This window comes from Acinonyx jubatus, chromosome B1, assembly GCF_027475565.1.
Source record: "Acinonyx jubatus isolate Ajub_Pintada_27869175 chromosome B1, VMU_Ajub_asm_v1.0, whole genome shotgun sequence".
Classification (NCBI taxonomy): domain Eukaryota; kingdom Metazoa; phylum Chordata; class Mammalia; order Carnivora; family Felidae; genus Acinonyx; species Acinonyx jubatus.
This window is the reverse complement of record NC_069382.1, coordinates 87,886,538-88,030,716: the sequence shown is the minus strand read 5'-3', so window position 1 is coordinate 88,030,716 and position 144,179 is coordinate 87,886,538. Positions and strand designations below refer to the sequence as shown.

Below are 144,179 nucleotides of genomic sequence, written 5' to 3'. Positions count from 1 at the left end.
TGGGAATTTTAAAGGATTTCAATTAAAGTATCAAAACGATCGTTTCCATAAATGAAAGCTAAATTAAAACTTGACATTTTTTTTTCTCAGTTCAACATTCTTAAGATTAGGATTTGAAGAAATAAGGGAAGGAAGAATTTTCCAACTTCATTTTTTTTTCCAACGGCTGGTTACTGTTTTGTTATATAAGTAAATTATGTATTAATTTTCTCTGAACAGTTATTTCACTCCTCTTTGCAGCTTAACATGAAGATTGTCTATCACATGGCATGTGAATAATTAACTCAAAAATACCCAGGTTTGGATGTTCCTTGTTAGAACTGAATTAGAATTCATAATGTCTGACCTCACATCCCACTGCTTCACTTTCTTCTGATGATTATCATTACTTATTAAAGATATACTGTGACCAAATATTTATGTTTTAGAATCTTTCAAAAGGACTGTAATTTAAGACACTAGACTTCCATCTTCTAATCAGGAGATTTATTTCACCAACAAAATGCAGAAGTACTTTATACAAGGTGGAACTGAAATAAAGTTTAGAAACTTCTTTAAGTTATACCAAACTCTTTGCTTTTCCTTTTAATATTATGACCCTAGAAAAGTTACAAATAATTTTAGCTACTCATTTTCCTTTTTCCTACAATGAATGCAATCACTTTTTACATATCATTTTTCAAGCATAACAGATTATGTGTATTAAACCTTTATAAGCACAAAAGACTATTGAAATACAGCATAAAATGAACCGAAAGCATATATCTTTTCTAATTATTTTGGAATTATAAATAAAATATCTTAGAAATTAACCCGACTTTTTAAACCAAGTTAGGAAAATGCAGCTTTTATGTGAAAATGTAAAATTGACCTTAAAATATTTAATACTAATAACGGTAATCATTTGCATTATTTGTGTTGGCAAAGTGTTTAAAACTTTTATGTTTAGCATAATATTTTGAAACTATAGACATTTTAAGAAACTAGGTATATAAACTATATTTAATAAATATCAGTGCAATCTAAATAGAATTGAATTAGGACTTTATTTTTATACCCAAATGTTTCAAAGCTTAAAATATATGTGGCAGTAAGGGACACCTAGCTGGCTCAGTTGGCAGGGCATACAACTCTTGATCTCAGGGTCATGACTTTGAGCCCTGCATTGGGTGTAGAGATTACTAACAACAACAACAACAACAACAACAAAATATATGAAAACATAAGTAAAAAAGCTTAAAAAAAGTACTGGTACTTTGCCAATCAAAACCAAGTTCTCAATGTTGAGATTGTTAATCAAAATTAGTTGAATATATGTATGCATAGATTTTATTCTTGAAATAATATTTGGATTGAATATATCTATCTATATCTATATCTATATCTAATCTATATGTGTGTGTGTGTGTGTGTGTGTGTGTGTGCATTATATAACGTAATTATATTTCCCTGAATCAAGTCTTTCGGTGTAGTATCTTCTTTCTGACACTTTTATTTTGGCCTTTAAATTTAGGCATCTGATATTCCAAATATATTTTATTACATTTTCACATCCTCTTTCTCCTCTCCCAATCTGTTATTTGGCTAAAATATATATAACATATATAATATAAAAAATAAAATATAAATATAATATATATTCCTATGCTATCAGCAAACATGCTGAGAATATGTGATATGAAATTCAAATAATATAGGTCATTCTGAGTTCTTTACAAATGTTCATTGAGTTAATGGTGTCTTGCACAGACGCTTTCAATTCTGTTCAGTAGACTTTTTCTAGAAGTTCCAGTATATGAAATACTATGTCCAGATTGATCATTCTTTCAATTGAGAGATATCTTAAAAGTAATGGGACATGACTCTGAACAACTCTCCCAAACAATACACAGAACAAATGGGATAGGCAGATAGAAGAAAGATCATAAATATAAATTTGAAAAATAATGGTTTAAGCAGCTAAACATTTTTCTATTTCAAAGGTTTATTTGATAGAGTGCTTATTACACTACTGTATATTATACATATTAGAAAAGTCATAATGCACAACATTTCTCAAATTAATTGCCCAGGAGTCTATTTTACCTAGAACATTTCTGTGTGTCTAGAGTTGAGCTGAATATACTTTGGGAAATGCCACACTAAAAGCAAAAAGAATTACAGGGGGGAAAAATGGAATGCTTATCAGCTTTTAGATTCTGATGTTAGAAAAGTTAATTAAAATGTCAGATGGTTAGAAAGTGGGTGACAAAGATAATTATGTTGAAAAAGAAGAGAGGAAAAGAATGGAAAGGCAGTGGGGTGTGCTAGCATGAATATTAGAGTGAGTCAGTAGACCAAAACTCCAGTCCTGACCTGAAATAAATAAGCTACGTGATAATGTGAAAGCATTTAACAATTTCTCATCCAATGTTTAAAATGAAAAAGTTTAGCTGAAATATCTCCAAGATCTCTCCTACCATTTAAAGTTAACTCAAATATGTTCAGTCACTGGAACACGTTTATTTCAGAATGAGAAGAAGTCCAGATTAATGCATTTCTGGTCATGGGACAAAGACCTGTGCAGAGCTAATTCTTTTCATGAGTTATGAATTTCATGTTGAATTAAAGAGGATTCCATCTATGTAAGCATTGACAAGCCAAAGAAAAGGTAATAAAGGATAATAAACAAGAGTCATAATGTGATATATTCAAAATGCTTGGGTTGCAGAGAATAGTTTGAGGATTTCTGGATAGAACCTCTCTCCCATGATTTTTTCTTCTTTCCATACTATTCACTAAAAGTATTGGTTTCTGGATGACATCTTTAATCTCTGCATGCACTTTTATAACAAGACAATATTTTTGAAGTTCTAATGTTTTTTGTCCCTTGTCTCTTCGGCCCTTCTTTCTTACTACTATCCCTCTCACCGGAGTGGCTAAGATACTGATTCAGAATAGCATAAAATACAAAAGTCTGATTTTAGTTCCTAAATGCCCTCCTTCTGGTGGGAATATTAAAGACTAGATCCATGGAAAAGTATCTGTAATAGTTATCATTTGAGGAGAGTATTGTTTCCCTCAAAGACTAGAATGTATTTATGTTGAGCCTAAGGAAAGTAAAGAAAAAGGACAGGTGATGAAAACAGAAAATCCACTGGTGAATTTTCCAGTGCAGCTGCTAGTTTTCCACCCAAATCCAGTTTGTTTGTTTTCTTTCATTATAACATAGCTCTGGTCAGACACATTTCTGCCAAGTCAGATACTTTGTACCATCTTCCCTTGTAATGAGTTACGAGCAAGTAACCAAAAACTTCTGATGGATTTAAGTGATATGTGCCATTTCTGGTCTGGTGACAAAGATATCGAAAGTAAGTCTTCCACCCCCTCCTTCTCTTTCAAAGATCAGGACAAAGTCCCAATGGAACTTCAATCATGAAAAGGATGACAATTTTCTCAAGTATGGTAGATCAGTGGCTTAGAAGGAGGCTGGATTCCCAAATAACTATGAAGAGCATAAATGTCCTTGAGATGGGAAACATTCATACCATAACTGTGACATGAGAGAAAATAAAACTTACTGTCTTTGTGCTACCGTAATTTTGGATCTTTTGTCATAACTAAGTTTTCCCTCATTTAATGTACTCTAACACATAAAAATTTTTTTTGAAAATTTCAGGCACATATTGAGTATTGAAAGTTTTACCCATTACTCTCATTATTAATAATGTAGTAAGTATTATTAGATTGTGTGTAGGAAGGGTCTAACTGAAATAAACTACAGAGAAAGGAATTAAGAATTACTCATGACAGAAATAGGAATTAGGAACCTTGTAGCAAAGGGCAAAACACAGACGGCAGTGTTCTGGAGCTAAGTCTGGTCACCACCACTAGGTCACTCAACTTCTATTCCAGTGAGGATGTTTTCTTTATCAGCTTCTAGAAGTTAAGTTGAGAAATGGTCCCTGCAAACTTCCATCTTGAAACATGATCACATACATAACCTGCTCCCAGGCAGCTACACAAATTCTATTTCCCATAATGGAATCATGAGGCATTTTTCTTGGACAGCATCGAGCACTTCTCGCAAGAACTGCCCAGTAATAGAGACATCTGTCTAAGCCCTAATATGTTACATGAGTTTCACTGGACATACTGATGTGATCAACCCTTTTGTCATTTATCTAGACACTAAAACTCCATGTGTATGCTGTGCTATGGCACATGGATTTCATTCTCAGCTAAATCCTTCTCCAGGAATTATCCTCAGCTTAAGAAATCCAGCTACCTTTCCAAAGGTTATGCACCCCTCCCCGGAGGCAACACACAGCTAAGGATTAGCCAACAGTGGGTTATAAGATCCCACAGCACTCTTTTCATGACTGAGACCACTCTGCAGGACCATTCAAATGGTCCAGCACCCCTTTTAGATGAATTCTCCATAGCAACTGTATCACAGCTCAACTTCTCCCTCTGTCTGATATTGCTTCCTTCCACCTGCACCGTATTTTTCCTTAAAGAACATTCTGATTAACATACAGAACAACAATCTCAGAATCTCAGAGTTTGTTTCCTGGAAATCTAATTTACAACACCACAAGTAAGAGAGGGATGACCTGTAGACTGTGGAAATAGTGGCACCAAGTTTCAAACTGGCAGCTGCAATTTTGTAGGGGAATAGGGTACTGATGAAGTGAACAGCATCAACTTAACATTCCACTGATCAAAATAATCTGCTTTCATCGCATGTTTTTCAATTTTATTTCATGTCATGCACATAGGTTTTGATTTTCAGTAATTAATGTTCCAAAGGAGCATAAACTTGAGTTTGTGTTTTTATTTAGCTATGTGGTTTTCATCCATTCACTTAATATACAAATATTTTTAGATGTCCTTAAATATGGAAAACACTATGAAAGTTTTACGGAAAATATACCAATAGACATTATATCCTTCTTTGTAGTCTGTAAAGCCTGAAGGCTAATTTTTAACAAGCAATTATAAGCGCTAGAAATCAATAGTTACTTAATCTTCAAGTCTCAAGTTATTGATTGATTGATTGATCTATTTTGAGAGAGAGAGGGAGGGGAGGAGAACAGCAGGAAAGGGAGAGAGAGAATCCCAGGAAGGTTCCACATTGTCAGTGCAGAGCCTGATGTGGGGCTCGAACTCACGAACCTGAGTTGAAATTAAGAGTCAGTTGCTTAACCAACTGAGCCACCCAGGCACCCCTTGAAATCTCCGTTTTTAATGTCAAAATAGAAATGAGTTTAATGTAAAATTGTTGTTATGATAGAAATATAAGCATATGAAAGTGATTTGGCACAAACCAGGATTTAAGCAACATCAGAATATTTCCTGGTTTCTCTTCCAGTTTTGATATGGATTCCAAGATAAAGGTATTGCGGTTGAAAATTAAGTTTTATCCATTTATATACACATATTAGAAGAAGGTTTTTAAATTTGTTTCTGGTTAGAAGCCCTTCCTATGAATGCATTTGTTCAACACATTGCAAATGGAAAATATGTGAGAATAAAGAAAGGTCATTATATTTACTCTATATGAAACTCAGTTGTAAGGACACGCTTTTTGCAAAGGTTGAATGGCAAGCCAAGCTTTGACTTTTAACACAGAGGAAAACAACCAAACCCACTACAAGCTTCATGATCCTTTCTAAAATCTCTCTATAGGTGTAATGTATTACTTAAAACAACTTAGATGCTTGCGAAAGCAGATTCAAACTTTATGCGTGCATGCATCATCACTATCACTGTAGCAACATACATTAAATGTTGATCATGTGTCAGATTCTATTCATCCCTTTCATTTGTTACAGACATGACCGTATGTGGTATGCAATACTCTCAGGAAAGGACATTTCTATAGTGAAATTTAATTTGTCTGTTTAGAGGAAGTGATTCCCATGGTCTTTATTGATGTTTCCTGAGTTATGTATTCTTAGAATAGTATTAAGTACGATTTATTGTTCTTCAGCTGTAAACATGTAAACATAGCCAATCACCCTGTGTCTTCCCAGAATATGTGAATATATAATTTTTGTATCCTGTTGATGATATGTTTGAGAGTTCCATGGCATGTTTTAAAGAGATCTTAGATGATCTGACTCAAGCCTGCCCTATTGCTTGAAATAACCCACGTTAGTCACCACAAAATTTAATGGAAAATGCTACGTTATAATGGGAAGATGAATTATCTAACACAACTCAATATCTTTGATATGTGCTTTCTCAAGTCCATTATGATATATCAGAAGAAATTTAAGAAAGAAGGGATTTGGGAAAGGTGAATTGTGGGCAACAAAGCTCAGAAGGTGTTATTATGAACAAGTACTCAGTGAAAGGTGATACTGCATAAGATAATGCTATTACTGAAATAAGGATTACTTAGTGCTATGTGATGGTTCAAACTCTAGCTTCCAGGAGGAGTAACTCTGGATTCAAACCCTGGCTGTTTCATATGTGATTTGAGGGAAACTATCTACCGTCTCTGAGCTTCAATTTAGAATTCAATATTAGAAATTTCTTTAAAAAATCTTAATACTAACTACCTCAGTTTTTCTTTACATATGTGATTTTGCGGCTGGCATTTACCCTGTCTCTGATGTTTCCTGAGTTATGTATAATTTTCTTTTATAGAAAATAATCCTGGGGCTACTGGGTGGCTCAGTTGGCTAAGTGTCTGACTTCTGCTTCAGGTCATGATCTCATGTTTGGTGAGTTGGAGTCCTTGCGGACTCTGTGTGGACAGTGCAGAAGCTTCTTGCGATTCTCTTTCTCTTCTTCTGTCTCTGCCCTTCCTTCACTTGCGTTTTCTCTCTCAAAATAAATAGATAAACTCAAAAAAAAAAGCAAAGAAGAGAAGAATCCTAAAAAGAACCACCTTTCTGGGCTAAAGTAAGTACTGAATGCAAAGCACTATTTGAGGAATCCTTGCCAAGTAACAAGCACTATTTGCTATGACTCATATTCGTTGTAAACAGGCGTTAGATAGGTAGGTAGGCATATAGATAAATGGATAAGCAGACTAGCCAGTTTATTTTCTTTTTTGTGTGTTTCTGAAAGGCCTCTCAAAGTTCTCTAAAATATTTTAAGAAAATTTTAAAAGTTTTTATTTTTCATTGATTCACTTATTCTCTCCTAAAAATCAGAATAATTGTCATATGGATACAAATTACTAAAATGTAACTTTTCTCTATGATTATCTTATTAGTCGGTGTCATGTAGGCTGAGATCAAGGATGTTGCCAGAGCCTATTAGATACACCAGCAGCAGATATAACCTGTTTAATCATAAATTGGAAGAAGCAATTGACCTTTTTTTGATCATTATCTGTATGCCAAATTCCGACGTAGATTACTTAGGTGAATGATACCTTGCCTAAAACAAAATCACTTACAGTGGCTAATAGTTCTAGGTAATTCTGTTAAATTACACGAGTTGCGAACAATCAACTCCATTTCATAAATGGGGTCATTGAACTTAAGCAAGTTATCTACAGATCTCATAATTAAAGAAGACCTCCATAGGAAAGCTAATACAGAAAAACTGAAAAGTTGAAAAGGGCTAAAACATAAACATTTTCTAGTAAGCGTCCTGGTACTTTAACCTGTCAGTGGTATGGTGAATCCTGAGTTCTGACTCTAAAGTGGATGGCTCAGAGCAGAGATACATTCCTGTGAGAAGTTAAAATGCTTTTAGTTTTTATTTTTTGCATTGTAGAATTACTGTAATGTAGTGAAAAGAGTTGAAATTTCTAATTTGTGTCTATTTCTAACTTTGAGGCTTATTAAGTATGAAAAATATACTTCATTTTGACAGATATTTTCATCAGAGGTGTCCATTATACCTTTTAAAGACTTCTGTTTCATTTATCTGAAAAATGTACTTCATTAGAAATATTTTGCAAGTCTGTGGCTGCATATTAATGATTGTTCACTAGGGAATAAACACCTAAATATAAACTGTGGCAAACTGGGGCACCCAGGTGGCTCAGTTGGTTAAGTGTCCAACTTCAGCTAAGGTCATGACCTCATGGTTTGTGGGTTCAGCCCCACATCGTGCTCTGTGCTGACAGCTTGGAGCCTGGAGTCTGCTTCAGATTCTGTTTCCTTTTCTCTGTGCTCCTCACCTACTCATGCTCTTTCTCTCTCTCTCAATAAATAAATAAACATTAAAAAAATAATAGGGGCACCTGGGTGGCTCAGTCAGTTAAGCGTCTGACTTCAGCTCAGGTCATGATTTCACAGATTGTCGGTTCGAACCCTGCATGGGCTCTGTGTTGACAGCTCAGAGCCTGGAGCCTGCTTTGGATTCCATGTCTCCCTTTCTCTCTGTGCCCTTCCTTCCCCTGCTCACACTGTCTCTCTCTCTCAAAAAAAAAATAATAAATAAATAAAACATGGAAAAAAATTTTTAAGTTAAAAAATTATAAATAAATAAATAAATAAATTTGTTGCAAACTTAAGAAAAAATTACCTAAAATTCCTACTTAATATATGGGTTTTATGCAAAGTAGAAAAATCTGAATTTTCTATTAATTATGTTAATGGAATACAATTTTTTAAGTGAGAATGTATCTGAAAATATATTAAACTACCTCTTGAATGGTGTATAAATTTTTATAATGATTTCTGATCACAACTGGGATTAGGTTTTTATATTTACCTACATACTTCTAAGTATCTTTTGTAATATATCTACTTCTATACATGTATCTTTTGAAACTTTATATGCGGTAGGCATAATGATATATTTAGCAAAAAAAAAACCCAGCTTGTGTGAAAGATGTCTTGTCATATTACTAATTTTTAAAAACATCCTTATCTATTAAAAGGACTTGTCAGGAGCCTAGACACAAATACATAGTGGGTTTTTCCTCTTAAACTTGCAGGCTATCTGAATTAATTTTGTTATTCCTATAAATGTCACACAGTCAATTGAAATGTTTATGGAAAGTTTTATATCACATGAAGGAAAACACACAGATTGGCAAAAAAGAAATGTGGGAAAAATAGGGGTAGTACTTGGTAGTATGTTCAGAATTTTTTGGATGCTGTTATTCACCATTTGAATTCTGAAAATTGTTTTATCATGAATATATCTAGTAGGTGACACTCTATTTCTCTGGCTAGCAATCCTGTATTTACAACTATTAAAATGCACTATTTGGGGCATGGCTCAGTTCATTAAGCGTCCAACTTCAGCTCAGGTCATAATCTTGAGGTTTGTAAGTTCGAGCCCTGCGTTGGGCTCTGTGTTGACAGCTCAGAGCCTGGAGCCTGTTTCCGATTCTGTATCCTCCCCTCTCTCTGCCCCTCCCATGCTCATGCTCTGTCTCTTTCTGTCAGTAATGAACGAACGTTAACTTTTTTTTAAATGCATTACTAGTTCATTGGTTCAGATAGAATTTTCTTGTTTAATCAAATTCAAATGTATATACTAATTAAGATAGCAATAAACTAGAATATCTCTTACGTTTAAATCTTCTTATGGTTATGATGTAAGTGCAAAGAATAAATATTAATTCAGTTTACCAGCAGATATCATCTGAGGCACCACAGGTAATAGTAAACTAATGATGGTCCCCAGGCCAGTCTCTTGGCCAATGTTTGAAATTTGGAATCCGTTTTTATTAATATAACAAATATGTGTTTACTGCTTCTGTTTTCACCACTACTACCACTGCTGTTGATATCTGTCATCATGAGTGCTGTGATTTCCCAGGTAAGTGGATAATTGTGCATTAACTCATGTAGCTCTTGACAAAGACTCTTTTCTTTCTCTTTGCACTAGTGGATTTAGAGTATCCCTGAAACTCTGTGTTTATCCTAAGGAAGAGTATATTTGAGTATATACCTGACTTTAACTCAAAGAAACATGAACAATGGGAAATGCATCACTGTGTATTAAAAAAAAAAAAAGATTGAACTTCACTGTTAACTCAGGCAAATTATAAATCTTACTCTACACCAAGCTTTACTAATGATTCAAAGGTTGCAAACATGTATCATGCACAGATGTAACATGTTTTTCCTGAAGAAACCCGAAACATGTGTTCTGACTCCATTAAAAAGCTGTCTTTTTTTCCCTTGCAGTTCCCCCCGCCACCTCCACCCCCTTATTTTTTTCTTACTTTGGGAAAAATAGAGACGTTTTTGAATTTCATAAGCAGAAACATTAATATAGAGGGAAGATACTTCAGTTTTGGCATACTTTCATTTTATTCTCAATTTAATTACATTGTTCGTATGACCACTCCATTCTATCTGCTCTATAAATTTGTTCCAGGTTTGTTTTCTATAAAGGGTCCAGATATTTCTGTAACCTTACAGAAACATTTTATAGCCACCCTTTTTAGTAAATACCTTTACTTTGTGTACAGGGATGCCTGATCAAAATCACTCGTTTCCCCAAAATTCCTAGCTTTGGAGGGAATGTGCACTCGTCTGCTCTTGACCTTTTCCTTTCTGCTCTGTACCAAAGAGTAGTAGACATTGATGGGAACAAGAATAATTTTACCCTCACCTGTTGTGTAAAAAGCAGAGTGCAAGGCAATTAAGCATTGCTTAATTTGAACTTCTTGGAAGTTTAATCTATACTGAGGAACTGAGACTCAAAGATAGGGAGATAATCCTAAAATAAACTCAATTTTTATCTAAGTGCTAAATATCATGATTATTAGTGATAGAGTTTAAAAAAAGATAATGCCTTAGAGGTACTAGAGGTTAATAGAGCTAAATTGGAAAATAGTGATCCCTATAAAAGATTGAACTTCTTGGGTACTTTTTCCTTGGATTGTATGAGAATATTGGCATAATATATTTAAAAAAACAGCTATTACAATTTTTCTTCTGAATAATTTTTATAACATTTGAGCCTGTAGTAACATATTATACATCCAAGCATTCTTATGCACTAATTGTGTGAGACTAAAGAGACTGAACAATACTGCGACCTGTAACCGTGGGCAATCACATATTCAATTACCTGCTGCTCTACTATAACATACTATGATATCAAGAGGATTTTCTTCCAGAGTTCAAGATGGTATCAACACTGATGTACTGAGCAACTCTCAGTAGAGCAGGACAAGAGCCAGTGGGGAGCCATGTTCATTCGGCAAATCAGAAGAGGAACATAGTAATCCTGATTTGTTCCAAAACCAAAGTAGTGAAAAGTGACCGCGGCACAGGAAAAAAGTAGCTAAAATATGAGTTCTGTAGTTTGTCAGCTCCCTCGATTTATTTGTATTGATTAAGGTATCTTAAAAAAATGATTTGTTAATATTTTTATATCATCTACTTATAGAAATATTTGATTATATGAAGTGCTTGATGCTAATAATGAACAAGGGGAAGCTAGTATTTATTATTGAGATGTGTAAGACCTGCTCTCAGGATGTCAGCTAATTCATGGTTCACTTCTACTATTTCTTCATTCACACTTGTATTTTCAACATTGCTTTTCATATGCAGAATATATCCAATATGTCCTATTACATAAGAGAGAGATTAGAAGCAACTAACTTATTGGACACACACAAAAATAAATTCTGTTAATAATACGTGCAATTCGTTAGGCTTAACTTCTAGATATGATGTCCAAATCTGGCTATCTAGAATCCTTGGTTTTAGGCAGGATAAAGGAGCTTGCAGGATACATGATGAATTCAGAAAAAGAAATTGTATTTATATGCTCTTTAACTGAAAAAAAAATACAATTAGAAAATAATTTTATTTCCAATACTGTCAAAAAGAAAAATATATTTAGGAATAAATTTAAGAAAAGAAATTTTGAAATTTATTTTGAAATACTGAAAACTAGAAAACATTATTGAAAGAAATTAAAGAAGACCTAAATAAATAGAAAAACATTCTATGTTTATGGTTCAGAAGAAAATCTTATTAGATGGCAATGCAACCAAATTAAATACAGATGCAATGAAGCCACTATCAAAATACCATGTTTCTACCAATTTTTCCGAAACTATCTAGTTGACTCAAATTAATACAAAAATGTAAGTAACCCAGAATAGTAAAAAAAAAAAGTCTGGAAAAAGAAAAAGTTGGAGCCTTACACTTCTGATTTCAAAACTTCTCATACAACCATTGTATTTAAGGCTATGTAGTATTGGCATAAACACAAACATATAGATTTAATGCAATAGAATAGAGAGTCCAGAAATAAATTCTAACTTTTATCATCAATTGATACTTGACAAGGTGCCAAGACATTTTAGTGGGGGGGGGGGGAGAATTCTTGTTAGCAAATGATTCTGAAACATTTGGATATATACATGCAAAACATGAATTTGGATTCTCAAATTATACCCTGTATACACACAAAAAATATTCAAAAGGATCATAGATCTAAATATAAGAGCTAAATCTATAAAACCCCTAAAACAAAAAAATAGAAGTAAAAATTTTTTCTAGGCAAAGGTTTCTGGAAAAAAAAAACAAAAGCAAAAGTGAAATAATATTTTATCATTTTTTATATTTTTATAAAGTCTAATTTATACAGTCAAAAGATAACTCACAGAATGGAAGAAAATACTTGCAAATTATATTACCTGATAAAGGACTTGTGTTTGGTACATAAAAGTACTCTTAGAACTAAGTAAAAGAGGTAAATATCACAATTACATGTGAGAAAGATTATGAATAGATATTTATTTAGGAGGGGTATATAATTGTTGATTTGCAAACCTCTAGGACTTCCCTGATATAATTTGAATTTGGCCCCTGTATTCAGATGGCAGGGAGAAACCAAGGAAAGAGTTCAGGTTGGTAGTTTAAAAAAACATTTTTTTTAATGTGTATTTATTTTTGAGACAGAGAGAGACAGAGCGTGAACGGGGGAGTGTCAGAAAGAGAGGGAGACACAGAATCTGAAGCAGGCTCCAGGCTCTGAGCTGTCATCACAGAGCCCAATGCAGGGCTCGAACTCACAGATGGTAAGATCATGACCTGAGCTGAAGTCGGAAGCTCAACTGACTGAGCCACCCAGGCACCCCCAGGTTGGTAGTTTTAAAAGCAAGAGTAACTTCCATATCATGCTTGACTTGAATGTAGAAACACAAATGGATCCTGCACTCAGACTTCCAAATCTTAGAAGTTTATAAAGAGGCCTTAACTGTGCTCAGTCACCTATACCATGCAGGTGTTTTCAATACCGTATCTCACCATCTCAAGCCTATGTCCTTGGAGCAGCTTCTGAGAGAGGGAAAGACATGCAAAACCTATATTCTAAGGACAGAGGAGGGGATGAGAAGCCTCCAGTTGCCTCTGTCCAACTGAAGAGTCAATTAGGAGTCTTGTCTTTTTGATGACAGTCCCCAACAGTTCACCATTCGTGACTGGTTATTACAATCTCATGTCCCCCCTCTTCTTCAATGGGCCCTGAGTGGTCAGTAAGGGATTTCATGTATGTGGAGGACTCTCTTTGGGCAGCTATCTAGCTTCATTGGAGGTGGGTGCTCCAGCAACAATATAGGCACATGCAAGAGAAAATACAGATTAACACAGTAATTCTCCAAATCTGACAACTTTTTCCATCACAAGCCCTGGGATCTAAACCATCAATTTATTAAATCCCCTTGGCTGGGGGTTGGATCACTTAGAGCATTCATTTGTGTCTTCCTGTGATTTAATAAAGATGATACATTAACAGACTCATCAGGTACAAACACATAATGCTCTGTTTGGATAATGGCATAGGTGCCTCCTTGTAAGGTAGTAATAATGTCCAAGGCCATCCTGTTTTAGAGGACAGCTTTTCTCATTAGAGTCATTTCAGCGTTTAATAAGGACAAGTTTTGTTGGCTATCATTCAGGGCTTGCTGAGTGAATTTATTAAGAGCTTCTATCGTGTGCTATAACATCCTTCAGGCCTATGGAGGGAACAAAGACATCAGCCAAATGATCATACCAGTAAAAGAACATGTCCATATGGCCTTGAAGAGAGGGAGATTGACAGCCATTGTTACTGCTGGGTGAATTCTTTCTTGTGCCGAGGGCAAGCTCAGGGTGCAGCAGCCCAACCATGAAGGTGGAATCAATGGCTGAAGATTTAGGCCATACAACCATGGGGTTCCATTGGTGCTACCCAATAAATACCTGGGTGTCACAACGAATCAGTGCCAAACCAGTCACTCTCCCTCAATGTGATAGGATGACTAAATAGCTCCAGGGATATCCACTCCACGTTTGTAGGATAATTGGGTTGATTCTCCTTAGAGTGACTTGGTCCATAACCCTGGGCAAACCATATAAACCCCTTCCAGATCTGAGCATAACCACCCACGGCTCCGATGGTGGTATTCCAGGATCCTTCTGGTAAAAATTTGGTAAATAATTATAAAAGACTACTTTTATAGTTTGTTGGACAGAAAAAGAATACCTATGTCCAGTGTAGCTTATTCTTTAATATACTATTTTAGTGTCTTCTAATCCCTTTCCTGGGGCGGAGGTGATACCAACCATGGAAATCCTCAGGAACTAAAGAGGGGCAGCAACCCAAACACTCAACAGTTGGATTGATTTCTTTGATGAGCATATGAGTAGGCCTGTTGTACAAAGATATTTCCAAAAGTTTTTCATCTTGTGATTAGATACCACAGGAGCAGCAGAGGTGCAAGGCTGAAAAGACAGATATTTAGTAGAAATGTATATGGGCAGATCTTCTGCTTCTATAAGAATTACACTTGTGGCCTAAACTTTAGATGTTAATGTGGCTGTAGCTTTAGGAATCTAACCTGGCTATGCATACCATACATGTTGGCTAAGAGAGATAACACTGCCAGGAATGAGGAGATGGACTGGGGGCAGGATATGCCAGACCAGGACTATTATCTTCTCTCCTCTTCCAATGGTAGATGTTCCATTTCAGGTATAGTCCATTGCAGCAGGACAAAGGATCCCAACAGAGATTGAGCAGATCCTGCTTACCCAAGGGTGCAAAGATCCCAAGGGTGGGATCTTCCACTGCAAATTCCAGTTGATGATTCCTTTTCTAGGTCTGATGGGGCTTGGTATTCTCAGCAGCATAGCACATTGATTCACAGTGAACATAAGGGCAGGGCTGCTTCCCAAGACTTCCACATCTTTATGGTGTTGGGTGCCTCAGCAGGGGCCCCAGTCTGGCATGTGTGGCAACGGGCCCTACTGGTTGATCAGTCAAATGTCTTAAAGACTGGGATAGTACTTTAGTCTCCCTGGCCAAGGTGTTTTTACCTATGAACAATTTAATCTGCTGCTTTAATGTTCCTTTTTTTTCCCCTTTCTACCAATTCTGCTGCTTGTGGGTTATAAGAGACATGGAGCCTCCATTCAATGTCATGTTCTTTTGCCCAGTCTTGCATTTTATGACCTTTGAAATGTGACCTTGATTACTATCTGTTTGATGAGGGTTTCCACCCATAGTTCTCAGGTTTTATTGCTATTATTTTGTTTTGTTTTGTCTTTGTTTTTTAAGCTTATTCATTTATTTTGAGAGAGAGAGAGAGAAAGAGATGGAGAGAGTGGGGCAGAGAGAAGAATCCCAAGCAGGCTCCACACTGCCAGCTCAGAGCCCAATGTGGGACTGGAACCAGTGAACCACAAGATCATGACATGAACTATAATCAAGAGTCAGATACTTAACTGATTGAGCCACCCAGGTGCCCCATAGTACTCAGTTTTTTAATCCTTTAATAATGATTCTGTGTCTCCCTCTCTCTCTGCCCCTATCCTGCTCAAGCTCTGTCTCTCTCTCTCTCTCTCTCAAAAAAATTAAGCATTAAAAAAAATTTTAAAAAAGTTTCTCACATTTCATACTAAGTCTCTTTTTGCTGGGCTATTAGTCTTTTTCTTGATTTCCTGTGGGTAAAACTTGGTTTTACCCAATAAGACATTTTCCCCAAAGTATAATATAATGACTTGTGTTAGTATAAATAATAAATGCTTACTACAAAAAAGCAATACATAAAATACTAATTAAGTAACAATAATTAACAATAATAGCTAAAATAGGTAGTAGTGAAAAGTATAAGCATAAATAAATTCTTTCATCTGCTCATGAGACAATGTTCATGAATGTTGCCTACATTGATTATTCCTGGGTGGGAAATATATGTGAATATTTCTAATTATTGTTCTGTGATTTAATGGGAAAGCAAAATAAACTGGAACTGAATGAGTACAAATATACACAGATACAGATGTAGACACAGTGAATAATTAAAATAATAATAAGGGGCACCTGAATGGCTCAGTTGGTTGATCATCCAACTTCAGCTCAGGTCATAATCTTATGGTTTGTGAGTTTAAGCCCCACACTGAGCTCACTAATGAGTCCACCTGAGATCCTCTGTCCCCCTCTCTCCCTGCCTTCCCCCTTCCCTGCTTACATTCTCTCTCTCTTTCTCTCAAAAATAAACAAACATTAAAAATACATAAAAAAATAAATAAAAATTTTAAAACACTTTTACAGATACATTTGTATCTGGAATGGAGTCATCAAATATTATTTTCAACTTTACATACAAAAGTGACTTTCTCATTATGAAATATGAGAGTCATCATGTCCATATTTTAGCCTTATGGAGTTCATATTTTAGCCTTATTTTAATCCTGATAATTAAAAAAATATGCAAACTTTATCATTACATGTGTGCATGTGAGTGGTGGTGCAGAGGGTGTACTAGAAAGAATTAGCTTATATACATTAATTGTCCCATAATTTCATAGGTTTGTATGGGTTTACAAAATCATTAATTTTTTTAACTTTACTTTGATGATTGGTTTCTTTTGTCTGTACTGTGTTTTCTATCTGGAATTTATTTATATACGTACTGGATCTTCTGCATGTACTCTTTGCTTCTCATCATTTTGTTTATCCTGTTAATATCATTTTTATTTATATAGGAAAATTTATCCCCTCAGCAGCTAATAAAGTTTTCCAGTTTCCAGATGTATCAAACCTGTGAGTCACTATTTTACTTGACAATCCTGCTTTATGTATTAAATTGATTTTTCCCTGGGCTCATTATTTGATCACTACTCTCACAAGAACACTCATTAGTCTCCTGTGGCAGCAATAGCCCACATCACACAGCCTACTATCCTTTTCCATCTTCATTTGAGTTTGCTACTATGACCTCTTGTTCTATAGATTAGCATTGTTAAGCCTCCCAAAATTGCCTCTGCATTTAATATTTGCCCTAAAATAGCTGTCATGTTGCCCACATCTCTTCTAGTCCAGATTTGGAGCTTGTATTAGTCAGGCTTTTCCAGAGAAACAGACCTAATAGGATGTGTGTGTGTATGTATATATATATATATATATATATATATATAGGCAAAAATATTTATTTTAAGAAATTAAAAAAGAAGGGACACCTGTGTGGCTTAGTTGGTTGAGCATCCAATTTTGGCTAGGGTCATGATCTCACGGCTTGTGAGTTCGAGTCCCACATAGGGCTCTGTGTTGACAGTTCAGAGCCTGGAGCCTGCTTCAGATTCTGTGTCCCCCTCTCTCCATGTCCCTCCTTCGCTCATGAATGGTCTCTCTCTCCCTCTCTCTGTCTCTCTCTCTTAAGAATAGATAACATATTAAAAAAATAAGAAATTGGCTCATGCAATTATGAAGGCTTATAAGTCCAAAATTTTTAGGATAGGCTGGAAGTCTGGAACTCAGGGAAAAGCCAATGTTGCAGTTGATCTGAAGACTATTGGCAGAATTCCCTCTTGCTTGGGAGAGGTTAGTCTTTTGTTCTATTCAGGTCTTCAAACAATTGAGTGAGGCTCATCTACATTATGGACAATCACTGCTTCACTGAGAATCTATTGATTTAATTATTAATGTCATGCAAAAACACCCTCATAGAAACATCCAGAGTGATCTCTCTCTCTCTCTCTTACACACACACACACACACACACACATACACACATTCCACTATTAGATCTAATAAATATATTAAGCAAACTTTAAGTATAGAAAATCAACATGTAAAAATCAGTTGCATTTTTATACAATGAAAACCACAAAAAGAAGATTTAACAAAATTCCTTTAGCAAGAACATCAAAAAGAATAAAGTACTTCAGAATGAACTTAAGGAAGCAAATGACCTGTACACTGAAAACCATAAGGCATTTATGCAGGTAATTAAATGTAAATAATGAATAAATGGAAAGACATCCTATGTTCATGAATTGGAAGACTTATTTTTGTCCGGATCTCAATATTACCCAGTGATTACAAATGATCAAAATCCCAATGAACATTTTTCTCAGATACAGAAACACTGTCCTAAAATTCATGTGGAATCTCAAGGCACATCAAATAGCCAAAATAATCTTGAAAAATAACGAAGCTGGAGAAATCAAAAGAAAAACAAAGTTAAAGAAATTAATCACACTTCTAATTTCAAAACCTATTACAACCGTGTACTAGCATAAAGATTAACTTGAAAATGAGTGGAACGGGAGGGAATGGAATGGAGAACCCAGAAATAAATCTTCACATACATGGTTAAATTATTTTGACAAATGTGCTAAGATGTTTCAAAGGGAAAGCAAGTCAAATAGTGCTGGGAAAACAATACCATTATTTAAAAGAATAATACCTTACACTATGTGCAAAAATTAACTCAAAATGCATCAAATACCTAAACATAAGAGCTAAAATTATAAAACTAGAGAAAAACATAGAGAAAATATTCATCATATTGGATTCAACTATTAATTCTTGTATATGGCACAAAAAAGAATAAGAAAAAAAGGAAAAAAATGTAGCACATCAAAGTTTAAACTTCTGTGCATGAAAGGACATTATTAGCAGACTACAACAGCAACCCACAGAATAGAAATAATATTTGTAAGTCATATACCTGTTAAAGGATTAAATTCCAGTATATACTAAAACTCAGCAAAAACAACAACAGTAACAATAAATTCCTTATAAAATGGGCAAAGGATTTGAATAGACATTTCTTCAAAGAAGATATACACATGTATACAGCACATGTAACATGTAAATACTGCTTAATGAACATGTAATGATGTTCAAAATCACAAATCATTAGGGAAATGCAAAACAAACACACAAACAAACAAAACCCAAAAACTAATAATAACAAGGTTTGGTTAGGTAGTGGTGAAATTGGAACCCTTTGAATTGCTGGTACCATGTAACATGGTGCACCCACTGTGGAAAAAGTATGGTGATGCCTCAAAATAAATAAACAAACAAACAAACACACAAACATAGTATTACCGTAAGATCCAACATTTCCACCTCTGAATACATACCATCCAACAATTAAAGCAGGGACTGAAACAGACATTTGTGCATCCATATTCACAGCAATATTATTAAAAAAATCCAAAAGATACAACAACCCAAATGTCCACCAATAGATGAATGGAGCAACAACATAAGGTATAGATAGATAGATAGAGATAGATATACAATGGAATATTATTCAACCTTAGAAAGAAATGAAATTCCAACATACTACAAGGTAGATAAATATTAAGGATATTATGCCGGACACAAAAGGACCAATATTGTGCATTTTTTTTTTAATGAGGTAATTAGAATAGGCCAAATTCACTATACAGAAAATAGAATAGTTGTTACCACCCACTGGAGAGAGGGGAAATGGAAAATTATTATTTAATGGACAAAGAGTTTTTGTGATGATAAAAATATTCTGATAAAAAATGTTCTGCGGGGCGCCTGGGTGGCTCAGTCGGTTAAACGGCCGACTTCGGCCCAGGTCATGATCTCGCGGTCCGTGAGTTCGAGCCCCGCGTCGGGCTCTGTGCTGACAGCTCAGAGCCTGGAGCCTGTTTCAGATTCTGTGTCTCCCTCTCTCTGACCCTCCCCCGTTCATGCTTTGTCTCTCTCGGTCTCAAAAATAAATAAACATTAAAAAAATTAAAAAAAAATGTTCTGAAGATGGGTAGTGGTGATCATTCACAACAGTGTGAATGCAGTTAATGCTACTGAAATATACACTTAAAAATGGCTAAAATGTTAATTTTATAGTATCTATGTATATTTAACAACATTCAAAATGAATAAAAATGCCTTTCTACTTTTTTCTTTGCTTCATAGATTAATTTTTTATTATCAGAGTAAGAGGTGATATGAATGATGAATTCACTGCTAGTTTTCCGTTCTAAATTGCAAAAATGTGTTCCTTATTGCCACCACTACCTTTGCCTTCTCAGTCCTGATCTCACTTATCTAGCTTTATTCATTTCCAGAGCATCTACCATTTTCTGAAATGCTGTATTTATTCATTGTATTGTACATTTCTCCCCACTAAGCTCCACAAAAGCTAGACTTTTTTTGTTTTTTCTGTTAACAGTTTTGCTACTAGATCTTAAAACTGTGGCTTTTCAACTACCAGCATTTAGAAGACTATTTGACACATAGTTAACATTCAAGAAACCTTTGACAAACTCATAGATTTACCTAGGATCCTAGACACCATGTATTGTAGTGTTTAGGAATTATAATTCGGTGTCAACCAATCCAGGCTCTGCCAATGTCTAGGTGATTGTCCTTGGCCAAGTTAATTGACATCATCGATCCTCATTTTCTCCATCTGGTAGCATTGTAGGAAACTAAACGGTGATACACAATTTTAATAACTTTACCCCTACCTAAGGCATATTGAATGTTCTTTAACAGGTAGCTATTTTGCTGTTAGTAATAGGTTTCAAATATACATCTCTATTAGAAAGCGATATTATGTAGTTTTATTTTTTTTAATAGGCCTTATACAACTGTCTGTATATACTTCTTTTTTATTTTGTAGGGTATGTGAGAGGAAACCTCCCTTTGTTTTCATTTCTTCTTTTGCCTTGCAATCAAGATAACATCCATGAAAGTAAAGCAGTTGTCTGCCTCAGTTTTTGGAATATGTGTTTATACAATTTTTGACAGCATTTAACATGCTAATGTGCACATGACTATCCAAAATGAGCAATATGGTGGACATATTACCACTTTTATAGAGAATTCCTCCTTTTTGGGGATGCATCTTGTGAAAATGATGTTTCCATAACAAATAAAAGAACTATTTAATACTAAAAAAATATAGACAATACAATTGATTTTAGTATATTTGTTAGCTATAAAAACAGTACTTAAAAATAACACACTAGTAAAATATCAAATTAGTATTGACTAAAATTTTAAATCAATTATCCATGATATTTTTAGCACATATCACTATAATTTATTTGTTTCTTTAGATAATCAAGATCTATTCCTAAATATTGATGAATTATTTGCAGCATTAATTTCCTAATAAGACAAATGGACTATTTTAAGGTAAACTTTGGATTTCCCATTTAATCCAGATATAAAAGTATTTTCATTTTAACTGTTAGAATAAATTCCAAAGCCTCATATTACCTTTGGCCAATCCAGTGATGAGCCATTTCTTTTTTATTTCCCATGAGAAAATTAGGGCATAATGTAGAATGATACTGACCTTCAGGATTTGGTTATATTAAAAAATAATTGGGAATTAATTTATAAAGACAAGTTGGAGAAAATATATTATTTTTCATAAAATCTATAGCTTTTAATTTTATATTTATTTTTCTAACATTAAAATTTTGAATTTAAGACTTAAGATTTTTAGTTATTTAGATAGACTCATGAGGGGCTTTTAGGATTAGATTTAAAATTCAGAAACAGTTGCCAGTATGAATAAAAGAATGTCTGGAGTGTCTCCACACCTATACATAATTTTTAATATTACTCTTTTATAGAAATATGTCTTTTCTGCTGAAAAGCTGGGTAAGATCTACAAGGAGTGCTCCCAACCATAATAGACAATTAAAAAGGTGGTAATCATTTTCAAGTTGGAACAGAAACTTCAAAATTATGGAAAATATTTCAAATAATATGTTTATGTGATTTATGATTCATTTTTCTCTTGGTTTGGGTTTAATGCTATATTTAAAGCACTCCCAAGTCCTTGCATAAAATGTAACCTCAAATTTTTATTGCCAAACTTTGATCAAAAGCCCCTTCGAGAGAAATTTACAGACAGCATATGAAGGGTATCGTCAACCATTCTTATAATTATTTATTATGCAAGGATCAAGCTGGAATTGCACCAAGATGCAACTTAGATCACCTTGTCTTGCATGTCCTTCCTTCATGCCTTACCCCCAAAGTATTCTGCTCTTGAGTTATGCTTTGAAATTAAATTTTGAAGAGTTCTACAAAATCAACCATTATAACCATTTAGATAAATTATTGCACATAGTGATTAACATTGTCTTCTCCTTTATGAGAAGCCTTTAAAATAAATTGTCTCAGTTATAAGTGCCAGAAAAAAAAATATCTATGGTTTTGTGTCAATTATCAATTCTTGCATTACTTGCTAAAATTTTATTGATTTTTTTATATATGTTGGATACTACTTTATGTCCAGTGGTCTCATCAAAACAGACAAAAACAGTCCCTTAGCTTCTAGGGCTTAATTCCAATGAAGACACATTAAAATCAATAAACATACAATAACGGATCACATTAAATGCTGTATGGAAAAGCTAAGTGGGGTAAGTAATAGATGAGAGAAAGACTAAGGTTGCTTTAAAAAAAAAAATTTAGTTTTTTCATTCAGCCAACAAATGTCTATTGAACACCTACAAAGTGCTATACACTGTGACAGGCACTGGTGACACTGTATGGAACAAAGAAGTCAAAAATTCGTTCCCACAAGAAGCTTTCATTCTAGTAGACAGAGAGAGAGAGAGGGACAAACACAGAAAAAATAATAAGTGAAAAAGTATATTAGAAGGAAATGAATGCCATGAAGATATATAAATAGAGGAATTTGGACAGGGCGAGCCAGGGTGGTCAGAGGTTTCACTGAGATGATGTTTGCAAAAGGCTCCACTGAGGTTGCTTTTTGAAAATACAGGTTTGTAAGGAAAGACTCCTGACACTTGAGATACGAAACAAGGAAGTGAGACATTTGCATATCAGAATTAAAAGTGTTTCATGCGGGGCTCCTTGGCGGCTCAGTCGGGTAAGTGGCCAACTCTTGATTTCAGCTCAGATCATCATCTCATGGTCCTGACAGTGAGCCCCTCCTTGGGTTCTGTGATGACAGCGCAAAGCCTGCCTTCTTGGAATTCTCTCTTTCCCTCTCCCATTTCCCCTCCCCCTCAAAATATAAATAAATAAATAAATAAATACATAAATAAACAAATAAATAAATGTTTGTTTTAAAAGAAAAAAGAAGAGGGTTTCATGTTTCTGTCATAGCATGTGTCCAGTCCTCTATTTAAGAGTTTTGTGAAGTGTTCTAGAGTGGTAGAAAGGTTCAATATGACTGGAATGGAAGAGATGGGATGTGTTATTTGAGCCACAGTGGTCTTCAATAGCCTCATAACATGAGAACATACAAGTCAGAGTAAGAAGTTCATATTGCATTCCAAGGGTTTGAGATAACCATTGGAAGTTTTCTGGGAAGCAATCATACAAAATCTGCTCATTCTTAAAGGATCACACTTCTGTGTGGAGAACATACTGCTATGTGTGTGTAGAAGACTAGTAAAAAGTGGATGAAAAGACCAACAGGAAAATGTTTTATTAGTCCACAGGCAAGATGTTGGTGACTTGAGTTAGTCTGAGACAGAGAAAGAGAACAAAATCGTTTAAATGACTGATGTGCTTTGAAGGTCTCTCTTGGGAATCAGCTAGAAATGACTTTCATTTTATTCAACATCAATAATATAAATTATTGTGATTCCTGTTCTGCTTTAAAAGCTCAGATGAAGAGAATAAAACATTGCTGCCCAAATTTTACATTGAGTGGGACTCAGAATTAAATTTACTTTTTTTCTAAGTCCTCAATGTTATGTCTATGTTACTTTTTCAGATTTTAACATGGTGTTTTTTTTTTTAATGTTATAGTTACCTGGTAAACTACATTAAAACCTTTGTGGAATTCAGTTAGGCCAAAATAAATACAAAAAAGTAGCAGTTATTTTTAACTTTGGTGTTTGAAAGGACTATGATTAAGTTTTGAGGAAAATTATGTCTTGGCAGACTCATGTTCCAAAGGCAACATTAAAGAAAATACACTTAAACAAATAGCATCTGTCTGAGACAGATTATATGACATTGAGTTACTCTGTTTTCTCTTTTTGCTATATTTCATACATGGTTTTATGGATGACTAAAACAGAAATGAAAATTAATTCTAATCTACATTAAAATAAATATTCATTTTCCAACTAAAATAAATGGCAACACTACTTGCAATTGAATGAACTCCTTTGATGTTCCAAATGATTTGTTCATTTACTCACAAAATATAAAAACACCTGGCATATTGTTAAAACGACAAAGGCATATATCACTGTAGATATGCTATCCTTTTTCATATTGTACTTTTCATCTTTATCGTTCTGGAATATGAATGGTCTCAATAAGGCAGACAGCCTCTCCTCTGCTGTCTTCGCCACTGCTTCCTTGCAGGGTATCCAATAAACTTCTATCTCCTTAAAAAAAAAAATAATGGTTACAATGAGTTGTAATTTGAAAACCTCCATTTAATAAAAGCATGAAATCACAACAAAGATATGCTGATCTATATAATACAGTTAATCAACAATTTTTTAAACTAAAATTACATTAATTCATCACTTCAATAAGAGTGACTGTCATTTACTTCATTTTATCCATTCTACCTTTCTTATTTTTGTACCATTGCTGTCTGAATGATCATCATCTTATTTTTCACACCATTTAAAAAGAGCTGAGAGAGGGGAATGAGGGATGAATAAGTGGAGCACCAAGGATTTTTAGGGAGTGAAGCTTCTCTGTATGTCGCTATGATAGTGGATACATGTCATTATGTATTTGTCCAAACTTACAGAATATGCATTAAAAGTGTGTAATGTAAACTATGGATTCTTGGTGATAATGATGTGTCAGTGTAGGTTTATTGATTATACCCAAATTTCCCACTCTGTTGGGGGTGCGTGAATAGTGGAAGAAGCTATAAATGTGTGGGGGCAAGAATATATGGAAATATCTGTACTTTCAGCTCAATTTTGAGGTGCACTTAAAACAGTTCTAAAACTAAAGTCCATTTGTTAAAAGAGATAGTGTGTGCAAATAAGTATGTAACCATAACTATGACTTTATATTTGTGTCAACAGACATCCAGCAACTGATAATGTATTTTGCCTACAGAAATAAGCTTTGGAAAATTTAATTGAATCACATATTTCTTTACAAACATCTGAAAGATATAACAGGCTATCATTCACTGAATTTTGCTGTTCTAAAGCTTGATGTCAAAGGCATAGAAAGTAACAGTGGAACATTCAAGCGCATTTTTCTCCAACTGGTTTAATCTGACAGCAGATTAAAAATGCTTATCTTCCCATATAAATGTTGCAATGCAATCATCAACATACTGTCAAGATATCATTAAATACATTATGGTATCTCATCTGTCTGCAAAAAAATTTGGCATTACTAATGTTAATATAAACTTCATGACATAGTGTCAAATAAAACAACAATCAGAGAAAGTTATTCCAACCTTTATAGGATGATTGTGTTATTTTCATATTTATTCTTCACCAGTACAGATTGCTAGAAATTGCTGGTAAACATACGAACATTATGAAACATTAGGAAAACATTATTGATAGACTTTTAAAGCATATAACTTTTCCATCAGCTTCTACTATAACAAGTTATAATTAAAAGTTTATGATGTTTTGCAAAGATCGTTTTCATTTAACCATAATCATCCGTGTCTTTGTCCCTTTCTCTTCCAGGTGAGCAAAATCTATCAAAATATTTCCTTAAAGGTATTTGTATAGAATTACTCCTAATAATAACATTTTTCTTTTTCCCATACTATTCACTTTGTAGACTTTTATAATGGCCAGTAATCTTGCAGCATGTGTGTGCAATATATAAACTAATAAGTGTCTCTCAACTTACCTTATCATTCTTTCATTCCAGAACACAGTTTGGCAAAAGTCTCCATCTTGCTTCCTCACCTCCAGTTTTTATTTCAATGAATACAGATATCACACCATCTGACACTTAGCCGTATAAATCCAGATAATTCATATCTCATAATTCCCTTGTTCGTGGTTCTCTCACTACCCCAGCAATACCTAAGTAAGAATGATTAAACTAGTCTGTATGCTAAATTCAATGTCCACTAGAAACCTGTTATAATTGCTCTGGCCTTCTCTTTACACTGTTTCTTTTCACTAAGTTTACACTCATCCACCCTGAACTACTTTTATGGATATGAACTGCATTTCCACAACTCAATGAATTTACTCAAGTTATTCCCTACAGTTGATGTGCTTTTTATTTTAAAAATAAAACATTTGTCAAACTTGAGTCAAATTGACAAGATTGAGTTTCCCTGAGACCTCCAATTTTCTTTTCTTTTCTTTTTTTTAAATATATGAAATTTATTGTCAAATTGGTTTCCATACAACACCCAGTGTTCCTCCCAGCAGGTGTCCTCCTCAATACCCATCACCCACCCCCCATCAGCCCTCAGTTTGTTCTCAGTTTTTAAGAATCTCTTATGCTTTGGCTCTCTCCCACTCTAACCTTTGTAGCAATGTGGATGGAACTGGATAGTGTTATGCTAAGTGAAATAAGCCATACAGAGAAAGATACCATATGTTTTCACTCTTATGTGGATCCTGAGAAACTTAACAGAAACCCATGGGGGAGGGGAAGGAAAAAAAAAGAGATCTCCAATTTTCTATGGGTAAATTAATCTCTCTTGTCTTCGTATTCCAAGAATATTCTCTTCCAATCCGTCTACCTGGTAATAGAGGTAATTTTTTTCAATAAATGATTTGTTTCTCTATATTTTGAACTACTTACAATAGGGAATATGTCTGGCTTATATTTGAATGCTCCATACCCATAGGGGCACCTGGGTGGCTCAGTCGGTTAAGCATCCGACATTGGCTCAGGTCATGATCTCCCAGTCCATGAATTCGAGCCCTGCATCAGGCTCTGTGCTGACAGCTCAGAGGCTAGAGCCTGCCTTGGATTCTGCCTCCCCCTTTTCCTGCCTCTCCCCCACTCGAACTCTATCTCTCTCTCAAAAATCAACATTGGGGCGTCTGGGTAGCTCAGTCGGTTGAGCGCCAGGCTTCCACTCAGGTCATGATCTCACGGTTCTTGAGTTCAAGCCCCACATTGGGCTCTGTGCTGACAGGTCAGAGTCTGGAACCTGCTCAGATTCTGTCTTCCTCTCTCTCTGCCCCTCCCCCACTCATGATCTCTGTCTCTCTGTTTCTCTCTCAAAAATAAATAAAAAATTAAAACATTTTTTTGAATGCTCCATACTCTTGGAAAATCTTTTACAATTAATTACTGTTGCACAGAACTGAAAATACATTTACTATACTACTAATATCATTATTATTATATTGTTGCTTTACATTTAAGGGCCTTCTTAAGTGGGTGTTTTGAAAATTTCCAATTTTTTGTTAAATGTGTAAATATTTTTCTAGTAGATAGTGAAAATAGGATTTTTTTCAAATGTGAGAATTTTTTATTTTTAATTATTTTAATTATTGTTAAATTCAGGCTTAGGTAATTCTATTATATATACATATATACATATATATGTATATACATACATATATATATATACATGTACAAATATGTACACACAGATATATCTATGTATACATGTTTATGGATCACGTATATACATATATATTATTCAACATCTTCTTATGGACCCGACACTATGTTACCAATTTGGAATAAGGTATCTAAAAAAAAATCAAAATCTTGACCCTCAAAAAAGCTAAGAATTTAGCAAGCAAATCTTCAATTCCAATAGAAAATAGTATGCACTACACAAACACAATTCATTTATGGAGTACTTATTATGTATCAGGATCTGTGTTAAAAGTATTAACTGAATTGTGTGTATCATTTTTTAAAAAATTACCATTATGAGGTGTCTGTTACTAACCTGTACCTTATAGAAGAAAAAGTGAGTCTTAGATAGTTTTAAGACTTGCTGAAAGCCAGACGTTTTCCATTCAGGCTGTTATACTCCATAAACCACACTCTAAGTATTTAGACACCAGGTGCTATGACAGCAGAGCAGAAATATCAAAAGGCCAACTGGTGATTGAGAAAAGGTTCTAGAGTATTGGAACAGGGAAAACACTGGGATAAAAGAACACATGAGGTAGAAGTAAAACAAAGAGAGAATGGTCTGTAGAATTCAAGGGGAAAAGAATTCTAAGAAAAGAACATAGTATTATAAAATGGCAGTGTGTAGTTAATCAAGTAAAAGCATGTAATTGGAAAACTCTGGAACAGTGGTTTCCAGTGGGAAGATATATTAGAATTTCCTGAAAACAAAATAACAGACACAAAATTAGAAGTGAGGTGCCTAGTAGCCCAGAGAGACAACTTATCTTGCCACAAACTTCCCCCCATAGAATCCTAAAGCAGTGATTTTCAATTGGATTGTTGTTTTTTTGTTTTTTTTCCTCCTAAAGACATTTGACATAGAGACAAGAATGCTGGGTGCTCCTGGCATTTTGACACTACTAAATAGCATACAATTTCTAAAATTGCCCTTCACAACAAGGAATTATTTGACCCCAAATATTACCGAACTTGAGAAACTCTGCCCCAAGGAAAGAAACTCAGCGCTGGGTTTCTCCTAAGAAATTCTCCTAAGAAATTAATCATAGGCAATAAAAACCACCAAGCATTTTCTCACATTTTAAAGTAGCTGAATTCACCATGAAACCCAGACCAGAGGCAGGCCCTAGGTCAAGCTGTCTGTCAAGAGAGTCCCCACAAATGCAGAGATAATGCTGACACTAGAGGTGTTTGACAAGGCCCAAAGTGTCATCCTTTGATCCTGTTTCCAGACTTGATTGTCTACTATAGCCACTTTAGTACTTGAACATACATACTCTGGAAGTAAAGCGCCTGTAATCAGATTCAGCATGGGCTATCATGCAAACAGGGATACTTACCTGGACTGAGAAATCAGACTCGAATTTCCTAATCTGGTTAAACTGGCCTTTTAAAAAATATGGTGAGCAATTATTTTAGGGAAGACAGTAGTTTGAGAACACTGAAATCAACAAAATTAATCCTTGAGAATTAATTTATTATATTAGCTAAGATAGTTAATATGGAGAACAAAAGTAAAGCTCTAAACTAAATATAATTAATAAGAAGATTATGAAAAGTATTGTGTTCATTAAAATAAACGAAGACAATAAGGCTCGATAAAAGTTTTAGTTCAACCATATGATGCTCATTTCTAAATTGCACTCCTCAACGTATTGAACAACAAAACAGACACAGGCTGAGACTTATTCACTGGAAGAGCTAATTTAAGAATTTCTCCAAAACACAGAACAAAGGGGAAAAAAAGAGGAAAGATATGAGTGAAATATAAAATGGCACTAATGACTTATACCGCGATCTCAATATATTTCCAAAGACATGCTTAAGAAGAGAAAAGAAATAACAGACGCTATTGATTATTAAAGTAAATAGTTTAATGATTCTAGATCACTGTTTGAATTCCTTCAGTTCCACATTTGGTATTTTGCCATAATTATTATTCTTTGGCATACTATCTTCATCAATCTATGCACATAGTTTTTGCATAGATTGCCAGATAGTCCCCAAATCCATCCATTCTTTCATGTTTAGCAGCAGAACCCTGAAATTTAGCTGTTCACATGTTAATAAAGGTAAAGATTTTACTGCCGAGACTTTCTTGCCACAGAACTGTCTCCTGAAAAATGGTAACTGGTAATCAGACTTTGGCAAATCTTTACTTAAACAGAGTAAGAATGCTTTTCACATTCTCTTTTTCCTCCTTCCCACCCCCTCACACAAGTGGTGAGCCATCTTGGAGCATGGAGAGAATTCAAAGGGAACATACCGCAGTTTTGTTGTTACCCGTTATCCAATCTATCATCTAACTACGCATCTATCTATGTCGGTGGAGTATTTATGCATCTATCTATGGACATAGACAATCTATGTAGACTATGTATCTACTTATTTAAATGGATGGATGGATGGATGGATGGATCGATGGATGACTAGCCAACCTATGATGACACATAATGCAAACTGTGTTTAATTAAACAAATTCAGTATAATTGATAAGGGTAAGAAGGAAAAGACCTATGTCTTGGTGTTACATTAAAAAACATGTTTTAGGTAAAGAGAAAAAAATGATATATAACTTGGTACAAAGTTGCAACTCAAAATATCCACATGGTTATACTTTCATGCATTTATTTCTCTCAAAATCAGCATATAGGTTTGAGGAAAATTATTTTTCCTCATACTCTATACAAAACCAAATAATGCACTAATAATTTTTTCTGATTTCAAAGTTTTAATACTGGATCTCTGGCTTTATGATGTTCTGTTAAATACCAGATAATCAGGTCAGCTGTTTCATTTCAGATGAAGAGAAAAAATATATGGTACATTAGATGTGACTCACATGGCTACTCAGCTCAGCATTCTTATCACACCAAAGAGACCTCAAATGCCCAATTTCCCCTTCCCATAATATCTGTATCATTTTTTTTCCTGTATGAATCTATAGGACTTATCGCCTAGACATATAAACTCTTTGGCATTCTGCAGCATTTCACAAGATCCCTTGAGAAATTATATACATTTCTGAAAGAGAATGCAAGTTATGTGGGTCACAACAATTTATTTCAAGGCTCTGTAATAGAGTAAACTCAGCTGTGCTTGCTTCATGACATGAAGCTTCGTGGACATGAGCAATGTCTCTGAAGAAATAAATCCCACCGTGGCTTTCAATGCATTAGAAAGTACACCAGATTTTAGAGCTGTCTTCCAAATCCCAGTATGGAACTCCCTTATAGATGAAGCCAAACCATAATGATGGCAATTTGTTATCTCAGTAACCTATCTTCCTAAATGTGACTTAAAAGGGATCAAATTCATATTGCTCATTTTATAGTGAACAATATGAGAATCAGCAGTGTACATATTTTTCAACCCAGCATACAAGAAAGCACACTTACTGTTAATTTTATATTTTCTTTAACACATTTAGTATTCAGCTTGAAACAAAAATGTATTTTTATAATGTAAAGAGCTATAAGTGATTCTAGTTGATGTAAACAATAATAATTACGATTCTACTGAATAAGGATAAGTATATGTAATTATAAATATATATTTAACTATATACATATACCAATATGGACCAATGATTTTTGTCTGGCCAAAATCAGTATAATATGCCTAATATAATTCAGTCATGGACTTATGTATGTGACCAGAAATAAAACATAGAAAATGATTGATTTTATTATCATAGGTGCTATCAAAGAAGGTATAAAGGATTATAAAATTATCCATGGAGAAGCAAAGTGATCAGATCATGAATGATTATGTATATAATTTTAAGAGGTTCAAACTTTACATGGAGAGGACACAGTAGGTTCTTAATAATTTTAAATAGAGCAATAGTTCAGGGCTTAGAAGGATCAAGAGTACACTTACCATGATGAGCACTGAGTAATGCAAAGAATTGACAAATCAGTAGATGGTACACCTGAAACTGATATAAGACTGAATGTTGACTAGACTGAATTAAAATTTAAAACAAAACAAAACAAAACAGAACAAAACAACACAAGCATATGATAGCAATATAGACTAGCACATAGCCTGGATAAAGTGTCCAACTGATCTCCCTGCTTCTGCCATTTGCATTCTACAATGTGTTTCGATAGAGTACTCTCAGTAATCGTTCAGTTTTTTTTTTAACTTTACTTTTTATTTTTCAGAGAGACAGAAAGAGTGTGTGAGACGTGTCCCTAAATAATCCAGGTTTCTGTTACATTTTCTGTCTCCGTACTTCATTGTAGCCACATGGATCTCCAAACTTTTCTTTAAGTACATGAGGCTCACTTCAATGTCATGGCTTTGGGTTCGCTGTTTTCTGACTGCAGTTTCTCCCACAGAAATCCTGACTGTTCTTTTCCTCATCCCCTTCAAGTCTTCTCCCAAGTCTTTGCCTGAACTTGGAATTTAAGAGAACAACTCTCTCCATCCCACCAAGATACTACTTTCTCTTCCTCTTCCACCTTTATTATCTTTTTTCTCCATATACTTACCGACCCTAACATTATACACAGTTTCTTTGTTTATTTTCGGCTGTGTTCAGCAACCATTGAAGCAGTGAAAGAGAGTTATATTTTTGGCCAGAGCTTTGTATCCATGGACTAGAACAGTACCTGACACACAAGAGTCATTCAGTGTTAAGTGGGGAATGCAGGAAGAGACAGACTCATTAATAACAAGTTGATGGCTTTTCCAACTAATGGAATCTTACTTTTCTTTCTTTTTCTGTGAAGTAATACACAAAGGCATCTACAGATGGTGAAGGGTTGGAGGCTGTAGGAGGTTGGAGAAGAAAGGAATCCATTTTCACTTAAGTCTTAAATCAGAAATGGCCCATCACGTCAAAATGCAAGTGTAATGTAAAACTCCTAGTTGCTCCAGAAAAGGAAAGAACCAGCAGTACAGAAAACACAAGTTTTCTTAATTGTTTCTTTATCAGAAAGAACACTGGAGAACCAAAGAACAGGCCACAGCCCTTTCCAGAATTTCCAAAGATCCAGGCAGCCAGCTTTTTGCAGAGTATATCACAGGGTAATAATTGATGTAAAAGAAATGTTATCCTTAAGAAACATAAGTGCTCATTAATATTTGAAGATTTAAAGATCACCAACTGTAAAATGAAAACATTAAAGCAAATAGGTAACATTTTAAAAACGAGAATGATGTTGGGCAACACCCATGCCATATCCCAGAGAAATGGTAGCAGATATCAGGGCATCCCTAGAATGAGTAAGACACAGGTTGGACAAGGGCAAAAATTCTGCTGTCAGAAGTCAAAATCATAGCTCTATATTCCCCAGCAATAAATAAGTAAAATAAATAAAAATAAAAATTGACCCACAAGTGTCTTAGGGAACTGTGGTAGGCAGAATTCTACCAAGACTCCCTTCTTAATTCTAAGACTAAAATATGATGGATATCACAATCATGATCATAAGTTACCTTACATGGCAAAAGAGATTTTTCTGGTGGGAGAAATTTTTCAGATATAAGCAAGTTGGCTTAGCTGGCTAATTTTTTAATTAATCAATAATGAGATTGTCTGGGTGAGCACAGTCTAATCACAGGAACCTTCTAAGAGGAATGTCCCACATTCTAATTTTCTCCATCTGGTAGCAGAAGAGAAATTCAGAGAGATTCTAAGTGTGAGAAGGATTTGACCTGAAATTGCTCACGTACAGATGGAGAGGTCTCACTTACAAAATGAGGAATGTGAGTGACCTCTAGGTTCTAAGTATAATCCCCAGCTGACAGCCAGCAAGGAAACAGCAACCACATACTATAGCCACAAGGAAATGAATTCTAACAAAAATCTAAATGCACCCTGCAGCAAATTCTTCCCCAGAACCTCCAAATAAGAGTCCAATCTAATCAACACCTTGATTTCACATGTAGGAGACAATAGGCAGAAAATTTTAATGCCACTGACTTCTGACCTACAGAAGCATGAACTATCAAATGAATGTTGTTTAAGGCTCTAAGTTTTGAGGTGATTTTTCATACAGCAATTCAAAACCAATGTAATGATTTTATTTAATTAAAAAAAGAGTTTTGGCTTTACTTGCAGAATTTAAAAATCTGGAGAACTTGGACACTTTTCTGCATGGCATATTAGGATGTTCACTTTAACAGAAACGTGATCATAACAATTGTCACACTTCCACGCTGGACTCTCCATTCATTTAGTTTAAACACGCAAATGTTTGCTTTTCAGTCTTTTCTTTAAACCATAGTGACCAGGGATTCTTCTCTTTTTCTTTACAGATGGAGAAAAATAGTCACTGTAGTAATCCATTGTATATCCTTTTAGTAGATGTAAGTATGTATGCTGACTAATAAATATTTAAATCTATGTGGTCCACAAAGTCCTATTTCCAGACTATCCTATTCCCAAAGATTTTAATCTTGAGCTTTAGTAATCTTTAAAAGTCTCAAGGTTTGTCATAATTAACTGATCGACCCTCATTTCATTACAAATAAAAAAGGGTGTTCCTTTGTGAAGGGTCTGCAAAACCAGCTAAACAATACTCACACAGCGTTTTCCGTATGAAGTTTTAAAGTAAGAATTTACCCTAACGAGTTTGGAAAATAACGTTATCTGTTTTATGAAAGGCTTAAACTTTATAAAAATTCAATTTGAATACTTAAAGATCAATATTCTAGATCAATATTTTATAATGTTGTATATATTTACAGGGAAGTATAAAAGATTAACTTCAAATCAATGAATCTCAGTCCACAAGTTTACAGGGAAAGGAAAAGTTCACGTGCAAGAGAACAACACTGTCTGCAAATCTTAAATTAAATGGTGTACCTTAGTAGTAATGAGATTCTGGTAAGTAGAGAAATGTTGTCAAAGTTGTTCAGGTTGCATGATAAGAAGGGTGCCAGGAATATTTAAAATGTGGGGAGGGGTGCTTTAACCTACATAAAATGTTCGATGCTGAGCTATTCATCTTGGTGAGGAGAAAAATATCTATGAATTTTAAACAGGCTTGACCATACCATCTTCAGGGCAAAATGCTTGTCAATGTGTGATCTGAAAATAGTGCAATCAAGCACATTGAAAATTCAGCAGTTTTTCTCATAGGAATGGATGTCTTCCTGACAAGTGAACACTGGGTTTTATTTTGGCCTGGGGATTTGTTTTGATAGAAAACTTTATTTATTCCAAATACATCTTATAAACTATGGAAATGAATCAGAACTTCAAACAAGGTTAATTTCTATGCAAAATACACCAATGGCCTGATTGTTCTTTATGATTTCCCTCCTTGAACAAAAACATGATCATTCATCATTCAAATTAGTTTGAGATTCCTGTGTGCTTAATTCCTTAGTTAGCACAGACTTTATAGCAGCACATAATCCTGTGCCAAAGCAGTAAAAACTATTGAGTTCCATGTGAGTATTTATCAATAAGGAAATGTACCTTTTTTTTCCTTTTTATTTTTATTATGTAATAACCATATCTTCAATAAACAAAGTTTTGGATGTTTTATGAATTCAAAAAACCATTTAGATAGTTTTAGTGTTTAAGTATTAACTAATGACAGGTGCATGTATTGACAGAGTTTCACCTCGGTTTTTGGAATGAATTACTGTAAAATGGTATTAAAATGCTCACTGTTTGTGTATTGAAATGATAGTACCTACACAGCATAACTTTGTTGTACTATATTCAGGTGATGAAGGGTATTAGCATAAGAAGCATGGACTAAATATTCCATAAAGTAAAAGTAAGGTCAAATAACAACTAAATAAATTGCAAGAGCAAAAACAAAAACATGTAAAACAAAAAACGATTGTTTTAAGGAAATGTTTTCCAGGGGGAACAAGTGGGTGATGTAGGTAGCACATTTTCCTTTTATACTGTAGTTCTAGATCTGACCTAATTAAAAAACAAAACAAAACAAAACAAAACAAAAACGCTTTTAGTTACTGTGATGATATCACATCATTCCTTGGTCAAATACTCCACGAGGAAATCTCATTCAGAATCAAAGCCAAAGTCCTAGTTGCTCACAGGCTCTGACTCTTGGGTCTCTGACTTAATCTGTTGCCTCTTTTCACTTGCTCCCTCTAATCCATCCATCTGGGCCTCCCTGCTATCCTTCAGACTCAATGCTTTTTCTCAAAGGGTCCTTTGAACAGGAAAATATAATATAATATAATATAATATAATATAATATAATATAATATAATATAAATATAATATAACATAATATAATATATATCCAAAGATATAGTAGAATGTCAGCTCCAGGACTGCTTGTCCAGTAATCACCCATTAAATGTTTGTTGAGTGAATCACTAACTGAATGAATATATATTGGGGCACAAGTGGCTCAGTCAGTTAAGTGTCCGACTTCAGCTCAGGTCATGATCTCACGGCTCATGAGTTGGAGACCCATGTCGGGTTCTGTGCTGAAACTCAGAGCCTGGAACCTGCTTCGGATTCTGCATCTCCTTGTCTCTCTGCCCCTCCTCCTCCCACACTTCGTCTCTGTCTCTCTGTCTCTCTCTCAAAAATAAATAAACAAAAAAAAATGAATAAATATGTATCACTCTCTTTGAAATAAGTTTGCCATTTTAAGAAGTGTAGAAATGTTCTTATTAAAAAAAAACAAATATAAAGCAAAATGTAATGTATGAACGTGGTGCTTTTAAAAATTAAGGATATAAACCAGACTCTACAACAAGATGTGCTAAACTCAAATATACATGTAAACTTTCCTTTATCCCCAGATTGTCAGGAAGGGCAAATAGGTACCTTATCAAAAGTCAAAACATATTCTCCCTCATAGTTGTTCAAGAAAATACTTTGTGTGGGAGGGAAGGAGCAAGCAGTAACTTACAGTTCTTGATAGGTGGCCTTTCAATTTCTACAGTGTTTTATAGAGCCCTGCAGAAATTACTTCCGAAGTCTCCTTGCCTATTCCCTTTCTGATCCGCTGCATTCAGTGTCTCAGCTTAATTACTCTAAAGATACTAGTTTTCCAGCATATATTATTTTCAAGCTTGACCTCTTATGTCCAGGTATTAACATGTCTGTTTTGGATTCTCATATTATTCAATCTGGGTAAATCAAAGACAAGCAACCTTTTTCCTAATAATGTTAGTTGCTTTCCAGCTAAATTATTCCTGCTCTGCCCTAAGGTTTCACTGGGTTGAATTATCTCTTTGAAGTATCATTGGCAATGATAAGAATGCTTTCTTTTTTTATACCTGTTCAGGAGATACTTTCATGGAAATGAAGCCTCAAAATCTCTCTCTTGTCACAATGTATGTGAGAATGGGGTATCAAACTGAAACTTTACCTGTAGACCCACTACCTCTGTGGATTCTTTCTGATTTCTGATAGAATGTACCTATCATAATGATTGAAGTGTTTAGTTATCATCAAATGTGTTATTAGATTTGGACCCTTGGTTTCCAAAAGACAAAATAATATATATTTTATTAGCAAACAAATATTTCTGGGGTGCCTGGGTGGCAGCCAGCCTTTCATTTCAGCTCAGGTCATGATCTCACATTTCATGAGTTTGAGCCCTGTGTCGGCCAGCTTGGGATGCTGTCTCTCTCCATCTCTCTCTGCCTCTCCTCCTGCACTCTGTCTCAAAATAAATAAATAAACAAAAAAAGGGGGAAAAAGAAAACAAATATTTCTAACCAGTTGTCTCAGTCAGCATTGTTCTGTATCCTGATGTTTCAAATAGAAGCAGCCCACATTTGGTCATTCTTCTGCATGCATTCCTGTCATTGACTTCCTGGTCTGGAGTTCTCTCTTATTCAGCAAGAGAGTGAATGCAGAATTAAAATGCAAAAGAGGCTAATGTCCAGGAGGAGACAGGAGCCCAGAGTAAGGGTCCTTTGCTCCGTTTTTATTAAGATTAGAAGACTTAAAAGCATAGTGGGTATGCACAAAGAGACAATGAAACTGTGAACATTACCACATGGGCATGAGGGAAAGGGGGTTTTGAAGATATGCAGTGTTAGGGGTTTGGGTCAATACAAAACAAAATCTTGGCTGGGCAGAAGGTTGTTTACAGCAAACATGAGGCCCCACCTTTGTTTACCTAAACTGGCCTAGGGGACTAGAAAGAGCATGCAACTTCAGGAGCAGAGGCAGAGACTGGAGTGATGCATGACCTCAGGGCCAAAGAGGCACCTTTCTTTTGCTAGTTAGCTCCATTCTGGGCAACTTCACCCTGCAGCAATCTAAAGTCCTGTTTTCCCGTTTTTGTCCTTCCTTCCTGTGAAAGCAGCTTTCTACTATTGTACTAAACTGGAGGGCTTTTCTGCCCTGAATACCTAATCGTATTTACCTCATCTTGGATGTTTTCATCCTGAGATTTCCTATTCCTATATATTTGTCCTATACTGGGACCCTTTGCTCTGTTTACCTAATCTTATTTACCTAATGTTGTTTACCTAATCTTGTTTACCCAAACTTGGGTGTGTTCATTCTGTGGCTTTCTAATTCTTTATACCTTAGTAACCCATCAGTGCAAGCTCAGGAAATTCCTAAGCTTATTCCTCACATAGTCCCAATGCCAAGTGTGCATTTGTTTCTTGTGGCTGCTCTAACAAATGACCACCAACTGGGTGGTCTAAAAACAATAGAAGCATATTCTGTCACAGTTCTGGAGTCCAGAAGTTAGATATCAGTATCAATGGGCCAAAATCAAGGTGTTGGCAGGCCCACACTCAATCTGCAGGCTCTAGAAGATAATTTGTTCTAGTTCCTTCCAACTGCTGGCATTCCTTGGCTCCTGGCTGCATCCCTCCAGCGATGCAGTGCCTCCATCTTCACATCATCTTCTCTTCTTTGGTTTGCGTGCATGTCTCTAACTATATTCTAGAACACTACACTCTTCTACATTATACTTAATGGATTGGGCATAATGTCTTCTTTCTATACAGCAAGATTTTTCTCCACTTACAGAGTAAGCATATACTCATATAAACTTTGTTTCCGAACTTTCCCTTCTTCTGTTGGTATCTCTAAAGCAATCTCTGCAATTGAAAACATCTATTATCTCTACATGATAGCTGGTTTAGAGTTTCTGTAATCTAAGATTGCTTGGGTGCAGCCTCAAAATTTGACACTAGGCTGTTTTCCCTATTCTTCACTTTGAAGGACATGACCCGTTATCTGCAACCCCTTCTTTGACTAAATATGGTGTCAGGAGAGCTCTGCCTGTAGCATATAACATTAGTATCTTTCTTGCTTACCTGAGTCTATATATTTTATGTACAAAGTCTGGTGCAATGACACACTAACTCCGTGCTGTTTTAGACTCCACCTCATGGTTTATGGAATTATTACCTTCCATCTATCAAAGTGTTTGCCTTACATTTTAAAGACTTATGTATTTAAATGAAGCTTACTTCATTTCCAAACCTGTGACCCTGGGATTTTTTGGTAAATAATGGAATGAGATAGAGTTGGATTAGCAAACGCCATGACTCTATTTCTATAGTAACCTTCCTGATGTATTACTTTATGAGGGTCTGGTAAACATAAAGGACTTTAAATAAATTGACAATATTCTACTTCCTCAGCTCGATGATGAGTAAATGAGTACTTACTTACGTTCTCTGCCTCTCCATATGCACTGTATGTCTTGTTTTACATGTATAATACCTTTTACAATTGAATCAAATAAAGTGAACGCACACTTTAAAAAGGTGCATTAACTAGGCTTATAGCCATGGGAAAAAGCACAACAATCGTGGTAAGCCCAACACCATCACCTTTATTAGACATTCCTGAGGATACAGTACTCTGTAGGGATTCTCAACACTGTCAACTCTGACAGCTTAGACACTTTTTAACAGTAGTTCCTGTCAGATTTTTCTCCATGGCTTTTTCATCTTTTCCTATGCTGATTCTTTGTTTAAACTGTTTCTTTTATGCCTCTTCTCTTACTTCTTTAAAAAAAAAAAAAGAAAAGAAAAACTCCTGAAAATCAAGCTGGAGGAAAAGAATAAACAGCCATTATTAGAGATGTGTGAAAAACTTCTGTATACATCTGAGATAGGGGAGAGGAAATAGGGGAGATAGGGGAGAGGAAAAGCTTTCATGGGCGTTTTCCCCCATATAATAATGTCTCAATCATATGAATTTCTATTTATTTTAGTGTTCACATAATTGTGGGTAGGAAAATTATTGCCAATCCTTAAACATTCATGTTGGCTATGTTCATTTCTTATGTGTTAATCTTTCTAAACAAAGATATAGGAGTGTGTAGGAAATTTTATAAAAATTTTGAAATATTGAATTGAGCTTAAAAACTATCAAAGATTTTAAAAAGATATCTCTCTTTTTCATGGTATATAGTATTATTTATTCAGAATTTTATTTTTGCTAATAGTTCGAAGTTAATAATTGCACATGGTATAAATACTGTTCAAGAAATAATGCTGCTATTTGCAAAGAGAGTCGAATTCTTTCGAGAAGGATGGAACAATAGCAGGAAGTGAGCTAGAGAAAATTTTATCAAAAAGGTTTCCTTCTAAGGGAGATAAGGAATACAGTATGACATAGCAAGGTAAATGATTTGAAAAAATAATATGAAAATAAACACAGTAAGTCATGATTCTTGCTTTTCTTTTGACTTTTTGCTCTTTTACTCTGTAGGTTTTTATTTGCCATTTTAATTACCCTAAAATAATTGTTATATGAGTGAAATATCTTTGTTTGCAGTTGTATCACATTGAGATTTATCATGAATATGAAAAAAAATCTAATTAAAGATTATATTTGGGTGATTAATAACACAATGTAGTAATTATGGGATCTGGATTAGACTTACAGTTATATCTTATGTCTTAGCTCTTTACTTATTAGGAGGTGGGAAAATGGAATATATAAAATCCGTCTCTACCTCAGTTTCTTCATCTGTGAAACAATAACAATAACAATAATATTTTCTAACTGAAGTAGTCATTGTCAGGAAGGAGTCACTGAAATAATATATTTTATTTATTAATTTTACAGAGATTCCTCGTGACTAACATAATTTTATGGCTAAGAATTAGAATTTACATAGAATTAAATGGAAATTCCCTGAAGTGCTCATTATTAATTTTTATCAGTGCAAAATTATTGAATCAGTAATTTTTACTAGTGTAACACATGCATTCTCAAGGTCGTCATCACCCACAAGGAGGCAAAAATTGGTTCTGGAGGTGTAAAAAATCCACTCTCTTTATGTAGAAAGCACAAATATACATATAACATATAAACAGATATACAGTACATCCATCGTACTAAAATTTGATGATACTATGTTAATAAAAACATCCTAAATAGCACCTAGGGGGTAGAGTGATAATGAAAAAATAATAATAATAATTGAGGCCAATGGTGTAACACAAAGCAAAGATAGGAAATTTCTAGAAATGGACCTATAAAAGACAAAACTTCTGTTTTTATTATTTATTCGGTACAAACAATACATTAGCGAATAACACGCAAGTGTGGTAGGTAGACAATTCTCCGTGGGTCTCTACACTTTTGCACACCTTATGAGCAGAAGTGGACTCTCTTCTTTCTTACTTTTCAGTAATGTATATATAGTGAGCAGCCTCGGAATACAGAGTGTCACCATTCGAAGCAGCAGGCATACTGGCTCAGAGTCCCTCTCCTGTACTGCAGTCCACTGCATGTGCAGGTGCCACCTGGTCATTTTGGTTTCATTCTGTGCATATTGGGACTCAAGAAATTGGTGCCATTTAAGAAATTGCTGATTCTATAGCTACTGCTATTGCTGTGAGTAATAAAACCCTTTTTCTTTGACCTTAGTGTCTCATGTCTTCTGCCAGCCTCCATGAATCTGGGGCTGAGACACTCGCCAGCTTACATGTAGAGTAAAATCTCAGACATTTTAGTTTTTAACAAGTATAAGTCTCTAATTCTAGAAATTTGTTTTGAGTTGCCTATAACATGAAAAATTAAGTAGATTTTTTTCTTACAAGTAAACCACTTACTGTGTCAAAATAGACCTCAGCCTGATGTTAGTTTCTACTGTTTTAGGTATTAGGGGGATTCATAGTCTGACCGTTGCCTATTGATATCACAGAACAATATATTCAATATTTTAATATCCTTATTTAAAAGAAGTAGTCTATAGATTCTGTATGAGTTATCTGTGCTTTTAACATTGCTTAAAACTATCAAAATCATTATTTCATTGTTTATTGTTTTAAAATACATTATCCAGATAATGCCATGCTTTTAAATATTTCAAAGGAATATATAGATTATTTTCCCAAATTATTATCTATTTTAATCACACAAATGATTATTCCAGTAAGCTGAAATAATAATTTGAGATTTCTAATAATAATTGTTCTTATATATGATCCAAATACCAAGAATGGAAATAGTTTTCCATTCCCTCCACGCTAGGGAGAATTATGCTTCAAGCTTATGGTCCCGTCAGCTTTGTCTAGCTGCCTAATTGATAATCACCAAACTTAGATTTCTCATGTCAAGGAAAATTTTGGTTTATTGCTATAGGTTTTTTCTGCTGCAATGATCCCGCTTGTCTACACTTATGTCAAATTCTGTAATAGTTATTCCCATGACAGGGTTCATAGGGGCTTTTCTATTAAGTTGAATTCAGAAGTCAAGTTTCCCCTAAGGATTACTGAATGCCAAGCTGACAAAATACCAGGGAGAATTTCACTGTTTTTTTTTTCCATAGTCTTCTTTCACTTTTGTCCCCTGTTTTTTTTTTAACTCAGCAGAAAAAATGTGATTTGAAACTGATATACAGCGTGTAGCTCCATAAGTTTATTTTAAACTAATGGTACTATTAGAGTAAGCAGGTGAAATCTAAATAAAAAATGTATACTGGAGATAATAATGGGCAAATATCACATTTCTTTTAGTTTTGTTGTTGTTGTTGTTGTTCTTCTTCTTCTTCTTCTTCTGATATAAAACATCACATTAAATTCCTTATTTTCAAGTAAACATGAAGTTACCAACTGAAAGTTAAGCTTTGCACTTATTGGAATCTATCTATAGAATGTTCTCAGGGCATGGCGTTCAATGAGAGAAAGAGACTTGTATTGAACTCATCTCATATATGGATTCTTCATTTTCTTGAAAGAATATCATCCATCTTTCAATTATGGTCAAGACTAAATTTTTCCACTTCAATTTCTTTTTTTTTTCTTTCAAGCACACATAAATTTATTGTTTTCAAGTTTTTATTTAAATTCCAGTTAGTTAACTTACAGTGTAATATTAGTTTGAGGTGTATAATATAGTGATTCAATACTTCCATACATCACCCTGTGCTCATCGTGACAAGTGCACTCCTTAATCTCTATTATTTATTTAACCCATATCCCTGCTCACCTACCCTCTGGGAACCATTAGCTTGTTCTCTATAGTTAAGGATTTGTTTCTTGGTTTGCTTTGCTCTCTTTTTTTCTCCTTATGATTGTTTTGTTGCTTAAATTCCACATCTGAGTGAAATCATATGATACTTGTCTTTCTCTGACTGACTTATTCCCCATAGCATAATATTCTCTAGATCCAACCACGTCTTTGCAAATGGCAAGATCTCATTCTTTTGATGGGAGGGTAATATTCTATTGTATATACAAATGCCACATTTTATTTATCTGTTTATCAGTTCATGGACACTTGGGCTGTTTCCATAATTTGGCTGTTGTAGATAATGTTACTATAAACATTAGGGTGTATGTATCCCTTTTAATTAGTGTTTTTGTCTTCCTGGGGCAAATACCTAGTAGTGCCATTGCTGGATTGTGGAATAGTTCTATTTTTAACTTTTTGAGGAACATCCATACTATTTTCCAGAGTGGTTGTATCAGTTTCCATTCCCACTGACAATGTAAGAAAGTTCTGCTTTCTCGACATCCTTGCAAGCTCCTGTTGTTTGTTATACGGTTGGTTTTAGCCATTCTGACAGGTGGTTTTGATTTCCTTGATGATGAGTGATGTTGAGCATCTTTTCATATGTCTATTAGCCATCTGTATGTCTTCTCTGAAAAAAAATATCTATTCATGTCTTCTGCCCATTTCTTATCTGGATTATTCCTTTTTGGGTGGTGAGTTTTATAAAGTTATTTCATGTTTTGAATACTAACCCTTTATCAGATATATCATTTGAAAATATCTTCTCCCATTCCATAGGTTGCCTTTTAGGTTTGTTTATTGTTTCCTTTGCTGTGCAGAAGCGTTTTCATTTTGATGACGTCCCAATAGTGGATTTTTGCTTTTGTTTCTCTTGCCTCAGGGGACATATCTAGAAAGAAGTTGCTATAGCCAACGTCAAAGAGGTTACTTACTGCCTATGTTCTCCTCTAGGATTCTGATGGTTTCCTGTCTCACATTTAGGTTTATCATCCACTTTGAATTTATAGTGTATGATGTAAGAAAGTGATCCATTTCATTCTTAGCATGTTGCTATCCAGTTTTCCCAGCACCATTTGTTGAAGAGACTGTCTTTTTCTCGTTGGACATTCTTTCCTGCTTTGTTGAAAATTACTTGACCATATAGTTGTGCATTCATTTCTGAGTTTTCTATTCTGTTCTATTGATCTATGTGTCTATTTGTGTGCTTGCACCACACAATTTTGATCACTACAACTTTGTAATATAAGCTGAAATCTGGAAATGTGATGACTCCAGCTTTGCTTTTCCTTTTCAAGGTTGCTTTTTGGCTATTTGGAATCTTTTGTGGATCCATACAAATTTTAGGATTGTTTGTTCTAGCTCTGTGAAAAATACTGGTGGTATTTTTTATAGAGATTGCACTAAATGGATAGGATGCTTTGGTAAGATAGACATTTTAACAATATTTTTCCTCCAATCATATTCTTGGAATGTCGTTCTATTTCTTTGTGTCCTCTTTAATTTCTTTCATCACTGTTTTATAGTTGTCAGAGTACAGGTCTTTTACCTCTTTCGTTAGGTTTATTGTTTTGGGTGCAATTGTAAACGGGATTGATTCCTTGATCAATATTATTCTACTGCTTTTGTGTCCTACAACTTTCCTGAAATTGTGTATCAGTTTTAGCATTTTTTTGGTGGAGTTTTTAGAATTTTCTATATGTAGTATCACATCTTTGGCAAAGAGTGAAAGTTTGACTTTCTTCTTGCCAACTTGGATGTCTTTTATTTCTTTTTGTCTTATTGCTGAGGCTAGGACTTCCAGTATTATATTAAATAACAGTGGTGAGAGTGGGCCTCCCTATCTTGTTTCTGAGAGTAGAGGAAAAACTCTCAGTTTTTCCCCATTGAGAATGATATTAGCTGTGAGTTTTTCATAAATGGCCTTTGTTATGTTGAGGTAAGTTCCCTCAAAACCTACTTTGTTGAGAGTTTTTATCATGAACAGATGGTGTACTTTATCAAATGCTTTTTCTACATTTATTGAAATGATCAGATGGTTCTTATCCTTTCTTTTTTTAATGTGGTGTATCTTGTTGATTGATTTGTGAATATTGAACCACCTTTGCAATCCAGGAAAAAAATCACATTTGATTGTGGTGAATTATTCCTTCAATGCATTGTTGGATTTGCCTGGCTAGTATTTTATTGAGAATTTTTCCTTTCATCTTCATCAGGGACACTTCAATTTCTTACTATAATCTAGCCTTGTATTTCCATTTGCCTTCTTTTCCACACCTCCAAAAACAAATGGTGTTTTATGTTCCTTCAAAGACCTTTCTGTTATTCTTTTCCCCCCACTCACAATTTCTGCTTGGGGTGCATGGGGTGGGGTAGGTGGAATATTTTATACCATAACCCTTACTTATCTAGAACTGATAGGTGCACATAAAGTGTGAAAAAAATGCTTTAAGCAAAAGCTATTACTATGCTTATTTGTAGGGATTTTTTAAGAAAATGAACACAGGAAATATTGCTTATAGAGAGTAGTGTTTAGCCCATCCCATCTTACTTCCTCTTAAAAGAAGAAAATAAATAGTGAAAGGAAGTAGGATTCAGAGAAGGAAGTGAGACATTTATTCTGTAGGGAAAAGGGGCAGGCAGCACCAAGATAGGCTGATCTGATATAAATATTATTTTATGTTAAACACAACCAAAACCCGGCAGATTCAGGAAAAGTCCTTTACCATGCCCTCAAATATCTTCCTGTACCAGGAAGAGAGCTGTTATCAGAGACTCCTCTTTACATAAGAAATTTATCTGCATAGCAAGGCAAACTTTGTTTTCCAAACATCTCCTCTCACCTTTCTGCTAATGCTCTTCTTCCCCTTCATGTTCTTGGATTGTATCCCTCTCCTTCACCCATCTAAGCATCATATCACCTCTCTCTTCTTGTAACTTCTTGTCTGTGTGGATTCCTTGTATTTACAAAATTAAATATAATTTTCTCCTGTAAATCTGTCTTATGTCAACTTGATTCTTAGTCCAGCTAGAAGGTCCTTGAAGAGCAGAGGAAATTCTTCCTCCTTAACAATTCTCTATGATTAAGTAGTAGGAGGGGCCAAGGGATATCTTTGTGTCTTTCCACAGTGGAAGCCTGGGCTCATGGAGAAAAATAATATAGAGCATTGCAGTTTGTACTGAACACTACAGTGACTGATTGAGGAATTTTGCAGAGATTAGAGTGGGTGATAGAATGAGGGCTTTCCACTGAAAATTGATCACAAATGTTATAGAGAATAAAAAAAGCAGACAGATTTTTTTAGATTCAAGAGTAGTGATTTTAAAGCTACTTTTTGACTTATATTAACAACAAGAAAAGGATTTCACACCACAACCCAGAATACAGACACACACTTATAAAAACAGCAAAGGAAAAAGTACTTAAACTAACTCTGTGTTGCAACCTTATATTCCCTTTTCTATTCAATTCAAATCTATATAGTGACCAACTAAATTGATTTCACATCCTGTGGATGGTGTAGGAGCCACGGGTAGCCTACCCCAAGATGGACCACTTTGGTATAAAGATTTTTTTTAAGTTGAAAGCAATCAAAACCTAGCAGATTGAGGAAAATATCTTTACCTCCCCTCAACCGCCTAAATTTACATTGGAAAAGAGAGAATGTACCGGGAATAGCTATTAACAGAGATTTCTTTTTGCTAAAAAATTTATCTGCCCAATGGTGAAAGCTTTGTTTTCTAAACATCTCTCACCTTGCTGCTGATAGCCTTCCTCATCTTTTTATCCCCAGACCCCTTCCCCTTATATGTCATATAAGCCTCCTGTTGCCTGACTGTCTTTGGAATTCCATGGTTGGATGGATTTTCCATAAATACAAAACTAAATTTGATTTTCTTCTGTTAATTTCTCTCACATAAATTTAATTCTTAGTCCAGCTAGAAGAACCTTCTATGGGGAAATTTCTTCCTCCTCAACAACAGCAACTCATAATTTGTACAATGATGCTTTAATGGAGACTGGATCTTGATGCTTTTGCTAATGAAGGTGTACCCAGTAATTATAAAGCAGACCTACGGGACAGAAACTAATTGAGGTAGGTTTGCTACTTTATGTGTTTCTAGCAGAGAAAATAAGACGTATTAATTTTTGTGGCAAGGCTAGAATCATTTTTGTATCAGGTACTGGTGAGGGGAACTGTGGAAAAAATGAAATAAACCCCAATGAGAGCAGCGGGACAAGCCAGAACTGAGTTAATGCTGCGTGTAGTGAGGTCTAGACAGATTGCCACCTCTCCCCAAGAAAAGAAAATTTCAGTGTTTTTCTTTAACATAGTTCTCTATTACTCATGCTGTCTTATATGTGTCAAGTAAAACAGTTTTAATAGGTAGATGTTTTACATAGTTTTGTCACCAGCTATACCCCAAGATCTGACATTTACTGGTCACCCTCTTATACCCACCAGCCTTTGTCCCACATTTTTCCTTAAGGCCATCTTTCCAGCCTATCTCTTAACTCAGGAAAAAGACCCTATGGGCATGGCATCCCATCATGGAAACCAAAGTACCTCTAAAGTACTAATAACTGCCCTGACAAAGAGTTCCAGCTGGCACAGACCATCTAAAATGGCCTCCAGTCTCAGCTTAACCTCCCACTAACTTCTGCCTAGATGGACAATGGAGTGACCCACAGAGTGAGTGACCTATAGTTACCTTTAGTTCATTATACCACACGAAAATCTTCACCCAAGGAGAAGCACAGCCTCATTTACAAACATACGATGTATGTGCAGCCATGTTTCCTTGAGATGCATGTGTGACCTTATGTCTGCCTCTGCATACAATGACAAGGCTCCCTTCTGCATCTAAATACTGGAATCACCCTTGCTCAGGGAGTCACAGCTTTGGAAGTTATTCCCCGTGATCTTTGCTGCAAATAAAGTTTACTTTGAGTGTATGACTCCATATGGTGTAGTTTCTACCCATGACTCACCAAGCAGTGAACTCATGCTAGTTCAGTTACAGCTTCACCTGACAGGTGAAAGTTTTAATTCCTATCACTGGATGTTACTATATCTAGTGAAGTAAAGGGACAAAGAATTCTTGGAGCAAAACTAATCCCTGAGTGAGTGAGTAGTAGACTCAGACAGGCAGATAGTCTGCTGTGAGAATCAAATGCTGGCACCAGAACATAATCTGCTTCATGTTTTCCAAAGCTCCATTCTAATCCCTGGCCTCAGTTCTGTCTTCAGAGAAAACCAGGTGCCAGCTAAGCTACCTCTCACAAAATCAGAATAGCTTCCTTCCCTGGAGTCCTGGAACTTACTGAACTGGCTTTGGATTCTGCATTATTGGCTGCATATCCCTTTTAGGTATGGCTATGAAATTCAACTATTTCTTCAAAAGCAAAAGTTGGATAAGTCAACATGAAAGGACTGCACCAGTGGCCTGAGCTGCAGCTACTGAAATTCTCTGCTCTCTGCGAAAATGTAGTTTGTAAACTCAGGGGACAACAAAGGATCTTAGCGATAACCTTCTGTGTTCAGGTCGCCTATTCTGTATTTGTCTCTGAAGATGTTTTATCTGACAGGTTTGTGGCTAAGGCCTCCATATGTCTTGCTTTATATCTGGTTTTAGTTGGAGAGTTGTTAATTAACCTGTGAAAGAACTATATGTCATACAATCTTCAGTTTAAGAAATTGTAATCATCAGGGTGCTTGAGTGGCTCAGTCTGTGAAGCGTCCGACTTCGGTTCAGGTCATGATCTCATGGTTCGTGAGTTCGAGCCCCACGTTGGGCTCTGTGCTGACAGCTCAGAGCCTGGAACCTGCTTGGATTCTCTCTCTCTGACCCTCCCCCACTTAACCTCTGTCTCTCTGTTTCTCTCTCTCTCAAAAACAAAATTAAGAAGAAAAAGAAATTTTAATCATCAATACTTTTTGAATATATACAGTACTTAAAAATCTTGGCTTTGCTCCAAAATCCTAAGGATTTCTTCTTGAGATTTTTCTGTTATAAGTAGACAAAAACTCCTGATGCATAGCATCCCTCATTCTGTGAAGCAATTTTGGAACTGCTGGATCACATGATCATGTAGTAAAGTAGATTTTGTGAAAGCATGGAATGCCTCCAGAAAGAGGATTTGGTAGTCATGCAGGTAGGTTGCGTCTAGGATCCAGAGGGGGTCCCTCAGGAGCAGCCAAGAGGGTCCTTGGCTACAAGCAGCATATGAATCATATACAAGCCAGCAGGAAGTGAAAGCAGAGTTTGTTGAGGGTATAGAGAGAATGCAGGTCTAAATGGAGCATCTGGGAGACTCAGAAAGAAAAAGAGAGTCTCAACTTTTCTCGGGGTCTGGGGTTTTTATTGAAGGTTGTCGTCTGATGTATGTATTCTCTCAGGCATCCATAAGCCATAGAACATTCCAGTTGTCCCTTATAAGTCACTTATGCCTTGGAACTTGCCATCAGGATGTCTAGTATCAGTGGTCTGGAATACACATATGATGGCTTTGTCTGATCATTCTTGGCCAGTCCTTCCTCAAATGTTATCTATTGTGCTGAAAGCCTCTAAAGAAACCATTAACTCCTTGACGTTTACAGGGAAGACACATTACAATGCATGTGGAAGGTAAGGCTGCAGGTCCCAGCAAGACTCTAAGTAGAAAAAGGAGCAAACAGCCAATTTTATTTTATTTTATTTTATTTTATTCATTCATTTATTCATTTATTTATTTATTTTTGCACAAAGCAGATTTTTATGGCTTCAGTTTCCCTATCTCAGTAGCAAGAAGTACCGACTTGGCAATACACCTCTGAGAAATGTGGCCCAGGTGGATATTAAGAAAACAAACAAAATGAACATTTTGGTATTCAAACAAAACAAAACAAGACTTGGGTGCCTATAGGGCTCTTCAATGATACTGTAGGAAATATTGTTTATTTTTTACTGATGTCTAATAATGCCTATATTTTTAAAATTTTCTTATTCATACATGTATTCTCAAAACTCTTACTTTTTACATTATATTAAAACATATTTTTTAATGATTTTTTTATTTTTTTGAAGTTTATTTATTTTTTTTTTGAAAAAGACAGACACAGGAAGAGTGGTGGAAGGGCAGAGAGAGAGGGAGACACAGAATCCATAGCAGGCTCTAGGCTCTGAGATGTCAGCACAAAGCCCAATGTGGGGCTCAAACCCACAAACCCTGAGACCATGACTTAAGCTGAAGTTGAGCACTTAACCAACTGAGCCACCCAGGCACCCCACTTGTTACCTATTTTAACATAGCATCTTAAATTTCTTATAGCTAAGTTTAAATAATCATGTTTTATTTTATTTATTGAAATTGTTATCTCAATTATAAAATATATTCTTTAATATTTTAGTTCATATCAAAGAATAATCTATATTTTAACAATATTTTTGAAAAAAGTTATTAACGATTGAGAAACAATTAGAAACCAAAACCCTGCAACTTTATTTATAAAGAATTTTATTTGAAGGGTGCCTGGGTGGCTTAGTTGGTTAAGCGTCAGACTTCAGCTCGGGTTATGATCTCCCAGTTTGTGGGTTCGAGCCCCACTTCAGGTTCTGTGCTGACAGCTCAGAGCCTGGAGTCTGCTTTGGATTCTGTGTCTCCCTTTCTCTCTGCCCCTCCCTTATTCTCTCTCTCTCCCTCTCTTTCTCAGAAATAAATGAATGTTAAAAGAAAAAGATGTTAAAAATGTTTAAAAAAAAAGAATTAAAAAAAGAATTTTATTTGAACCTTTTGTTGATTTCTAAGCTCCTCAGAAGCTTCCCAGATATAATCTGAAATTGGTCCCTGTACTCAGAGGGCATAGAAGGGACCAAAAAAAAGAGGCAGGCCACTCCTGGCTGGCAGGTGGCAGTTTTAATAGGCAAAGTCAACTTACATATGAGACTTGTCTTGGGTGGCAGCAAAACAGTGGATCCTTGCATCCATTTGCCAAATAAAAGTTTATATAGAAGCCTTAACTAGGTTCAGTTATGTTTACCATGCAAGTGCTCTCAAACCATATCATTACCTCAAAGCTATATCACTGAGCAGTCTCTATGAGTGGAAAAGCCAAGCAGAACCTACATTCTAAGGTCAGGGGAGGGGGTGAGGAGTCTCTGATTGTCCAGGGCCAGCTCCTGGTTGATGAACCCTCCGACACTCCACCCGTCATGACCAGCTCATATAATATCACATGCATCCTCTTCTTCCATAGTGTCCTGACTTGTCAGCAAGGGGCTTCACTAGTATGCACGTGGGTCCTTATGCAGATATCTGGCTATACTTTAGCTATGACACAGGTATATGTATGCAGAAACACAGATTAAGACGATGATTCCAAAATCGGTGACAACTTTTTCCATAAGACCCCATGATCCATACCACTGATTTATCAAGTCCTCGAAGCTGGGGGTTGGGTCACTCAGGGTGTTCACTTGTGTCCTCATATGATTTAATAAACATGATACATTAGCAGATTCATCAGATATGAACACACAACATTCTGTTTGGGTAATGGCCGAAGTGCTTCCTTTTTAGGTAGTAATAATGTCTAACTAAGGCCATTCTATTTTAGAAGACAAGTTTTCTCATCAGAGACATTTTAGTGTTCAGTAAGGACCAGCCTTGTTGGCTATCATTCAGGGCTTAAAGAGTGAGTAAGGGCTTTCATGTGTGTTATCACATCCTTCAGGCCAATAGAGGAAACAAGACAACAGCCAAGTGATCATATGAGTGGAAAAACAGGACATGCCCACCTGGACTTGGCACTTATAGAAACTTGACCTGGTTCTATATTCCATGCATTTTGGCCAGAGTAGGCAGCACTGTCAGGCAGGAGGAGAAGGACTGGGGGGAAAAGTATGCCAGAACAAGACCCTCATCTTCTCTTCTCTTTTGATGGTACATGTTCCATTCCGGATACAGTACATTTTGACCGGTCCAGGCTGCAGCAGGATAAATGGATCACAGTGGACACTGAGGAGTCCCCTTTCATCCAGGGGTGCAAAATAGCTCACCCATCCTGGGAGAAGTCCCATTGCAGATTCCAGTAGATAATTTCTTTCCCAGTTGTGATGGGATTGGTAGTTCAACAGCATAGTGTGTTGGACACAGCATCAGGACAATGGCTGTGTCCCATGACACCCCTACCTTTATGGTATTGGATGCCTTGGCAGTGTCCTCAGTCTGGCATATGGGCAACAGGCCCAGTGGTTTAGCATTCAAATATATTAAAAGCTGGGACACTACTTTAGTCTATCCAGCCAAGGTGGTTTTACCTGTTACTAATTTCATCTGCTGTTTTAATATTCCATTTTTCTTTTCTGCCAATCCTGCTGCTTGTCGGTTATAGGGGAGATAGAGCCTTCATTCATTGTCATGTTCTATCACTCAGTCTTGAATGTCGTTTTTTTTTTAATACTTATTTTTGAGAGAGACAGATGGGGGAGGACAGAAAGAGAGAGGGAGACACAGAATCTGAAGCAGGCTCCAGGCTTTGAGCTGTCAGCCCAGAGCCCCACATGGGGCTAGGACCCACAAACTGTGAGATCATGACATGTGCCGAAGTCAGACGCTTAAGAAAGTCACCCCTCAGTCTTGCATTTCTTGACTTTTGCAATGTACCCCCAATAACAGTCTCATCAAAGAGAATATCAGTACATGGTACTTAGCTGTTCTAATCTCCTAATGGTAGCAGTCTGGTTTGCATAATGTCCAGAGAAAGCTTGGATTAGGCCAGATACAGTGTCCATTTAAACCAAGGCATATTTAGAACCCTATTTAGAGGGAAGGGGTCAATATAATCAATAGGCTAATCCTTACTACTTGGGAATTCTGGTGGATGGACTCAAACTCCTTTGGCACTGCCTTCAGTATTGTTTAGAATACACAGAGCATGCTATTGCTATTGCATTAACCAACTCATTGTACTTCAAGGGCAACCCGGTATTCATGGTAATAGGCCATTCTACTCAGGCATTCTTTCTCTGCACCTAATCTGCTGTAGCTACTGAGGGGTCAGTAGCTGAGGCTTGTACCTGAGCTAAGCCATCAGCTTCTTCATTTCCAGGGGGCATCAGTGTCTTTGAGAGGAGATGTAGAAAACAGTGAGGACTGCCTCAGGCTCTTGCCAATGGACCCAAATGTCTTCCACAGCTCCCGACGCCTTAAGGGCTTATAAATTGTCATTTGTCCCTCTGCTTCCCTTAGTCCAGCCATACCTTTTATAACAGCCCAAATATCAGTACAAAGGGTTAATGACCAGGGCTCCGTAATCACTAGCCAGACTATTCTGAGCTCAGCCCACACTGTCCACTATGGTTTGTTCCTGCTTCTATCCGATGGTGTTAGTGATGGGCTAAATAGTAACCACGGTTCATATGGACCTATTTCCTCTACTAGACTCATATGTATACAGGCATCAGTGGGAATTTCCCTGGTGTCCTTTTTGTAGGCTGCGCAGGCCATCATAGGAAAAAGGGCAGAGGTATCTGGAAAATTTATATGCTCCATAGGGCCAAGTAGCATCCAAATTTCTAGAGACATTGGGCTGGCATATAAGGTGATCTTCTGCTACAAAGAGGCATGTCACTCAATGGAAGCTTAAACCATGGCAGAGGTCGGTTGATGGAAGATATCCTCAACCCAACCCTTGATTGACAGGGAGGTTCTTACCAAGATATGCTCTTCCTTAGTGAGAGGCTCTACCTGGAGCAGTGTTGACTACACTGCTAGGAGCTATTGCTGTATGGGAGAATATCAAGCTTTTAGAGCTGAGACCAAAATCCTAGGAGCATTATCCTTCTGTTATTTCTGCCCTAGTGCCCCACCCACACCTTCCAGAGTAACAGATATACCTGACTCCAAATGGCGCCCTACTTGGGAGATAACCCAGAGCTTTGATCTGCTGTGCTAGAATTTTGGCCTTCTCAAAGGTGGCTTGTTGCTCTGACCCCCAATCTCATAGGTACCCTTTTGTTTATCAGGTGATATAAAGAATGGAGGCATTGGGCCAGATGGGCAATAACATTCCTCCAAAACTCATAATCCTTACAAAGGCTTGCACCTCTTTTATGTTCTTAGGGGATGGACAAGCTTACATCTTATCAATCACAGCATCTGGGACAACATGGATCTTGCCAGAACAGATGACTCCCAAAAGCGTTACAAGGGTGTCAGGGTCTTAAATCTTCTTTACGGTTTTTGCCAATCTTCTCCTTCCCAGATGTTTCTGCCAAGCCTGCAATGTTTTCTGGAGCGGAGGCAAATCTTCATGTGTTAGCATTAAGTCATCAATGTGATAGGCCCATGTTACTGGTGTCAAGAAGGAAAATAGGGACAGATCTCGGGCTGCCATCCATGCCATATGGTGGGGCTATGCACGTAACCTTGGGGGAGCACTTGAAGGGCCCCTTGTTGCTCCTCCCATGTGAAGGCAAATTAATTTTGTGATTCAATGGCCTGCAAAAGATATTTGCTACATCTAGGCATGCATCTATGACCATGGCTAAGGTATCTAAGATGGTCATGGCAATGTTGGGCATAGCCTCATAGATGCGGGACACTACCCTGTTTAGTTCCTGGTAGTCTACTGTTATTTGCCATGAGCCATCTGGCTTTTTTACAGATCATATTGGATGTTGAAAGCACTGTGGGCAGGGTGTACATATCTACTGAGTACAGTTCTTGGATAGTTTCTCCTATGTCCTTTATGTCCCTCAGGTGTAGAATTGTTTGAGAGTTGCCACTTAAAAGAAACTTTCTAACCATAACCTGTTTGCCTTCCCTAGCCATCGATGGCACTCAGGGGGCAGGGAAACTTTGGAGGGTTACCATCTATTAGAGTATGTTCATTTGCATTGTCCACCAGAGCCATTGCCTTGGGTGTTTCTGGAGGAATGGTGAATAGTGAGCTCAAAGTGAAGCTTCCAGTTGCCCTCAGTGGCCCTCACCTGGAGGCAATCTTGGTCTGCATCCTATGCCTGAGGTATGGGAGGTATCCACCCCAATATCTGCTGGAGCAAGTGGAACATCAGGGAGGGTAGGGACAGGTGGGGCAGGTTTTAAGGCTTTCTCCCAACCAACCCAGTTTGGATATTCTATCTATTTCTCCTTCAGGCTGGATCCTACAGCGCTGGAGTCATGCCATATTTGCTTCCAGGTTATTTCTATGGGACCCTTCAAAGCCTATTGAGACTGCCTTCTGGCTTTCCGAGCTTCCCTTTTATGTCTGGGCTTTCCTGCAGCTCTTAACTGTTCCTGGGATTTGTCAGTTTCCTTCAGATCATCAATGGATTTCCTGATATCATAAATATCCTGTCTCACAACTGGGCTCAACAAGGATATCAGTGTTTCATACCAGGTACTTATGGTGGACTGGATTATCTTAGCTTTCCTTCCTGCAGTGAATGTGGCCTGATCAGGGCCTTCAAAGGCAGGAGTGTAGATGGCTTGTGTCATTCCCAGCTCCCTAAGAACTTGATGCACCTCCTCTAGAAAATGCCAGGGTCTCATACTGCAGAGAGAACTCCTCATTGGCTAAAGTCTCCCTGCAGGATAGACTGTTTTAATTTATAAGGGGGTGAGTGAGTACCTTGAACCCCTTGAGCATCATGCAGGCACTGCTGGATGGCAGGGTGTGTGGTGATGTTTATTTTTGTTTTGCCTCCCAACTAGTCAGAGAAATGCCATTACCTGCTGTATCCCATAGCTGTACTAACCGGGATACTTTCCCTGGTCTTTTGCTGGTATTTAACACCTTCCTCAATAAGCTCACTGGGAGTGTATTCTCTCATTATTTCCAGAATTGGGGGCTGTCCTGGTAGCTAGTGTTGTCGTTGCTGTACTTTTGCTTTCTTTTGCATTAGGAGTAAGATAGTATCTGGCATTTTGTCCATGTCACTATCAATCCCCATGACATCCTCCTTTTCATTCTTACCACTTTTCCAGGGATTTCAAGTCTTCGGGTCCCAATTAGACTGAGTCACAAATGTTCAGACCTTAATCTGCCGTGGTTTATGCCTTCCTAGCTTTGCAAAACAGCACGCTAAGGTCTCTAATTTATTATCTGGCTCTCCCACCTTGTTTGCCAGCCCCGAAGCCAGAGGGCTAATGGACATTCCCATGTCCTTGTCTTATCTCAGCTCTTTTTTTAACTTCCTTACCCGAGCTTCAGCCTCCACCTGGGCATTGGTGGCCAGTAGAAGTGCCCCCAATAGAGGCCAGCCCATGGGAGCATCCATATGCTTTCCTTCTCTGCTGCAATGTGCCATGTGCAATTCCTCCAACCAGCATGTTACAAGGACTGGCATTTTAGGAGCATCCCTGTACTCACACGGTGGCCCACAAACATCCAACATATGGGCCACCCCTCCCCTATAGAAGTTGATGACCAACGCATGATTTCCACCACAGATACACCTTTCCTAAGGCCCTTTTCTCTGGTCTCCTGACTGGCACACCAAATGTTGGTTTGCATGCATCTCAGGAGCTTCCCAGCTACAACCTGAAATTGGCCCCTGTACTCAGAGGGCAGAGAGAAGATGCCAGAAGAAGAGGCTGACTGCTCCAGGTTAGTAGGTAGCAATTTTAATAAGTGAAGGAAACTTAGGTATGAAGTTTGTCTTGAGTGGCAGTAAGACAAGTGGATCTCAGCACCTGCCTTGATGCATGCCTTGATCAATTATCCTTGATAAAACATCATAAAAAGACGTCACTAAAAGTTCATGGAAAGAAATAAGAAATAAATAGGGAATCAGAATGGGATAGGGAAATAATCACAAAGTTAAATTAATTTAGAAGTGAAACTAACAATTGCACTTATATTTAATAGACTGCTAGAGGAAAAGCCTACATACTATGCACTTCTATTTACTGATAGTGTCTAGTATAATGCCTTGAATTAAAAAAAAACTATTTAATAAATTCATCCATGAAGTTTTGAGTTAAGTAATGCCTAATAAATATTCTCAAAACCTCATTTTAACCATTTATTATGAAATTCCTATTTGGAGCAAGCAACTAATTTGGGGTAACAATTTGTGTGTTCAGCTATTTGTAGGCTAGTACATAGTGAAGAGAAAAGCAGGGAAAGGTGGGTAGGATAGAGAGAAAAGAGAAACGAAAGCCAAATGTGCTTACAACTCGCAACATGAATGAAAAAAATATATTTCTTTAGAATCTGTACTCTATTGGCTTAACTTTGTATTATTGTATATTTTCACATTAAGATTATTTGCATCCTTTTAATGTTTTATCTTCTTGGAATTTCTGCTCTTTTTAGAATGCTTTGACCTTGTTGTTAAGAATATTTGCCCTCCTAACTGCCCATGAGATACTACCAGCACGTTAAATTTAGCACCAACTAGCACTTAGTAGCTGTGTGCCTCCGCCCTCAGTCTGCTCATTAACACATAAGACATTTGTGAAATAGAAAGGGCGTAGCAGATTCAAGCAACTTAATGCACTTTGAGGATTGTCATTAAGTAGTCTGTACATGTCAGTTGCCTTTATAAATATTATAATCAAAGTGAAAATTTAAAGATCATAGAATAAACGCTGAGGGTCTAACCTTAGAGCCTCATTTCCTAGCCATGTGGCTTACACCGAGGTATTTAAGCTTCTTATTTCTTGATTTCATTATTGGTAAAATAAGACTAATGGAATCTACCCTGCTTGTCTCACATTCATCTAATGAAAATTCAAATAAAATTTTTGTGACACTTTCAATGTTATCATATCGTAGTGGAGTGCAGAGAAACACCCAACTACTTTCTAAAGTCCCATGGAGCAAAGATAAAATGCAATTCTACAATGACGTGATTGGGAGTGCATACCGGGAAGCAGAGCAGTTAATTTTATTTATTAACAGATTCTGTTCAATTGCATCTTCCTAATGATTGATCTCAGATTCCCCATCATCTCCTTGCCCTCGCCTGTATCATAACTCATTGACTGTGTAGAATGACGTCTCTCTGCCTCACGTAGTTTTGGGTGGAAATTTTATTCAATGTTAGTAATGCCTTTATTCCCTTATGCAATACACATTTCAAAGAAAGGTAACTGACAGATTCTTTGGTTTATTCAACAATGTCATATTTCAATGTAAAAGGACTGAAGTTCCATGCCATATATGTGCTTTCTTGTAATCTTTCACATTATTTTTATTTTAAAGTGGAAACAGTATTCTATTCAACGACAAAAATCACAAACTATTACTGTGCTGGGTATCAGTTTGTATTCACATATTTTAGTATTTCATGAATAAAGAACATCAGTGAGGTTATGAAATCTGCATTTTCTTTGGTTGATTTTGTTAAACATATATCATTACCTATGGCAATAATCCTGAGATATTAACAAACTTTGTGGAAATTTTGATAAAATAATTTTTGCACTGAATGTAAATAGAAATCTTAATGAGAAGAGAAAATAAGATAACTTCATTTTCATCAAAGCTATTATTTCAGTATATTTATCCATTTGAAAATATACAATTTTTAGAGCAGTTTTAGGTTCACAGGAGAATTGAGAGGAAGGTACAGATATTTCCAATATACCTGCTACCCCCATACCTGAATAGCCTCTCCCATTGTCAACACCACTCACCAGAGTAGTACATTTGTCACAACCGATAAACCTTCATTGTCACAACATAATCACCAAAGTGGACAGTTTACCTAAGGGTTCACTCTTGGAGTTGTGCATCACTTACGCATTTTTGGAGCCACACTACTTTGCAAATTCTAGTAAGCTTTTGCTGCTATATTTTATATATTCCTGTCCTAATTCTGACTTTTATAATGTAAGGATGAAGAGGTCGGCAATGTTCACAATAGTCCTTAATAATATTAAAGTCCGTTTAGTGTCTGTGACACAGACACATTGTCAACAATTTTATCATTTTGTACAAGTTTTACTTTATGGTAAGTTCAGTGTGCAACTTAAAGTCTGCTACAGAGCCCGCATACATTTCCAAGTCCTGAAACAGACTGAATATGAATTCTTAAAAGCAAAGAGTAAAACTGCATACACCATTGCCTCATCTCTCATTATTTCCTATCCCAAAAGTGACTTATATCATAATCCATTCTTTTTAGTACACTTAAGGTTCAAACTTTATTACACTTAAGTTCAAACTGTTAGTGCTGTAGATGTAAATGAGATTCCTTCTTAAAAGTATATACTTAATGTATTTTTATGTGTTCAATGTTTTCTATTATTTTATTTTTTTCTTATTTTAGGTTAACTGCTCAATTGTGCATAGTAATGACAGAAAAGTTGAAGTTAGCAAAATTGCTTTGCAAAGTAGGCAATGAATGCTTATGATTTGAGTAGTAAGAGTTTAGGGAAGAGTGATATCTGTGTATTACCAAAAAAGATCAGAACCACCAATAAAGATATATTACCACTGCCACATGTAAAGGCATATTATTTCATTTTATAATAACAATGATAAACTCATTATATGAGTTAATATAAATAACAGCATATTTATGAAAATTAGATATATTTTTCCAAACAAAACCCATTTAGTGAGAGGAGGGATATCAATGTACCTTTTTGTGGATTCCTTTAATGTCTTATGGCGACCACTGCATCTCACATCTGGTCTGCATTCACACTGTTGAGATAGAAAATGTCATATAACAGTCACTTTTCTCAGGATATATTTCTGGAATATGAAAGGAGTTATGCTAGTATTGTTTTAACTTGTTACATTGTTTAACAATGTACTATTAATGTTTGAAATAAATTTAAACTGTATTTTAAAATTTTAAGAAAATGTCATACAAGGTTTAGAAAGTTCCACTTACATTTATGTTAGTAATTGTAAGTCAGAATAAAAAAAAACAGATGTTTCTATCTTGCTATTAGGATGAAAATAGTTTTGATGCCCCACTCCCCCCCCTTAAGGGTCTGAAGAACCCCTAAGAAACCGAGAAAACATATTGATAACTACAGTATAGTTACAGCCATGCTTCAGAGTTTATTTACCTCATCACAAGTTTAAACATTTTATCAATTACATGACTACCAAATTACATTTAAAACCTCTTGGAAATTTCAAAATAAATACTAATGTAGCATTGTAGGGGGAATCAAATGAAATAGAACAGAACATAGAATTGGTATGATGACTAAAAACTGATGGAGAAAATTAAAGGAAAAAATGAACAGTAGAAAACAAGCAGGCTGGGGCACCTGGGTGGCTCAGTTGGTTAAACATCAGGCTCTTGATTTCAACTCAGACCATGATCTCCTGGTCATGATCGCATGGTTGCGAGATCAAGATCGAGTTCCACATTGGGTTCCATGCTTTAGGGTGGAGCCTGCTTGAGATTCTCTCTCTCACTCTCACTCTGCCCCTCCCCGCTCATGCTGTCATGCTGTCTCTCTACTCTCAAAATAAATAAACATCAAAACAAACAAACAAAAAAAGAACATGAGCAGGCTGACTTACTGTCTGAGTAATCTTATGGTGTTCAGACCTAGCTACACATTTTAATCACCTGGGAGATTCGTTAATGTACCTGTAGCCAGGCCTTATTCAGGTCCACGAAGGAGAATCTCTGTGGAAGAGGCTTCCTTTGAACAATTAAAAATTAACTCCAGAGAATCTCTAACGATCAAGCAAGGTAGAGAATGTTTTGGAGTAATAACACAGAAGTATCCCATGCAAATAAAGCATAAAAGTTTAAGGCAGGAAATATGATAAAGCATGATCACTGTTGAATAAGTATGTGAATTATATATAAAATGTTTTATTAAGTATAATGAAAATATGTCTATTACATTAAAAAATCTGTAGCATACATTCTGTTTTGCCTTTTCTCCGAAACCAATCGGTCACAAAGAAAGAATTTTGACAGAACCTTCATAAATGTATTTTTAGCAGCAATACCTATGTGTTGTTCTCTCAAAAATTTGATCAATGTTTTGAATCTGCTGAGAAGAAATATATTGCTAATTTGTTGCCTAATAATATATGGATAGAGTACTAAAGTGTGTTCATCACTATATTAAAACCAAACTATTAAAAACTGAGAGAAAAGCCACACTTTGCACCAAATCACACAGGAACATTTACAAATAATTCTCAGATACTGTTTTATCCAACAGTTCGTTAATTCATTTAGAAGTTACTCTTTCATCCCATTGTGTTATTACAAAGTCATGAGGATAAAAGCTCACCTGCCTTCTGAATGTGTCACAATATCTAAGCAGTATTAAAGATATTTGAAGTTTTGTAGTACATGCCCATCTGTATACATTGTACCACACAACTAAGCAAGAGCTTTGTCTGCTGCGGTCTAATACTATTTTTTCTCTTCTTGCTAAAATATAAGTTCCAAAAGAATATGAATCTTTGTTGTGCTTAGCTAATATATTCCAAATGCTTTAGAACAGTGCCTGGTACCTCGTAGGGGTTTTCAAATATTATCAACCAAATGTATAAATAGGTGATTATAATCAAGCCTGAGAATTTGCAGAAGGCTTGTATAGGAGTTGACCTACATTTTCTCCTTTTTTCAAAAAATCTCATTTCTAGAATGTGCAGAATCTGAACAAAGAATACATGAATTCATTATGACATACTGACTTTAAAAAATATTATCAATAACTTCACTTCCAAGCATTTTTAATTTGGCCATGTGTTCTTTTGTTAAATAGGAAACACTTTATTACTCAAATAAAAATGACGTGGCACAGTAGACTTTAAGACATGCTTTTATGTGTATTAAAATTATAATATCTCCTGACAAAGAAGTTTTGTCACCCTAACAGTCTTTCTATCTATCACTGATACAAGGAAAATGAAGGAATTACTAGGAAACTTACCTAAGGGAGAGTTTTTATTTCCTACTGAGCTATCATTTTCTTTTCTTTCTTTTTTAAAATATTCATAAAAAATTAAGGCATGATTCATGAATATGAGAAAATAATGCTCCTAATAAAATGTGGGTATTTTTTAAGAGTCAAAATATTCCCTTGGAATTTACAAGCATGTAATATTATAAAATCAAATGTGAATGATGTATGTAACCAAGTAATGGTGTATCCATGCTCACTATTTATTCAGAAAAATAACAAATATTTTAAGCAATTAAATATTTCATTTAGGATTTAAAGTTAAATACCAGACACCTAAACTGCTCAATGGCCTCAGGTTCTTATTTTTCATGTAGTGTTAAATATTGACTTTTTAAATGCAGAGTTTCCCAAGACTTGTGATATATATATATATATATATATATATATATATATATATATATATTTTTTTTTTTTAGTTTCTCCTCTATCCATGGACTGTATTCTTGCTTTACAGCACAGTACAGAGCTGCCATAAAATAGTAGCTTTTTCAAAATCTTCTGTTCCTTGATATGTAGGAGGGTTAGCAGGCTCTTGATGTAAGTTAAGTAGCCAAGGAAATGTTGTCAATGCCAAATATCTGTTCACTGGGTGATATGACGGTTCACTGGGAACTGTTTATAGTGCCTTAACTTTCCAATATTAGCATCCTTTTGGAGTAGCAAATATGTCATCGATGAGGTTGACAGAATTCCTCACTAACATGTTACTAAGAAACCAGCCCAGTATCTTCTGGTTTTGCAGTTATTGAAAGAAAAAAGGGAAGGAAAGTTTTAAGAGTTCAAAGACTGTTGAATAAGGCTGGTACTGAATTCCAGCGTAGGTCCTGTAGCAGCTGTGTAATCTAAAGCAGTTAAATTCTCTGTCTCTTATGTATACGAGACATTTCTACCTTATAGCAGACATTTATTTCAGTTAATTCAAGGGAAAGGACTTAATTGTTCGGTGGTAAAAAAACAAACACATCAAAAACAAGAGCAAATCCCACCAGCTTGTTCCCTGTGTGTATGATTCTCTCTTTTTTAAAAAAGAATTAGATTCCATGTAAAAGTAAAATCATGTGACACTTGTCTTTCTCTATCTGACTTATTTCACTTGGCATAATACCATCTAGGTCCATCCATGTTCGTAGCAAGATAACATAAGGTATAGAATTGTTGAATCTCTGTGTTGTATACTTCAAACTAATATAATATTTTATATCAAGTGTACATCAATAAAAAAGAAGCAAAAAAACCCAAAACACTTAAATTGGTCAACTAAACTAAGTAGAACTATTCCTTTTAAAAAAATTAATGTTTATTTATTTTAGAAAGAGAGAGAGGGACAGAGTGTGAGCAGGGGAGTTGCAGAGAGAGGGAGACACAGAGTCTGAAGCAGCCTCCAGGCTCTGAGCTGTCAGCACAGAGCCTGACGTGGGGCTCGAACTCATGAACTGTGAGATCATGACCTAGCAGAAGTCAGACGCTTAACTGACTTAGCCAACCAGGCACCTCAAAGTAGAACTATTCTTAAAGCCTAAGTCTTAGTAAATAACGATTACGCATTTGAATGAAACATTCAATAGGTTTACAGAGGCAGAGAAACTTAGTGTATGTGACCCAGCTAAAATTTACTTGTGCCCCAACAGAAACAAGGTTTTATTTCCATGTTTTCCTTTTTATGGTTACAAGGCAAAATTTAAATAAACTGTACAGCATACACTATACGTTTTTTTTTTTATAATCATGCAATGATTTTTTAAATCCAAGTACTAATTCCCTCATGTCAGCACGTCTCTTTAATTCAGAGCAAATGATCTACAGAATTTGACCAACACAAAGGCTATGATTTAGTCACACAAGAAATCCTATAGTTTATCAAAATAGCACTTCCCACTGGGTTAATCTAAATATAAAAAAAATCTAAAAAATTATAATGCTTTTGGAAATAAATAACTTTTTTTGTACAAGAATGTTTTATAGGCTCCTATACACATTAAAATATGTTAAAGTGATTTTTACATTTCAGTGTTTTATATGAGAGATTATATAATTTTGGAGCTTATTTTTATCTATAATATCTTAATACTGAACATAGAAGAATATTGAAGAGAACATAGCACTCTTAGTGAGATTATTGGGATGGAGTCATACCCAGATAAAATTATACATAAACATATTACATTCATTTAGTATATGTAATATATTTTATATTATAGGTGTAATCTTTACTGTATTTATATGACATGCATTATAGTTTAATTTCCAAGAATAAAAGTATAATGAAATCACAATGTTAATGTTAATAAATTTGAAGCCAGAAAGCAACAAATCTTTCTACACACAAAGCATTATTGAAGTCAAAATACAAAATGAAAAAAGCTACGATAATCCAACAGAATATAATAGCCTTAAGATGGAAATATGTATTCAAATTGATGAGCAATTCACTAGGACTTCACATGAAAAATAAGTAGAATAAATTAAATATTTTTAAACTGTTGTTTTTCAATTTGAAATTACATAGAATCTAATGACTCTGACAAAAGAACATTCCAATATGTTTCTCTGCACTGAATGGAAATTATCAGAGCAGAAATTTGGGGAAGAAATTTAGCAGTATAAATCAAAATCCATGCAAATATTCAAAATATATGCCCCAGGGATTTCATTTTCAGTATTTTATATAAAGTATTCACAAAGTGTGTACTAAAATATTTCATTGAACACTGGCATGTATATTTATTATGGCAAAAACAAAGAATCATAATAACTTTTATTGAATAATTACTCTGTCCTTGGTATTCTTCTAAGTGATTTAATTATGTTAACTCATTTATTACACACAGAAACACTTCTCTATTTCAGATATGAGAAAATGAAATTCCAGACAGGTTAATTACACTGAGTTAGAATTTGTAGGACATAAAATCTAGCTGTCTGGCTCAAGGGATCAAAACTCCCAACAGTTATGCAGTGTTGCCTCTCAACTAGCAGATATGATAACAAGATACAAAAACTTTTATGTTAGAGATGTAATGTACAGCATGGTGACTATAGTTAATAATATTGCATTGTATATTTAGAAGTGGCTAAGAGTTCTCATCACAAAAGGAACGATTGTGTAACTGTATGATAACAGAGACTAACTAGATTTATTGTGGTGATCATTTTGCAATGTATACAACCATTGAATCGTTATAGTGTAAACTTGAAACTAATATAAGGTAATATGTCAATGGTACCTCAATTTAAAAAGAAAAAAAAACACTTCTATATAATAAAAGTGTATAGGGGCACCTGGGTGGATCAGTCGGTTAAGTTCTGGCTTTTGGTTTCAGCTCAGATCATGATCTCACGGTTCGTGAGTTTGAGCCCTCAGAGCCTGCTCTGAATCTCTCTCTCTCACCCTCTCTCTCTGACCCAACCCCACTCATCCTCTCTCTCTTTCTCCCTCTCTCAAAGTAAATGAATAAACTTAAAAAATAGTGTATGTAAAACACTTAGCTCCAAGCTGACAACAATTACTGTTGTTATTATCATTATTCAATGTTAGTTATTAATATCATCATTATAATTTTTCCTAAGCCATTAAAATAATGCTTCCTGACAATATTTGTTATAATCAGAAAGCTTCTGAAGATGTTATTTAGAAGATCTAGATATAGAATTATAGATAGATGTGATTTTTTATTTACATTCTACATCATATGACATTTTTTACATATTTTTTCTTTTTTAATATTTTGAACAATAGTTAAAAGTACCTATATACAGCTAAGATTAAACACAATAATTTGATGATGTATTATAAAAATAAATTGTGACAGGCTCTGGAACTTTTAGGACTTCTAAAACCAGGCAGACCATGATGAAAACTAGACCAAATAGGAAGATCCTCTCCCAATTTAGTGTCCTCATAAATCTGCATAAATACAATTGTGATCAACTTCTATAAATGTGTCTGTTTCTTTCACTGAGAGCTGCTTCACTAACTTTTTTTTTCCCTTAAGCATTTATCCCTCTTGAAGTGAGCAATTGTTAGGAATAAAAAAAAAAGTGCTTGTTTACATTACGAATAGAATTGTTTTTTCCACGATGTCTGTGCAGAAAGAATTGCTGGTGGAATAAGGAAAGAAATTAGCAATTGGTTGCATGGGAATGGTTGTTGTCAGAATTTCATGTAACAGTCGTGTTGCGTTGAGAGAACACATAGCATTTTATTTTCAATAGTTATACATGTTTCAATGATTCATTCTGTTCTTTCTTCACAGTCCAGAAGGACACTCGGATCAGACCCTTCTAGATTTGGAGAGACAGAGAAAAAAGACAAAAAACAAAACCAAAAACAAAAACAAAACGACCTCCTTCATTTTTCTCTCAGTTTTGTTAGTAAACCAAATTATTGGTTTGGTAGTTGAACCCAGCAACAGAGTCTTCTTGATAACTTCTGTGGAGAAAATCTCTCTCTTCTGTGGCATCTCTTTCTCAGAAGGGAAAAAAAAAATGTCATCCCGTAGTCACCACACACATCTATATATAGAAAAGATATCTGTAAGCACCTAAATCCTGCCTTCGACATAACACAGCAAAGTTATTTTTCCAATATGAATAACATATTTTCTATTTCCTAATTAAATAAGCTTTAAAACTCAACACTTACGTTATTTTCTCTGGGAAATATTTGCATATGTTTGTCTGTGTGCTTTTGCATGTAAAAATTCTTCTTACAGGAAAGCCTAGGACTTCGTTGCAGTCCTTAGAAGTGGGTTCTATGTAGCAGCACCTGGGTGTCTCAGTTGGTTGAGAACCTGCTTAGGTCAAGATCTCATGGTGGGTGGATTCGAGCCCTGCATTGGACTCTGTGCTGACAGTTCAGAGCCCGGAGCCTGCTTTGGATTCTGTCTCACTCTCTCTCTCTCTCTCTGCCCCTCTCCTGCTAGTGCTCTCTCTCTCTCTCAAAAATAACAAAAAAATGTTAAAAGAAAAGACAGAGTTCTATGTTATTTTCCCAGATAATCTCTCAGTAAATAACAACAATAACAAAAAAATGTTCCTTAGCTTAAGTCATTGTAGTTTTATATCTGAATTAAATTTAAAAACCTATTTTATTTCAAAGGAATACTGAGATTGTTTTTCCTTCTTAAATCTTAAGGTTTGACTTAAAATGGGTAACTTTCATCTTCTCACATAGATTCACATATTCCAAAAGCCATATTGAATTGATAATATTAGAATAATAACATGGCATTATAAAAATGGGTTTTGAAAAATATATTTGTAATGAAATATTTGTTTTCCTAAGAAAAATCAGTGACTCAAAAATTAAAATCATAGACTAGTTATACTTTCCCTCATGTTCAATTACACTTACCATTCATACTTGAATTTGATATTCTTATTTTCAGTTGATGAATAGAAAGGAGAAAATTATTTCCAGTTGGAAAGCACTTATATTTTTTATGCATTTCAGTTCATAACTTAAATTTACTCTTACTTAAATTTACTTATAGAGAAAATAAAGGTGAAATTTTTTCTTTCATTATTTTTTCAGGTGTTAGGAAAAAAAATTAATTAATGAACCCTGACTGATATATTTTAGTACATTATAAAAATATCAGTATGACATTTTATTTGAATGACATAAACTGCAAGGCCTATATATTTGCATTACTCTATTTGTTTCTGCAGGCATTAAATAAAATAAGTGAGGTATACCAGAAAATGACATTTTAAGTTATCTTCGTCTTAGGTACTTTCTAGACCTAATGAATTTAATGGGATGGGCATGTTTCTGAAATCTCTGTTCTTCAGTTCTTTTGTGGATACGGTGGAATTTACTTCATAACTTCTCTCAAGAATTGGATAACATGAAACTTTAAAAAGCGTGAGACAATGGGTGGTAGATGTTAAACACTCAATAACTGTTAATAACAGCAACGATATAGAGTGTTAATGGTGCTGTTATGCTGCTCTGTCCTCTCTTTTTCAATAAAAATGGGGGGGGTGGATTGGATACACTGAGCATGATATTACTAGCTTGGTGATTATAAACAGGTCACGATCTCTCCGAGTCTCTGTTTCTGTGTAATACAGTTCAACACATGTTCCTTGGAAGAATATTGCAACAAGTGGACCAAGTGGTTAGCTCAATGACTTGAAATGCCTCATCACTCACAGAAATATTCACATATCATATAGCTACTTTTTAAATGCGTTTTGGGGAACTAGGGGTACAAGATGAGAAGACCAAACTCCCATCCTATGGCTTTCATAATTTAATGGATAATGTAATGTTTTAACAGGTGACTACAATACTGTGTCCCTCTCACTAACAAAGGCACATACAAAATGCTGAGGAAGTTTAAAAGCTGCAATTAGGTCTGCTTGGTGGATGAAAGACAATTTTATAAAATTCATGAAAAGGTGCCATTGAATCTGCAACCTGATGAATGAAAAAGAGCAGGTAAAAAGGAGTAGGCTATGCGAACAAATAGGTTTATGAACATGTCTCAGATGATTATGTGATCATGAGAAAATCAGGGTTAAACTTAATCAATGGCAAGACTTCAAAGGCATGTCGTAGCCAAAAATTTTACACACACACACACTCACATACATGTAATACGAAATATTAATGCATGTTTCTTTAATGCATACGCTCATACATTTATGAGTGTTTTCTACTTTTGGCACAATGAGAATTTTCTTGGTCAAAGTCCATGGGCTCTCCTGCTGCACCTGTCTTCTATCTCTGATTTTGGGCAAGTGCGGGTGTACATTCAAATTGTAGTTAATTGTCTACTAAGCACAACTTGCTGTCGTCAAGGATATGATGATTTTCACTTCATACGTTTTGATAAAAGTTTGAAATGAGAAAAGAATCCCAGTGCTCACGTTTTTTTTTTTCAAGTTCCTTATTTTTTTTATTAAAACTAAATTTTCGTTTTTAAGTCCCCTTACTTTCCAGAAATATGGGAATGTTTATCTTAATCATTCTGGATGTAATCCTCTGTCTGCAGGGTACTGTAAAGAGGTGATGTCCATGATCCTACGGGTCAGGTGTGGATGTCTGCTCGGTATGAAGACAGGGCTGCATGTGGGTAGGTTGGGGTGGGGAGAGCCTCACAACTCATGGATGTTTGGCCTATGTTCCTGAAAAGTGGAGTTAGGGGTGCCTCAGTGGCTCAGTCGGTTCAGCATCTCACTCTTGATTTTGGCTCAGGTCATGACCTCACAGTTGGTGAGACGGAACCCTGTGTGTCTCTGCACTGAGTGTGAAGCCTGCTTGGGACTCCCCCACCCCCCCGCCTCTCTCTCTCTAAAAATAAATAAATAAGGGGCCCCTAGGAGGCTCAATCAGTTAAGCATCCGACTTCGGCTCAGGTCATGATCTCACTGCTTGTGGATTCGAGCCCACGTAAGGCTCTGTAATGACAGCTCAGAGCCTGGAGCCTGCTTCAGATTCTGTCTCTCCCTCACTCTCTGCCCCTCCCTGGCTTGCTCTCTCTCTCTCTCTCTCTCAAATAAATAAACATTAAAAAATAAAAGTAAAGAAATAAACATTAAAAATAGAAATGAAAATCCAGATGTCTTTCGGTTTGTAATAATACAGACTTTTCCAAGAAGTTCCTTTATTTCCCCTTTTACTCAATACATTGCATGAAATCCATATACCAACAAAACTCTCTCAAGCTGCTGTCAGAGGTAATGTGCAGGTCACATGTGCAGTGTCTTCTCTAACTAGATTCAAGCCATGCTCATTTAAGCTTCTGAGAGGCACCAGGGGAGTCCCCAAAAAGAAATGCACATATACCTCTCAATTAATACTAAAGTCCTTTTCACATGCCTCAAATATTACTTCCAGATCTCTTAAAAGTTTTGTGTATATTACCCGTACCAAGTCCCTAACAGACAAGCCTCTAGTGAGTGATGGGAAAAGGGGTAAGCCTTAAAACATTTCCAGTGGGGTACAGATGTGAAGATAGCCCTTCTCCAAGAGCACTCCATAGAGCAATGTTGGGGAAAAGTGGAACACTTCAATTTGTCATTGTCTGAAAGGGAACTTGTACGTATTTCCCCCAACCAAAGAAACACTGAACACTGATGATGACAGAAGTTCTATTGAGAGGTTGCGATTAATGTTGGATGTTGTCCTCAAAGTCTAGCAGATTGTTCTCTCACACCACACAAAGTAGAGAGGCTTCAACACAAAGACACTGGAACTGTGTGATATGAATACACACAATTACTTCTCTCACAATCTTAAGGACTAAGTTCTTAAAAAAAACTTTAATGGTTATTTATTTTTGAGAGAGAGAAAGAGAGAGAGAGAGAGAGAGAGAGCTCAAGCAGGGGAGGGGCAGAGAGAGAGGGAGACACAGACACAGAATCTGAAGCAGGTTCCAGGCTCTGAGCTGTCAGCACAGAGCCTGATGCAGGGTTCAAACTCATGGACTGTGAGATCATGACCTAAGCCAAAGTCAGATGCTTAACCCACTGAGCCACCCAGACGCCCCTTAAGGACTAATTTCTAAGTCTGTAGAAGACTTATTAAAGCTCAGTTTCAGGTTTCATGAAATTTTCTCTTGCAGTACTCTTTTCAAGCAAAATGGTCTAATTCTTCCCACTTGCCACTGATTTTGTCAGATTGTCATTTCTTTGCACACTCTTCTACAAGAATACTACCCAGCTATAAGGACAGTCAATTTGTGTGCAGTCAGCCTTATTTACAATTATTTTCCTTGGGTGACCAAATACCACAGAAAGTGATGGAAGTCTTATTCTGTCGGCTTCAATGAAAGTGAACATTGGGATGCCTGTCTTTGGTTCGGCGTAGCCTTGTAACTTATAGTTAGGGCTCAAAAGTGGGGTAAATTGATGTATTTCATTTTTATCCTTGGGCCTCTCTTTTTCTGAATTTGTTCTGAGGGTATCATGTGAGTCATAGAGGCCATGAAGTTAGTGAACTCTTTATAATGGATTTTCTTTCTCTAAATTGTCTGGTGTGTTTATAAATATATGTATATATTTTAATTTAAAAACAAGTTTCATTTCTTTCTTAAACTGGGTGAGAAGTACAAAGGTGTTTGGTATGCTTTATATTTTTTGAATGTCTTGTTTTATAATAATTATTTCTGGAAACACTTTAAAGCAAACTTGTTTCACTACTTAATGTTTTTATATCACAAAACGATTGTTTTCCATTTACATGGAGAACTAATTGACATGCATCAGTTTAAGGCATACAGCATGATGGTTTTATTAATTAATATTATGAAATGATTATTTCAATAGGTTCAGCTAGCATTCATTATCTAATATTGATAGAATCAAAATAAAAGAAGGAAATAAGGAAAAAAAGGAAAAATAATATTTATTCTCTTAACAATTGTGTGTATATAATAAGGCAGTGTTAACTACAGTCATGCTATTGTACATTACATTGCCAGCATTTATTTATCTTTAACTGAAATCTGTACACTAGTCTGTCTTCCTCCAATTTTCTCTTTTCCCTCTTTCTGCCTCTAGTAACCACGTGTCTGATCCCTTTTTCTATGATTTATTTTATTCCATGAATAAATGGGATCATACAGTATTTGTGTTTCTTTGTCTGACTTATTTCACTTAGCACCATGACTTCAAGATCCATCCTTCTTGTCACAAACGGTAGGATTGCCTCATTTTTTATTGTTGAATAATATTCCTGTGTGTGTGTGTGTGTGTGTGTGTGTGTGTGTGAGCGTGCTATGGGAGTACAGATATCTTTTCAAGTTAGTGTTTTTATTCCCTTTGGATATATTCTCAAATTGGAATGATTCGATCTTATGATAATTATATTTCTAATTTTTTGAGGAGTCTCAATTCTGGTGACCCCAAGGTACAGTAACCTGATCAACACCTCCATTTTTATCTTCTGCATTATACACAGTACATGATAAAGAAATTTTTAAAAAAATAACCAATTTTTATAGAGGTTATATTATCTTTCTGAAAATTTTAAGTCTTTACATTCTCATGAAATCAAGACCTACTTTACTTTTTAATATGGCAAGTTGAGCCAATAAATGTCTTATCTGGTTGATACTATCATGAATATATTACCTGGCAGAGTTTTAGCATCAGTACTCACGCACTTGGAATGTTTGAACATTCTTGCTTCATTGACTATTCCATGTGCGTGGGGGAATGGGGCAGAAGTAGAGAGAGAGAGAAAACTCTCAGGAAGACTTCATGCAGAGCCTGACATGGGGTTCAATCCCATGATCCTGAGATCATCACCTGAGCCAAAATCAAGAGTCAGATGATCGACCCACTGAGCAACCCAGACGCCCTTCCACGTCACTGGTAATATTTAACTTACAGTTACCTTAAGTGAAATAAGAGCATTTCTATCCTGGCTGCCAATTCATTACTTCATCAGCCCCCAGGAATCCAGGCATACATCTGCTTCTTTTTATGATGATTTGTTCACACTTAGCATGGCTCTGTTGGAGAGATCTGAAAACAGTGACACAGTAAATTATGTGTGTGTGTATTACAGCCATGGGAAAACTTCATGCATTTTTGCTCTGACTGAAAATCCAGGCCATCCTAAGCTATACTATTTCGGACATCTCTTACCATTTTGATTGTTATTCATGAGTTAGATTCCAATTCACTTTGTCCTCTATATCTCATTGTATTTTATTGAGCTCTTCAAGTGATCTCTTTAAGAAACTTCTCTTTTGTGTGAAGATGAATCTTGCCAGTCAGGAAGGATAAGGTTTCATAGCACCACTCTATTAAAGAAATCTTCAAAAATCCTCTTTCTATACCTTCATTCCTTTGTATTATAGAAATGATTCAGCATTTTCAAATAAATAAAAGTAGCCACACTTTGTAATTCTTGCAGTAGCCCATTGGCCACATAAATCAACCCTATCCATTGTCAGAGGGGAATACCAAATGCCTGCATCCCAAGAAGGGGCAGCCATTGGGAGCCATCTCAGAAGCCAGCTGCTGCAGTGTTCCTCCGACCGCCAATGATTTATGGGCAAAACACTCTCCATATGCAAAACATACTCAACCTTTCTCAAGCTTTGAAAGACCTTATCCCACTAAAATTCTAACACCTTGGGTGCCTGGGTGGCTCAGTTGGTTAAGCATACAACTTTGGCTCAGGTCACTATCTTGCAGTTTATGAATTTGAGCCCTGCATCAGGCTCTGTGCTGATAGCTCAGAGCCTGGAGCCTGCTTCAGATTCCATGTCTCCCTCTCTCTCTGCCCCTCCTCTGCTCACTCTCTCTCTCCCTCAAAAATCGATGTTAAACATGAAAATAAAATAAAATTCTAGGATCTTATCATCCAAATTAATTTTAGGTGTAGCTCTTCAAGCAGAATTCCTCTTGATACGAAGGCCTGCGAATTAAAGAGACAACTTCTCTGCCTCTCCTGGTACACATACGATACAATCTCATGAAACGATCCTAGGAGACTACTATAGACATTTCCTTTCAAAGGAGTGTGAGTGGGGGGAGGTACACAGGAATTGCAGTTTCTTAGTATTTCTGAGATCCTACCAAGCAAATGTTGAAATGTCCTCATTCAGGACTCAGTCATATACTCATCATGGACTAATTCTCCTTGATTCTTGGCTTTCCTCTCTAGATTTCAGAATTCATGATTTCACCCTGAACCACCCATCCTATTTTTGTAGCATAGTCTGTTTGCACCTGAGTCATTTCTTCAACCTACCTTCTCACTGTAAAGGTTAGATTTCCAAGGACCTCTTTTCAGTTTTAACGTCTCTTTCAGTCAAAGCTGGCACAATTCTTTATAGTACAGTTCTCTTAAAAACGTGTTCATGTTGGGGTCACCTGGGTAGCTCAGACAGTTAAGCATCTGACTCTTAATGTCAGCTCATGTCATGATCTCATGAACCGTGAAATCAAGCCTTGTGTCAGACACTGTGCTGACAGCATGGAGCCAGCTTGGGATTCTCTCTCTCTCTCTCTCTCTCTCTCTCTCTGCCTCTCCCCATTTGTGCTCTTTCTCAAAATAAATAAACTTAAAAACAATTTTTTTTAATTTATATTAAATCATCTTTTATTGATTTGTGGCAGCTTTTTTTATATATTATGATTACAAGCCCCCTATTAGATTACACGTTACAAGCATCTTATTTCACTACGTGGCTTTGGCTTGCCTTTTTAATCACATATATATATATAATATTTATCTATTATATAGAGACTGCCACATATGTAATTATGTGCATGTGTATATAAGTAATGGCGGTTTAATATATCAGTCTTCCTTGTTACCACTTTTTAAGTTCTATTTAAGAATCTTTGATTAGAGGTCACGTTGATATTCTCCCATATAATCTTCTAGAGAGAGATATATTGGGTTCAAAATCACTTTTGGATCTAAAATCCCCCTGAAGTGGATGAGAGATCATCAGTGTCTTTTTTCACATATATACTCAAACCCCATAGACAGACACCTGCCCTACCCTTCCAAGGACTCTCTCGCCAAGCTATTCTCAGCAGCAAGACTGGTGGGAGAGTAGCCCTGAAGAGTCTGCAGCGAGGCAAGCTTCTGGGAGGCAGTAAGATCCCAATGCCTCTCATCCTTATGAATTACACTTTTGAGATCCCCAGCTTTTTCTGCATAGGAGTTGCTTTCCAAGTGCGTCCCCTCAAAAAGCTTACAATGCCAATGCCAGTGACTGGCAGCTCTGACTCCCACTCTCCCTCCCAGTCATCTTTTGTGAAGCTTGGCAGTGAGCACTGGAGAGCCAGAGTTGTAGAGAAGTGGTGGTTGTCAGAGGGATAAATTCTGTTGTCTCATTGCTAATCTCTAAGGGTCTTCTTTAGAACTCAGCACACATCATCTCTGGGTATCAGCTGTGGGTCCTAATTTCCTCAGCAGAAGTTCTGCTCAGCCTGTGTTTACATGAGTAAAGATGTAGTTACATAAGTAAAAGAAATTCTTTCTTCCATAAACTCATTTATCTGTCAAATTAAAAAAAAATAACGTTTATTCCTTTTTGAGAGACAGAGAAAGACAGAGCGCGAGCAGGGGAGGGGCAGTGACAGAGGGAGACACAGAATCTGAAGCAGGCTCCGGGCTCTGAGTTATCAGCATAGAGCCCACAAACTGCAAGATCATGACCTGAGCTGAAGTTGGATGCTTAACCAACCGACTGAGCCACCCAGGCACCCCATATCTGTTGAATTTTAAATCAGAAGACTATTGATGGCACATATTGCATCTTGAAATATTCTTTTTAGTGTTTATGTCAAAAAATAGACTAACGAAAACCTGTATTTGCAGAAAAATAATGCAATGAACTTTTAAAGGAAAATGATCCCAAACCATATATAATCTAACTTTACTTCCAATAGAATTACCTACCCAATTGCAGAAACTCTAATGTAGAATGAATCCTCACAAGAGGCTAGGCAGATTAAACAAAGAAAAGAGTAACATCTCCAGTATAACTCTTATTTATGTTTCAGCCCTACATACCAAGTTGAGAATTTATTCTTTATTATGTAGTGTCTTCTATTCAAGATCACTCAGTGAATCTTGCAGTTATTAATTGCACACGGGATTTGTTTTTGTGCCATGATAGCTCTTCTGGAAATGAAGTTATAACACGGGCTATGTGAAAATTTACAAAGTGCTAATGAGCTTTCTTCAAACACCACAAATTATTTAAGTAACTTAATGCTGTTGTTATTTTTACAGTGTCAGAGGAGTTTTCACACTAATGTGAGGCAGCCACATAATTTATTTCTCTGTTTTCAAACTTTCATGTATAAATTGAAAACATAAGCATAATGTCAAAGAAAATGACATGAATTTCTTTCTTTCAAATGTTTATATGCTAAAAAGTTTTTTCAGAGAAATATAATACATAATGATATGGCTGATTTTGATCTTCAACCATCCAAATTTTTTTAGCACTGCTTTGAGATAGACTATGCTTAACAGGATGTTCACACGTTTGAATAGAATTCTATTTCTATTGATGTTAGTTTTATTCTCTATATTCAAATTTGATAAAAATTGTAAAATGTATACATAGGTATTGTATATATGTGTATATATGTATACATGTGTGTATATATATATATGTATATATACACAAAATATTTATACTAAAAACCTCTCTGTGATAACTGCTCTCATTCCATCACACTTGAAAGTCAATTTGATCTTTACATGCAGATGTAAACATTGGGTAACCGTAAGTTTTCTGTTTTCTTAAGAAAACCTAGAAGCTGAGAGCTATCTCTAATTCGCAGTTACACTCAGGGCTAAGGGCCATAAGCAAAAGACCGTCAATTCTAAAGAGTAAGTGGAAGTTGAGTTCTGGGCTCACTTAAATCTAGCACTAGTTTTGGGATCTTCAGATTATAGGAGATGTACTTGTACTGTTCTAAACCCAACACCTGGGAAAAAATGGGAAGTGGAAAGGAAGATAAGAGCTCTTCTATCTCCTAGAGTGAAGAAAACACCAGTAAAAATATTAAAACCTAGACACCCTTTGATTCCCACCAAGGAAAGAATTGAAATTGGTTTAACACTGATCTTTTCTATTACTGAGTTTCTAAAGTGACGTTCCACTTGAATGACAGTAGATTTAAAACTTTTGAGAAAAACCCCTGGGGTCCACCAGACTCAGGATTCAATCCCAGGTTTAGTGCTTATTAGCTGTAAGACCTTGAAGAATTTACTTACAATCTCTAAACCTCAATTTCCTCATCTCTGAAATGGATAGACTAATAATGTGTATTTATAAGTTGATTTCTAGATTAAAATGAGTTTAAAAATACAAACTTAGCTGAGTGCCTGACAGAGATTTCAATTTCACTGGATTTTGACAATTAATTTATTACTTTTATTAAACGGCATGATGTATATATCCTAGACCAGGTAAGCAATAATATCAATAACATAAAATAATAGTGATCTTTTCTTAAGTTTATAATATGTGCTGATAAAATCTCAGTACATTATACAAATGTAATTCCTTGAACAAGTCTAGATAGGGATAAATAAAAAGTCTTACAATTAGCAAAAACCTAACCCATGGCTAATGCTTTAAAGAGAGATCTGATCCCCCAAAATTATAAATATTAGTTAGTATTCTTCTTCTTATTATTATTATTATTAAGAACAAGTGCTAAGTTGTACCTCAAAGTAGTCATTTTTAATTATTTGAGCTTGCAGCCTCTTTGTAAGTAATGCAAACCCAGATCAGGTTTGGAAACATTAAGCACACTAATTGGCTTCTGATTTTAAAACCACATTTGCAAGCATATGCACCTTGTACATTTCTGTTAGGGTTTTGGACATGTACCACAGGCTAGCACTTTGCCTTGACATTGCTGTTCTGCAAACAGATGGCAAATTCCTTGCTGATTTTCAACGAAGTGTATTTTTTTCAGAAACATTTAAAGTACTAAGCATCCAGAAATTGAGGACAATTGCACATGTAATATAATGAAGGCAGAAAAATAGACTTTTGATAAATTATACTAAAGTTTAATTAAGTAGTTCCTGGACTGATGACTTTTTTCGTTAAGGTTTTCACACTCAAGTTTCTTATTGCTTCTTCCATTTAGGTTAGGTTTTAGTAACAGCAGCCATAATCCATAGTGGAATTTTTATCTAACTCTGGTTACATTAGCTGCAAATAGACCGATGGAAAATTTACTTAAATAATGTATCTCAAACTTCAAAAGGAACATTTGTGTCTCCTTCATTGGTACATTTAAAAATCAAAGGATATGTACTTTTAACTTTGGAGGTTGGTGTTTGGAAGTTAATATTTCATTTGATTTTAACAAAAATTGTATCTTGTTTAGAAAGTCTGTGAATTTCAATTCAGTAACTATATAAGTAGGAATAACAAGGAAAATTAAGAATGATGCCTCAATATCATGCTAACCAAATCTTTATATTTCCAGTAAGCTTTATCATTTTCTTTTCAATCATCTTTACTGATAAGAATTGATGATAAAATATTCAAACCATAAGAGAGCTTCACGGTTATTTAGTTCAATAACTTTCTTCTATAGGTTCAAACTCAGTGTCTTTATTTTATAGGTCCAAAAAGTGAAGACCAAAGAGATTAAAAGAAGTTTCAAAATGACAAAGATAATGGAGGAAGAACTTAAACCTTGATCTGATCAAGGGCAAGTCCTAATAGACTGCTCATTGTGTGAACAAAATTATAGTATATCGTAATATTAAAGCCACCTCATAATCTATTATCTTCACAAAGACAATTAGACATAGTGGCATTCTATTCTGGGCCTCTATTTATCAGAGGTAATCGGGTTTAAAAAAGTAACAGCAGATAATTCAGAAGGAGATCTAAATCAAGCATGAGCAAAACTCAATGTAGAAGCATGTATGTTCACATCCGGTCCCCACACACATACACAGTCACTATCTACTTCTGTATTTGCAAGCACTAGACAAACACACATGCAACTGCACTTGAACAATCATGAGAGTGCTGTGAAAGAAGCTTTGGTATAAGAATTACTAAGATATGTACAATATGAAAGTTTATTTAACATGCATTAATGTTGAGCCTTCTAAGTTAAAGAACATTTCATTGTGAAATTCTCTCACCGTGAAGGATTTTGGCTGTGACTAGGATTAAAGGAAAAGACGAGCTGTAATGCAGGCATGTTTCAGGGCCCTCAGTTCTGTCAGTTCCTTCTCACATTGTATCTTATGCTATTCCTGCTCCATTGCTATCCTCGAGTAACTGTGAAATAAACCATTAGTATATAGGTCATGTTGTCAAAAATTATGGAGAAAGCTTAGATTTTTTAAGATATATATATATGTATATGTATATATATATAACATATATGTACATTGTATATTATTATATTATATTATATATATTATATTATTATATAATAATATAATATATGATATATATACATATGACACAGGGGCGCCTGTGTGGCTCAGTTGGTTAAGTACCTGACTCTTAACTTCAGCTCAGGTCATGATCTCACGGTTCATAAGATCAAAAATTCCCATATGGAGCTCTGCGCTGACAGGATGGAACATGCTTGGGATTCTCTCTCTCATTCTCTCTGCTCCTCCCCAACTCATGCTTTCACTCTTTCTCTCTCTCTCTCCAAATACATACATAAACTTAAAAAGAGAATATAAAAAATGCTACCTCCACTATTACAACTTGAAGTCGAGTTAAATTTTTCCTATAAACCTCCACTGATTATACTCCTCTTCAACACAGAAGTTATAAAATGTTGAATTTGTGTTGATTATTCCCTGAATTTCTTTATATTTTATTACATACATCTGCAACTAGAACTATTCATATCAATATAAATGAGTCTTGAAAACAATTTTTGCATAAAATAATTTAAAAAGCTAGTTGAGAAAAAACATGTAGCATATAAAATGGTAATCATATGAAGTTTTGCTGTTTTACTTCCACATATAAACATTTTATATTTCGTTATGTCTTTTCTAGTTTCTACTACATTAAATCATATTTTATTTAATAAAAACTCTACTCTTTGCTTATACTCACTAATAGATAAAGTCATATGAACTTGATTCTGTGACCTAGCAACAACGAGCAACCTATCCAACTACTGTCATTATTTTGGATTCCTCAGAAGGGACTAATATTGTTCCTTGTCTGTCTCCTGATATCTAACATTGTCTCAAAGCATCTAAGGGCTTTATTTACCATGAATGTGCATTGCTTTTGTTGGTTTTGATGTGTGTGTGTGTGTGTGCGCGCGCGCATGTGAGTGTGCATGTTGATGTCATTTACACTAGCTGTTCATTCTCTATTCTTGTTGCTGACATTTTTATCACTATTTGGCAGGAATATGTACAAATCTTTTAAATCTTCATCGTCTGGGGTCTCTCTATGTAACATAAAGTAAAATCTTTGCTTACCAATAGCATTTGCCCTGAGTACTATCTTACCTGAGACTCACAACCTCTGATATACACGAAATAAATACATTTCTCTGTTAAATGAACCTTATAAAGCTTTAGCACTAAGATCTTCATATGATATAAGAGACCATTTGAATATAACCTTATTAATCTGGGTCGCAGCCATTTCTCTTCCTTTGTTTTTGTCACCAAAAACAATCATTGTACGTTCTTGGGTTATAGAAGCACATCTACCATAGACAGTAAAATGAACAATTAAGTTAATTGAGTATTCTATGCAAGACTAGGAAACAATAATAACTCAAAGAAGGAATAATACTGCTGAATTGTCATTTTTAAAAACTCCGAAGAGATTTCCCAGTAGAATTCAATGATATAAAAACCAAAGTTACCCCTAACCCTTATAAAACGTTTCCTTGTCTTGTGAGAGCAGAGACAAGCACATCAGGCACATATATTGAAGAAACGTAATGAAGAACAATGAAAATTAATTGAAATGCCCTTGGCCATTAGGGTCAAGCCCTTCAGTGGATTAGAGGCGCACACTATTAGGCCTTGCTCTCACTATTGCTATTTAATGTCAGTTTAATGTAGGTGAGTGTACTGTTATTCTGCTCCATTTAAATTAGTCAAAGTTATATTTTGAAATGCAGAAACACAGAGTCAACCTTGGAGAAATTTGCTAACAATATTAAAGAATTAAATTAATCAGCAAGAAAGTTCAAATTCACTGTTCGTGATAGACACAGTTTTAACATTTCTCATTACTATCCACATTTATGTTTAAACAAGAAATGGACAAATAGAGTTTATTAATTTGTTTTGAAAAAGTATATATTTTAATGAACAGTTTACTAAGAAAATAATTGTAGTATATCATTAATCAGTTATTTCACTGGAATAAATTGCATTTGCCTTCACCTGTTTGTGCCTGTATAATAAAGTTAATTCTTTCTCTTTCATTTGAATCTTTTTTCTTCCTCTCTTTGACCTGAAGTAATATGTTCCTTTTGATAATTCACCCAGTCATTCTAGTTGCAGGAATATCAAAAATGCCTATTCGAATTAGTAGGTGGAAGTCACAACTTCACAGTCACAGAGCCGGGTGGACAATTCATTTTTCTCTGTATTTCTTCACTGGGATATGAACTTCACCTTCATAAGCAGTATACACCAGAATTTGAAGAAATGTAAACTGATGTACATAAATATCAAATAGAATTGAAATAATAGGATTAATATGATAAATGTAAAGAAGTATACTATTTATTTTTTCTTTATGAAACATTGTAAAATGACTAGATGAAATTAAAAATTGTGAATTACTGATTTTTTAATACGTAACTGTAAAAAGCAAAGTGGGTGCTTAATAGTTCCTATAGTTTTCCATAACAACTCTGGTAATGTATTAACTCTCTCCCTACCCCATGCAGGCATAAATACTCAACTCATGCTGACTTTCCTTAGAACAATAGTGCTTTGGTATCAACTTTGAATGTTTTTGCTTACGAAGAGAAACATGAGTTATATGTAATGTTTATAAGGTGAGTGGCCATATGTAAAAAATAAGACAAAAAATTGATGTTATTCCACAGATGTCTTTAACATTGATAAAGGCCTTTCCTTCACATTTATATTTCTTAAATAGCTATCAATAACTTAAAGGACATCTTAATCAAAATCGAGATATCAAATGTTTTAGCAGTCTGGATGAGAGGCCCATAATCCATAGCGATCTTGATAGACTGAAGCATATACCTAATATGATATGTTTATGTTTAAAGGGAATAAATACATACCCTTGCTAATGAAAACTAATTGATAAGATCAAAGAACATCCAGGAAAGCCATAATTTAAATAAAATATATAATTAATTTAAACAAATGTAAACAAAATATGTAATGTAATCATAAACTTCACCAACTGATAAGGATTCTTAGGTATAAAAAGACTAATTTGAGCTAAAAATAGAATTTCCAGTAACAGAAAGTATTTTAATTTTATTCTATTTATTTTGTCAAATTTATATCCTGGGTGGTGTATTTGCAGACACTGAAAAGATTTTTTCCTAGAAAGACAAAGAACAAAGGAGATGGTACAGATAAAATTAGAAAGCAAAGACATAGAAAACAAACACAATATAGAGAAAAAGAATAAATGCAATCCTCATTCTCTGAAAAATTAAAATAAGAGAAAGATATCTGGCTAAATTGAGAAAGAAAGAAAGAGGAACAGATGTGTAAATATTAGTAATCATAGAGCAGAGACAGTTGCATATGGAAATGACTATTATAGTAATATCTTAGAGATTTTGATGAGATACCAAATTTCTGTTTTTATTTTTATTTAATTTTTTTAATGTTTATTTAGTTTTGAGAGAGAGAGGGAGAGAGAGAGAGTATGAGAGGAGCCAAGAGAGAGAGAGACACAGAATCCGAAGGAGACTCCAGGTTCTGAGCTCTCAACACAGAGTCCGACGTGGGACTCAAACCAACAGTGAGATCATGACCTGAGCCAAAGTCAGACACTCAACCGACTGAGCCACCCAGGCACCCGGAGATACCAAAATTTCTAGAAAAAGGTCTAGATTTTGATGAAATACCAAGATGTCTGAATTACAAAACACCTAAATACTCCTATAAATTCTAAGTAAATTGGAATATTGAAGCACTCATTATGAAATCACAAAGAAAACAAAAGGCCCAGGTGATTGTTAAAGTCTAAGGCTGCAAGATGTTTTTTGGAACCCATCATTCCAATGGTATCCAAAGTTTTTAAGATAATGTAAAGAGGAAATACTCTTCATCTCATTGAATAGATCGCCTTCATACAGAAAAGAGACAGACATGTTATTAGATAGGAATATTACAGTCAATCTCTTCCTCAGCAAAGCCCTTAATATCTTTAACAAGGTATTCATGCTCTCAATTCTGGCAGTATTAGTCATAGTTAATTCAACATGAGTAGCTGATTTTATCCTAGGAATAGGCAAGAGTAGGTGCACAAATCAAATCTATAGCTACCATTCAATACATCAACAAAGTAGAAAGAGCACACATGAGAGATTCAGTTTTAAGTATCATCAAAATCTGATATCCTCATAATTAAAAACATATACATATATTTAATTTAAAAAATTTAAATATAATTTAAAAATATAATTAAATATATATATATATATATATATATATATATATATATAAAACTAGAGAACAAAGAATTTCTGTAATATGTTGAAGATTAAACTCATGTTATAACATCAATTTTGGAAAACGGGGAAATTTGGGGAAAATTAATTTAAAATAAGAAATAAGACAAAGATCCTCACAATCACAGCTTATATCATTGCACTGGTATCACTAATTAGCTTAATAATCCAAACAAAATAAATTAATGGCATAAAGACTGGAAAGGACACAAAAGGAATATACTTTTTTCCAAGAAAATATGATGAGCTATTGTAGAAAACTCAAAAGGCACATTGTTAGAAAAAAATAAGAAAGATTGGGAAGGTATCCAGTTATAAGATTCATAAAAGAACAATCAATTCTATTTCAACACATAAAATTTTTCCATCTGTTTCCCAATAGCCAGTGTCTTGTACATAACCTATAAAAATTTACTTGGCTCTTGAAAATAATTTATGACATTATTATAATTCTTGCTTTTATGGGCTACTAGCTTAGTGCATTATATTATTTTAACATTTACTAATTGTATCTCTCAGAGACAGGTTGTTTTTTTTGTTTTTAATAATTCCACTTTAAAATTTTATATATATTTTAAGAGAATAATTAGGGTACATGAATAAAGTCTTTGTTAGGTTTAGAGCATAGAACAACTTATGAAATAAAATTTTGTGTGTGTGTGTGAAATAAAATTTTTATATAAAAATTACATGTTTATTTTCAATGTGTTTTTTCTGTTTGTTTGTTTTCAGTCCAAATCCTATCATTATGTCTTCTGATTTGACATGTTAACCAGTTATTTATTTAGGGACATGTTACTTTTGTGGATATGTGAACTTTACACAAATCCTAATAATAGGAATGGTAGATTAGATTCAAACACTTCTGAGAGTAAATATTTAAAAAAAATTGTTTTAGGTTTTATGTTTGATTTTGTCCCATATTAAATGATTTATATATATATATATATATATATAATTTTTTATATTTAGTGTGGTAGATAAGCACATTGTCTAATGGTTGTCATGAGCTCTAGCTAATTTTCACACACATCATCTCTGATGGAAGTTGAACATAAAGCAATAAGATACCTCAAAGAGTTAACTGCACATTATAATAAGGCTTCCTAGACATACAATGTATGAATATGATCCCAAGCTAAGTAGATAGTATGAACTAAAGGGTCCATAAGTCACTAGCTTCTATGAAAGTACTGCAGTCTTCGTTGAGGAAGGTATATAGTTCTCACATTCAAGACCTTGGAAACCTAGACAGGAGTGCTACCCTTGGGTGTAAGATGATGGTTCTTGGTATAAATCAAGATGATATTAAAGCAGTATATCTAGCGAACTGTGCAAAATAGGAAGGTTGCTAAAGTATAAAGTAAAAAATATGTACAAGTCACAATCCTGAGACTTAGTTGCTATTATACATTTTAGTCATGTAAATGAGTGAATGCAAATCAATTTCAATTACAAAAATAAAGACATCATGGGTGACAGGGGTTGAGGAAAAACTAGAAGAATCACTAATATCGTTTTGCCCAGCGTGGCCAGATGAACCAAAAATGAGTTAATATTAATTTTTTAAAAAATGAGGCTAAAGCTAAATTCTTTTGGTCATTATCTAAACTAGGGACAATATATATCTACTCATGCAGTTGAGTTACTCAGCTCTGGAAAGAAAGGGAGTTGAGGGGCTAAACTGTGACAGTTGTTTTCATATTCATTAATATCTCCATTTGCAAGCTTATAGAGAGTGGCCAGTTCTCCTCACTAAAGATGTTTTTAATTAGTAAATAGAGGAATATGACAATAAATTCAGAAAAAAAATATTAAGGCAGAATTAGATACCTCCTTAATATACAACCATTGCATGCTAAACATACTACTTTTAAAACTCCTAAGATTGGATTATCCTTAATATTATATCTATTTCCCCCTTAGTCTATGCTATGAAATTTTTGTAGAAAGAGGTTATTGGAAAATGAGTAAGCACTTAAACATAAATCCATAATTGGATTTTGACCCTTCCCAACCACCATTTATTTTTAACAGTGTAGGAGGAATATAGGAAAGGGCAGCTGTTTTAAATGCCATAAATCACTTAGGGGTTTTTAATAGTGTCTGTAAGAAAATAATTCCATTTAAGGTGCTAACATTGAAAAAAAAATCATTTCAAGTTCATTTATACTTGAAGTGAGTAACAATGCTTACATTTATAAACTGTCAGTATTTACTGCATTTTTCATGGTTTATGACATTCCACAACTATTAAAAATTATTTTACAAGCTCTGACATTCATAAAAATATAAATGTTTACAATCTAGAGAAGGCAATCTCTATAATGAAACTAGTGAACAACAGGAGTTTTTATTCATTTCTATTGAATGGAAAGTAAAGACAGTAATGGAAATAGCAAATATATCCTTTAGGTTAAAAGAGCTTAAATTTTTTAATGTTTATTTATTTATTTTTGAGAGAGCAAGAGAGCAAGAGAGCGAGAGAGAGCACCAGCAGAGGAGAGGCAGACACAGAACCTGAAGCAGGCTCCAGGCTCTTAGCACAGAGCCTGACTCGGGGCTCGAATCCACGAACTGTTAGATCACAACCTGAGCAGAAGTTGGGCACTTAACCAACTGAGCCACCCAAGCGCCCCAAGGAAAGAGTTTAATAAAACAATCTCATGGACAAAATTTGCTCAAGCTGATTAGTGAATCTTTTTCTTTTTAATTTTTTTAACGTTTATTTATTTTTGAGACAGAGAGAGACAGAGCATGAATGGGGGAGGGTCGGAGAGAGGGAGACACAGAATCCGAAACAGGCTCCAGGCTCCGAGCTGTCAGCACAGAGCCCGACACGGGGCTCGAACTCACGGACCTCGAGATCATGACCTGAGCCGAAGTCCGCCGCTCAACCGACTGAGCCACCCAGGCGCCCCAATCTGTTTTTTTTTTTTTTTTATGACATAATAAATTCCTTTGTCAGCTCACAGATGAATGAAGCTAAATAATTTTCTTGAATACAAATATCTAAGTTCAAAAAGAGTACTTCATAGTAGCTTTCCTTAATTAAAGTATTGTCTCTTCTACAAGGGGGACATAACTCTAATACATTTTCCTTTCTCAAACTGTGACTTCAAAGGTTTTTATTGACAAGATCATTGCCAATTCCTCTACATAATATTCCTCAATTACCCAAAGTGAATCTATTGTTCCATGTTATTACCATCTTCAATAACACATAACTACCAAATTATTCATTAATCCTGTATGTTGCTCTGTGAGTCATCTGCCTATTCGTTGGTTTTATTAAATACACTATAATTTCCTTTAGGAGAGAATAAGGTCTTTTGTTTTTTTATTGTTCAGTATTATTTGAATTTGTGAAGAGATAAAATATGTAGCATATTATTTTTTAAATTTCAATAAAGAAGTATGTATTTATGAGTAAATAGAATTATGGAACTTGGTAAATCATATCTTCCCACAAACGTCATGTTATTGAAGTACTTAGCTCTTGATTTCTGTATTATTGCAAAGAACAGGGATAAAACCTATCTCAAATGAAAACATTCAATGACTTTCTCCACTTGTTAAAAGAAATTATCTTCATAATTTTTTATCCCTTTAAAATATGTTTATATTTGGGGCATCTTGGTGGCTCAGTTGTTTAACCGCCAACTCTTGATTTTGGCTCAGGTCATGATCTCAAGGTTCATGAGTTAGAGCCCCATGTTGGGATCTGCATTGCCAGCAGGGAGCCTTCTGAAGAGGATCTCTCTTCCCTCTTTCTCTGCCCCTCTCCCACACGTTCTCTCTCCCTTTCTCTCTCTCTCAAAATAAATAAATAAACATTAAAAATATTTTTATCTTTAACACACATATTCCTTAAATAAAAGAAAATTAATTGATTTTCTAAATACATATATTCTAATTAAAAATGTATGTCTTATAAATAATATAACTGTAATCAAACTGTAGTGAATGTGAAGACATTAATTATAAATTAGTCAGATATAAAATGTTTTTATGTTCAACAACGGCAGTGCTTATTCCATAAGCCATTTATGAATAGTAGCTAATATCCATTAAATGCAACTCTGTCTTTAAATAAAAGACATCAGTTTGATTTTTAAAGAAGTTAAACATGGTTTTATATTTCTACTAATTTCAAAATACAAGAATACTATGTTTAAAAGTTCATTGAATCTTGTGAGAAAATCAATGCATCAGTCACCTTTTAATTACTTTCTCTAGAGGCAGTAACTCTTCATTAACTGTGAGGTTATGGTGTATGTAAAGCACTATATAGATTCATTTCAATTTTTATGTAATGTCAAATAGGTACCCATAAAACTTTTATGGAATTTCAGCCAGCGTCAATATTTACGTATCACCCCATATAATGCAGCTCTATGGTAAATAAATTAGTTTGCTGAGTAATATTTGAAGATAAACTGCCAAATATTAGAAAATAAATCTACTGGTTTTAACAATCCAACTCTTTATCTATTGGTCTATCTTTGAACAGGCAGTGTTCACATTACATTGAAAAATGTATTTCTCAAACTCCTATTATGTACCAAAAATTATCTATCTGAAGCACTGAAGATAAGTTGGGGAATAAAAAAGACTTTGTCATCGTGGAGGCCAAATTTATAGGCGAGACAAACACACACATGCACACACATGACTTTCAAAAAGAAAATAAAGAAGCTAAATTCTGATCATGGTAAAGCACAATAATGGGGTATGGGAAGTCAAGTGATAGGTCTTCTACCTTAATGTTAGCAAAAAATCTCTCAGATATGATGCCATGTATGTTAACACATGAGAGATTAGAAGTAGGCCATGCAAAGAGGAAAGGAAAGAAAGAACATTGAAGAGGGAAAATTAAGTGCAGGAGGCCTAAAAGGATATAAGCATGTCATTTGGGAGAAACAGAAAGAAGACAAGAGTGGCTGGAGCATAAGAAAGGATAAGAGATGAGTTCAAAGAATCTAGAGAATACAAGTTGCCACCAAACTAATCCAAATGTGAACACAAATGTAAAGACCACCTTTCATAGATACATAGAAACATAAAGAAGTGAAATGCCTCTCAGATAAAAGTAAGATCTCTCTTGTGAAGGACATTGAATGACTTGAAGAAGCTAACAATAGTATAAATATACCCTTAAATGTGTCATGTTTCCAAACCATAGACTTTAGTTCCTCATTCAGGTATCGAAAGCAAGGCAGTTACAGGTTGGAGGAGTGCTAATTTCTTACATAATAATTCAATAATAACACGTCAGAGACACTGCACCTTCAACATGCGTCTTCCAAGTTGGCCCTTAGCGACTTGGCAGAGGGCAAAGTGAATGGAGGACCATGAGGGGAATATGTTTTTTTTATGGGTTGGGGAGGGAGAGATGTCAATCACATGACCACATCTAAATGAAGGGAGGAAGAGAAATATAATCCAGAAAGAAGTGGAGATAATGATGTTTTATTGAAGTCTATATTGATATACAATATTCTATTAGTTTCAGGTGTACACCATAGTGATTTGATATTACTATACATTACGAAATGATCCCCACGATAAGTCTAGTTACCATCTGTCAGCAAGCAAAGTTATTACAGTATTCGTGACTATATATCCTGTGTAGTACATCACATCCTCATGACTTGTTTATTTTACAACTGGAAGTTTACTCCTCTTCATCCCCTTCACCTATTTCACCCAACCCCCATCCCACTCTCCCCTTCGGTAGCAGTTTATTTCCTATATCTCTGAGTCTCTTTCTGTTTTGTTTGCTTTGTTTTTTAGGTTCCACATATAAATGAAATAAGAGTAACTTTAGCTTTCCCTGTATGACTTATTTAACTTAGAACCAATACCTTCTAGGTCCACCCATGTTGTTGCAAACGGTAAGATTTTATTCCTTTTTTTTATGATTAAGGACTCTGCCACATTCCTAAATTTCTAAATTTTGGGGTCACGCCACTCTTACATATATCAGAGATATCTTCCTCATTTTGGGAATATGCAGGATGCGTATTATGCTTTTTGAGATGTAAGCTGTTCTTCGTTGATACTTATAATTTATATTGTTATTTTAAAAAAGCACCATTTTAAATATTTCTTATCTGATAACTACATAAGTACTATACTTTTGGCGATAAAAAGGGAATTACAAGCTCTGTATAGAGATACGGTTATTTTTGTTCAAAAATTATAACAATGTACGATTTGAAATCTGAGTTATCAAGAAGAAATACTGATACACTGAAATGACTTCCCTGGAGTTTTTGATGCTAACCTGATTAAATTTGCATGTACAAAAGACATGTGTACTTAAAATAAAGTTCGACAATCTTCAGCAACTACTCTGTACCACCTATGAGTCTAAATTGAACTAGCCATCAATTCTTGAACAATTCTTGATTATATTTATTCATTGTCTGGTTTTTAATGCATATAAATTAACTTTCCATCAGCATTTCAGAAAGTCAGTGCCCTAGGTTCTCATCTGAGAATACATTATTCTGTATTGTTCTTCAGCTCAAATAAATATACTGGATTAGAGAACTTATCTGCGTCAATGGTTTGGATGGTATCCAACCTAGCTACTCCTCGAGGTACTTTGTCGATCCCTAAAAGCCAGACTCCACAGACATAAGCTTACTGAGCTTTATGTTAATATTAATCCCTCAGTTCTCTAAAGAAGGAACACTATCTTGCTATTTGAAATCTATGACTTTATTATCTTTAGGAAAACTGTATGTAAAAGAAAAGCAAACAAGCAAACAAACAAACAAACAAAAACTATCATTTTGTAGTCCTTAGATACAACCGTAGGTGAAGTTTTAAGTTTGTTTTGTTTCATTTTGGTAGAAGTATGCACGGTATAGCTTTCTTGCCCTAAGGGACTAATGTGCTTTCCTTTCAGATGATGACAGTTCTGTAAGTAACCATGTTTCACCCTTTTCTCTCGACTGCTTCAAAGTTGAGCAAACAATTAGAAACTCTTTTATGGCCCGTAAGAGTGGACTTCCTTTCCTTATGACTTTCTTGCTTATAAATATCTCCCACTGATACTTTGTTTTGATGTCTATTTCACTTTTTTTTTTTTTAGTTTTGTTATTGTTACCTTTCTCAATGCTTTTTTGGGAAAATATGAGAAAATTATCTGTACAAATAAAAATCATACATCTTCTAAAGATTCACTGAAGCACTTGTTAAAGGTTATTGTTCAGCTGCACCGCTTGGGTTTCTCATCACTCCATATGCAGGGGCAACACCACCACCTACCTATTGCCATTCAAGCTTATTGAGGATTTACATGACATATACAACTTTCATCTCCATATGACTCTACGTGCATAAAAGGGACTTAAGCAATTTCCTGGAGTGGATCAGAAGGCTGTCTCTAATTATAATTGTACTGTTTCATGTCTAGGATGTCCTATCTTTCATTAATGTGTAAATGAATGTATATGAGCACACCCTTGGATTTAATCAGAAAATACATCCAAGGATTTTAAAACATAAAAGGAATAGAGAAATGAGGAAAGCTAGGAAAGGCATATGATTGTAAAGCCAAAAAAAGGGCATGTGAACTACTTTTAAGCAAGTTCTTTTAACAGTAGTAATAAAATAGCAGAGTATTCTGAGTATATGTCTCTTAGGTCAGTATCCAGTCACAGTCTTAGAGCCAATGGAATTCTGAAAAGAGCCTAGAACTATTGGGCACCAGGAATTTCAAATACTTGCTCAGGCAACAAAGGATATGTGCTAGCATTTGTATACAATTAGCTTGAAAAAGGGGGAAATATAAATAATGATATCTGTTTAGTACTTGGAATTTTACAAGTTGCTTCTACATGGAACATCTCATTTGATTTTAACGGAAAAGAGAATAATAATAAAAATGAAGTAATAAGCAAAGAACCACTAGGAAGAAAGAAAAGCAGCTTTCTGATTTCACCATTGTGGAATTTGAAGGTCAGATAAGTTTGATGTTAGTTAATGACACCGTACTAGGTGAGAGTTCAGATTGCCTCACTCAAGTTTCATAATTAAGTTGCTAATTATTTTACCAATTCCCTATGTCTGAACCCAGAAGAAAGATTAAACCTAGCTAGACTTACTCTGATAATTTTAGTAAATAACAGTGTCAGAGTTGTGTTTTAATGTTAATTTTAGGTCAGATTAAAGATGTAGTTTTCTTCAAAATCCCTATATTTTCATTGAAAATTTATAAATATCACTATAGTACAAAGTAAACTTTGATCTTGGTTTTTAAAATTGTATTCTCCAGTTTCATAGACTCCACATTTGGAAATAGCCATACTTTCAAATACTCACTGATATAATTATAACTGGCTGCAGTAAGGCTGTACATAGTACTTACTGTATCCCTCACTCATCATGAAGCATGTCAAATGCAATGAGCAGTAGAGCATAGCTGGCTTGTGGAAACTTCTCTCCCTTTTCTCTGCTTCAGTGCTCCCTGTCTTGACCCAGGAAAGATCTAACAGCATTTTAACATCACAGCTAAACTCTCAAACAATACAAGTTATATCACTAATAAGTTGAGGAAGAAAGGAAGCTATTGTCATTTTGTTTCAGAAATCTAATTCCTATATTTGTAAATGAAGAAACATTTTAACAATATCAACCCATACGTTCAGTGCAAAACAAGTATTTCTTTCAATTAATTATTTAAAAAGCATCAGGCCCCAAATTTTGTGCCATAAAAAGTTGGTGTTCCTCAGCAAAATGCTTTGGTTGAAAATACAGTTGAGAAATGAAATATGAATAAGTTATAGTTTTGCATTTAAATTTACTATATTTCCCTGAATTTACACTTAAGATCTCTATATCAAATAAGGAGCAATGAATTTTCTCTTTGTAGGGGGTGGGTCCTGTTGAGAAAATAAAAACAAAATCTCTTTCCAAACCAGAAAACCTCTCCACAAAGGTAGAAGAGAAATAAAACATTTTTTATTATTAAATAGGCATTAAAGCAGCATGTTATATACATCAGAGACAATCCAATAAGAGACTGCAATGATAGGCAGAAGTCTCATTCTTTTGTCTAGGCAAGCAGACATGACCCATTACATATGCATTCTCAAAATAAACGGTAACTAGTACTCAAGAAAGAGAACTTGATAGCAACATTTGTCACATGCAGATCATCACCTTAATTTCACCTGGCCTTTGTCGTGGCCATCTGTGTTTGTTAATTGGCTTAATCCAAAGGGAGATAAACTTCTCACATCTCTACCATAGGAGATAATTCTGTATCTCGGAGCAAGGCACCCAATGAAGTTAGGCTCTTACCCACCCAACCCTCTCCCACCTCAAAGAGACTGAGAGATCGGTACACTATCTTTTCTGAAGGTCCTATTTCAAAGAGATAGTTCCCAGGTCCTGGAGAAGACATTCTCGAATGTTAAAGTTAGCAAGAGGCTATTTAGCTTTTAAAAATATATTCTTACATTTCAAACAGAAAGAAAACAATTACAAGTTTTTTAAAGTAAACGCTCTAAGGAAAGGAAGAAGGGAAGTCCCTTCCAGTATTTTCAGCAGTGAGATTTAAGCCTTTAGTTTTTTAGTTGTATTTGCCTTTACACTTCGTGTGGGTTATGTACGCAGAGAGGGGTTGGGCTTTCAACACGTTTTTCTATTAAATAATGCCATTTGGTGAAAAGCTCATTGTTACATCGTATTTCTGACAGGCTAGATTTTGTTCTCAGCAATACATAATTTACTTTTGCTATTAATTACTATTTGTTATTAGTAACTGCTAGTAAGTCTAACAACGATTCAAAACTTGATAGGGTGATGGGGACAAGGAGGAGGCATCAACAATATCAGTGATTTTACATTCAATATCAACAGGCAAACGAAAGCATCACAAGGAATCTGCTCTTTTCGCATTAAATCATACGCTTTCCTCTGAGACTCTTCCTTAAAGACCATATTTTAGCCTATTATGTTATCTAGAGGATTTCATTTCCCTATTATCTCTTTTGCCACCTTGCAGTTTGTTTATGTATGTATGTATGCATATGCATTCAGCACTCATGAATGAAATTCAGTGCCTCCTCCTTCATTTTCTAGAAAGGAAGAATGAGAGTTGCCCTGAGCTTGAAGTATTAAGCCCAAACATTATAGATATTCACACTATTTTTAAGGTGATTATTTACTTGTTTTTAAATTTCTAATTAAATTACTTTGAAAAGTTGAGGCTCTTGTGATATAAACTTCTTGTATCATAATAAAGTTGCATTCATCATGTACTAAAAAGTTTAGATTTTGATGAAACATGTAGAAATAGGACAGCTGTTTTTTTTTTCTAATGAAATTTTTATTTTATTATTTTATTTAAATTTCCGTTATTTAACATACAGTGCAATATTGGCTTCAGGGGTAGAATTCAGTGATTTATCACTTACATACAACGCCCAGTGCTCATCACAAATGCTGTCCTTAATATCCATCACCCATCTAGCCCATCTCCCACCGCTCGTCATCTGTTTAAGAAGTCCTACATCAGTTGCACTTTAAGACTCTGATTTCTTCACTTATATGTGTATTTGTGTAGCTAACATTAATGTTTGTTTATATACATATATATGCAAAACTCATGTGTGTGTAATAGTAAAATTAATGTCCCCGTGATAACCTCAGTTATTTCTGTGTAGTATTTCATTGCTTTACACAAGATAACATATTTGAGGCCTTAATTCTCACTATGTCCTTGGATCTTTAAGTCAGTCACTGATGTTGATGATTTTTTTTTTAATTTCTAATTTCAGATCACACACAGCATTGCAATAAAATCAGAGAATCTGTAGCCACACTGCCTTAGAGTCCTAATTACAGTAATTAGTTAGCTTCATGACCTTGAACAAATTACTTCAACTCTTTATGGCTCAGCTTCCTCATCTCTAAAATGAGGAAGTAGCAACTTCCTCATTGGTATTTGGAAGGGCTCAATGAGTCAATATGCATAGAAGGGGCAGTGTGGTGCCCTGAGTTGGGATTTTGTGGATTTGTATTCTAGTTTCTACTTTGTAGGTAACTACCAGATCCTAATGTCTATGTCTGAAATGCTTTCCTCTCCATTAAAACAACAAAAGCAACGGGTGCCTGGGTGGCTTGTTAAACGTCCAACTCTTGATTACAGTTCAGGTCAATATCTCACGGATTCATGAGTTCAAGCCTTGTATTGGCCTCTGTGAGCTGACTGTGCTATGCCTGCTTGGGATTCTCTGTCTCCCCCTTTCTCTGCCCCTCCCCTGCTTATGCTCTGTCTGTCTCTCCCTCAAAAAAATAATAATTATAAATAAAATAAAACAACAAAAACAAAACAAATATCAAAACTCTGGTAATCTGATGTTCTTTAATTCTAATTGTCTGTGAATTAGAATTCTTTTTCCTTCATCTCAAAAAACATATATATATATATATATATATATATATATATATATATATATATATGTTTGGCATAACACAGCTGACTTATCTCATAAATTATAGATATCCTGTCACATACAGATAAAAAAGAGAATATTATATTAAGACATCCAATTATCATTTCATGTAGTCTTGAGGTAGTTCTAAAGCATTTTTGACTACAGAACACTTTACTCATATGAGTGCTTGCTTATTCAGATACCCTAATTTAGGGAGCCCATTTACCACTCCCAGTATGCCTCATGTACCAATATACAGAGGTTGCCTTTCATCAAGTTCTAGTTCCATTGTTCTAGCAGAATTTAGTTTAAAATGAGTGCTCTGGATCAAGTGACAGGATGACTAATCATTCATCAATTTAATCTCTTTTTGATATTTGTACAAGCTACCAAAAAATGGCCGTAGCTTTTATAGTTCTTTGAAATAACATCAATATGGTAAAAAAAAAATATATATATATATATATATATATTGTTAATTAAAATTACAAAATTCAGAAAATGCGGAGGGGGGTGGGGGTGGGGCATCAAAAAATCAGTAATGTCCTATTTTACTGATATCTCACACACACACACACAAACCAGAGGGAGTGTACGATCAAGTAATATATTAGAATTTTAAAATTGAGATCTACCAGAAATATGTTTTGGTATGATAAATGAATGAATTCAATTCCATCAACTCAATAATATTTGTTTTAAATGAGAATCTTTGCCCCTTCCCAGACATAATCAGAAACTATTTCCAATTTAGTTTACCTAACTCTAAAACGATCTTATTTTTTTAAAAAAGCAAGATGTGTATGGATAGGCTCAGTGTCATGGATTTATGTGTTTGGAATTCTTTTTCTGTATTAAATTTAGTGGTTAGGGCATCTCTGTTGAGTCCTGTGTATCTATCAGCTCAGAAAACTGTTACTTTTCTCTTACTCTCTTGTTTTTCTTATCTAATTTATGTAGTTATTTGTCATTTTGTTTCCAGTCCTTTCCCTTGGATTTCATCCCAAACCAGAAGTCCTGTCTAGAGCCCTCAGTAACTCTTTGTATTTTTTACTTAATCCTAACCAAATTAAAAGTGCTCCCCGTGCAAAATAAAGACATAAAGGAATAAACAAACAAACAAAAACTTTTTAAAAAGTGTCCCATCATATATCTGCATGTTTAAGGAAGGTTATGGCCATGTCTCATTCACTAGAAGAAACGTATTTGTTTAGGAAATTGGGCTGTAGGCTCAGGCCTAAGTATGCCACACCCATACGTATTAAAATGGGAAATTCTTGTGGGTGATAGCTATTTACTACTTTAGTTTTGTCTTCCTGGTCCCAGAATTTCTCCTTATACTATGGCCTGGTCTTAAAGACTCATTAGACTTCATAGTAGTCTTGTCTTTGACATAACATCTATGTTGGAATTTATCATGAAGATTATATACAATCATTTCACAAATACAAAATGGTGCATAATAAATGTGGTTGGATTTAATATGAAGCTTACAAAAATAAGAAGTTCAAAGTTATTTCTTAACTAAAGATAAATACAAAAAACATATATTTTCTCCTAAACCAAAATCAGTAAAAGTCGATAACTGACAATATTTGTAGTAGCATATTGACAATTTGGTAGTGGCAACAGTGAGGTAAAATATCCATGTAATAACCAGAGGTGTCATATTCATCTTACATGCAAGTGGTCTTACCCTTTTGGCAGAAGATAGTGTCTCTGATAGAACTTTAGAGTCTGAAAATAATGGTTAGCCACCAGATAGATTAGGCATATATATAGGATGGCAGGTGATGACTGAATTTCACACACTAGATGTTTTCAGTCACGCTACACACATGAGTGATTTTGCATTACATCATATGCATAGGTTGTAACTGTGATTTTCTACTACAAAAGACATAAATATATACTGAATTCTCTATTTCTTGCATCAGGTGTGGACATAGAAAATTTCTCGATATTAAGGCTCTTTTTAATAATCCTTCACATTGTGAAATAACACAAACCAGTCATAGCGCAAAGAAGGGTTGATCCAGAAAACAAAGTGGTCATAACTTTATTATAGTCTTTCAGGTCAAGCTCACCTTCCCTTAAGCCATCGCTCAGTGAACTGATTTAATAAATGCCGTCACCTTCTCTTTCAAATCTTGAAGAATATGTAATGGACAGCATCTTCAAGGGTGAATGTAGTTTAATAGATTTTAAAGTCCTCCCAGAAATCAAGAAACAGAGTTCTTCATTTGTCTTTCATGCTCTGACTCCTAAGCCTTCTATGGAGCACATCAAGTGTGTGAGTGCGTGTGCATACCTGTGTGAGTGTGTGTGTGTGTGTGTGTGTGTGTGCATGCCTGTGTGAGTGTGTGTGCATGCCCGTGTGTGTGTGTGTGCATGCCTGTGTGAGTGTGTGTGCATGTGTGTGCATGGCCGTGTGTGTGTGTGTGCACGCATGAGTGTTTTGAGATGATTACAGATATAATATGAAATCATTTGGTAAAGCGAAATGATGAGTCCATCAGCCCACTTCATTTAACAGCGTGTGTCTTACTGTCTTGGCTGGAAAAAAATCTACAAATTCAATCCTATAATAAAGCCAAATTAAACAAAGCTACAATATGATGTAAAATATAATTCAGTAAACCTTTAGTTTGTTGCCATCCATTGACTATTCAATTTATACTATTGTCTAAATCCTATGGGAGCATATTTTTAGGATAGTAGTTTTTATTCCCTTTGTCCTTCTTGTTTTAACTATTTCAGTAATTTAAGATCCAATGATCTGGATATTTTTTTTTCTAAACAAATAAGACTTGGAGGGTGAATTGCAATGTTAGGGGCATAAAACGCTGACTTTCCTAGAATTTCTTGGCCAGGTATCCCTTCAGAGTACATAGTCAGTAAGCCAGGTAAATATAGAAGGAAATAGAGCAGGCTGAAAAGAGATTGCATTCCCTCTTGCTCTAAACCTAAGGTCAACATCACACACCGTCAAACAAAAGATCCTTTATCCCTCATAGAACGCTGTACAGGAACTTTCTTGACTTGGGATTTTCAGAGGTATATTAGATACAAGATTTTGGGACTAAAGCACAAAATAAAGAATACAGAAAAACACAAAGTACAATACAATAAACCTTGGGGCTAATTAAAATCAAACCACTGTTTGGCTTTCAAACAGCAAATCTGCACAAATATATATTGCTGCATGAAATATCTTGGTGACTAAGAAAGAAAAGAATTGGTAGTTGGGGCCATTAACTAATGTGAACATTAATTAATTCTTTTTCCCTTGGCTATCTGTGTGATCGTGGATAAATTACCTAAGTTATTTGGGTCTCAGTTATGTCATACATATATTTTAAAACTTAAAAAAAAATCAAAGAATATATTGGGCTGGCTGGGTGGTTCAGCTGGCTAAGGGCCTGGCTCTTGATTTCAGCTCGGGTCACGATCTCATGGTTCATGAGTTCTTTCTCTGTGTGGAGCTCTGCACTGCATCGGGTTCTGTGCTGGTGACATAGAGCCTGCTTGGTATTCTGTCTCCCTCTCTGTCTGCACTACCTTCTCTCTCTCTCTCTCTCTCCAAAAACATAAATAAATAATCATTAAAAAAGAAAAAAACTCAAAGACCATAACCCTAAAATTAAAATATTTCTATGGACAAACTAAACAATAGCTTCATTAAATAGCTAATACCCCAAACTTAAATTTATAAACTTCAAAAAACAAATAGATTTCAGTTAAATATTAAAAATTCAACTAGTTATTGGTACACAGTAGCAAAGAAATGGCTAATGCTTTAGAATTATCATTTATCCATACAAAATTAGAATCAAATACTTAAATGTCCATAATTTCAGTTATAAAACTCGAGCAAACTTTTCTTCGAAGACTATGCATATTATTAAAAACATTTTACTATTTAAAATTCAGCCTTGTTCTGGGGCGCCTGGGTGGCTCAGTAGGTTGGGCGTCCGACTTCAGCTCAGGTCACGATCTCACGGTCCGTGAGTTCGAGCCCCGAGTCGGGCTCTGGGCTGATGGCTCAGAGCCTGGAGCCTATTTCCGATTCTGTGTCTCCCTCTCTCTCTGCCCCTCCCCCGTTCATGCTCTGTCTCTCTCTGTCCCCCAAATAAATAAACGTTAAAAAAAAATTCAGCCTTGTTCAAAACCTGAAGGGGGAAAAAATGTTTGGCTTAAGGGAAATGATGGTACCAGAGCACTGTCACAGTAATTGAGAACAAAAATAATGAATCGTGCCTCTAATCTCTGGAAGTGTTAAAATCAGTAAGTCAGATTTTGTTTTCTGATATGAGAAGTTCAGTTTGTAAAATAAAATTTGAATTATTGTTATTTGCATTCCTAAGGGAGGGACCATCTTTTTCTTTCAATGTCACTTTCCATGGTTTTTATAATTGTCTTTAGACAGAAGTTGAGCATTGATGTAGCAATCTTGTCCTCCTCTAAAATTGCTTTGCACAGTCTGGCAAGAGATCTAATTTTCAGAAGTAGGGAAGTAATAATGGAAGGTTATCAAATCAAATGTGACAAAGTCCACTGTCTTTAATGACAACTTTATTTAATCTGCTTTATGGTTCCTAAAAATTATAGTTTTCTTTCTTTAACAGTCTCTGGCAGAGTCAAAACTAATCTCTTATTTGTTCTTGAGAAATTGTAACAGACAGTGGCACCATTCTCAATCCTTTTTGAGATATTTAATCTTACTTACTGTTATAATTTTCTTCGGTCTTTGTCACATTTGATGCTGTTAAGATACATATGCTGAGGATTACATTTTTAGAAGGATCCATTATATATATATATATATATATATATGTATATATATATATATATGCTTATCCATTTACTTTAGAGAGAGAGAGAGACAGAGCACAAACAAGGGAAGGACAGAGAGAGAGAGAAGGTGACACAGAATCCAAAGCAGGCTCCAGGATCTGAGCTGTCAGCACAGAGCCCGATGCGGGGCTTGAACTCACGAACCAGGAGATCATGACCTGAGCCGAAGGCAGATGCTTAACTGACTGAGCCATCCAGGTGCCCCTGCATGTATATTTTATTCACCTATACATGCTTATTAATACTGAATATTAATAAAAGAAAGATAAACATAAAAAGAAAGCTAAGAACAAAATGATAAAGTAAGAAGAAAACATATTCACTATGAAAGCTAATTGGATTAGTATAATTTAGTATTCAATTTGAGCCCGAGTTTCCTGAAACTTAAAGTAAGAATTCTGGCAGATCAATTACAGTTTATTATCAGAAATATGCATTCCAAGTATTCATGAAATAAATAGTTGTTATGGTCCTTAACATTTCTTTCTACACATAAATATTTTCAGACATATATAAACTCTCCATAGATAAATACAATCAATGTGCTACATTGTGCTAATGACATACAATCATATGTGCTAATATTTTAGAGTCCCTCTCTCTCTGTTCCCTCTCTCTCTCTCTTTTTTTTTGTTTGTCTAATAAGCCTCCTCTCCTTCTCCCCACAATTCCTACTATTGGTGAAACTGTGTCCATTACCTAAAATACATTATTATATATTTCCTTAATTTGTATATATGAAAGTATGGAAAGAATTAAGGTCAATGTTGATTAGACAAAAATTGGTATAAAACTACCCCATAATTTCATTAATTATGGAAAGCCCTCTAAATCAACAGGTATATATCTATCTTTGGTTTACTTATTTTCTTAAGTTTATTTATTTATTTAATTTTTTAAATGTTTATTTATTTCTGAGACAGAGAGAGAGACAGACCATGAGTGGGGGAGGGGCAGAGAGCGAGGGGAACACAGAATCTGAAGCAGGCTCCAGGCTCTGGGCTGTCAGCACAGAGCGATGCTCAACTGACTGAGCCACCCAGGCGCCCCTGCTTTATTCATTTATTTTTAGAGAAAGAGTGAGCAACAGTGAGGGGGGGGGCAGAGAGACAGAGACAGGGAGAGAGAAAATCCCAAACAGGCTCTGTGTAAAGCCTGACACGAGGCTTGATCTCACAAACCGTGAGACCATGACCTGAGGTGAAATCAAAAATCCGTCGCTAAACCAACCGAACCACCCAGAAGCCTCAGTTTTGCCATAATTTTTAAACTTTCTTTAGTGACGGGCATTGGCTTTGTTTCTATATTTGTCTCACAATGTATCCTTGGAAGATGTAAGAGAGAGATAAAATATATCTTATGTTAATTATATACATATGGTATATATACATTATACATTAAAATATTTGTTTTTATATTTATTCATGTAGAGACGCTTTACCTTTCTGGGAGCGATCTTAGGTTTCAAATAGCTGAATCAAAAAGTTTATGCAACTTAACATTAATTGACAAAGTTTCCAGATAATTTTCCAATCTGCTGTCAGAGTTCATGTACATGAACACTCCTGTGAGCACCACACATAGGTGTTCTGGCTGTATAAAATTATATGCCTGATATGCCGACTGTTTTCTCTTTTTTTTAATTTCTCTATTTATTAAATTATGAATCCATTTACTTCTGAAATAACATCAGCCTTGTCACCCAATTTCTTTCACACATTTTGAGTTTGATTCAGATGTTTTCAGTTTCTTCTGTTCTTCTGACTTGTCTTTTCCTATGTAGATACCATGGTGAGTTATTTGAAGAGGTTTTATTGTTTATTCTTGTAATTCCTGCACTATGCTTTAACATTTTTTTAATGTTTATTTATTTCTGAGACAGAGAGAGACAGGGCATAAGTTGGGGAGGGGCAGAAAGAGAGGGAGACACAGAATCCAAAGCAGGTTCCAGGCACTGAGCTGTCAGCACAGAGCCCGATGTGGGGCTTGAACTCACAAACCCTGAGATCATGACCTGAGCTGAGGTCGGTCGCTCAACCGACTGAGCCACCCAGGCGCCCCCCCTGCACTATGCTTTTAAAAGGTATGTTTGCCAGGTGGTCTGTATTCTGGTGTACCTGTTATTCACTTTGAATTTAAGATCTTTTATTAAATTCCAAACGACAATCAACAGAGTGTTAATTTAAAAATAACACTTCCGTACTGGGGCTTATTTAAGAGAAACTAAAGAGTGTTTGTTTGTTTGTTTGTTTTAACCACAAATGCATAAACAACATTCAGACATCTGTCTTATGTTAAAACATTCTTTATTCATAATAGCTTTTTGCTTAAAGTTGATATATTAGTGATATACAACATTTAGGTAAACATTTAGGTAAAATATTGTAAGTACTAAAGACAGATGAATTCAGAATGTTTTGAGGGAGGCAAACCATAAGAGACTCTTAACAGAGAACAAACTGAGAGTTGATGGGGTTTGGTGAGGGGGAGAAGAAAATGAGTGATGGGAGGAGGTCACTTGTTGGGATAGACACTGGGTGTTGTACATAAGGGATGAGTCACGGGAATCTACTCCCAAAATCAAGAGCACACTGTATACACTGTATGACAGTTAACTTGACAATAAGTTATATTTAGAAAAAAGAAAAAAAATAAAAAAGAATGTTTCCAGTCATTTTTTAGTGAGATTTTTTTACTTTATTTATTTTGAGAGAAAGAAACAGAGCACGAGCAAAGGAGGGTCAGAGACAGAGGGAGACACAGAATCCGAAGCAGGCTCCAAGCTCTGAGCTGTCAGCACAGAGCCTGATGCTGGGTTCTAACTCATGAACCATGAGATCATGACCTGAGCTGAAGTCGGACACTCAACCGACTGAGTTACCCAGGCATCCCAGTGAGATTTAGATGGAATTGATATTTGGATAATTCAAAATTATGCTATCTGATTAAAGCCGATATCTAGAATTCTGTTTAAACCAACAGAAGAAATATATATTCATATTAAAACAAGAATATTGAATAGTATAATTGAAACTCTATTATGGAAGCTTTGCCTAATTTTTTTCCACAAAGAAGTGCATATGTCAAAGTTTAGTCAGAGAAAATATATGCAAGAATGAATTTAATAGTAATAAGGCAGAGAAAACAAAATGCAGAATTATGTATGCAAAGTATTAGATTTATTAGTGGTTTCTGGAATATGTACATGTACTTACTTTAAAGAATGATACTGAGAAGGTTGGGCATGTTCTGGTTTTGTGTGGTATGAAGGTGAGGTAGGCTGTTGGTATATATTGTCTTCATATCTGTTTGTTTCTCCTTCTTAGTTCCTTTTCTCCTGGTACTTTATTCTCCTTTCTTCACTCTCCCCAAAAGCCAACAAGACAATTGAGTCAGTGTTCAAGTTAAAAGAAACATATGTTCATATAATCATGTTATTTTAATGATAATGTTTTGGCTGTTTAAGCATGGCTTAAAACTTTTCATAATAACCATGTGTAATTTTGTAGTACATTTAAACTAATATTCTAAAAATAGTTTAGGGACACCTGGTGGCTCAGTTGGTTAAGCAATCACATCTTGATTTCATCTCAGATCATGATCTCACAGCCTGAGACTGAGTCTTGCATAGGGCTCCATGATATTCGTGGAGCCTGCTTAAGATTCTCTCTCTTTCCTTATGCCCTTCTTCCCTGCTCATTCTCTCTCTCTTAAAAAAAAAAAAAAAGGATGCCTGGGTGGCTCAGTTGATTAAGCTTCCAACTTCAGCTCAGGTCATGATCTCATGGTTCATGAATTTGAGCCCCACATCAGACTCTGTGCAGACAGCTCAGAGACTGGAGCCTGCTTCCGATTCTGTGTCTCCTTCCCTCTCTGCCCCTTCCCTGCTCACATTCCATCTTTCTCCATAAAATAAATAAACATTTAAAAAATAAATAATAAAAATAGTTTTGCACTTAGGAAAATATTAGGTGGGATAATAGACCAAAATATTTAAATTAATTGTTTAAAATTTTGAAATAAAAAAGCCATTCTTTAAGGATTTTGCATTTAGAAAGAGAGCCATGATGCTGTTTGAGACATAATTATTCACTGTAATATAATAGCATTCCATTGAATTGACATTGCTTCTCTACAATTGATGGTTTATTCTTCGTTGAATAAAGACATCTAGATTCCCCATTTTCTTCCTACTGCTCCTGGCTTCCTGTGACTCTTTTTACCATTTCTTAGATTAGTTTGGCCTAGGGTCTGTCCTTGGTCTTCTGTTTCCACTCATATTTTTCAGCTTATCTGAAAATTACTTCAAATACTACCAAATACCACCTGCATGCTAATGATTATTTAATGTGGAATTTCTAACCTAGAACCCTCTCAAGTGTCACAATGACTACCAGGCAGCCTCATCAAAATGAAAAAAAAAAAGTCTATCTATCTATCTATCTATCTATCTATCATCTATCTTTATTATCTATCTATCTATCTATATTTTATCTATTATCTATGTATGTATATATGTATGTATGTAATGTATGTATGTATCTATCTATCTATCAACTGTCTATTTATAATAATTTTCACACCATCACCTTTCAGTGTAGATGAAAACTCATTCCTCAAAATATTCTTACTTCCTTTTTCCTTTTCTTTTTTAAGGGAACTATGCTTTTCCAAATCATCTAAATCATCATAAACTTGGCAGCTTGCTGTATTTCTCACTCTCCTTACCTCAATCTCCACCCATCACCACCTATGAGTTTATATCCTTACACCTTGCTTATCTGACCTTTCCCATATCCAATGCTCCTATCTTAGTTCAGGCGATTACTTTGTGCTGAGCTACTATCTCAGCTTTCTGACTGTACATGCCTGTATTCCCACATCACTCATACATCTTGTACACCCATTTCGAAATGATTTTCTTCTAACATAAATGTGATTAAATCACTCCCTTGCTTGACATGGTTACATAGCCTCTTCTTATTCTCAATCAGGGATTAGCAAACTATGGCCTGTGGGCCAAATTCAGGTTCCACCTGCTTTTATAAGCTTTAATTGGAATACTGCCACACCCATACACTTTTATATCGCATAAGTTGCTTTAGCTCTTATAATGGCAAAGTTGAGTACCTGTAACAGAAACTATTTGGTATGCAGAGGTTATATATCTAGACCTTTACAAAAGTTTATGACCCTACTTGAAATACTAAATTCTTAACCCCAGCCATCTCTGTCATTATTTCTGAGTTTTTTTAATGCCCTGTGCAGAATACACACTGATATATTTCAGCATCAATATCAGGATATACACTGATATAGTTACATACATAACTCTCTCTATATAATACACACATAGGTAACTTTACAATTCAATAAATGATAAAAACTTTTGTTTAACTATTATCATTCTCCTGCCTGAAACACACATCACACTTTTCACGCTGCAACCCCAGCCTTCCATTTCTCGATCAGTTAAAAGATCACAATCTTTTAAGAATTGAATCAATTTTTCACCTTGTCTGTGACGTTAATCCCAGGGTAAACTAATCCCTCTTTGCCCTGTGCCCCCTTCGCCTCCCTATACCCTGTACACTGTTATTTATCACATATAAAGTGTTCTCCCTTGTTTGTTCACACGCGATCTCTATCACTTTCCCTGCTCCTCTGCACAGAAGCAAAACATAGGTTTTATTATTTGTGCTATGCCCAAAATGGAGCACGGCACCTTTCATAAAGTTAGCAGTCAGCAAATGTTAATGGTGTACATGCATACATGAATGAATAAATATTATGTATCCTCTGGGTGAAAATCTTTATTTTAGGGGGAAAGGTAATTGGCATCCATGTTACTGGGAAGTTGTTACTCCTTATCTTAACTTCTCCATATAGGTTTTTATTTTCTCAAAGTAAAAAAACAAGTCCTAAGTAAATTTATTTTTCAGATCCCATCCTATTCTATACTATATTCTGCTTAGCTTTGGTACCATTCCCTTTTTTCCTTCTTAGTAGGTTATATTGATTTATTGGAATAAAACTCTACTCTTCTAATTCCTTTTTTAAAATATACTTTCTTCATTTTTGAAGTTGATTTCTATCAATTTTTTGGACAACTTTCATCCCAAGAACCTAACTTTATTCAAGTCTAATTATAGTCCTGGCACTCTTGTTTCTCAGGGAACATATTACCAAATTTGCTGCTGAAAACAAACAAACAACAAATCTGTGGAAATTATGGAGTTGTAGAACAATGCTTTAGTTTCTCACAATTGACTTTGTTTTCACTGTACATTTCTCTGTAGGAAATATAGAAAGATGCCCTATTACATTCTCTCAGTTAATAACTTTTCTTCCCCATTTTGTTAGCTGGATATTTTTTTCTTTCATGATAAAGTAAGAAAAAGATAGCTTGAGGATGGAAGTAAAGATATTGTTTAAAACAATACAATTTTAATGGAATACTGTAGAGACAAAGGGAGGAGATCATATAACTGCTCAGGTACTTTCTACTTCTATTATGTGTCTGAATTAAACAATAGGATTTTTTCTATCCCACTCTAAGACAATCTTGGATAAAAGCAAATTTGGTCATATCTTTTAACATATTTTAATTAACTGTATCTAGTTTTGGAAAGCAGAAAGTAACATTCAGGATATTCATCAAACTAGTCCATACTCCCATTATAAGTAGGTAGGTAGACACATGTATATTATCTCTTCAAAAATATTTTATCTCCCATCTTATATCCAGGATTCTATCTAAGGAATTAGAAACCAAATTCAAGAGAATTAGTTCATGGAGCAAGAATGCAATATATATATGGTGAAATGTGACTTTGAGGAACAGTACAGATGTCAGATTATCCTGGACTTTACATCATACCTGAACTCATGCATGTGCACACCCCCACACAGACGCACTCACACATTTTCAGCCAAGTGTTTAAGACAGGTGTGCATTTAATAGCAATTCACTTAGAAAGAAAACTAGAGAATACAAGCCTACCAATGAGGTTGATTTCTTTTTCAGTCTGTTATGCCTGTATCAAATAGTTCAGTCTGTATCAAATAGTTAATTTCTGTAGATTGCATAACAAAGAATGGAGAGTAGTTAATATGGATTGGGTTAAATAATGGTGCGCTTCTGTATGCAAAAAAACTTCACGTTAAAGTGACTATAAATTATGACATTAAATGGATATTTATGGGGGTCTGGGTGGCTCAGTCAGTTAAGCGACTGGTTTCAGCTCAGGTCATGATCTCATCGTTCGTGGGTTCGAGTCCCACGTTGGGCTCTATGATGACAACTCAGAGCCTGGAATCTGCTTCAGATTCTGTGTCTCCTTCACTCTCTTCCCCTCCCCTGCTTGCTCTCTCTCTCTCTCTTTCTCAAAAATAAACATTAAAAAATAAATTAAAAAATAGTCATAAGGAAATTGTAAATATTACTGAATACACAAAAAAGCCACTGTCTGATAATAGAGAAATTTAAAAAACATTCCTTTCAAAATAATTATATAGACCTTAGTTATATTTAATTCTTTAAGATCCTGAATTTCACTACACACATGCCTAAACTTATAGCTCCAGGTATGTAAACAAATCTAGCTATAATTTTTTTAGCTGTGAACTATGTTATTCATACAACTAAAGCAAAATGATTGGAGCAATGTATTCATGATTCCTGACTTCATAGAAAATAATTATTTATTAATATAAAGCTTATGAGATATTCTAGGTATTAGAAATTATGGTTCATATACAGTCAAGACATATATTCATTCAAGAAAAAACATTAATCAAATAGTATTGCCTAATAGAGATTGGAGTAGAGAGGTGAATAAAAGCAAGCAAAAACATTATTATCATTGAGCTTACTATTTAATGGTAGAGATAGATACTAGACAAGATAAATAAGTAAAAAATATGCTATGTTAGAAGGTAATCAATTCATGCTGTGAATTGGAGGGGTTTCACATTCAGCTAGGTTGTCAGGCAGGGCAAGACTAAAAAGTCCTGACAGAAATGAGGAGGGAACTTTGAAATATGTAGGGTGAGAATGTTCCCATAAGGAGGATAATACAAACTGTCCGATAAGAGAGCAGCTACAGGCACAGCAAACAGGCCAGTGTGGCTCTTGTGGGGTGGAAGGAGAAGAGAAATATATAAAAGAAAGTAAGGGTGGTGTTGGGGGCAAGAAGCGGTAACAAAATTTTAAAACATTGATTCTCCTTTTGTAGACACTCCTTATCTGTTGCAGGTTCACATCACTTACAGATTTTAATCCTATCTTCTATTTCTTCTAGTACGCCTGTGTATGCGTGTGTGTGTGTGTGTGTGTGTGTGTGTGTGTGTGACAGAGAGAGAGAGAGAAAGAGAGAGAGAGAGAGAGATCCATGGGTTTCCTTCCAACCAAGAGGGGAACCAATCAGTATATTGTCAGCTACTGTGGGTTATAAGAAATGTTCTTTTGCGAAATTCGGAGTCTGGAAGTGAAGCCACGGTCATGACATAATTCACATACACTATTATTTACCTGCTGTCTCACCTTGTTTATGTTAGGCAGTGGCCAGCCGTGCAAATATGTATAGCTCTGATGAAGATGGAACAAAGTTCTGAATAAAGAACCTGAATACTTTATGCATCAAGATTTCACAGAATAATTTATAAAGTTAAGATGTGTTAGTGTTAAATTAATTATGAGATATTAGCAAAAACAAATCAACATTTATAATAATATGTCTACAAAAAATCAAGAGGAAAAGTTTTACAAAGTTTTTATCAACCCAGGTAATCTTACACAATAACTAAGTTTGAAATGAGCTCGAACTCATGAACTGTGAGACATGAACTGAGCTGAAATCATGAGTTGGATACTTAACTGACTGAAACACCCAAGTGTCCCTTTTTAGTTATTTTTAATCAAATTTTATCACAAGTGATAGATATATTCACAATAATCATTCAGTATCTAGAAAGTTTTTCTTAAAACCTACTCTTATTTCTCATATTTATGGCTATTATTTAGCAAAATGTTTTCTAATCTGAACTATTTAACTATTTGTCTTAAAACATTCTAATATATGACATACTTGTCTCAAGCCCTAAGGGGTAGTGTTTTTTTTTAGTTGAGCAATATTACAATAATTTTTACAAGCAATATACAATGCTTTCCTTGAACTGGATACAGTGGAAATAAAATTCCACATTGGGATTTGTCCTAGTTTGTCATTGATATAAATTAATTTTCAGAGATTCTACTATCAGTAAAATGGATTTGTCTATAATGAAATACATCTTATAATGTCACACAAATCCTTAAAATAATAGGCTTTAAATCTGTGATTCATAAATCATGCATGTGGTGATATTATAGGTAAGCACAGTGTCTATAATAGTGTTTAATAAAGACATCATGCCAAGCTAGCCAATAACCTATGACATAATTACCTACCAACTATTTGACATGTTATAAGTCTTGCTAAGTACTTAAATAAAGGAAAAATAAGTTTACCAAATGAAGAAAATATATATATTTGGATCAGGTAAAGACAAATTAATTTAAGATTCTAATTTAATCCAATGGTACATACACATCAAAAATTGTATTGCATCTTTCTGAGAATGTATTATATTGTGTTGTGATTTTTATACAAAATTCCATATTGTCATCTGTAAAAAATGGGAAATGTTTTGCATTATATTTTTGACTAAGAATGTGGTCTTTGATGATATATATTTAAGATCCCTATGGTAAAGTCCCTGTGGTATTTCCCTGAATGCTGTTCCCTTGACTTGTCAGTCAAGTTCATCCATTAAAACAGCTTATTTCCTCTTTGCTTCACAACAACAAAAAAGACTTTTTTTAAAAGATTAATTTTATAATGTCATGGAAAGATATTTAGAAAATATATTATTGAAAATATCAATAGAGCTGCTTAGAGATTAATGATCTTGTCACTGCAACAGCCTACAATTTTTTAATTAATTTTTCAGTGCTCTAAAAACACATTATGGAGATATTTTCTTTGCAGTATGTCTACTGTTTAGATAGTTATTAGATTGCTTTAGAACATTATTTGTTAATGATAAAAGAAGAGAAGCATTTTGATGAGATATGTTGAAGCTTATTTTGAAAGACAAGTGAGAAGGTAATACTTTCATTTTCTTTTCACATTTATTCCTTTAAAATGTTGTAAATTAATTAAAACAAAACAAAACAAGATTATTTTTATGAAATTAAGTGTCCTTCGTTACAGTCCTAATTAGGTTAAAGAATAAGAAATTTATTCACTTCTTGGGGTGCCTGGGTGGCTCTGTTGGTTGAGAGGCCGCTCTTGATTTCAGTTCAGGTCATGATGTCCTAGTTCGTGGATTTGAGCCCTACATCAGGCTCTGCACTGTCAGCATAGAGCCTGCTTGGGATTCTCTTTCTCCCTCTATCTCTGACCTCTCCCATTAGTGTTCTCTCTCTTACTCTTTCTTTCTCTCAAAATTAAATGAATAAACTTAAAAAATTAGAAAATAAAGAAAAATTTCCCTTCTTTCCATGAAAAATATCGTGCACATATTATATGCCAGGCAATGCTAGACTGATAGAGAATTTCATAGATAGATAGATAGATAGATAGATAAATGATAGATCAATCTGTCAAGCTAGTCTCTCCATATATTATCACATACGCCTAGTAAAACAGAATTTGGACTACATCACGCATTCAATCATCAAACAAATTATCTTGAACACCTGTTTATTTTTAATGACTTACAATAACTACAATTAACATAATACTTTATAGATTTTTCTTGGTGTGTGTCTGTGAATATGTGTACTTGGTATTTTTGTTTAACTTTGCAAAATGAAATAATACGAGATGTTTTCTGTGATTGGCTTTCAAGGGGCTTCTAGTTTATTCACCAAGGAGTTTAATTCTATCCAGTAAAAACCATATGCAAAGCCTCTAGGCACTTTTCTGTCAATTGATGAAAATATAGCTTGTTTTATGTGTATTTCTGTTTAGCAGCACCATATTTAATATATATATTGTTGGGGCGCCTGGGTGGCTCAGCCCGCTAAGCATCCGACTTCGGCTCAGGTCATGATCTCACGGTCCGTGAGTTCAGGCCTGGCATCGGGCTCTGTGCTGACAGCTCAGAGCCCGGAGCCTGTTTCAGATTCTGTGTCTCCCTCTCTCTCTGACCCTCCCTGTTCATGCTCTGTCTCTCCCTGTCTCAAAAATAAATAAACCTTAAACATTTAAATATATATCTGTACATATATATATATATATATATATATATATGTATATAGTTGATTCATTTACACTAAACTTATGGTCAACAGTATCATAACTTACACCTGAAAACTAACATTATCTAACACACAAACTTTCTCTATAAGGCACCTCAAAGTTTTCTAACATATAAGTACACTATAAAAGAAATTCTGCACTATGTTTCAAAACCACTTAAAACAGGAAAAAATCACTGGGGTGCCTGGATGGCTGGGTGGTTAAGCGTCCAACTCTCAGTTACATCTCAGGTCATGATCTCAAGGTCTTGTGAGTTGGAGCCCCATGTCGGGCTCTGCATGGACAGTGCAGAGCCTGCTTGGGATTCTCTTTCTCTCCCTCTCTTTCTACCTCTCCCCCATTCATGCTGTCTGTCTCTCTCAAAATAAATTAATAAACTAAAATATTTTTTTTAAAAAGGGAACATCGCCAACAAGAAACAAAAAATGTGAAAGAATGTGCACACTTATTTATAGCATGAAAGCTGAGACAAAAAGTCATAGCACAGCACTGTTGACTATAGCTAGGAAGTATGTCAGGTGACTCAAATTTTCCACCTCTCTGCACATGTGCCAGGGTGACTATGATAACATCTAGGGAAGTGACTTTGGGGTTACAAAGAAATTTTAGTGAATAAGTGAAATTATAAATATGGAATCTTCAAATAACAAGGCTTGACAGTACTATGTTAGGACATCTTAAATGCTATAGAATTTAAAAAAAAATAGGAGTGTGTCTCTGTGGCTCAGTAGGTTAAATGTCTAACTCTTGGTTTCAGCTCAGGTCATGATGTTGTGGTTCATGAATTCAAGCACTGTCTCAGGTTCTGCACTGGCCGCATGGAGCCTGCTTGGGAGTCTCTCTTCCTCCCCTGCTTGTGCTCTTTCTCTCTGTCTCAAAATGGAAACAAAACAAAAATTACAAAAAAAGCAAACTAGGATATTCAGCCATAAAAAAGAATGGAATCTTACCATTTCCAACAACATGGGTGGACCTAGATGTTATTATGCCAAGTGCAATATCAGACAGAGAAATACAAGTGCCATATGATCTTACTTCTATGTGGAATCTAAAACAAATAAACAAATGAAATAGAAACTGACTTCTAGATACAGAAAAATTATTGGTTGGTTATCAGAAGGGGGAGGGGTTGGGAGTGGGCAAGATAGGCAGAGAGGATTAAGAGGTACAGACTTCCAGTTATAAAATTAATAAATCACAGGGATATAATGTACAGCACAGGTAATAGAGTCAATAATACTGTAAGAGTTTTGTATGCTAAGAGATGACAATTTGACTTATTGTGGGGATAATTTCATGGTGTACACAAATATGAAATCACTACCATGTACACCTGAAACTGATAGTATATAGTATGTCAATTATTCTTCAATCAAAAAGAAAATTAAAAAGCGGAATAAAATAAAATAATAAAATAAAAGAAAAGAAAATAAAATAAAAAAGAGCTCTGGGAGGAGGAGTGGTTATAATCTTAAAAGAGTTACCCAGGGCATTTCTAAGAAGAGTATCCCTGAGAAAATGATATGTCCATAAGAATCTGGAGCATGTGAGAAGGGTGGCCATTTGGTAATCTGGAATGGAGCACCCCAAGCAAAAGGAAGAGCCACAGCTGAAGTGTGAAGCTAGGAGTACACCTGAAGCATTAGCTGAAGAACAAGAAGGTAACAATGGTAGGAGGATTGGTAGAGGGAGAGGACAGTGGCAGAGGAGGTCAGGGAAGTAATGAAGGACCAGTTCCTGTCCGTCTTTGGGGCAATAAAATGAGAAGTTGTCGCAGGACTGACTTATATTTGAAATCAACCTCATAGTTGCTGATTTCAGAAGAGACCAATAGAAAGAGAAGAGGGGAATGGTGGTCAAAGGAAAAAGCCAAGATAGCCTCTTGGTGTGTGGAAATTAGAGTCCAGAGATGACCAGGTTCAAACCCTAATAATAGCAGCGGAAGCGGTGAGGACTAGTAACACTCTAGATATATTTTTAAAGTACCGGATGTGGAGCATGAGGGAAAAACTGAGGGGAATCAAGTGTCTAAATATTTTTAGCTCAACCAACTACAAGTATAATCAGAAGTATAACTACCCTTGAATACTGATATGAAAAGAATGCAGGAAGAGTAGATACGGGGGGGGGGAGGCGGTGCATTAGTATTAACATGCTGAATTTGAGATGACTATAAGATATAGGGATATCACAAAGGTAATTACATAGATAGGTCTGAAATTGAGGAAAAACCATAGATATAAGGAAGAAACAAGAATGTGGAGTTGGCCGCAAATAAATAGTATTCAAAGCCAATACACAGGTAAGTGGACCATGGGCAGAGCCCTGTGTTGCACCTAATGACAATTTGGTAGAGGAGGAGTGGAAGCCCCCAAAGTTGACCAAAGGAGCTACCAGTGAGACAGAAAATAAATTAAGAGAGGGGAGCATCTTGATATGCAAGGAAAGTAGTGCATCAAGGTTGAGTGTGTGGAACTGTTTCATATGCTAATAAATCAATTAAATTGGGAAGGGAAAATTGATATGAGGTTTGGTAATGTAAAAATCATTAGGGATGTTTATTTAGAACTCTAGGAAGACAATCTTGGTCAGATTATATTTAAGAGAGAAAAAATCATGAGAATTTGGAGATGGTTAGCATAGATGATTATTTCCCAGGGTTTGCAACAAATGGAAACCTCTGTGGCAGCTGGTGGTTCAAAATAATAATTTTTTAGAGATGGGATAATAACATTTTGTTTTCATGATGATGGGAACTGCACCTAGACAATAATTACTGATATAAGAGAGAACCAAAAAGCATTTTCTGGGCCGTATACTGAAGGACAAAGGATAAAAGGAGAGAAAGTTAATGTGAAAGGCAGAAATTAGTGTATTCAGATGGAATTAGGATAGTTCATGATAACATGCAAGAGTATAATGTATCCAGATGCTGATACGCAGGGAAATATGGCAGTGGGAGTGTGTAGATTTTTTCTTGTTGCCTCTATTTTGATAGTAAAGGATGAACTGGGGTTACCATGAATGTGAATGGATGTAAACACGCAAGAGGTTTGAGGATAAAGAAGCAGTTATGAAAGAGCCCCATAGGTGAAGGGCAGCGGGGGAGTGATTGATCGAACAAATTAAAAGTTGTATCTTTGCCTGGTATCTTTATGGGCTCTTCTGAACATTCTCATTCTGAATCAAATTGCTACCAGTCCACATGGTGATATGTTTTTTTTTTTTTTTTTTGCCCCAGTAATTTTTAATTAAGCATTTGTATGTGTGGAATGGGTGAATAGACATGCTTAATCGGGGTCGTAGTTTGCCAATAAGTAAGTAAGACAAAGTGCGGATAATAACAAGGGCCAGTGTTGTGTTTATTTATCACGAGAATTCCAAGATTGTGTGGCGATTTTCTCCAAGACATAATTTTTTCAAATGTGCCAAACAAACCAACAAAAATCCCTTTATACATAACAGGGAGTTTTGCCCATATCATTGCAAGGTTCAGTGATGCAATAGCCTTCCAAATGATAGGCTACCACTGGGGCGTGACAGTGCCCCTCATTGATGCTAATTTACCTTGCACGCTGCTAGTGGACTAATCTTTACAATGCACTGGTCTACAAATGATATGTTTTGCAATTTAAAAAAAAGTGTGCCTTTTAAGTGAAAAAACAAACAACAAAAAATTTTGCTTGTAATCCCATGACCAGAGCAAAGCTTTTTAAATCCTTTTTGCATGTTATTTTCCAGGTAATTTTGTGGAAATGTACACATTCCAATGGCAGAAGTTAATACCACTTATGTAGTGATATAATGACAAATAATAGTTTAACAGAATTAGTAAAAAAAAAAAAATGTTGATCTCATCTGGCCTGCTTTCACAATTCTAATCCTTTGATGATTGTCTCTTAAAAAAAAATAATTTATTTTTTGCATCAAAGCCCTTCACTAAATTCTACTCTATCTTCACTTGGATCTCACATGACTCAGATAAGCTGCTGGTGACAAATACATTTCTTTCTCTGGTCTTTGACCCTCCCCCAAGGTTGAAATTCGTATATTCTGATTGCCCCTATCTCCTTTTTGATTTTCATTTGGATATCTAATAGGAAATTCAAACATAATGTCTCCAAATGCCTTGTTTCAATGCTACCATACCTGACCCCCACTTACTCCTCTGCCTTTTGTATCACAGTAAATCACACCATTATTCACACAGGTGCTCATTCCCGAACATAAGAATCTTTGACTTTCCTCTTTCTGTCACTCTACTCCATCATCAAATACTGTCAGTTCTACCTTCAAAATCAAGCCTCAGATGTACAACTTCTCATTTCAAGGTGTCCAATGCAACTCCTTCTCTGGAGTGTTCCTTTTAATGTACGAAACTCTCCTACAATTTCTCACAGAAGACAATGTAAGGTTTACAATCCTGCAATGCCCTGTATGCATAACATGGGAACTTTGCTCTTGAATTTTTCTTCACCAGAGAAACTCTTCCTTCCAAACGTCTCACCATCCCACATCGGTATTTTTCAAATGATGCTTTCTTAGAGAAAGGCAGGAATTATCTAAAAGGGACTATGTTTGAGGAAAATGGTATCCAATGTGGCATTTGAAAATCTCTAGGGATATTCTGGTGTCCCCTGGGGATGGCGAACCAGTGGCATTTAATGTAGGTGGCCCAGGACTGTTAAACAGCCTGCATTATGTACAAATGTATCTTTGTCATCCACATATTTAAATCATCTGATGTATATACTTAAATAAGGTAAAAACTTAATTATAATTATCTCAACCTTAGAACTAAACTTTTTTACATAAACACAAAGTTGTTTTGGAAGCTTTGCTTATTCATGGAATTTTCCAATAATGTGACAACTGTATAAACTAAAAAAAGCATACTTTTTGAAAAACGATAAAGAATTATTCAATATATCCAAAAAATCATATTATCAGTGGTGATGCCATGCTTTTTGAGCTGGTCTCAGGCTTCTTGATTTTTGTCTTCTACCAAAAGATAGGCCAAGAATCTGATTATGGAAGCAAATATTATTTTTAACCTAAAATCACTTTATATTTCATTTTATAACACAGGTAAAGCATTATATTATTTTTGTAGCTGTCTTTGAATTTCTGTTACAGTTCTCTGGCTATCCTCGCCCAATATAAGTCACTCAGGCATATGTGGGAGCATCTGATAGGATTGAGAGCAAATGATTTAACATTCAACTTGTTAAAGCTCGTGTATTTCTATTTACTGTTTTTTTTGCCATCAGATACGTCTCATCTCCTTACTATTTTGTAAAGTGAAAATGATAACAACACATTGCTGCCTTTTTGAATATCTTCTGTCAGTCACTTTATGTTCATCATTCCTAATCATCCCAACACCATAAAGTACTAAAGGTACTGAAGAAGAAAGAGATGCCTTATGGAATGAATGATCTCAGGGTGAGGAATCGCAAGACATGACTCGATTTCTTGTCTTATCCCCCTTTTTAGACATGGATGCTGTATTTATATGCTCTATAGCATATTCCATAGTGCGTTATGCATGGATATTCTAAAAAAATTATTCAAGGTTTCACATCAGAAAAAATAGGGGCATAAGTTATATTAATACTCAAACTGAAATGACAGCTCCACACTATGGCAAGTGGAGGCTGGTACCTGTTCCAATTCTTGGAAGTTTCTGGTCTTCTTTCTTTCCTGGCATGTCCTTGAGTCCCTTTACCTCAGTCTTTCTTACCCTGGCCTCAGTAGATAATAAGCAATGTGGCACATGCTTCCTGCAATAGGTGCCCCCAGGGCCGCCTGGGTGGCTCAATCGGTTAAGTGTCTGACTCTTGATTTTGACTCACGTCATGATCTCACAATTTGTGATTGTGAGTTCAAACCCTTAATCTGGCTCTGCACTGACAGCATGGAGCCTGCTGGGGATTCTCTCCCCTGCTCTCTCCCTGACCCCCCACCCCCCACCTCATGTTCGCTCTCTCTCGCTCTCTCTCTCTTTCTCTCAAAACACAAACTAACAAAACAGCTTAATAGGTACCCACAACATCTTTAACATTTTCAACTGTAATGAACCTTAGTCAAGAAAGAATTTTCAGTTACTGAGGTGCCTGGGTGGCTCAGTCAGTTAAGCATCTGACTCTTGATTTCATCTCAGTAATGATCTCATGGGTTTGTGGGGTCTAGCCCTGTGTCTGGTTCCGTGTTGATAGTGCTGAGCCTGCTTGGGATTCTCTCTCCCTCTCTCTCTGCACCACCCCCTCTCAAAATAAATAAACTTTAAAAAAAGAAAGAAAACTCAGTTAAATAATATATTGCTTAATGAATGTAAAATCATTCAATCTGAATATAAAATTTAAATAATTCAGTAAATTAGGTAATTTTTGGAATTAAGAAGCCAATTTGTTAAAATGTTTCATCCATTCTATTTAAAGAAATGTTATAATTTCAACTATAACTATGTGACATACTGTCAAGATAATGGTTAATTTCCTTAAAGATAAAATTGTCAACCCATTACAGCTGAATTTGGAATATGATTTTCAAAACTGATTCAAAACTTAATTATCATTAGCTATTTTTTAGCTGATGTATTTTAAATTGTTAGGAATATTATTTTTAAAAATCAGACTTTATATGTAAATTATAAATTTAAGATTATTTTCAAAAATAGCAATGGAAAGAAACTAATTTATGTATTAGTTAGGCAAATGCTAATGTTTAAAGGCATACAGCTGCATTTCTTCTGGTAAAACAAGAAAATTCAATCTAAATCTTTTCAACCTTTCAGTTTGGATATGTGATAGTAATTGTAAATCTTGTTGACATGACTTCCCCTTCTCTTGGCAATCACTTAAGTTTGTATTTGAACAGCCAACACTCATTATCTATTACTTTGTTTTCCTCTGAATCTGGGAGAATACATTATTTTTTTCTTTTACTGCAGAGTCATTTTCACAAATGGGTTCATATTACCAAGTATGAAGAAGATGACTACGTTAATTATATTTATTAATAGCATGTGCTCAATTATATCATATTATTTACATATATTAATAGCATGTTGTATATATATGTATATATGAATACATATACATATGTACACACACACACACACACACACACACACACACACATATATATATATATACCTGTGAAGAGAGAAATACTTCTTTTAAATGTAAGAATTCTTAAGTAAATATCTTACAATTACTAGTAACATGGATAGCTAGTAACATGTGTTAATCTAGGTAGAGTTATCTTTTTCTTCTCTTCAAACAGTCCAGCTTTAATAATAGCAAGAGGACAAAATTTGTGTAACAAATTCTCACTAGGTAAGAGGCTATATCTAATCCAGCGCTATGACATCAATGAGAATAAAGTTATTAATACTTTAGTGTACCAGATGCCTTCAGATATATTTTAGCTCAGATGTAACATTTGTCCTGAAATTGAGAAAATAATGATCTGAAATATTAATTCTTGATAGGTCCATTTATTTTCTGTTGAATCTATTCACAATAGATTCTAATTCTAATTGAATGATGAGAGTAGGATTGAGAGAACAAAAGGAAGATGAAAGATTCTATATCTTCCTGACCAGGTTCGGCTGCAGATGACCTCCTGTTCTTTCTCTGATTTCTCATTGTTCCACAAGAGCTTGTGCAGATCAGAACAAGAATTCTTTAGTGTCTGTCATGTAACATTAATAATACCTCTTATCTCTTATGACATTGACCTACAAATAAATGGCAGGTAACAACTACACAGCTCAAGCTCGCTCAAATGTGTGTTTTAAATAATGACAGTTTGAACATCAGATGACTTACATATTGAATCCATACAAATCCTAGATCAGGAAACAGAATGGGATGGGATATGGACATGGGATAATAATAGATACTCTGAATATGTGAGTGATAATTGTTGGTAAGGCTCAATTGAAAATCGTCTTCAGAAGGTTTTTTTTTTTTTAACTTTATGTTAAATGTCCCTTCTACCTTTGTAATATGGCTTGTCTTGAAGTTTATTTTATATGATATTAATATAGACACACTAGTTTATGTTGTTTCATGTTTACATGAAGTGTATTTTTATAACATTTTACTTTCAGAGCATTTGTGTCATTACATTTAAATGCATTACTCCTATAGTGAAAGAAACATGCCTGGCTTATTATTATGTTATTCTTATTTATTGTTTTAAAATTTGGGCTGACAATCTGTACCTTTTAATTAAATTGTTAATTGTAGTTTTATCTGATGTAATAATGTAGTTGGACTCATATCTACCATTTTTAGTATCTATCTAAAGTTATTTATTCACTTATTTTTTTTTTAATTTCTGTTACCTTTTTCCTTCTTTCTCTTGGATTGACCTATCATTTTTTTTAACATTCCACTTAAATCCCTTTCTGCTTCTATTTCCGGGTTGCTCCTGAAATTACTTTATACTTACTTAACAGAGTACAGAGTTAGTATTTTAATGCTTTATGCAAAACATAAGCATCGTGTAATAATACTTCATGTACCTCAACTTTGTTGTGTTACAGCCATATATTTTACATCCACATATGTTACAAACCTAACCATAAAATGTTATGGTTTTGCATTAAGTATCCGTTGTATGTTAAAGAATTTTAGAAGTAACAGAGTTGGTCTTTCTATCTTTATCCAATGTATTTATGTATCGAGCATATTCATTCTGTCCTTGGATCTGTTCCTTCTGGACTCAGATGTCTTTGCAGAAAATTTGTAATAGCAGTTTTTGTGGTGCAAATCAGTGGTGACATTATTTTCGCTTTAATTTTCTGAAAATATTTTCAATTTACCTTCACTTTTGAAGGTGTTTTGGTTGGGTTTCCATCTTTGGTTTTGTGGGTTTCTTTGTTTCTCCTTAAAAATGTCAGTCCATTGTGTACCGACATTCATTTTTTTCTGAATCTTGATAATTCCACTGTTATTTGTATCATTATTCTTCTGTAGATAATGTGTCACTTTTTCTCTGGCTCTTTTCAAGGTGTTTATTTTTATCTCTCCTTTTAAGCAATTTAATTATAATGTCCGGTGTGATTTTATTTTCATTTAGTCTGCTTTAGGATTCCTGAGCTACATAAATCTTTATATTTGTGTTTTTCTTCATGTTTTGGACATCTTTGTCATTATTTCTTCAAAAACATTTTATTTCTGTCTCTCATATGTTCTCTCTCTTCTTTTGGGAATTTAATTACACATATGTTAGACCCACCGGTTGCTGACATCCAATTTCTTTATTTTATTTTTTTTATCTTTTTTTCTCTCTGTACTTAATATTGGGTACTTTCTATTGATTCATCTACAAGGTCACTGAACCTTTCTTTTGCCATCTTCAATATTCTGTTAGTCACACCCAATAAATTTTAACTTTAACTTCCTAAGTCTCCCATTTTCTTTCTTAAATATGTCTATTTTTTTCACTTATGAAGATTTTTTTTCTTCAAGTGTTTGACATATTTACAATAACCGCTTTAAAACCTTTGCTTGCTAATTTCTATCTCTGGTTTATCTTAGGACACATATTTATTCATGTTCTATTGTCCATGAGTCATATTTTCCTACTTCATCATTTATCTAGTCATTTTTATGTCTTCCCAGACATTTTGGATGATATACTGTTGAGACTCCTGGTTCTTTCATCTTTCACTGAAGAGAAATGGTTTCTGTTCAAGTAGATAGCCAGACTTTTGGCTGCTCACTTTTAAGTTGTAGAGTCTGAATTTAGAGCTTTAGAGTGGATCTGTTTCACTTTTGTTGTTGGACTTCAGCTGAACTCCTAGATCTGTAAAGCAGACTTTACCTGGATGGCAGAGTCGTTCCGTGGTTTCACCAGAAAGACTGATGTGTTTTCCAAGACTCTCTATGTGGAAGATATTTAAACTGTTACTTCTCTCTCCCTTCCATTAAACAACTGCTAAATCTCTGTTCAACTTATTCATGCTTTGCAATGTGTTTGCCACTGAGCTTGATAGCATCTCATTCTGGATTTAGCCAAGGATTTGAGGGGAGATTATAAAATAGGTCTGCATCTTTCACTGATATTTTGTAAACTAAAGTATTCAAAAGAAGGTTAATTGGGCTTTAAAATGTGATTTCTAAGGATTTCTTTCTTAGGAAATTTAGGAAATGTTTTACAACTTAAATGCAGACAATTGTATATATATATATATATATATATATGTATATGTCCTTGGAATAAATGTCTTTGGAATTCTGGACACATATTAATTAAAAGATATTTATAAGTGTCTAACTTGAAATAAAGACAGAAAAAGATTCCTTAAAGTATTAAATAAATACATTCTCACTATTCTCCTAAAAGTTACCGTATGTGTGTGTGTGTGTGTGTGTTTCTGTATATGTATATATACACTCATGAGGATCCCTGTAATCTGGGTTGATCATTTTTAAGTACAGAGAAAGAATGTTGCAGTCTTTTATTGGCTAATAAATGCTTCAACTTCTTGCATGTCCCAGACTCCCTTTCTATTTTTTTTCAGGTTCCTTTAAATAGTGTTCCCTTTCCTTTCTGCTGTATTAATCTGTTTATTCTAATGAAAGTTAATTTACTTACTTATAGATTATTTTTGGCCTTTCAGTCTCTAAAATAGTATGAAACTCTTTTGAAGTTCTATCTAGGTTATTTGCTATGAGCTAGAGTTAGGTAAAAAACAAAACATGTGGTGTAGAACTAATCGGATGTGAAATCCAAACCCCAGAAGTACCAGGGAGGACAGAAATATCTGTGACCTCCTGCACTTGTCACTACTATTGTGTAAGGAAGTCATCTGTCTTTTTGAAGTATTTACATTGTTTCACAGTCTCCATTTTGGTAACGTTTCGACTTAAGGTCCTGTCATAATTACCATCACAGAAAAAAAAATGTTACTAAATTTTTGAAGTCTCTAGATAGATATATCCTCTAAAAATTTAACAAAGGCAAGATATTGCAGAAATAATAAAATTGAGAGATCTGTGTAATGGTAACAAAAAGAAATCAGGAAACATACAAACTAAGTAATAATAGCCATAATAATAAAGACAATTAGCAGAGCCAATGTAAACAGGTGCATTATCAAAGAAACTTCCCCTCAAACTGTATGTGAATAAGAGAATAAAGAACTGAAAAGTTAGGCAAATCACCAATTTCTAAAGGAGATTTACCAGCTCATGAAATTACAACAAACTAACCAACCAAAGCCAATTAATAAAGTCTATTAAGATTTGTCTCAGGCAGATGATTTTAATGATTTTTATAAACTCATGATACATATGTAATGTTTTCTCACTTCCAAATATGGAACCACTTCTAATGTTCTAATTCCTACATTCAGACATCATTTCTAGTTGTATGCACTTGCATTTATACACTCTGAGAAGTTTGTTAAGTACAAATATTTGTTTCTTTTATTATTATTTATTTAAAAAATACTTTATATATATGGCACTAGACTCTTTATATGCTATGATAGACTTAAGCTAATAGAAATTAGATACTGTTTAAATTATATTTAGTATGTGTTTACCTATCATCTTGGTTATTTAAAACACAAATTAATGAAAAAAAAATTACTTAGATATAATTTCCTAACATGGAAAACAGTCTTTGTTTATTATTTCTCCTTGGAACTCAGGACCTTTATGTTAATAAATAGATATTTATAAATGTCTAACTTGAAATATAGAGAGAAAAACATTCCCTGAAGGATCAATTAAATACATTCTCACTATTCTCCTAAAAGTAACTATAAAATTTTCCATTTTGGTTGCTACTCAACTCCACACTCATTTTTGGGAATCCTTCATATATGCCCTTTTTTCCTCTTCTGGTTTGATAACCGCACAGTCAAAGGAGATCATTGTTGGATTTCATTAGAAGATGGTTGATCAAGGGGCGCTTGGGTGGCTCAGTCGGTTGAGCGTCTGACTTCAGCTCAGGTCATGATCTGACGGTCTGTGAGTTCGAGCCCCACATCAGGCTCTGTGCTGACAGCTCGGAGCCCGGAGCCTGTTTCAGATCTGTGTCTCCCTCTCTCTCTGAACACTGCCCCCCATCCCCCCCCCCCCGGGCTCATGCTCTGTCTCTCTCTGTCTCAAAAATAAATAAACATTAATTTTTTTTAAAGGAGAAGATGGTTGATCAATAATTCTCTATTTCTATAGTATGATCTATTTAAAAGCAGACACATGAGTTTGCATTCTAGTGTGTCCAAGTCTCTATATGTACTAAATAACTAAACTGTAATTAATTGTAATGCTCTCCTGGACAACCAAATGCAGTGAATAAATATTTTGAATTAGAAGTAGGGCCAAGATTAGAATAACAAATTTAATAGCTATTATATAAAATTGATTTTTAGTTTAGGAAACATAAAACATATAGAGTAGCAAGTATATATTTTTCATATTCAATAAATGCGCATTTTCCTATACTAGCATTCCCCACTATTCCTTAGAATGTTTTAAATTGGTAAACTATAGGGGCACCTGGGTGGCTCAGGTCATGATCTCACATGAGTTTGAACCCAGCCTCTGACTTGCTGTTGTCAGCCTCTCAGCCTGTCAGGGCAGAGCCAGATCTGGATCCTCTGTCTGGCTCTCTCTGCCCCTCCCCCGCTTCTGCCCTTCCTCCCCTTCCCCACTCCCCCCCCACACAAAAATTGAGAATCTATAAAACGTAATCACCTGGCTTTTTTACATGAGAAGTTTTGTAAAAATCATGAATTGTAGAATCTGCACAATGAGTTTTTTAGTTATACTTGTCTTCTTGTATACAACTTCTCACTTTAATGTGTCTCTGCCTGACTTCTCTATGTTTTGATGGTGGGTTGATTTTTATTTCCATCATTGCTTTACACTGATGCTTCTAAAATGGTTTTGGAGTCTCATTCTTAATGCACTTTTTTAAGAACACAAGCAAATTTTTTTTCTTCTCAAACTTATTGATAAAATTTAATAGTAAAAAAAAAAAAGAAGGGGCACTTGGGTGGCTCAGTCGGTTGAGCGTCTGACTTCAGCTCAGGTCATGATCTCACACCCTGTGAGTTCGAGCCCCACGTCAGGCCCTGTGCTGAGTGCTCAGAGTCTGGAGCCTGTTTCTGATTCTGTGTCTCCCTCTCTCTGACCCTCCCCCATTTGTGCTCTGTCTCTCTCTGTCTCAAAAATAAATAAACGTTAAAAAAAAAAAAGAAGAAGGGAATTAATGACATTACTCCAATGATTTTTAAATAATCATTTGAAATCGTGCATTCAACATCGAAAACTGTTGGTTACTGTTGTACAAGTTAACAAATATTTCTACATCAAATAAACCACATTTCAAAACATTTCTAATGATGGAAGCCTGCAATGTTAGATTTATAGATAATAAAGCATAACCAAAATTTGTCACCTAAAGGAAATTTCCCCAAATCTAAAGTTTATCAGTATCTTCTCATTCCTCTTAATATAAAAGTCCATTTGTTGACTTTTATCAGTAATTTAATAATGTTTTGTTTTTATGTTTCCTACATTATGATTAATTCTTATAAAATTTGTACTTCCTCATTATATGATCTGAATAGTTTTAACATTAACCATTATATAATTTGAAGATTTGTCATCTTAGGAGGTCTATTGTTTCAAAAAGTTATCTCATATAAAAGTGATATAAAAGTCTAACACTTTAAAATTGTTTTCCTTCTTGGTTATCCAAACTAAGGCATGTGTAACTAATATAGTACCAACCATGGCAAAATATGTAATGAGAATACTTTCTTGGGCTTTGACATGTATTTGTGAATTCTAGAATTTAGTTACAGGTGAGTTACCATCTCTGTCTTAAATCAAATTGCTTAACATCTATAGCTATAGCCACTGGATAACAAATACAACCGTCACTAACTGGACCACTTGCCGTAATGACCTTATCTAAGAGGAGTAATGATGTCTGTAAGGTTGTCTGTAAGGCATTGTTCAAAAATCCTATTTCTAGTATAGTGTGTGACCACTGGAGTGAAGGCACACTATATCTGAGACAGAGCAGATTGTACATGATACACATTGTGTGTACCTAGAAAAATATAAGAAACTTTTACTTTATGTAAAGGATTTCACTCAGGCCCTGTACTCTAGTCCAGATATGATGAAATTTGCATTTGTTTATTATACTTTTTCTCTTTTTGAATCCATTTGACGTTTATTATTGCCATAGCCTGAATATTTGTGGATCCCCAAAGTCGTATGTTGGGACCTATCTCCAATATGATGTTATTTGGAGGTGGGGCCTTGGGAAGGTGATTAGGTCATGATAACAGACAGAGCCTTCATGAATGAGTTAGTACCCTTATAAAACAGACTGCAAAGGATTTGTTCCCTCCTCTGCCACATGAGGACACAGACAATAGACACTTATCTTTTTTTTTTAATTTTTTTTAACGTTTTTTTATTTATTTTGGGATAGAGAGAGACAGAGCATGAACGGGGGAGGGGCAGAGAGAGAGGGAGACACAGAATCGGAAACAGGCTCCAGGCTCCGAGCCATCAGCCCAGAGCCTGACGCAGGGCTCGAACTCACGGACCCTGAGATCGTGACCTGGCTGAAGTCGGACGCTTAACCGACTGCGCCACCCAGGCGCCCCTAGACACTTATCTTTTAACCAGAAATTGTGCTCTGACCAAGCTGGGGATACAGCAAATCCTCTAACATCGTGATTTTGGACTGCCAAGCCTCCAGGAACTGTGAGCATTAAATCTATGCTGTTTGTAAGCAACCCAACTTATGGTATTTGGTATATATCAGTCTCAATGGACTAAGACAGTTAAGATTAAGATTTAAATGAAAATACGTAGCTGAACTCTTTCTTTTGACCCTGTTCCTTATGGGCATATTTTCCCCCTGAATAAATTTCAAACTCAGTTCCATAGAGAAAATTATTCTTACTGGGTTGTTCATCAATATAATTTACAACCAATTCAAACTCTTTTTTTTTTTTTTAATGTTTATTTATTTTGACAGGGAGAGCAAGCACAGGGGAGGAGCAGAGAGAGAGGAAAAGGAATCCCAAGCAGGTCTGTGCTGTCAGTGAGGACCCTAACATGAGGCTGGATTTCATACACTGTGAGATCCTGAGCCATAATCAAGAGTCAGAGCCTAATGGGCTATGCCACCCAGGCGCCCTGCAATTCAAACTCTTTTCCATATAACTCTCTCTTGTTTGCTTTTCCACATCCACTTTCCAACTTTGCTGGTCCTGCCTTTGAGTCAAGACACTGACACACCAGGGTTATATCTACACGCACTCTAGCTTCTAGTTGAGCTACACCAGTGGCAGTGGTGAGCCCCAGTAAGAAATCTGAAGGATGAAAAAGAGTTAGATCAGGAAAATTATCTGCAAGCTTCCTCCCAGTAGGGTCAACACAGGTTGGTTGTGTGCCTTGACTGAAGACAGCAATCCTCGAAGCCAGTTTTTCCTGTATAACCCATAACCTCACTCTCCATTCATTTTTATATTTCTGTTAGTGCTGAAATCTGTACTAACATGTGAGGTCCCTTCACACCTCACTCCCACATTAATAACTAATTCTTATAATAAATAAAACCTCTTCGGGGCGCCTGGGTGGCTCAGTGGGTTAAGCGTCTGACTTAGGCTCAGGTCACGACCTCACAGTTGGTGGGTTCAAGCCCCACGTCGGGCTCAGTGCTGACAAGTCAGAGCCTGGAGCCTGCTTCGGATTCTGTTTCTCACTCTCTCTCTCTGCTCCTCCCCCACTAGTGCTTTGTTTCTGTCTTTCAAAATAAATAAATGTAAAACAAAACAAAACAACAATAACAAAAAAACCCTCATCAATGATCATAATTTGCATGTCATCTGTCTCCGGTTGGGATAGCGTGTCCTTGAAGATACAGCAATATGCTTGAAATCTAAGACAATTTGGATAGTCATCTCATAACTTTGTCTAAACAACCAGCCAATAATATGTTAACATGCGCTAAGATACTAATTTTAGTTCTCACGAGAAGCCACAAGACAAAGTATAGAATGCTGTTAAAATAACTTGGGTTTATCACTTATAGACAAAGCATTTTTCAACAAGTTGCTTCAAAATTAACAATTTGATGTATTTGACAGGAACAATTTATTTAATGTTAGAAGGTCATTGTCTATGGCCAAGTGTTCTATCTAGCTCCACATAAATGCATCACCTAACTCCATATTAATACACTTAAAAATAAGTTTAAACAATTAAAATACTTTTCATTAATTATTCTGTTCCCTATATTTAGAATAATAAGGAGATTGCACTGTTTCAAAAATTATTTCATTATTTTTAAATAAAGTTAAACTTATGTCTTTAAAAATAGACAATACCGCATAAAGAAAGCAGGAAACACTTAATTAAAACACATTTTATTTACTCTTCATGGAATATGTCACAGTCATTATGGAATTGAATTACTAAAATCTGGATGGAAAACTAAATTAATCGGAAAAGAATATTAGTTGTTTCACCTAAAATTATATATATTATTTACTTTATTTAACTTTAGTTATGTTTTCCAAACAGGGACCTAATTTACTAATTTATCAATTTCCCTTCCCAAGTTCCATGTTGTTAATCACTCAGTTTGTGTAGTGTAGGCTTACAGGGTCTGGGCATTTGGCTCAATTGGTTGGTATATTTTCCTAATGAGGCCAAGAATCTATGTCCAGTCCCAATAGGTGCCACTTAGTTTCACACAGAAACAATAACTACATAATGTGTCTTTAATTTCAATACTGACTGGAAAAAAAGGATTTGTTCATGTACAAGTTTGCCTTCACCTTTGCTTGCGAAACTAGTTTCTATTCCTCTATTAATAATAATTATGATAATAATAAATCATTTTAGCTTTTCATTTTCCTGAATACAGCCTTCTACCTTAAGCTCTCTCAAATGGAGGGTTACTCACTTCCCATATCTCACAAAAATTGAGAGTTAGAAGGCAATGTAAGCATCCCTTTCATCCCTGCTGCTGAGAATGTCTTTCTAAATCTTATTTCTTCACATTTTTATAAAAGCCTCTGTGAATTTGAGACTCACGCCACCCTGACTACCATGTTTTCTTCAGAAATTTTTAGCTTTTGGGGCGCCTAGGTGGCGCAGTCGGTTAAGCGGCCGACTTCGGCTCAGGTCATGATCTTACGGTCCATGAGTTCGAGCCCCGAGTCGGGCTCTGTGCTGACAGCTCAGAGCCTGGAGCCTGTTTCAGATTCTGTGTCTCCCTCTCTCTGACCCTCCCCCATTCATGCTCTGTCTCTCTCTGTCTCAAAAATAAATAAATGTTAAAAAAAATTAAAAAAAAAAGAAATTTTTAGCTCTTTATTTGGAAATAGCTTAAACTTCTACTCCTTTTGTAAAAAGAAAACCCTTACAGATTTCATCTATATCTTCTCTATGTATTTTACAATAGGTGTGTTGTGTGTGTATACACAGATACTTGTGTGTGGTAAGATAGTAATTGGAAATCACAAATAGACACACAGGCAGGTTCGAGAATATGTTGTAAATGAGTTGCTCCCTTACCTTTGAGTAATTATGTATTATAATCGTATGTGTGTTTATTTTTTTATTTTTATTTTTTTTAAGTTCATTTTTTTCCTATTTTGAAAGACATAGAGACAGCATGAGTGAGGGAGGGGCAGAGAAAGGGAGAGAGAGAATCCCAAGCAGGTTTCACGTTGTCAGTGCAGAGCCTGCTGTGGGGCTTGAACTCACAGACTGCAAGATCATGACATGAGCTGAAGTTGGACCCTCAACTGACTGGATCACGCAGGTGCCCCAGCATCATTCTCCCTACAATACTAACCGCCAAATTCTTAAAGATATCAAGTTTCTCTTGTTTTTCCTGATCAGATTCCTCCTGTCTTCATTTTCTTCCTTGTTCGTTGATTATTTCCTAGTGTATCAATCTACCTGATCTTACCAGTAGTTTAAGGCCCTGTGATCCATTCATTTCAGTGTCCTCACTTGACAAAACATTCATTTCAGATTCATCAAATGTTTTTCAATATCTTGCCTCTATTATAAAAAAGGCAGAATTGTGACACTATAAATTTATGATCCAAGGTCAATTAGGTGATTAATGTTTCCAGTCAATCCTTCTTTCCCTTTTTCTTTCAAGGGAAACAAAATTGGTCTTGTGTGGCAAGACACAAGTGAAAACTGGCATGGGCACAACAGTCAAAAGACTCTCCCCTGCCAGTGAACACCACCCATATGCTAGAGTGAGCCCTGCTTCTTTACCAAAGACACACCCCGCCATGCTTTAATATTCCTGTTTCACAAATAAAGATTACTGATATACCTAAACACCAAATTAACAAAGCTTCAAATGGTCCCCTCCTTTTTAATCCTTCCTCAAGCCTCTTCCAACTTCCCCTTATTAAAGTATTCCTTGCCTTACCCTGGGGGCGTGCTTTACTTTGCTATAACAAACTAAATAAACTTTGTGGCAATACAAATGTCTTCTAGATGGGTTTTGATTATGGGTGTGGCTGACACTTCCTTGACTCATTTCCACCAGTTCCTATTTTTTTTTAACCTTCTTTGCTTATTTTAAGCCTTCTTGGTTCTTTCCATTAGTGGCTCTGCCACTTTCCTCTTCATTTGCATCTATAAGATAGCTTCCTATTTCTCAAAAAAATATAGAACCTTTAGATAATGATTTTTCTTGCTTGTAGCATGGTGTATGCATTGCCAAGGAGTTAAAGAGTTAAGTGGCTTGAGTTAAGAACAGTGGCTTACAATTTCAGGGAGGAGATGACAATAGTCTGGAATAGAGCTCTAAGATAGAACGGCAGAATTCAGGGACACGTAGGAGATAGAATCATGAGACTGGAAGCCAAATGCTGCTCCCTTTGACTCCTGTAAAGATCCACAGGTTTCAGAGGGCCGGGAAGAGGGGATAAGAGTTAGAGAGGAAGACTATGGAATTGTATGACTGAAATACTGGAATGGACAGTTTCTTAATTGTATAGAACCTTCTCATGAATGAAAATACAGCTATTTTGCACAAAACTTGTGAGGCCTGCTGAAGAGTTCTTTCTAAAGCAATAAAGAAGATATAATCTGAAGACTGTGTAGAAGGAAAGAGAACAAGAAAATATGAAGTTTTTTCCTGAGTTGCATTATAGTCAATTCAGCTCATTCAGTGTTTCCTATGTATGTTATAGTTTACCATTTCCAGATTTTTTCCATTTTAGATAATATACACTGACTTCCTACTATATCACATCATCTCCCCTTCCATCACCCCACCCTCCTCCGCACTCACAGACAACTGAAATAAACACAAATATGAAAAGACTGTTCTTTGTTTGACTTTCACTGGAAAAATACCTGTGAGAAATTTTTTCAAGCTCTGGATAATGAATTATTCCTCCAGAATAATAGCTGTTTGCATCTTTCAGGCAACTGGGCAACCATTAGTCCAGGACCATTTTAATTAAATTTGTGGCTTGGTATTTATTTGTCTTTTTTTTTTTTTTTTTTGCATAACATAGATAATATGAATTTGTGTTGCAAATCTCCATGAGGGCATGTTTATGATGATAACTTCACAAGGATAATTAACTTAATCCCATAACTGTGCAGTAACACTTTTCTTGCAGTCACTGAAGATTCGGAGATGGAATTTGTTTATTTTCAGAGGGGATAAATCTGTGGGATCTCAGCAACAATGAGTTTGTCTCCTATTTGACCTTTCCTGGGTTTGGGGTTTCTCCCTTTAGTCCCAAAAGCCTGAAAAACCAAAGCCCAAACCTGATTCTATAAGTTTCCTCAAGGAAAATGTGGCTGCAGTGCTTTTCTTACCTCTGTGGTTTCCCATTGTAGGAGAGGAACATCATTTTTCCCTCTCCCTTTCCCAGTTCTTGGCTGAGACCCCAATAACAGAAAGACAGATTAACAAGAGGAAAAGTTCATTAATGCAAGCAGCTCACATCACACAGGAAAAAGCTAAACCCAAAACAACTCATATTGATAGCCTAGAATTCCAGCTTATATAGCATCTTCAGCAAAAAGACCATCCATTTGTAGAGAAATGACAGAACAAAGAGGGGTTTGGAATAAGGGTAAAAAAATGTGGAGAAATAATTAGATAAGGTTTGGTTTAACAAGATTTGTTTGTACAGCTTAATCAGTGCCCACACCTCCAGTAATAAACATGTCTTTTGTTCTGTTTCAGGAGGGCACTTCTCACCTGGGAGTTTTACCTCCCATTGCGTAAAAAAAGAGAGTCAGAGTACCTTTCCTACACTTGTTGCTCATGTGTGTTTAGCTGAAAGTAATCGATATGTCGAAGTGGCATTCCTTGGGTGATGGGCTCTGAATCCAACTCAACCCTCTCGTCTTAGATTTTAGCCAAATAAATACTATCAATTTCAATGTCTTTACCCAGAAATAGTATATTTCATCTAAATTAATTTATGCTGTTTCTTAAAAAAATATTATGGTTGGCTAAGTATGTTTCTTGAACATGTATGTGGATCTACCTAGAGCTGTATATCAGAAACATACTAACATTGTAACAGTAACTAACAGTAACATACTAACATTGTTAGGTGATAAATGAGATTTAGCCTACAATTAATAAAGACTAGCTTTTCAGAATGTACATATAATGTACAAATGTTATAAACACTTTTTTAAATACATATGGATGTATGATGTGTGAACACATGTAAAAACATACACACATATTACAGTGGTAATTTCAAATAACTTAATAATAACTTACAAATAACTTACAAATAACCAAAAATATACTCCCTAAAGTAACTATCTGAACACTTGCTGTCCATGATAACCCCATAGTAGAGACATCAATAAAAATATTGATCCTAAATTATAAGTAAATCTTTTTGAATAGTCATCAAATTTTATAGTACAGTTGTCTTCTAAATTGAATGTTTCTTAATTAAAACTTAGGAAATTTGTTTTATAAGAATTTCAACTTTTCTTCTTGTAAAAATAATAGATAATAATAATGTTTAAAATAATTAAACTGTCACAATTTATTCATAAGAATAAATCATGATATAATTATAAGAATGGCATTCAGAAATGTCCCATATATATATATATATATATGTATGTATATGTATCTATGTATACATAGATACGTATACATATAAATATATGTATACGTATCTATGTATACATAGATATGTATATGTATATATGTGTGTGTGTGTGTATAGTGCCTCATATCATCCAACCTTAGTTTTAGAGATTTATTTTATTATAAATGAAACTTCCTCTTTAGAATGTAATAGTCCATGAATATAGCCAATGCACCGAATTTATTCAAGGAAACTGACAATAGAGTTGATTCTCCAGATGACTGAGAAATGAACCTTAGGATATTTTAGCAAGTATTCAGAATCAATCATATTGAGCTAGGTTCAAAGGAACTATATATACACAAAATAAAAGTCAACCTGTTTGCAGTGTTAGTCACAAAACCATTCGCTCATTTGTTTGTATTATTTCACCGTGCACATTTCTTTTTTTATAATTTTACTACATTTTGAATTATTCTCATCAGTAAAAGTTATCTGTCAATAAGGAAAACCTACCTTCTATATTCCTGGGCTCGAAAGTATATTATGGAATTTAATGAGAAATTTAACTCCTTTGGATATTTATCCTTCAATATTTAAATTAATCCTAAACATTATTATTTTTTTGCAGAAGGAACAAACCTTTTGTTTATTCCAGCTATGCAATTTAAAAATTAAAAAATTGCCTAGTTTCAGTGTTTATTTTATGTAGAATATTTTAAAAATCAGCCAACCGTCTGATAAATCCATTTTTTGATCAACACATGTCAAGTAAAAAATAAAGTAATAAAAATAAATAGAAATAAAGTAAGTAAGGTAGAAAGAAGGAAGGAGAGAAAGAAAAGATCCATGAGTATTATTTCTGCAGCAATAAACTCATGATCTGATGAAAAGTTATTTGCAAAATAACACCCACACAGTGTTTCTGTATTACATTTTTAAGATTTGAAGACTACATTAGGAAATTAAATGCAGCACAATTAGTTGAATACTTGAGTCTGTCATTTGCTATGAACTCAAAAATTCATAACTAAGAGCTGAATATAAGGGGAGAAGCATATTTGAAAATATTTTCTAATCCCCCCAAATGTAGTAGAGGATAATACTATATACAGCCAGCAATGAGTAAAAATGAGCTGACATATAAAATCCCTAAAAACATATCTTTCCAGCTCCATCCCCTACTACCCTGCTAAGTCTTTCACAAATAACTAAACTTACTCTGTCATTTTGAAGTAGTTTCTCACGTCCCTTTTGAAATTTGCTTTTGTCATACATACCTTTCTGAATTTTAAGCAGTTTCCTCTCTAGTTTTGGGGGGAATCGATGATATCTGACATAGTACACAAAACAAATATTTGTTGAATAAATGAACAAATTGTAAGGTTGCCAGACAAGTTGTTTCTAATTTGAATAATGTGTGGTTAACAAGACAAGGGATATTTGGGGTAAAATATCTAAAGCAGAGAAAAATCATCCCTAGTTGGAGTCATGCTTTCTTGTCTTCTGTGAATAAATCATGTACTATCTTGTTTTAGGGATTTTTGGACACGCTGTCCCTTCCAACTAGAATGGTAAAGTACAGCCATTTCCTCCTGAATAACTGGAAGTCTTGTCTCAAATGTTACCTAGCAAGGCCAATTTATCTAAAATTGTAACTTTCTATCCCAACATTATTTATTTTGCTTTCTTGCTTTAGGAAGCAAAGCAAAGCTTTTTCTCCTCAGCTTTATCACCATTAGCATATAATATAATTTATTTTTTCCATTTAGTTTTATATTTGTCTTCTACCTTTGAAAGTCAAATATCTCTCTCTCTCTCTCTCTCTCTCTCTCTCTCTTTCTTTCAACCTCTTTACTACTCTAAACAGTCCCTAGAAGAAAGTCAAGCTCTTAATAAAAATTCAGTAAATAAATGAACATCTCATTCAAACTTCAGTAAATGAATGAACATATTCATTTTAGTAAAATATAAAATATAGTAAGCTCTATTTTAGAAAGCTCATAATTATTCTTAATTTTTGATGCTGTTGCATTTATATCACTCAGCATAAGCTAGGTTTTGCCAAGTTAGCCAACAAATTCAATATCTCATTTAATTACCATAACAAGGATTTACCTTTGTTTCCATTAAGTATCCAATATAGGTCTGTGGGGAGCTCTGTCATCATTGTCAGGCAGGAACTTAGACTAACAGAGAAATTATCTTAATACATGATCTTGAGCATGTTGAGGTATTAGGTCAAAAATAAAGGACTAGTTGCTATATCTTGTACAAAGAAGGAGTCATAATTTTTGTTTGGCCCTACTGACAGTGAAAATGACAAAACCAAATTTACCTGTGCTGTTCCTTCTGCCTGGAATGTCCTTTCTCAAGATTTAACCCATTTACCAACTGATCTGTTAAGCTTTCAGTTTTGAATTGGGTACAGAGATTAAAAGAAAAAAAAAGTCTCTGTATCAGGTTAAGAATGCAGTATGGAGCTATGCTCCTTCTTTGGCCAAATGATTCTGTATATCTGATCCTATTCCAAGTTTCTCTGGCAGATAAGCAAGCTTTGTGGAACCTCTGCCAGTTATTGATAAGAGTATCATAGCACAACCCTTTGGACTTTAGATCTCAGGGCTTTAGAAAAGATTCATATCCCCTTCTAAGAAAACTATTGCCACTTTTAAAACAGAAATTAGCTTACTACTGGGCCTTCATGAACCCTGAATTCTTGGGCGAGAATGCAAAAACCTGAGCTCTAGGTATCATAATATCCATATAATCCCTAGTTGATGCTAAATTTCTGGCATGTAGCAGAACTCTCTCTTTGGTAGGAGATTGGATTCCCTCTGGCTCTGAAGGATTAGGTAGTTGTTTAGGTAAGTGGTTAAGATTCCTAGGGAGATACATCTGCTTCAAAGCTCCCCCCCTCCACTTTTTTTTTCAACTATCTCCTATGATTTCATAGAAAGTTCTCTATAGAAGCTTAATGAAGAGACAAAAAAAATTAATTATATGTTTGTATGTATAACCTAGTTCTCCCTCTCCCTTCATCTTTTCATTACACTTAAAATTTGTCTGAAATACTTAACATTTTTTGTCCTTATATGAGATATCAAAGGAATATTGGTACTGAGTTTAAAACACTTACCAGATATGGGTAAAGAGGTTTATGGGATTATGTGCCTATAATTTTAGAAAGAGAGCTAGTATATCTTCATTTGTACTAGGAATGAGCTAATAGTACCATAGCCCCTCCTTATCCATAAGAGACATGTTCCAAGACCTCCAATGAATGCCTAAAACCATGAATAGTACTAAGCCTGATACATACTATGTTTTTTTCCTATGCATACATACCTATGATAAGGCTTAATTTATAAATTAGATACAGTAATATATGAACAATAACTAATAATAAAATAAAACAATTATAACAATAAACTGTAATAAAAATTATGTGAATGTAGTCTCTCTTTCTCTCTCAAAATATCTAACTGTACCATACTCATTCTTTTTCTTATGGTGATGTGAGATATGAAAACGCCTACCTGATGAACTGCAGTGAGGTGACTGATGAAGGCATTGTGATGCAGTGTTAGGTTACTACTCATTTTCTGCACAAGTCAAGAGAAGGACCATCTGCTTTCTGACCATGGTTGACCATGAATAACTAAAACCACAAAAAATGAAACCATGGATAAGGGGAACCACTGTAGCACATAAGCACAATGGAGCCATTGATGTTTAATAGCTTTATGATAAGACACTGGCATGCATTGACAAAGAGGATGACCCTGCTAAATAGCATGTAGGTAACTCGGCATCATTTCTACCACTTTTTCCCTCTATTTCTCTATCATTTTTCAGCTTCAAAAATGTATTTCCACCAATCTTTTTCTAATATGTTCCCAGAATAGGAGCTGACAATGAAAAGTTCAGGAGATGGAGGAGAAGAAAATCTCATTCTCTGGCAATAGCTGTACACAGGCAATGAAATCCTAGGCTGTGACTTCCAGAAGTTCTGAGATTAATCCATTTTGGTGCTGCAGACATATGGGATCATTGTGGCAACTTCCTTGACATTCTCAAGGAATATCTTTGCCAAAGAATAATTGATATGTGTGCTGATTTATATAACATGAGTTGAAGAGTAATTATTGAAATATCAGAAATGACAATATCATGTCGTATGTATAGTTAATTTCTACATTCTGAAGAGTGGATATAAATAGTTTTCTCTCTATCACCAACAATAAGAGAAAACAAATATTTCACTCCCATAAAAATATCTGTTGAGTCAAGTTAAAATCAGAATTTAGTCTAATGTTTGTAAATATAAAAATACAATTAACAAATCTATTCATTAGGCTAAAGTCTATAGTACTGTCATTCCAGGTAATTGTCTGTAAACTAATTAAAATTCCATAGATGCACAAGGACTGACAAAATAAAGTAAAATAAGAATGGTTTGACTCCTGGAGATAACTGAAGTAAGGAAATTTTGTAGGTAAATCAAATGTATTTGTGAAGTTTATGATAAATTAAAAAGAATGATAGATTATGGTAATTTTTTAAAAAGTCTAAAATCATCAAGTAATAATTTATATAAAAGTAAAAATATAATGCAAAATAATGCAATTGAAGAGCTTCTCCCTTTTTATTGACTTTATATATTTATTGGCATTCTGTGTAAAAACATGAATTTATACACCAATTCATATGCATGCATATGCCTGGGTCTATATTTATATTCACTATGTAAACTCATCAAGGAAAAGAAAAGAAAATCTCTCATTTATTTTAGGATATTTTGAATTTTTCTTTTTTGTTGTCAATTTAAAGCAAGACATTTTAATTTTATTTCTTCTTTTTAATATATGAAATATTTTGGGGCGCCTGGGTGGCTCAGTCGGTTGAGCCTCCGACTCGGCTCAGGTCATGATCTCACGGTTCATGGGTTCCGAGCCCCGCGTCGGGCTCTGTGCTGACAGTTCAGAGCCTGGAGCCTGCTTCGGATTCTGTGTCTTCCTCTCTCTCTGACCCTACACCGTTCATGCTCTGTCTCTCTCTGTCTCAAAAATAAATAAACGTTAAAAAATTAAAAAAATATATGAAATATTTAAAACATAGAAACATGCCACTCTGGAGAACAGTGTGGAGGTTCCTCAAAAAGTTAAAAATAGAACTTGACTATGATCCAGCAATTGCACTACTAGGTATTTACCCAAAAGATACAAAAATATTGATTCAAAGGGATACATGCACCCCCCCTCCAATATTTATAGCAGCACTATGAACAATAGCCAAATTATAGAAAGAGACCAAATGTTCATTGACTGATGAATGGATATATGTATATATGCGATGGAATACTACTCAGACATCAAAAAGATTGAAATCTTGCCATTTTCAACAACATAGATGGAGCTAGAGTGTGTTATACTAAGCGAAATGTCAGTTACAGAAAGGGAAATACCACAGGATTTCACCCATATGTGGAATTTAAGAAACAAAACAGACGAACATAGGGAAAAGGAAGGGAAAATAAAATAAGATAAAAATAGAGAGGGCAGCAAATCATAAGAAACTCTTAACTATAGAGAGCAGACTGAGGGTTGCTGGAGGAGATGTGGGGGGATGGTCCAAGTGGGTGATGGGCATTAAGGAGGGCACTTGTGATGTGCACTGGGTGTTATGTGTAAGTGATAAATCTCTAAATTGTGCTCCTAAAACCAATACTAAATTTTATGTTAACTAACTTTAATTTAAATAAAATCTTGGAAGAAAAAAAATAGGAAACTCGGGGTCAGAATCCCTTACATATTTTTATTATTATAATGAAGCCTCTAGGAATGTTTATGCATACACATACACACATACACATACATACACAGGGCACTCTGGAGTATATACACACACAATCATTTCAAAACTAAAAACCAGTATTGAAACTATTTATATAATTGATCATGGCTAATTTAGTTGATGTGAAAGATAATTTAAAAATAGATAATAAAATATGAAAAAAACATGGAAACACTGTTAAAAGACATGAATGGGAAGTGCTCATGAATTTAAATATCAATGAGTTATAAATGCATACACGTGGTTTCAGCTTCAAAATATAAAGAGCTTGGATGTCATCACTCCTATTCTTATAACAGTAAAAACAGAACAAAATAATGGTCAATAATTTTTCTTAGAACCAGCAGAGTTTTGAAGTCCAGGGCAAAATCTCTCTACATCTTAAAAGACACTGGTGAGAATCAAAATGAGATGATTTTACCTGAATCAGGAGGAGCTGGAGCCATAAAGTGGTAGTAACATTTACATGGTAATCTCCTTCTTTCTGGAATCTTGAGTGTGGACTAGTTTGAGAATAAGAAAGTCCTGGTCCCAATCTCAAGGTACCCCAAAAACTGTCATGAATTTTACCTCAAGGAATCTACCGAGATTCCCACGTTCAATGTTTGAGAAAATTCTCCTCACATTTCCAACAAGAGAGGGGAAAAGTATCCATTTTCAAATACTCCTGGAATGTTTTCCATAAGAAATGGCAACACTCCTAGAGAAAGGATTTAATCACAATGTTATTTGAGTTGGTGGAAGGACAATTAGCCAACTCTCAATCTGTTAGGATTGCTCTCACCGAAGAGGAGGGGAAAAACAAAACAAAACAAAACAAAACAAAATTTAAAAATATTTCTGGTCAGGGTGCCTGGGTGACTCAGGCAGATGGCAGATTAAGCATCCAACTTCAGCTCAGGTCATGATCTCATGGTTCATGAGTTTGAACTCTCTGCTGTCAACACACAGCCCACTTCGGATCCACTGCCCCCCTCTCTCTGCCCTTCCCCCATTTGCACACCCTCTTTCTCTCAAAAATAAATTTAAAAAAATTAAAAATAAATAAAAAATGAAAATAAAAATATTTCTGGTGGTTTCTAATTAGTATGTAAGAAAATTAAAGCTTATCACTCCCATTTACACAGGAAAAAGCTAAAAAAAACTCAAAACCAACTTTTCTTAGATCCATCAGGGAACTGTGGCCACAGTTCAAACCACTACCTCTCAAACTGGAGAAACAGATAGACAGATACAGGAATGACAATTTATTAGAGAAGAATCCTATGGAAACCATTAGAGGGTAGGAATACTTATTCTGTAATTGATGAATCTTGGAGGTCCAGTGTGGACATGTTGAGAGGTTAAAATTCCGGGGGGCAACCAATCTTGGGGGTCTCTCATACTTTGTGAGTTTTATGCCCTACTTTGTTATTATAGTGTAAATCAGAGAAAAATTCCCAAATCCAAAATTTGGCAATAAGATTCTTGTTTCCAATCCAGAAAAAGGGAAAGAAGCCATTTTGAAGTAAGACTAGAGCATTTTTTTTTTTTAATTCTTAACAAGGCCAGTCCTCAAGAAAGTTTTACCAAAGCCTAAACAAGTGGAATTTTACCAGAGCCTAACCAACCTGGGGGTAGGGGGCGGGGGAAGGCAAGAACTATCTCACCTAAGGTGGTCAGGGAGGGGTTAAGAAGTACTCTGAAAATTCATCACAGTCCAGGGACAGAGGCTCACCAAAAGGCTGGGACCTAATCATAGGATTATAGCATACTTTCCCTCCCTCACACTTTTATACCACATCAGTGTATCTCCTGTATAATAACAGGGAAATACATCTGAAAGAAATGTATATTTCATATCTTATTTAAGAAGAAATCTCTAAGGAAGCCCACATTTAATGGGGGAACCAAAAATAAGGGAATAAGAGGAAACTTTAGCCTCTGACACCTTCATGTACAGCAAAAAGTAAACATAGCTAACCCCTGGCCAGATAAACACAAAACCTCACGGTAAAGGCCTATGTATCTCAGTTCCTTTTACTTAGGACATCATCTACATTTCCAGATTTCAACAAAAATTTACAAGGCACACAAAAAGGCAAAGAAAACATTTTGAAGAGAGAGCACAAGCATCAGAACCAGATGCAGATATGACAGAGATGTTGGAATTATCAGAACAAAAAGTTTAAATAATATGATTAATATTATTAATAATATAATATGATTAATATCTAACGGCCCTAATGGAAGAAGTGGACATACTAGAAGTAGATGGGTAATATAAGCTGAGAGAAGGAGATGCTAAGAAGTAATCAAAAATATGGCAACTGGGTGGCTCAATCCGTTAAGTATCTGACGCTTGATTTCGGCTCAGGTCATGATTTCACAGTTCATGAGTTTGAGCCCTCACTTGGGCTGCTTGGGATTCTCTCTCTCCCTCTCTCTTCCTCTTTCTGTCTCTCTCTCTCTTTCTCTTTCGTTGCTCCTCCCCCACTCACACAGATGCATGCTCTCTCTTTCTCAAAAATAAATAGACTTTTTAAAAGTTAAAAAAATGCAGCAACAGAAATGAAGAATTGTAATTATTACTTAAGTTTCTAACAGGTTTTATTTAAAGTCTTCTGTATAAAAGTTTATGAATGTCTGAGAATTTAATATTCTACACATCACTTTTATTTTGCAGTAAAATCAAAATTTAGAGTTATAAGGATTTCAATTTTATGTTGTGTACAAGCGTTAAAGTTACTAGTTAACATTCTTTCTCTTCATACATATCTATGCCTTTTTTCTATGTCAAGTGTTAATTGTTTGGCTTGGCTTTAATTCTGAGTCAGAGCCTTTATCTGGCTCTGTGACTACAAGAAAAAGGTCTCTATGCCAAAGTTGTGATTAACTTTATAGATGCAGGAGAATTATGGAAATGCATCATGCAAAATGCCTATTTGCCAAAATTATTTCATGACCTTGTGCTTAGGCTGAGTTTTAAATAATTCAGTGATGTATTGAATGAATAAATTTGTATTGCTTGTTACTCTAAACAGTCATGCATTCACTTTCCTTTGCCATTTTTAATAAAGCCTAGTTTTCTAATATTCATGAAATATTGCATTTCAATTAAATTACATAGGTTTTGAGAAAATAGTTTGCCCTAAGCTGTTTAGTGTTGACACCAACTGTCATTTGCTTTTTCTTTGGTATAATACCCAAGGAGGCTTTTCAGTACAACTAACGCAAAGCACTGTCACTCTTTAATGAGACACTTTTTGATCATGTATAACACATCACTGTCTGAGGAATAGAATAATAAACTCAGACCATATTTTGTTTATGAGGGATATGATATATCAAAATATGCAGAGACTTCAAAAGAAACTTTTGCTACTTTAGTGGAAATTATATGTGTATACTGGTCTAACACTAATGATTTCCAAGCAGGTGCATGAAACCCATTTGAGTTTCTCAATCTTAGGCTTTGTCTCTCACACACACTACCTATCTTCACGGTACACAAATAAATGGACAAAAGAGAACAAGCAGATGTTTTAATTACTCCATTAATTTAGCCTTTAAAAGCTATAAACTCTCATTCAGCTTTTATCTTTTACTTACCTGTTGCATCTGCCCCGTATCTCATGATATCAATTCCTCAAATAGTTTTGACGTTCTCTGGTTATTTTTTACTGAATCAGGACATTGGTTCTGAAAATCAAACCACCTTCTGTAACTAGAAATAATGGTAGTATTCTTTCTGGTTGCTAGGTCTGGTGCTTTTAACATATTCTCCTATATCTAATTATAATACATATAATTAATAATGAACTAGGTTTATTTTGCTAGTAACATAGTTTTAGTCAATTTTAGATATTATGAAACTATTTAAATTTGCCATCCTCTTAAATAAAAGCAATACAAAATTGCAATGTATGACGCTTTACACTTGGAATAGCATGAAATAATAGTATCTACATATTAATAAGCACTTTCTAGTTGTATTAAAAGTTTTTTCATATGTTCTATATGCCATTGGGTTGATAGCTTTGGATCATTTCACATTAAAATTATTGGCATTTTCATGACAAAACACTCCTTTCAGTAACCCTTTCATTCACCTATGGTCTCTTCTACTATAATGACAGGTGTTTTCAGGCAGCTGGGATTTCATACCACATAAGAATTTTCTATCTACTCCGTTGCAGAAGGCTTAGAAAAATACCCAGTCAGAATCTGCCATGGGAATTTTGGAAAGCATTTTCAGTTTTACCAAAAGTAAGGAAAAATAACCTTATTCATATATTATCTTGAATTCACTTTATCCACTGTGTATAATCCATGAAAAATAGGATAACTTCAGGTTGCCTAAACTATCACACTACTACTCATTTTGTTTTGTGTAAATGATTAATAAATTAAGATACAATAATATAGCCTAATGTAGTGCAAAATAATATCTATTATATGGTTTAATTTTTTCAGGAGGCTTTTAAAAATTACCTCATTAATTTAGATAGCGATTACCCTCACCTTCTATGCAAAAAGACTCATCTCTAGCCATATAAAGAGGCAGACCTCTAAAGTGGCCACTGGGATTCCTCTCCTCTGATGTATGTGCTTTGTGTACTTTTCTCCTCTTGGGTGTGAAAACAATCTGTGAATATAATGGGATAGAAGCACCTTTGATATTAGCTTTTATTGCAAAAATGATGGTATAGTTATCCCCATGATTATATCACAAAGACTGTCCATCATACCAGACAGGAGAGAAATTCTCTTGTCTTTAAAGAAGTAAGCTGCCATGTTGTGAGAGAGTCAAGTAGATAGGTCTAGGTACTAAGAATGACCCCTCACAGTCAGAAAAAAAAATGGAGAAATCATTCCTACAACTGCAAGGAAATGACCTTTGCTAACAACTAAATGAGCTTGAGGAAAACAAACATTAGATGAAATCAAAGCCCCAGCCAACACATTGATTTATGTCTGGTTAAGACTTTGGGAAAAGACCCAGCTACCCCAAGTCATGTTCCCTTACCTTCAGAAACAATGAGACAAATCTGTTGTTTTCAGTGTTTAAATTTGTAGTGATTTATTATTCTGTAATAGAAAATTAATACAGCATACAGGGTTTTAAGTTGAGAGATATCAAAATTATAAATATATTTGAAAGTACTTTTGAATGTATAACATTTATGCTATGTTTGTTTTAATGTGTTAAAAACTGCAAATACCAATTCAAAATAATACTATAAATACTATAGCATAGAATATATATATATATATATATATATATATATATATACACACACACACACAAATATATGTTTACATAAGGATTCATATATACATGCTTACACTCATACAAATGCACATATACACACACATCAAAAATATATATCACTAAATGATATGGTAAGCTATACAGCCCTAAATAAGGTGAAAGTTTAAAACTGAATATTATATATCTTTTTCACAATTATGGAAGAAAGACTGCAAAAACAAATAGGAAGGATTGTGTACATGAGTTCATTACCATCTTCTAAAGCAGGAATTTAATGTTACAGATTATGTATCTTTACATTTTTACTATAATAAAGTAAGTAAATGAGATATTTAGTTGAATGAAATATAATTATAACTTAGGACAACATAATATTTTAATTTTAAATTTTAACATCATTTTAATTAAATAATTTTATTATATTAAATTCTAAAATATAAATACATTTAAATAAAAATTTACATCATATTGGGCTCTGTGTAAATCTAATAAAGATAAACACTTTAACGTATCAAAAGTAGTATATAAAGTTGATTTTTATGTTTCTATTTTGTATAGAACTCTTTATTCATTTTTAATATTTATTTATTTCTGAGACAGAGAGAGACAGAGCATGATTGGGGGAGGAGCAGAGAGAGAGGGAGACACAGAATCAGAAGCAGGTTCCACGCTCTGAGCTGTCAGCACAGAGCCTGCCAGGGGGCTTGAACTCACAAACCCTGAGATCATGACCTGAGCCAAAGTCGGTTGCTCAACCGACTGAGCAACCCAGGCTCCCCTCTTCATTCATTTTTATAATGACTGTATTACATTTTTGAATATAAGCAGATTAGTTTTAATGTAAACGAATCCATTGAAATATGAAAGTATTTTCACATTTATAAACATATTTTTCTAAGACCCCAAATCATAAGATAAAATGTAGGCAAGAAAAAATAAATGAACTACAATTAGTGTGTTTTTTGTGGTAGGAACTGTATTTTAAAGAGAAGATTAGGGGCGCCTGGGTGGCGCAGTTGGTTAAGCGTCCAACTTCAGCCAGGTCACGATCTCGCGGTCCGTGAGTTCGAGCCCCGCGTCAGGCTCTGGGCTGATGGCTCAGAGCCTGGAGCCTGTTTCCGATTCTGTGTCTCCCTCTCTCTCTGCCCCTCCCCCGTTCATGCTCTG

At 35.0% G+C, this 144,179-nt stretch overlaps 1 long non-coding RNA gene across 2 annotated transcripts; it reads right to left on the bottom strand.

Annotated features, from left to right (window-relative positions):
* Nucleotides 1-56,716: 56,716 nt before the first annotated feature.
* Nucleotides 56,717-116,604, bottom strand: LOC128314233 (uncharacterized). 2 transcript variants are annotated; one of them, XR_008295725.1, is made up of 6 exons: nucleotides 116,443-116,604; nucleotides 91,537-91,639; nucleotides 72,606-72,807; nucleotides 72,352-72,482; nucleotides 59,687-59,802; nucleotides 56,717-56,844 (listed from the first exon to the last, which is right to left on the bottom strand). It is a non-coding gene; the product is annotated as an uncharacterized LOC128314233 (long non-coding RNA). The 2 variants fall into 2 exon arrangements; XR_008295726.1 differs by lacking the exon at nucleotides 72,606-72,807.
* Nucleotides 116,605-144,179: the final 27,575 nt, after the last annotated feature.